Source organism: Asterias rubens, chromosome 6, assembly GCF_902459465.1.
Source record: "Asterias rubens chromosome 6, eAstRub1.3, whole genome shotgun sequence".
NCBI classification, from domain to species: domain Eukaryota; kingdom Metazoa; phylum Echinodermata; class Asteroidea; order Forcipulatida; family Asteriidae; genus Asterias; species Asterias rubens.
The window spans coordinates 11,950,031-12,094,209 of record NC_047067.1 but is presented as its reverse complement, the minus strand read 5'-3'; the positions used below and the strand labels follow the sequence as shown (position 1 = coordinate 12,094,209).

General features: G+C 38.6%; 8 protein-coding genes across 9 annotated transcripts; 6 read left to right on the top strand and 2 right to left on the bottom strand.

Annotated features, from left to right (window-relative positions):
- Window positions 1–2,726: 2,726 nt before the first annotated feature.
- LOC117291359 lies at window positions 2,727–13,892 on the top strand. The gene is made up of 12 exons (XM_033773007.1): window positions 2,727–2,745; window positions 4,199–4,429; window positions 4,994–5,115; window positions 7,037–7,206; window positions 8,228–8,412; window positions 9,165–9,266; window positions 10,117–10,203; window positions 10,338–10,535; window positions 10,814–10,921; window positions 11,952–12,044; window positions 12,731–12,943; window positions 13,761–13,892. The coding sequence occupies exons 1-12, from the start codon at window positions 2,727–2,729 to the stop codon at window positions 13,814–13,816; spliced, it is 1,584 nt and encodes a 527-aa protein (XP_033628898.1). The 3' UTR covers window positions 13,817–13,892.
- Window positions 13,893–17,507: 3,615 nt separating this feature from the next.
- Window positions 17,508–23,995, top strand: LOC117291753. The gene is made up of 3 exons (XM_033773649.1): window positions 17,508–18,044; window positions 22,802–23,090; window positions 23,626–23,995. The coding sequence occupies exons 1-3, from the start codon at window positions 17,802–17,804 to the stop codon at window positions 23,658–23,660; spliced, it is 567 nt and encodes a 188-aa protein (XP_033629540.1). The 5' UTR covers window positions 17,508–17,801; the 3' UTR covers window positions 23,661–23,995.
- Window positions 23,996–70,656: 46,661 nt separating this feature from the next.
- LOC117291357 (metabotropic glutamate receptor 8-like) lies at window positions 70,657–72,491 on the top strand. Its single transcript, XM_033773006.1, has 2 exons — window positions 70,657–72,202; window positions 72,478–72,491. The coding sequence occupies exons 1-2, from the start codon at window positions 70,657–70,659 to the stop codon at window positions 72,489–72,491; spliced, it is 1,560 nt and encodes a 519-aa protein (XP_033628897.1).
- Window positions 72,492–74,797: 2,306 nt separating this feature from the next.
- On the top strand, window positions 74,798–76,256 carry LOC117291098 (kappa-type opioid receptor-like). The gene has a single exon (XM_033772624.1). It carries the CDS (start codon window positions 74,983–74,985, stop codon window positions 76,144–76,146), a length of 1,164 nt encoding a protein of 387 aa, XP_033628515.1. The 5' UTR covers window positions 74,798–74,982; the 3' UTR covers window positions 76,147–76,256.
- A 6,415-nt stretch (window positions 76,257–82,671) lies between these two features.
- Window positions 82,672–96,659, top strand: LOC117291766 (dual specificity protein phosphatase 1-like). Of its 2 annotated transcripts, none has more exons than XM_033773667.1 (2): window positions 82,672–82,802; window positions 95,188–96,659. In XM_033773667.1, exon 2 carries the CDS (start codon window positions 95,189–95,191, stop codon window positions 96,263–96,265), a length of 1,077 nt encoding a protein of 358 aa, XP_033629558.1. In that variant the 5' UTR covers window positions 82,672–82,802; window position 95,188; the 3' UTR covers window positions 96,266–96,659. The 2 variants fall into 2 exon arrangements, with proteins under 2 accessions (XP_033629558.1, XP_033629559.1); XM_033773668.1 differs by lacking the exon at window positions 82,672–82,802 and adding an exon at window positions 93,738–93,798.
- Window positions 96,660–103,648: 6,989 nt separating this feature from the next.
- Window positions 103,649–106,406, bottom strand: LOC117291356 (40S ribosomal protein S26). The gene is made up of 4 exons (XM_033773005.1): window positions 106,392–106,406; window positions 105,628–105,805; window positions 105,261–105,394; window positions 103,649–103,893 (listed from the first exon to the last, which is right to left on the bottom strand). The coding sequence occupies exons 1-4, from the start codon at window positions 106,404–106,406 to the stop codon at window positions 103,849–103,851; spliced, it is 372 nt and encodes a 123-aa protein (XP_033628896.1). The 3' UTR covers window positions 103,649–103,848.
- Window positions 106,407–108,786: 2,380 nt separating this feature from the next.
- Window positions 108,787–112,034, bottom strand: LOC117291705. Its single transcript, XM_033773555.1, has 4 exons — window positions 111,205–112,034; window positions 110,490–110,668; window positions 109,733–109,814; window positions 108,787–109,144 (listed from the first exon to the last, which is right to left on the bottom strand). The coding sequence occupies exons 1-4, from the start codon at window positions 111,938–111,940 to the stop codon at window positions 108,957–108,959; spliced, it is 1,185 nt and encodes a 394-aa protein (XP_033629446.1). The 5' UTR covers window positions 111,941–112,034; the 3' UTR covers window positions 108,787–108,956.
- Window positions 112,035–112,087: 53 nt separating this feature from the next.
- LOC117291703 (DNA ligase 4-like) lies at window positions 112,088–139,313 on the top strand. Its single transcript, XM_033773554.1, has 27 exons — window positions 112,088–112,231; window positions 115,378–115,644; window positions 116,344–116,421; window positions 117,181–117,279; window positions 117,753–117,817; window positions 119,407–119,557; window positions 120,162–120,254; window positions 121,224–121,328; window positions 122,047–122,153; window positions 122,552–122,632; window positions 122,767–122,832; window positions 123,150–123,196; window positions 123,718–123,814; window positions 124,760–124,819; window positions 125,688–125,788; window positions 126,399–126,490; window positions 126,898–126,993; window positions 127,347–127,457; window positions 128,451–128,530; window positions 129,405–129,510; window positions 129,965–130,114; window positions 130,854–131,032; window positions 132,567–132,615; window positions 133,251–133,412; window positions 135,108–135,245; window positions 136,872–136,981; window positions 138,795–139,313. The coding sequence occupies exons 2-27, from the start codon at window positions 115,414–115,416 to the stop codon at window positions 138,949–138,951; spliced, it is 2,811 nt and encodes a 936-aa protein (XP_033629445.1). The 5' UTR covers window positions 112,088–112,231; window positions 115,378–115,413; the 3' UTR covers window positions 138,952–139,313.
- Window positions 139,314–144,179: the final 4,866 nt, after the last annotated feature.

The following is a 144,179-nucleotide window of genomic DNA, read 5'->3' as shown; positions in this document are numbered from 1 at the left end:
TATCTAAAATTGGTTGTCAACAACCCCGAGGTAACAATATTGGGCAAAATAATAAACACTGCATCCTTTTCTTGGGTTCTCAAATCAGTCTAAAATAGAATATTTAGAGAACCTACAAATAAAATTATTGAGCTCGACTCTCGCTCTGTTTCTCCTTTAGTGGGGTGCATACATAGGGTATGGGTGCCATGGTGCACACATAAGGACAGAGAGACCAGTCTATTTTCGATAAGCCAGTGCAATAGCAACAGAGGGCGGGCTTCGACTGCAGACTCCGAGACCTTTGAATGGTGAAAGAAGGTCGCAGAGAATTTGTTTCCTTTATCAAAAAGGACTCTGTAGACAATGTTGAGGTCATCAAATTAAGCTTTTGTCGATAATCATTCGGCGCCAATCAGAGCGCAAGGTTCCAACTGTTGACTGTATCATCACGGCTGGGTAGAGTTTTATGGCCTTGCTTACCGTAAGCAGAGAATCGGCGCTTATGGACGCAGGGAATTTTCGCGCTTATGTCAAGCGTATTGCATAGCGGGAATTATTTGCAATGTGTGCGTGCGTAATACACGTTACTAGGCATTCTTCTCAATTTCATAGAGCTGCTTATCACAAAAATTGCTTCAAGTCATTATACATCTTGAAATATTATTCCATGAAATGCTTTACTTTTTGAGAAAACAGTAAAACAATATCAATTCTCGATAGCGAGAATTACGGATTTATTTTAAACACATGTCATGACACGGCGAAACGCGCGGATACAAGGGTGGGTTTTCCCTTTATTTTCTCCCGACTCCGACGACCAATTGAGCCTAAATTTTCACAGGTTTGTTATTTTATATATAAGTTGTGATACACGAAGTGTGGGCCTTGGACAATACTGTTTACCGAAAGGGTCCAATGGCTTTAAGCTAAAGTAATCCTTGCTTAGCAAAATTACACAACCAGCCAATATTCCACTCAGTTGTTATGCTAAGTAAACAGCAGCTAAATACCAGTCTTAAGCAACTTGGCCAGTAACATGTGTACAATAAATAAGCAAGCTATTTTTTTTTCTTGAAGTAAATTGTGTGCTTCAGCAGCTCAATGATTGGCCCCAGCCATCGCAGAAATTCGGTGCTTTCACAGAGAGCGGAGAATGGTAATCGTAAGCCGATAGTTCGGCGGTAAGCAGAGCCATGAGACTGGGCCCTGGTAACTTTACCCAATTAACGCAAGTATTGATTTGTCCTTGCAAACGACTTCAAGTACCAACACGAATTTAAATTGACAAACCGTTTTCGGAAGGCCGAAACGCGATGTTTTTTTAATAAAGCGCCAGAGAATTTTTATTTCAGTTTACTTATTACCGTCAAGGCGTTTGCATGGGCGGGTTGTTGATCTGCATAGCGAGCAGATCGTCTTTGGGAAGAATTTGGGCTGAGTTTCAATTTGAACACATTATCGTGTCACCGTTTATAAGCTTTGTTCGTTCAGTGAGGGTAAGATTATCACACTTTTTGTTTTCTTCTAAATTAACTTTTCTCTGCCTGTATTAAGTAACGGTAGATTTGACATTCATGCAACTTTCTGGTTGCCAAAAAAACGGAAAGCCTATCACACATTTTGTGTGTGAATTTTGTCAAGTTGTACCTGTTTTGAAAAGAAAAATAGCATTGCAATGATGTTTTTCTTGGACATTATTGTTTTGCTACCTCGATGACCATTGAGTCAAAACTTCACAGATTTGTTATTTATTCACGCATAATATATGGTGGGATACACCTAGTGGGAAAACTGGTATTTGACAATTACCGATGGTACTGCCTTTATAGACACTAGACACTTATGGTAATTGTCAAAGATTAGCCTTCATAGTTGGTGTATCTCAACATATGCATAAAATAACAAACATGTGAAAAATTGAGCTCAATCGGTCATCAAAATTGTGAGATAATAATGAAAGAAGAATACATTCTTATCACACGAAGCTGTGTGCGTTTAGATGCTTGATTTCGAGACATCAAGTTCTAAATCTGAGGTCTCAAAATCAAATTCGTGGAAAATTACTTCTTTCTCGAAAACGATGGCACTTCAGAGGGAGCCGTTTCTCACAATGTTTTGTACCATCAACCTCTCCCCATTACTCGTTACCAAGTGAGGTTTTATGCTAATAATTATTTTGAGTAATTACCAATAGTGTCCACTGCCTTTAAATAAAAGTTCAACAAGCTTGTAAGATGCACTAAAGCAACCCCCACTGAAAATTGACCTATAGAATTCGGGTTCCAGTGAAACCTGATGCATCTACGGTAGTCAAAAACTTGTTTAAATATTGAATTTTTGCTCCGGGATTCTACGTCGGTTTGACCATTGTTGGTTCATTTCCACGCATATTTCGGGTCACCTTGACCCAGAAAGGCACCAGGCCCTCCTTGAGTTTTTATAGGCCGCGTTCGTTTAGCTTCCCTGGGTCGACCCCGGTCTGCCCCGGTAGGTTCGAACAGCTTTGACGCCATTCCAGGGGCTCACCCGGGTCGCGAATTTTTGTTTTCCCAAACGACATTGCAGTATTTGTTTCCCCTTTCCGTCAAAACTGGCTCTTTCCGTCAAAATTACGTCATAATGAAATTGGCAAACTTTTTTACCAAATCATTGCAATATCGTTTGGGAAAAAAATTAGCGCCCGGGTCAGCCCCTAGTGCTCCCGCTTGTGGAGTGGTTCACTTGGGGCTGGCTCGACGTGCAGCATGACGTCACTACGAGAGGGTGAGTGATCGTTCGTTTAGCCCTTGGGAAGCTAATCGAACGAACCCGAGTGTAAATGCACCAGCATCTTCGATTTTGGTCGATGGGTTCTCAAGGATTCCCCACTTTGTATGGTATCTTTAGGTTTATTACTCAACGCTCTGAAGATACTGTTTGGTTTATTCATAGATAGAGGAATCATGGCTGTTGTGATAATGAGCTTGCTGATAGTTGGTGAGTCTAATTTAAAATTTGAATATTCAGTGCCGGTGTGGCAGGATATCCCCGACCTCAATACGGCGAAATGTGTGTACAATCTTCTTCTGATAGCGCCCTCTATTGAATAATCCTCTTTCGGCCCGTGCTAATTTCCCATTTTGATTTGATTTGATTCAAAATGGTTTATTAAAAACAAAGACCATCGCAGCCAAGGGCTGAATTGCATTTAAATTAACAAGAGATCAAATAAACAATACAAGGAGTAAACAATACAAGAAAAACAATCAAAATGTAAAACACGAAGGTTTAGCCTATATATTAAATAAAACAAGATTCACAGATTTCCATGAGACACCGGTAGTGTGAAAAAAGACGTCTTTAGCAGGCATTATAAACTAGATACACAGATCCTTTGACGTTTGATTGGCGGAACGCGCATCACAGGTAATCTTAATTTTGTCATTTTGCCGCGACCCTCCAAAATTCAACATTTGAGTCCAACACTGATTGGACTATATTGGACACCTCGTAGCATCGTTGTCCAAAAAAATGTCCCCGCCCATTTGTCATACTTTATTTTGAAACTATGATGTGACGCTAACAGACTTCACTATTAGGAGTCCAACATTGATAACTATTGGACACTTCGCAGCATCGTTGTCAACAACAACTCTTTTCCCGCCTAAAAAACGTGTAACCATCCACGTTGTTTAGATGGTGTTTTTGAAACAAAAATCGGTGTAGGTTGGAAAAGTTTTCGTTTCTGTTTTTGCATTATTCAATGGACAGGAATAAATATGTGCGAGCTATAATTTATAAGACAATTATTGGATGCATTTCCTTCGTGTATTGTCGCAGAGTTTAAACATTTAGTGGCTTTAACCTCTCGTTCAGATTTTCACCTCGTTTATATATTTTGTGACAATGCACACAATCGATTGCTCAGATTTGTAATGTCCTTAATAGCAATTTCATAGGCCTACGTAATGATCAAAAGGTCAAAACATGAAAAAGTCGTATAAATTTGACCTCCCAAAAAAAACAACGAATATTTATGAAAATAATAATACTTCTGCCAATCAAGCACTTTGAAGACCATTCTTGATCAATAAACCTCATTACCAGAAGCTCCAAATTATGCAAAAGCAGTTACTATGCAAAATCCATAAAAATTGCAACATTGATCAATCTATTATAATTATACAAATCTATATTCTTATAAACATTTCCTTCAAAAATGTTAATTTATCAACAGCTCTCTGTCTGGTAACCATAAATGCTCATACCTGCTCAGTCGGCCATGAGCAAAGTCAAGACATGACGATGAAATGGGTCACAGTTTCTCCTGCTGAACCCTGCGACTGTTCCATGATTATGCTTGGAGGAGTTAACATTAAACCTGTACAGCATGTGTATCGGCATGTGCACTCTAAACAGCCGTTCTTTGACGCTGAACCTGATGTCATTAAACGCCACTTCAATTGCGGTAGGACGCGACGTTTTATTGTCAATTTCTGATCTCTTTTTGTTTGCGATTTCATAAAGTCTGCAAAATTATTAACTATAATTTCTTTAAAAGTATGACTAAAAATACCTTAAAATTGTATTGGTCAAACGACTAGTTCTGAAAGTAAGCCAGTTTAATTCAGTACACAATATGGAAAAATGTGACTCCGGATTCAAAGTGATTAGAAATACCTATGCATTTTGCGTCATAATTTATTATCATCAGCACACAGACAATTATGCTTCAAAAAATTAATTGTGGATGATATTCTATTCAATGTTGCTGTAAGATTGGAATGGACCTTTTAGGGAACTCGAACAAATAGCCCAACACCCTTATAGAACGACCCATCGTATATCGTAAGCCAAGAAACTGTATGCATACTGTCTATTTTTTATTAAGAATCACAAACTCTTCAGAGTGCCGTGTGAGAACACAACCATTTTGAACTTTTTCTTCGGACGTAATATAATAGCATAAAGGAAAATTAATATTATAAAACGTTGATTATGTTAATTTCATTCTGAGTGTCTAAATATGCAGACAAGATGAGTAAATCGACTGACACCAACTGGGTAGAAATACTCAGCTTCAATCAATCAGACCAGGAGATGTATTATAATCTTGACGTTCTTGAGGATTGGAACAATCTCGGTGTCCAGCAGGTAAACGGACAATGCTGAAAGGGTTTTGGTTATAACTTTTCTAGATCAAGTTTTTGGAAAGACACGAACCCCTAATCACTGTCCATGTAATGTAATATTCCTGCAAAAGTTTAAACCTGGAAATATAATTTTTTTTGGAGTATATGTTCCTGGACAATAAAATAAATGTTTGAGTGATTGTTTTTAACGATTTATATGTTTAAAAAAAAAATAAAGTTGTGTGGGGGTGACTTCGCCTACCCCTATTGTGACGTCAATCGAAGCAGACTTTGCCTCGGTCGAACATCAAACACACACGTAAGTGCAACTACATTCAAGTCCTAGTCGTGAGTTGTGCGTTTCGAAAAAGTTTTTTTTTCTTGCATTTTTCCGGCAATGTCGACCAGGTGTATTGCTGCTGCATGCAGCAATACAGACGGGGTCAGTTTGCAAGTCTTTTCCAGAGCTGTGCAGCAAACAAATCTGGAATACACTACACATTTTGACATGAAAAGAAAAGTTCTTTTCTAAAACATGACGCGATCCCAACAATTTTTCCAGCTAGTGGGAATGTCGAAGAAGGTACCTGAAAGACGTAACGAACCTAAAGGAACAGTTGCCTAACGTGAAAAAAATCAAGTATTGTTTCAACTTTGAGGGCATGTTTTTAATTTGCGCTGAAGCGTCACTATCTTGTGTTTGCACTGCATGCGATTCATCGCGCCTCGATTGACGTCACGAATAGCGCCCTCTCGGATCGGGCTTATTTGCAAATTTGTTAATAACATGGAAACTAATTTTTGTTAAACCTTAGTTAATTGTTTATTCATAGTCCACTCATCAAAACACATATTTTAATGACAGAAGCTTTATTTTGACAAAATACCACTTCTTTTTACGTAACCACATTTCTTCGAAGTGAATCATTTCTCAAAAATGCTTTATACAATCAAACGCTGCCACAGGCTTTCAACCAGTGAGTTTTTAATGCCATGAATCTTAAGAGTGATTACCAAACATATTATAACTTCCCTTGTAAGTGGATGGTCGTATTGACGAAAGTTCTAATAAATAAAGTGCCCAAACGCGCTTTATATCAATATTGACTTAGGAACTTGTGGACAAACAAGAAATGAAAGTGTGAAGTTTAGTTGTACAAACAAAGGAGATGCAACCCAAGTTCTTTGCAAGTGAGTACAAACAAAGAAAGGAACGAAACTAAAAGGAAAATCAACAAAGGTGTGGTTTGGTGTGACACCGAGAACAACTGGTTAATAAAACACACACATTTAAGCTGTAGTTGAATGTGCATGTAGGACCTGACAGCCGGTACTCGGACAGACAGCCCCACCTATAGACAGACGGAATGGTTTAAAATGAGAGGGGCAGAAGGGGAGGGTCGCGAGAGGGTATAGGGTGAAGGGTCAATTCTGCAAAACGATTACAATTTTTTAATGTTTTTTCTTCCGAGGTCTTAAACCGACTTGGCTATGTTAATTGAACTAAGGAGATTTTAAACCTTTTGTAGATAATTTGTTTGGCAATGGCATGAATCCCCACTCACTGTGAGTGAAGATACATGTATATCAATCACATGTAAAAAGTTTCAGCTTGATATAATCGTCAAGGTTTTGATAACAAAAAGTGAAAATCACAGAGCAATGTTTTCGGGTGAGTCACGTAAATCCACTTGATGTTAAAACAATTTTTAAGAAACTGTTTTCCTTTTTTTTTTTCAAGAACCACAGAATCTCAGCAGTTAATATTATAAAGAAAGAAAAAAGCTTTCTACCGTACATATCTTTAAACGGTGTATGAGTGTAAACGGTAAATCGCTGGACGTTTGTGTTTTGTGTCGTGCAAATAGTACTCAAACCCTTAAAATTATGTATTGCTTTTATTTCGTTCACTGATAATATTTCAACATTATGCAAACTCACAGGTCAACATTTCCGTTGGAAGCAAGCATTTGATTGATCCAGTTCTTGAACTGTCGTTTGACGGCAGAGGTTCCAGTAACACGTCATGGTTTGTCCACAATCGACTTCTAAACTCCCCGTGGACCGATCTAGACCCGAATGCTGAGTTCAAACTCAACTGGGAACGCCAGGGGTGAGTAAGACCACACAACAAAATAGTGTCCCGCCCCCACCCCCACCCCTTATTGTTAATCTTTAACAGTTTTAGGACACAATTAAAGCCATTGGACCCTTTCGGTACAGAACACAAAATAAACGTTCACAGATTTACAAATAATTTACAGGGTGTACAGAAGGTAATGGTGAAAGACTTCTCTTGAAATATTATTCCATGAAATGCTTTACTTTTTGAGAAAACATCAAAACAATATAAATTCTCGTTAGCGAGAATTACGGATTTATTATAAACATGGCACGGCGAAACGTGCGGAAACAAGGGTGGGTTTTCCCGTTATTTTCTCCCGACTCCGATGACCGACTGAGCCTAAATTTCCACAGGTTTGTTATTTTATATAGAAGTTGTGATACACGAAGTGCGGGCCTCGGACAATACTGTTTACCGAAATGATCCAATGGCTTTAATTACGTCATCTAAAACGATCTTAGAATATATTTTTTTTATTTATTTATTTTTTTTTTTTTTTTTAGACCCAACTGGTTCTCTTTAAAATATGTCCGCTTTCGTTGCAGTTTTTATACTTTTGATAGTCTTGACAGCCCCTTTTCCAACTAGTATTCAGTTTGTATTGTCTACAGATTTGAAGGCACTGGAAACTCTTGGTAACTTACTCAAAAACAAATATTAGCGTAAAAACTTACTTGGTAATGAACACTGGATGGCTGTTGATAAAACATTGTGAGAAACGGCTCCCTCTGAAGTGTATTTTTATTTTAAATACGTAATTTCTCAATCAAACATTAAAATACTTCAGGCCTTCGAAACCTTTTATTATCCATCTGAATGCACAAACATTTGTTCAAAGAGTGTGTTTTTCTTTCATTAATCTCTTGCAACTTTGCAAAATGTTCACGGATTTTTTTTATTTTACTGGTCTTTAAAAATTACCAAAGGTTTTGGCTTCAGTGCCTTTAAAATAAAGAGGAACAGTACAATACCATCATCAAATAACCCAGTCTCAACTGAATATTGACAGGCTAACTTTCCCATCAAGTGCCGAGTTGCTTGGAATACACTCGGTGGAGACGAGAAAAGAATTGCCCGTTTCTGGCTGGCTCGTCTTTGCGCAGCAAGATCTAGAAAGTATTCTCCAAGGAGTGAGGTTGAGCCAGCCCATCGTAGCCTTTGGGAAGGGAGGGCGCGTCGACTGGATCGACAGAGGTAAAGAACCATGCCACATGAGGCAATTTTCAGGCTAGGCAACCAGCCGTCGATTTCACAAAGATTTGGGACTCGTCTTATCTCGAGTAGGACGAGTAACTCGTCCTAACTTAGGATTACTCTTAAGACTTACATGCTACAGTGCAGGGTTGGGACTCGTCCTAAGTCATAAGATTAATCCTAAGTTAGGAAGAGTTTGTGAAATCGACGCAGTTCCAGATCCAGGCAATCTTCAAGAAGAAAAGACGCTCACATTTGAATGTTCACATATTTTTTTGTGGATTGTGAAACAATGTTAAAACAAATTCATGTTTTATTCTAAAGTTATAAACATTTTTTTTTGTCACAGCCAAAAGCGCCCAATCCGAAGGCAACGTTCCCCTTAATTGATAGCGACGAAACAAATGTACGTCGCAATGGCTTTGTATACTTTTACGTTACCGTCCATCAAACATGACGGTACGTAACGATGATTGTCACAGCGATACAAATCAAAATCACAGCGAAAATGATATCAGTGATCGAACATGTTAACAATCTAGCAAAGTATGATTTCTCTCAACATATTTGTTTGATGCAAACAATAGTTATGGCCTGACGTTTCGACCCTAGCAGAGTCTTTTTCGAACGCTATAATTGACAGTACAATGAACACGAACAGGTAATTTTAGTTGGGAAGCATTTTGCAACAGCTAACTGTATTTTCTCATACTCATTGATACGAACAATTTATACCCAATGTCCTGATACAGATGTTTTGTCACATGGAACGGAGGCGGTCCAAAGCTCAACCTCGTCCCCTGGATTCGGTCAGTTTGGGGTAGATCTTAAATCAAACACCAGAATGAGCACAGGTAACAACAACAACATACACATTCTTTATGTTGCATTTCTCCTAAAGACGAGCAGAGTATACTCCTTGAAACGTCGAGACCAAACCGGCTCTTTTCAGAGCAAACACTCCCTCAAAGGATATATTGTAACCTGCTGGCGATTTATAGTCACGTCACATTGTTTGTAGTCAACTATTATAACGGATCTGCTCATATGGAAGATGCACACTTAGAAATCGCTTATAATAATGATAGCATTTTTCGATTGTATAAAGCATGTTGAGAATCTTTCACTTCGTAGTGATGTTTTTTTATTGTTGTTTTAAAAACATTTTGATCACCCACAAATACTGAGAAACGTTTTTTGTCAGAAACGTTTTTCAGATTGTTTATTCCAATTACTGATTATTCTTCCTACCCCTGGCTTGTGACGTCACACGCTTAAAAAGCGCCCTCACTGGGGTCAAAAAGCGCCCTCACTGGGGTCAAAAAGCGCCCTCACTGGGGTCAAAAAGCACCCTCACATGGGTCAAAAGCGCACTCACTGGGGTCAAAAGCGCCCTCACTCGGTCAAAAAGCGCACTCACTGTGGTCAAAAAGCGCCCTCACTGGGGTCAAAAAGCACCCTCACTGAGGTCAAAGGAGGCAAATGAAAAACGTGAAAACGTGCGCGTCAGTGTAGCGTTTTGCGTTTTGCTCCGGATTTTCGGCGGTATCTGAAAGCGCTACCAGTGCACCTTTTGAAAAAAATGTGTACTTTATAGTTTTATTGTAGATATCAAACTAGGATTACATGAATAGAACGTTTCAAAAAACTGAAGGTATTATGTTCCTGTTAACATTGTATTTGTTTGATTTAAATTTAAACCAGACTTTGAGTATGAGCCATGGTGGACTGTTGACATGGGGAAGAGTTACCAAATCGAAAGACTGGCCATCTTACCCTGCGAAATGGCAAGTAAGAATTACAATTTTAATATTAATACGTATTTAGTTTGCGGTAACACTATGTGTATTTGCTTGCTATAGGTAGCCTATGTTATTTTGACAACTTAGTATCTGAGTACCGTGTAAATTTGTTATTTTTTCCAGAGACCAATGTCATCGGAGCTCAATTTCGCGTGAGCAGCAGCCTGGATAAAGGCTCTGGTGAACCGTGCGGTAGTCCGATCGTCGTGGTAGGCGTCGATGTTATATGCGAAGGTGAAGCTTACGGTCGGTATCTCAGCCTCGGCATTGAAGGAAAACAAGGCATCTTGGCATTCTGTGGGGTGTCTGCTTTCGTTAAAGGCAAGTCAGTAGGTTGACCTCATTTACGTACATGATAGTTTATAATGTACGTACAAGAATAAACTTAAAACGTATCGTGTACGTACATAATAATGATAACTTGTCGTGCACGTACATGATAACTTATCGTGTACGTACACGATAACTCGTCACGTACGTAAGTACATGATAACTTATCATGTACAAAGAGAGATTTGTTTTATTCATGTGGCATCCATAGTGTTTCCGTAAAATGTTTTGTATACTTCGAACACTGTTTCTGTGTTTTACTATTACAGGGCAGGATCCAATTCTTGCAGGACAACCGACCTGGCAGAGCAGCGTTCTTACCCATAACGCGTCAGCTTCAGTGGATGGTGTCCTGGACTTCACCTGTAGTCAGACTAGTACGTATGTTTTATACCTTCTGTGAAAATATAAAAAAGGTGTACAGCCTAAATAGATAGAACAAACATTGATGAATTGCACAAATCAAAACAATGCCATTCAGTACCTTGGCGACAATACTATTCTAGTCATTGTGAAACCATGCGGTTAGCTTGGGAGACTCTAAAAAACCCACAACCTTGTAATTGCAAGTCCGGCGACAATGGAGTTCCTTACTAAAAGGCTGCACAGGTTTGAAGGCACTGGACACTACTGGTAATTATTTAAACTAGAAACGGCTCCCTCTATAGTCTCGTAGTTTTTGAGAAAAAGGGGAATTGTTTACACTCAAATAATAAAACACTTTATACATTTTTAAGATTAAGCCTTTTAGTATGCATCTTAAAGCACACGAAGTAATGCAAAAAGGGTGTTTTTCTGTCATTGTTCTCTTGCAACTTCGATGACCGATTAAGCCAAAGTTTTCACACATTGTTTATTTAATGAATAATGTATAGGATACACCAAGTGAGAATTCTGGGCCCAATTGCATGAAGCCTGTAAGCACAAAAATTTGCTTAGCATGAAGATTCTGTGTTTTTAAAATGTAATGTTTTTTTTATATAAGTATCAAATTTAAATCTTTTAGTGCACACAGGGAATTTTTTTTTCTCCACTTTTTACTTGTAATCTGTGATGAAATAAATAAATTGAATTGAATTGAATTGAATTGAATTGAATTATATTCTTCGTTGATAAAAACAAAATCACCAACCAAGTTTTAATTTGTTGCAGATTGTTTGTTACTGGCATTCAGCTGTTGTTTGCTTGTAAAAATCCTGGATATCACGTAGAAATTTGGTTGGTGATCCTGTTTTTATTTTTTTTTAATCCTGAAGAAAATTCATGCTTAGCAAATTGTTGTGCTTACAGGCTTTATGAAATTAGGCCCTGGTCTTTGACCTAAGGTTCCCAGTGCCTTTCAGACAGTTATCCTGCTTGATGACAACATTATTTTGACAATTTTGCATTTCCATCATTTTGTCTTAGATGAGGAGATCAACCCTTGGTGGATGGTTGACCTTGGAGATAATCTCGTCGTTGTGAAGGTCGTCATCAGCCCCTATCCAGACTTAGTCGAATGTAGGTTTACAACCCCTGCATTAGCCGCCAGTTTTGATCATACGTGCACGCGTGAGAGGCTATATCATTGGTCTAGCCCCGGTGGCCTTACATACACGCTCGTACACTAAATGGCTATCATTGGCCGAGTGTCGTGCTGCACAGTGCGTAAACGTGTACCACTTTCCCATTGTTTTACATCAAAGATGGTGGTCAGTGACGTCATGTGCAATCCATGCATATTTTTGTCATATGCTGACAGATATTTAAGTGTTTTCTGATTCATTTAGATTCAACTTTTAACAAATTTCAGCATTCTGTTGAATTGGTGCACTCAAAACCTTCGGCTGCAGTTGATTGGTCCTACTCCGAAAAAAACACACGACATAAATTACTTGAGTGTTTTCTTGTGTGTGGGACAGGGTTTATTTTGGTCTTTTGAATAGTGTAAACTTGGTCCTGTGGCTGCAGTTTTATTGTTACAGTAGTTGACTATACAAAGGTGACACTGCCCAAATAACTATTACTATTCTGGAAATGTACAATGTCTACCGTTATCTGATTCAAGGCAGTCTGTAATGTACGGAGCTCCAGAGGTGCCATCCAACTTGTTAAAACCTGAGATAAATTGACATCTTAAACGTAAGATGACGTCATCCCTAGATAATTTACCTATAGGAACTAAAATTCTGCTTCATTCGATGCAGGGATCAAAATGAAGGGAGCACAGGTGTTTGTGAGCGCAGAGTCAACAAGATATTCAGGAGCAGCGTGTGGTAGCCCCCTCCGTCTTGAAGATGTAACCAGCCACGCCCCCTTTCTTATAGATTGCCAACGCGATATACTGGGTCGTTACGTCTTCATCGAAGGCACCACACGACTGAGTATGTGCGAAGTTGAGATCTTCGGAAAGATAAATGGTAGGACTAGTTTTGTCTAAGATACTTTACAAACTATAAGGTGTTTTTTTTTTTTTTTTTTGGGGGGGGGGGGGTTGTTTTTTGGGGGGCCATAAAACGAACACAAAACTGCAAACAAACCATAAATATTTGCTATAGAATGGCACCTTCGGGACCCGGTTCGAATCCCATAAAATGGAACCATATGCCTAGGGTTTTATAAAAAAAAATCTGGGGGTTTTCTTCCACCTTTAAAACCGGAGCTTAAAGGCACTGTACATGTTTTGTAATTGTCAAAGACCAGTGTTGTCACTTGGTGTATCCCATCCTAAGCATAAAATAAAAAGCCGGTGAAAAATTTGGCTCAATCGGTCATCGAAGTTGCGAGAAAATGATGAAAGAAAAACTCCCTTGTTGGACGAATTTGTGTGCTTTCAGATAGGAATAAAAGACTTCTAGCCAGAAGTCTTTTATTATTTTAGTGAAAAAATACCTCTTTCTCAAAAACTACGTTACTTCAGAAGGAGTAGTTTCCCACAATGTTTTATACTATCAACAGCTCTCCAATGCTCGTTACTAAGTTAATATTTGTTTTGAGTAATTACCAAACGTGTACCGTCCCTTTAATTCGTTGTCTTCTCTCACTTGGGTTTACGACTATAGTACAGTGATTTGGTTCGCTTTTCTGGGAGTCATTGGCTTCACAACTTATTGATCAATAAAATAAAATAAAATAATAACATAAGAAACTACTGGTTTTCTGATTTTCAACGTACTTAAAAACTATTTTTCCTCTCAAAACCTCCGTCTAAAAGTCGTTCTTCTTTTCCATTCGCAGGGAATGTCGAAGTAGCCGATACCATTCGCATGCAAGCACTGATTCGAAGTGAATGACGCCCTGTTTGAAATGATTTTCCCTTAAAGGAACACGTTGCCTTGGATCGGTCGAGTTGGTCTTTGAAAAGCGTTTGTAACCGTTTTTTATAAAATGCATATTGGTAGAAAGATGTTGTAAAAGTAGAATACAATGATCCACACAAACATGCCTCGAAATTGCACGGTTTTCCTTTTACCTCGTCGACTAACACGGACGGCCATTTATGGGAGTCAAATTTTTGACTCCCATAAATGGCCGACCGTGTTAGTTCGCACAGTAAAAGGAAAACCACGCAATTTCGAGGCAAAATTGTGTGGATCAATGTATTCTACTTTAAAAACATCTTTCCAACCATATGTATTTTATAAAAAAGGGTTACACACGCTTTTTATAGACCAACTCGTCCGATCCAAGGCAACGTGTTCCTTTAAAAAAACTACCGAAAGCAATAGTACAAGGTTTTTTTTAACGTAATAATAATTTTATGTAAAAGATAAACTTAATATCCTACCACAACTTGGCCACGGCGCCAATGTAAACATGACAATATTTTAATTATTAACGAAACAATGACGATTGATGAGTGAATCTGGTGAGTGAAATCAGATCCCTGAACACACAGTGAGAGTGATTGATTAGGAATTGCTACTTGCACCCGCATAGGAGATGATGTTTTATTAACACCATCAGTTGATGTAGGGCTCTTCAAATGTTATATATGACAAATTGAATCATCTAACAAATTGAATGGAACTTCCGGAGTTTTGCAGGAGAATATTTCCACAAAAAAGCACAGTTTCTATGACAATTTAGCTTGTTAACGACGAACTAAACAATAGGCTTAATTTTACAAAAATAACACAACTATTAGGATACCCAGGGTAAAACGGAAGGATTATTTTAATACTGTGGTATGTAAGATTGGTTTCTTTGGATTGTGCTTTGTGTTCCCAAGCAAATAGACGTGTATGTAAGTCCAAATAGTGAGTGAACATTATAATTCCTACACTTTGTGGTAAAAGCTTGAACTTGGCACGCACGTAATATACAAACAAAGTAATTTTAGATGTAGTATACCATCTGTGATTCTAACCACCAGTGACGTCAGGGGTGTCGTTTGCATTACATTTATGACACTCAGATAAGTAGTTTCTTACTATACACTCTCGGCTGAAAAAAACTGCGCGAAGAGGTGCATTTTTAGTATTCATTACGAGTACAATAATAACCGTTAATTTTACTGGATAATTAAATTATAAGGAGTGTCATAGAGTCCATCTTTAAAGACAATTATGTAAATCCTGGTTTATCACTCAAATAATAAACCACAAGACTGTGCAAGTTTTACATAATTTGGGGGTTGAACAAAAACAAATGACTAGAGCGGTATTTGAACCAACGATCTCCGGTTCGGGAGGCCTCCCTATCATGCAATTTGCTACTCAACATTTGTATGTCATCAACAATGTGCTTGAATCTTTACTTTCCAGGAAGTTGGTTGGTATAGTTTTTGTTTTTTAATATAATATTTCCTTGTTGGATCGTATGAATTGATATAAACATCCTGGTCGAGTTTGTCACCAAGACCAAATCGTTTAGAGACTAGGGCCACATTTCATCTAAGCATCTTTCCCTAAACAATTTCCTGCTAAACAGAAATGAGCAGGATACCAGTCACAAATTGTACTTTTTAGGCATGGTACTTTGGCTGGCAACCTTATTATGTGTGTGCTTTGCTACATTTTGTGCTTTAAGTAGCTCTATGAAATTTGGCTCATGCGTTGGGTCGAAGTAGACTTGAGTTTCAATAATATAGGAAGAACCTGAAATCCGACGAAGAAAGATATCTGGGATTTATTAAAGTCAATAATTGGTTGGCGAATAAATGTTCTCATTTTGTAGATAGTATGTTATATAGGATTTGACGATGACTAGAGCAAGCTAGTCGAAACGTTAAGACCAATTTCAGAACTGACTCCGCGGCAGTACAGTTAATTACGATCCTATAAGCTAAAGTAGTAGTCCAGTCTAATTTCTATACTATCCGCCCTGGTAATAGTTAAAAAGCAGGACAGTTCTTTTCAGAACTGAGAAGTCTCCCGAACCTCCGATTATCTACTCCACGGCAGTAGAATAAAGCAAGACAGTTCCCTAAGAACAACTCTACCTGGCAAGTAGATACACACATGGTGTTACCGCAAACCAAAAATACATTTGTATAATGTTAGCTGTTATCTAAAAAATAAAATAAAAACAGAACAACAACAACATTGAGATCATTTTGTAAAGGGGTGTCTTTGATCAAAAAAATATAGATTATGAATATAAAAAAAACTTCCTTTCAAAGAGGCTGATATAAAGGTTATACAATATCAACAGAGTTTTCTGCCAGTGGAATAACGATACTATAATGTAATACGGTCGATGCGTACAGCAGGTGAACAAATATTGATTGATTTGACATGACATAAATGTCATATACTTAACTAGTAACATTGTAACATACGTATTGCTATTAGTTTTGTTTTTCCCCTTACGCCGATTTGTGTTAGCACTGTATAATACCCAGTACTTTCACGAGTTCTTTAAAGGCAGTGGACACTATTTAGTAATTGTCAAAGACTAGCCTTCACGGTTGGTGTATCTCAACATATGCATAAAATAACAAACCTGTGAAAATTTGAGCTCAATCGGTCATCGAACTTGCGATATAATAATGAAAGAAAAAACACCCTTGTCACACGAAGTTGTGTGCGTTTAATAGATGGTTGATTTCGAGACCTCAAGTTCTTAACCTGAGGTCTCGAAATCAAATTCGTGGAAAATTATTTCTTTCTCGAAAACTATGGCATTTCAAAGGGAGCCGTTTCTCACAATGTTTTATACCATATCAACCTCTCCCCATTACTCGTCACCAAGAAAGGTTTTATGCTAATAAATATTTTGAGTAATTACATCTAGTGTCCACTGCCTTTAAAAACAATCACACGCATATATTGCTGTCTTTTAGCACAGACCTCGGGAAAGTACCGGGAAACACATCGGTGTTAAAGGGTAACCCCAAATAAATATTAAATTAAATTCTATTAAAATATGTATTGCTGTCAAAATTGTGCCTTAGCTTTGTTTGATCGTTGTAGTTTGCTTCAATACATTAGCCAGGTAGTTTAAAATAATTGCACGGCGGTGTTTGTCCAGTAAATACCTATCATTGAAGAGTTTTATTCCCCTTTCTTCATTGTCTTGAAACATTTCATTCCTTTCTCTATACTTCCTTTGACACCCCCCCCCCCCACCCCATCCCCAGCCCACAACCTCTATTGCCAAGGGCGGCACTTTGCAGGTTAAATTATTTCAAGACAGAATAATTGATCTTTCATTTAAAATATATGAAGTCTCGATTAAACAGTTTGATTGTAATTACTTATGTATGATTTGTGCTCGTAAGGGGTTGGATCGTTGAAACTCGTCAATTGAATTGAGACCCCCAAAAAAATAAAAGCACACACTTGTTCGTTTCTTATCTCGGTCCGTACGCACACAAGTGGTTAAGTAGCCAAAGATCAATCATATAACGATGACCCTGTTTGTTCCATTTGTTTGCTTTCGGTTGTTTCTTCCATTCATACAAGGCTTTAGACACCAACGCTGAATAGGAGTAGCGACCCCTGCGAGGATCGAGTATTGATCATTTTGTACACAACACTCTCGCATTGCATTGTGTCGTGGGGAAGCAGGGAGTTGTTCATAATCACGTACACACGAGATACGATGAGTGTATACACAGTCAATATTGTAAAACAAAAATAGCAACGGGCATGCATGCATATTCCACAACACTGCACACAATGTCCGGACTAAGGGGATTGATAGCAATAAAATGATCACGGTGAACAGCTAAGCGACACTTCTAGTAATCTTAATTAAAAAAAAAGAGAGAACAATTATGGGAGAATCATCAATAAGGAGCTGATGGAGGTTTAGTCTGGCACCAATGTTATCATGAACCACATCGAGAAGGAACAACACGGCTCGAGGATGGATGCCATACCACCCATCAGGTATTCCGCGACCTTGCCTCATCCACGTAAAGGGGTGTGGGGTGCTGCAACAAGTAGGATCAGCCCCAACCCATCGATCACCACTGGGGAGGACCTAAGACATGAGAGTGACACCTTGGCTGAGAGGTGCCAAAACTCAGAGGAGAGGGTGAACTGTCAACTGAGGATGCTAAGGAGGGAATTGGTAAATACACTTAATTTTTAATCTTCTTTGAAATTATCTTGTCTATTTTGAATTAAAGGCACTGAACACTTGGTATTTGCCAAAGACCAGTATTCTAACTTGGTGTATTTCATGCATAAAGAACAAACCTGTGAAAATTTGGACTTATTGGCCATTGCAGTTGCTAAGACAACAACGAAAGAAAAAACACACTTGCTGCACAAATGTTTGTGCTTTCATATGCCTAATAAAAGGTTTGTCCATATCTGAGAGGAGATTAACTCCGTCCCTAAAACGTTGTTACTTTAGATAGAGCATGGAGGTAGTAGAATGTAGTAGGAAGTAGAACAACTCTCCATTGCTCGTAAACATGTAAGTTTTTATGCTAACAATTATTTTTTAGTAATTACTAAATATGTGCCTTTAATCGTCATTAAGAATTCCTGCTTTATTTATGATATTTACAACCACTTTATGGCATGGTTATTTAGCATTACTCATTCCGCAACAATGCCTCTGCATATTTGCATTGTTTAATTAGCAAGATGAGAGACAATGACAATCTCCAAGGTTTTTCGGGGTCACCGTAGTACAACTCGTCTATAGTAAAGCAGATGCTCCATACATGCTGGTATAGTGTTAAAGGGAAGGTACACGTTTGGTAATTGTCAAAGACAAGTCTTCTCACTTGGTGTAAATCTTAACATATGCATAAAATAACGAACCTGTGAAAATTTGGGCTCAATTGGTCATCGAAGTTGCGAGATAATAATGAAAGAAAAAACACCCTTGTCACACGAAGTTGTGTGCTTTCAGATGCTTGATTTCGAGACCTCAAATTCGAGACCTCCCTCAAATTCTAAACTTGAGGTCTCGAAATCAAATTCGTGGAAAATTACTTCTTTCTCGAAAACTACGTCACTTCAGAGGGAACCGTTTCTCACAATGTTTTAAACCTCTCCCCATTACTCATTACTAAGTATGGTTTTATGCTAATAATTGTTTTGAGTAATTACCAATAGTGTCCACTGCCTTTAAAGGCACTGGACTATATTGGTAATTACTCAGAACAATAATTGTTTGCATAAAAACTCACTTGGTAACAAGCAATATAGAGCTGTTGATGGTGACATCGTAAGAAACGTAGTTTTTGAGAAAGAATGTATTTCTCACTAAAATATTTGAATTGAATTCGAGACCTCAGCCGAGGTCTCAAATTCAAGCATCTGAAAGCAATTCACAACTTGTGCGACAAAGGTGTTTTTTTTTTAAACTAATCTCTTGCAACTGGCACCGATTGAGTTAAAAAATTTACAGGTTTCGTTATGTACATGTACATGTTGAGATGCCCCAACTGAGAAGGTTGGTCTTTGGCAATTACCAAATGTGTCCAGTGCCTTTAAAATGCACCTACTGTAAATACTGCACATGTTGGATTATTTTATATACCCGTAACTTAAACCCGATAGTTTAGTCGGATAGTTAGACAATGAGTCATTCCAGCCTTGTAACTAAAAACGTCACAGTGATTTTGAGTTTGAACGTATTGCATCCGCATGCTTTGGACATTGGACACTATTGGTAATCACTCAAAATAATTGTTAGCATAAAAAAATACTTGGTAACGAGCAGTGGAGAGGTGCTGATAGTACAACACATTGCGAGAAACCGCTCCCTCTGAAGTAACGTAGTTTTTGAGAAAGAAGTTTTTTCTCTTTCGATTTTTAGGATTCTGAAAGCACACTCGAATAATTATGTGCAATAACGGTGTTTTTCCTTTCATTTATTCTTTGGCAACTTCGAAGAGAAATGAGGCGAAAGTTTCGCAGATTTGTTATTTTACGCATATGTTGAGATACACCAAGTGAGAATACTGATCTTTGACAATTACCAAAGGTATCCAGTGCCTTTAATCTTGTACTGTCCTTGTTGTTGGTTGTACCATTCCAAGCGAAATCAGCTGTTGCCGTTATTTTTTATTAAAGGCAGTGGACACTATTGGTAATTACTCAAAATAATTATTAGCATAAAACCTTACTTGGTGACGAGTAATGGGGAGAGGTTGATATGATATAAAACATTGTGAGAAACGGCTCCCTTTGAAATGCCATAGTTTTCGAGAAAGAAGTAATTTTCCACGAATTTGATTTCGAGACCTCAGTTTTAGAACTTGAGGTCTCGAAATCAACCGTCTAAACGCACACACCTTCGTGTGACAAGGGTGTTTTTTCTTTCATTCATATCTCGCAAGTTCGATGACCGATTGAGCTAAAATTTTCACAAGTTTGTTATTTTATGTATATGTTGAGATACACCAACTATGAAGGCTAGTCTTTGACAGTTACAAATAGTGTCCACTGCCTTTAAGGATCTCAGCTGCAGATTTCTTAATTACTTCGTTTCAAAAGGAACTTGTTTTCACAAGAAAATTTGTACTGGTGTGAACTGTATAATTAGTTAGCTTTCATCCTAAAAACCTAATGATGATGTTTTTCATCATTTAGCAATCTTGTGCAATACATTTGAATGTTACTTAATGGTTTCCTGGTTTGCCCGATCCAGTTTTGAGCGTGAGAACAGATACTTACTCAAGAACATCCACTCTCATTTATGTAAACAGTTTTGCTTTCATAATATGTAATCACTTTTTGTTTTATGAATAATTTAAATGGATATATGTCTGTATGTGTTAGCGAGCAAAGGAAATGCGTACAGGAAGTCCATTGTAATTATACATGAATGGTGCTGTATTTACAAGGCCGTAAGGAATGCGTTGTGAACGTACTCCCGATTGACGTATTGAGATACATTATACACTTATCAATTAAAGTAATGGTCACCCGTTTGTTTAATGAGTAAAAGTAAATGACGGAAATACACGTGATGAGAGAGGGGTAGGTTTAGATTAAAAGAGCAAATCATTGTTGTGCTGGTTTTCAAAGAGATCACCTGTTCACATCATAATGAAACAAAATAATATCAAAATACTATTAATAAACGTATCATTTGTATTGCTTGTGTAGTTAGGAATGCTTATTTTTGTTTATTCTACTGTTTTATGTATTATTTATTTGTATTCAATATCGTCTACTAAGTTCTCAATGTATTTCTTTACAGTGTGTGTACATACATCCTTGTTTTAGAATCCCTTTTAAAGGTTTACGACATACAGCTAGTACATGTCAAAAGATAAAGAGTTGTTAAATGTTCGCAATTGACCCTTAACCCTTCTTCTTGCTGTGTGTTTGTTTTGGACTTGAAGATAATAAACTTGAAGTGTTTATTTGCCCATTAGTCAGTCAAACAGGAATTTGAACATAAATATAATAACATAAAATCCCCACAAACTCCCAAGAAATAAATTAAAATTACGAAAGTATACATAGCGGCTATAATAAATGTGATTGTCGGTGGGGTAGCGTGTGTTCAGATTAAACGCATGTGAGACTACTCCTGATGGGATATGAACCCACGACCTCATTAAATCTTGAACAGTGTGCTCGATCTTGGGTGCGTGTTTAAAGGCAGTGGACACTATTGGTAATTGTCAAAGACTAGCCTTTACAGTTTGTGTATCTCAACATATGCATAAAATAACAAACCTGTGAAAATTTGAGCTCAATCGGTCATCGAACTTGCGAGATAATAATGAAAGAAAAAACACCCTTGTCACACGAAGTTGTGTGCGTTTAGATGGTTGATTTCGAGACCTCAAGTTCTAAATTTGAGGTCTCGAAATCAAATTCGTGGAAATTACTTCTTTCTAGAAAACTATGGCACTTCAGAGGGAGCCGTTTCTCACAATGTTTTATACCATCAACCTCCACCCATTACTCGTCACCAAGTAAGGTTTTATGCCAATAATTATTTTGAGTAATTACCAATAGTGTCCACTGCCTTTAAACAATAAATGCGGAGCCCCCCCCCCCCATAAGACAAAAAACATCAGATAAACATGCTCTGATGTGTAATATTATTTTATTTATTAACTTGTATTTAAATATTAGTTGAAGTAATTAACAACAACAATTGTTTGTATTGTTTAAAATAAAAAATGCTTTATAACCGTGGTCCTAAGTGAATAGAATGAGCGGTTGTGCATCGATCACAGTTTGCAATCACTGATCCACTGTGGATTCATAACAACACAAGTTTGTGGGTCAATAACTAGACTGTAGTCGCCATGTGAGAATTTCCCTTCCCTCTTGACGGTGGCGACTAAACTACTGAGGTAATATAACACTCATCATAAAACCAAGATGTAGACCTAAAGCTCAGTTGCACTCCGGGCTGCGACGTGGAGCACCGTCAAGAGGTTTCCTAACATCCAACCCTCGCCAGCTCCTCGTAGAACCGTGATTCTCACATGGCTTTAAAGGCACTGAGGACGTTTTGTAATTGTCAATCTCATAAACAAGTTGCATAATATTGAAAGGAAAAGCAACCTAATTTGTGTGCTTTCAGACGCCGAATGGAAGGCTTAAGGGCTGATTTATTTAAATATTTGAGTGGGAAATTACATCTTTTGAAAAAAAAAACTGAATTACTTCAGAGTGAGCCGTTTCTCACAGTGTTTTATACTCTCAACAGCTCTCCATTGCTCATTACCAAGTAAGTTTGTATGCTAACAATATTTTTGAGTAGTTACAGATAGTGTACATGCCTTTAAACATCAGAGGACTCGCTGATGATTATTCACTTTATCATCCACAAACGGGAACAAGATCGTGACAATTGTGATAATTTTGTGAATATTTTTTCTTCCTCTCCATATTCAGAAAGCGATGCGGATGCAGGACCAGTCTTTGCTACGGCAGCTTCTACGCATCTACGGCATGATCAGCGATCTCTACGGCAACGCTCAGGACCGGTCGCCTAGCAACCAACACAAGGCATCCATAATGCCGGACGAGGTTCCCGACCTCCTAGTTCAATCCGGGCACTTGGACATCCGGGACGTTGTCAGTCGGTTGTCGCCGATAAGGCGACGTAGGGGCAGTGACCCGGAGGCTCTATTCGGTGACGTCAGCCTCGGCAGCCTCGATTTTGATGAAACTGAGGTGGAAGGTGAGTAGCGCCCTCTACTGATTCATCTATGTTTGTTAATAACACGGTCAAGAGATGGGGGACTTGTAAATGCATGCGTGTTTGCGCCCCCCCCCCCCCCCCAAAGTCCATTTAGCATCTGACTTAATTAAAATGACGCTAAAGGGCCCTAATTTAAAATTATTGGACAATTCAAAAACGACGGTACCACTTGGTTATTTTCCCTCTTTCAGATCTGTGTGGGGGGGGACTAACTTTTCCAAATGTAACAATTGTTATTTTAATGGCCGATGTGGCCGGAGAATCTGCCCCCCTGCCCCCCCCCCCCCCCCCCCACGTATGATGAACTGCGTGCACATTTCTTCTGATAGCGCCCTCTTTTGAGTCAAGATTTTTAGTCATGTTTTAGGGTGATTTTATGGTTTCAAATATGATACAGAACAGAACGCCCCTAACAACGTTATGTATGGGCCAAAGTGAGTTCCGGCAAATATATTTGTTTTCTCTTAACTTAAAGTCGCAGCATTGTGATAAAACGATCTTGTTTTCTCAACAGATGTGTTCAGCATGTCATGTCCAGTGTTCATCTAGGCCCAGCCCGGATTCGGTCTCACCTCAAAGAGACGCATCATGTGCTTTAAAAGAACGCGACGCAGCTGGGATCACCACGAGTCAAAACTATGGTGGTTCAAACGCGCATGTAACAGCAGACCATGTGGAATGACGCCACTGTGTGCTAGAGAGTTACTCAGATAGACAAGTCCCCTGTCATTATCCACAAGGATAAGGACAGGTATTGGATCAGGAATCTCATGGAGGCCTTGTGAAATGATACACGGTCAACTGTAATTGCGTTCGATTAGCTTCCTTGTCGACCTCGGGGTGCTCACTTGGGTGAGCCCCTGGGCCCAATTTCATAGAGCTGCTTAAGCAACAAAATCCTTCCTTTGTAAAATCAGATTACCGGCCAAGGCTCAACTCAATTGTTATGCTAAGTAAACAACAGCTAAATACCAATCACATGCAATGTATATGGCATGACATTTTGGCCAGTAACATGTGTAAAACAAGCGAGCTATTTTCGTGGTTAAGCAATTTTTTTGCTTAAAAGCAGCTCTATGAAATTGGCCCCTGATCTGACAAGAGCTCATCGAACGATCACACTCGCCCTCTCGTGGTAACGTCATGCACCTTGGGTCACCCCGAGTGACCCACTCCGCAAGCAGGGCACTGATGTGAGCTGGCCCGGGTGAGCCCCAGGAATGACGTCAAAGCTATTTGAACGCACCGGGGGCAGACCGGGTCGACCCAGGGAAGCTAAACGAACGCACCAAATGTACGTGGGCTCAACTGCGGCAGAACCTCTGACGTAATTCACGAGCCTCGAAGTGTGACGTTAGATGTTTATTTAGGCTATAAATATTCAGAATGATCATGCCGTGAAACTTTCTTGCAGAGTCTTATACTTTTGCCGTACACTCTAAACATGATGGGGTCCTTATCCATTTATGCGTCCGTGTTCTACCCGGAATATGAGTCAAAAAGACTCAGGAATGTATCAAACTGACGCAAAATCCGTCAAAGTCCAAGTTATGACCAGTTTTCGGGTCAGCCTGGCCTAGAGATGGGCCAGGTCCCCCCTCGGACCCGTAATCCGGTTATCTCTGACCGAGAGTTTTTTAGAAGAGTATAGCCCTTTTCACACTACAAGTATTTCCCGGGAAATTCCCGGGAAATGTTAGTCGATCTGTTCACACTACAAAACATTTCCTGGGAAATAACATTTTCCCGGGAAATAATTTACCCAGTTAAGGGGTAGGGTTAAAGGAGTTAACCTTGGGGAAAAAACGTTTTTCCCGGGAAAAGCAGCTAGTGAGAACGGAAGCGGGTTTAACTTACCCCACCTTTTGCTTCTACTGTGTTGAGACGTCATTAATCTCGAAAGGTCACAGACGTCAAAATAGCGCGCCAAATAATTCGCGTGGTAACAATAGCCCTTTTTTGTTTTCTCCTTCTGAAAGTGTTTACGTTTAGGTACGAAAATAAAAGTGAATTACATCTGTAATTTACAAATAAATTATATGAATTTTAAAAAAAGACCCCGTGAATGGAATAGGAATAGAATAAATAGTTGGCGTGAACAAGCTTCCTTCTCGTCCACACGCGCCATGTGTGTATGGTATTTCTTAATGCATGTATACTTGGCCGTTGATGGACTTTTGTTGTCCAGAGTCAGATTTGAGTTCTTCGATCGACATTGCTGTCTACCACCTGACAGTAAATATTTTAGTTCAATCTGTTGCTCAATTTCTTACGATGGGTAGAAGTGACCGATGGAGTGATGATGAAATTTTGAAACTAGTTGCATTTTTGGCCGACGATGCAGTCCAAAAACAGCTAGATGAAAACTTTCCCGTTTCTTGTAGGCCTTAAAAGGCCTACAAGAAACGGGAAAGTTTTCTGCCTGCGTGAAGCTGGATATGAACGGACCCCTGCCCATTGCAGACAAAAACTGAAAACCTTGGGAAAAAAAGACTATAGGTAGGTAGTATAATAGTTTTGTTTTTCAAGCCCTAAATATTTTCTATTGCATAAGTGTTCTCCTGCAATTTTTTTTTTAAAGAAACATACATTTAAAAGTCTTTATGAAGCCATGAAAAAATGCTAGCCAATATAGGGCTAAAGCCTATTCAGTGAAACGACCCGTGCATATTCCTGGGAAATAGTACTCCCGGGAGTTACTAAATTGGGATAGTGAGAACGGTTGCTGGGGTGGCGGTGGGGTTAAAAACTCCCGGGATTTTCCCGGAAGTTTATTTCCCGGGAAATGGCTCTGTAGTGTGAAAAGGGCTTATGTGTGGGGTCAGACGCTACCGTCGTCCCAGTGCAATCGGAGCCGTTGAAATCTGCGTTTCACAGACACTTGCAAGACAATCAAGACAAAGAGTATACCATGGCCGATATGGTGGCAGAGTGTGTGGTGTCAGTAATAATGAACTTTGATATACACCGGGTAAACCATTATGAGGAAGTACTACAAATGAGCCCCGACGGCACAACGACGGGAATGTTGAGATGAAGAAAGGATAATAACATTACACTATTGCAGTTTACCATTCCGTTGCAACGCTTACAAGTGGACTGGTTGGTCAGTAGGGGTCAAGTCTTAATGTATGGGAAGTTTCAATCCTAAGGAATACAAATCTGCTCATGCTTAACAATGACGATTGAGATGTTTAAGCAAAGTATTACGTGGATCACTGTGTGGAATAAAATACATTGGAATTGAAATTTAACCTTGTTCTAGTTGGTCTTTATTTGCGAACCTGTGTTTTTATTATATGTCACTGGTAGAGGGCGCTACATTGACTTTTTTGGAGGCCGACTCGAAAGCACTGGGCAAGTCCACAAATCTGGATCGAAACCATAGAAATAAAATTCTATGGTCGAAACAAACCGATGTCTGTGTGATTCAGATTTTTCCTATCAAGTAATTCGAGTTGACATATAGGCAACAAAATTAATGAACGTCGCCAATCAAAACAATGCTAGTTTGACCAACCGAAGCAACGTTAGTTGAGATAAACTCATAGAGCTATATAAACTATATGTCCACAAAAAGGGCACTAGAACATTATAACGTAGCCGTTAAAGGGACACGTTGCCTTTAATCAGTCGAGTTGGTCAATGAAAAGCGTACTTTTTTTCATAAGGGAAACTGACTGGGTAAACTTTTAAATGATTTTTGGGGTTGAACAAAGAATGGACTAGAGTGGAATTCGAACCAACGACCTTTTTGTGAATTCGATATTTTTAGAAAGATGTTTTAAAAGTAGAATATAATAATCCGAACAAACATGCCTCGAAATTGCGTGTTTCCCCTTTTAATTTGCGGACTAAACACGGTCGGCCATTTTATGGAGTCAAAAACTTGACTCCACAAAATGTCCGACTGCGTTTAGTACAAGACGTATAATGAAAACCATGCAATGCCCCTTATTTTTGACCGCGCGAGGGCGCTATAAATAGTATTTTGATCACTTCCGGGGGTACACGCGATTCGCCCTGCACAAATTAATAGGCGTTTAGTCACTTTTGTTGCGCCGTAGTTTCAATTTGCTTTAGAGGTGGATTATAACGGCTCCTTTAAAAGTCTTATTGTCTGTGATGGATTAGATGTCTGTGGTTATAATGTGTTCCAATCTTTAAAAATTGTTTTGGGTATGAATGAATATACCCCCGGAAGTGATTGAGAGCGCCCTCACGCGGTCAAAAATATGGCCCATTTAGAGTCATATTAATTGTGTGGATCGTTATATTCTACTTTTAAACGTCTTTCTAACCGTGTGCATTTTACAACAAACGGTTTGAAACGCTTTTCATAGACCAACTCGCCTGATTCAAGGCAATGTGTCACTTTAAACTGCCAACCAATCTTTTAATAATAAAGGGAAAATAGGTACGGTTCAAAAACTGTTATGAAATTGAGGCCCAAAACTATACCCCCCCCCCCTCTCCACACTTTGTCAAGTTTGGGCAAAAGTGAAAAATAAATTCCGTCCTGCATTTTTATCAAATTTGGGTCAAAAACATCATACGGATTCACGCAGGTTTTCTAAGAATTAGTCTTCGACTACCTCAATGTAATTTATGTTTCAAAGTAAAGTGAAAATACAGGAGCAGAATAAGAAAACAGACATTAAGAAGATTTATTATATTTCTTACGTACGTCTCAATATCTTGTCTCCAATAATGAAACCAAAAATCGAATAAATTGTATAATTATTACTACTTCTGAGCTAACAGCTATGGCGTAATTTTTGAAAAGTTAAAAATATTTCTAGCATTAAAAATTTTAAATCATGAAGTATGATAATTTTTACAAACTAACATCTATACTTGTTTTTTGTCCTTTTTTGTAAAGAACTCCGTCAGTACTTTCTCGAGTCCTGTTAACAAAATCATATTACTCGCTAGCAATGGGATTCGAAAGTCGTTGCAATACCCGCTGCTAAACATGGGTTCGAACTGCCACTATCTACCGGGCAATCTCGGTAGTCTAGTTGATGGGACATTTGCTCTAGATTGGCAAAGGTCGTGGGTTCGAGTCCCACCCGAGTAATATGCCGGTTATTTTGTCACAGAACTCGGGAAAGTACTTAGTGTTCAGTACTTGCACATATTTTCTTTTTTAGTCCAAAAAACTGCTTTCGAAACAGAATTTTAAAGCAAAAAAAAACGGTCTTTTACCATTTTATTCTCCAAGTTGTGGAAAAACATGCTCAAAATTTTACGAACATTTTTTTTTTCTTCTAAGCTTAAACATTTTGATTTTTAATTATTTTGAAGAAAATGTGTTATATCGTATTACCGAACTTGGTCAAAATGAACCTGTTCAATGTATGACATGGAGTTGAATGCTAGGCAACTATAACTGGCCCTAGTGCAATACAGTAGTAAACTGTGTTAACTATTCTTGTTCTATAGGCCCAGAATACAGGGAAAGATTCTTCTTCGATGGTGTAGACATACACAAATTAGAACATGCAGATGGTGATTTTGAACCGCAGACTTGTTTTTCCGTTAGAGCCACAAACCTGCACTATGAAAAAGTGCGATATATTACCCCCCCCCCAAAAAAAAAAAAAATAAAAATGATATGCTATATATGCTGATATGAATGATATGCTATATTTATGGAGCTGAATACTGAAAAAAAATACTGGCTCTTCAGCCACGGTACTGTATTAACTCGTATTGTTCTATAATGACTATAAACAGATAAAAGTTCTTCTTCAGACCCATGGTTGTAGACAGTGACTTAATACAATATTAATTAGCACGTGCAGATCGTGATTTTGAACCACAGACTTTTTGTTCTTCCTTTTATAGAGCCACAAAGACCATCATAATAATACTAATAAATAATAATAATAATAATAAAGCATCGATTCCCATCATCAAGACTCATCAAAATAACTTCAAATTTAAATTTAATCAGTGTACTAAATATAAAATGCCTTAAAACAGCAGCTATATGTAATTATTTAAAATTTGAGGTGTTTGATTTTTTATTGCAGATAATAATAATTCAGTAAAAAATTATTTTGAGAGATCAAAATCACAAAATAGAAAATATTGTGTTGTTTTTTTTTTCAAGGTAATTTTGCATGTCAATATTTACAATTGTTTTTGTTTGTTTTAAAAATTAATGTTACAGAAATGTTGGCAAACAATTTCAGAGTATTTTTAGAAGATTCTAAATCCCCAAATTGAAAAGATTTGATTTTCTTTTTTTTAATAAAGACTCAATGTCATTTAAACGAGTGGTACAATGAATGGTACACTAAACCGTTAAAGCCATTGGACACTTTCAGAACAGAAAAACAAAACAAATTCACAGATTTACAGAAGGTAATGGTGAAAGAATTCTCTTGAAATATTATCCCATGAAATGCTTTACTTTTTGAGAAAAAATTTTTAAAAAATTATCAATTCTAGATATCGAGAATTACGGATTTATTTTAAACACATGTCATGACACGGCGAAACGTGCGGAAACAAGGGTGGGTTTTCCCGTTATTTTCTCCCGACTCCGATGACCGATTTTATATGTATAAGTTGTGATACACGAAGTGTGGGCTTTTGGACAATACTGTTCACCGAAAGTGTCCAATGGCTTTAAAGTTAAATTTTAAAAAGATTTAAAAAATCCACAAGAAACGGCAGCGCCTCATCCGTGTTCTGCAGTTGCTTTAAAAAAAATCGTTTTAAAAAATGTGGTTAATGATATTGATCTCGGGCAAGTAGTTTTACAATTTTTTGTTTCTAAATGTTCTATGTCCCTACGAGAGATCAACCGCTAATCTGAACTGCTTTCTTGATTTAATGTGAACACATTATTGTTACTTCATGTCTGTTATTCTCGGGGTTCATTATATGCGTTTCAATGTGTCTGACAACACTAGTTTTTTGTTGCTGGTATTCATATACTCCGATCAGCTAATCATTACTCACTCGTATTCATAGTAGACGCAGTTCTCCTTCAAGTACTTGTCAGCATCAACCTGGGAGATGGTGACATTGTTGAGTTGGCACATCTTCCCAGACAGGTTGAAGGAGTGGCAGTTGGGATCCTTGGAGCAGGCCAGGCAGCACTGTATGGGGTTTTGGATCTCGGTTTCCTTGAAGGTGTGGTCGCGCAGACAGTAGGGTGTGGCTTCTTGATGATCTGGTGAGTTCTTCATGTTGACTGAGAAGCAGCGAAGACGACACGGCATGTTTTTTATCTCACACAGGAAACGCTTTCCCTCATTACAGTTTGCGTTCCCCCAATATCCACTGGACTTCTTGATGGATATGCATGTGCCGTTCTGGGGTTCTTCGTTCGTTTCCCAGTTCTGGTACCCGTCCCGACCATCGCTGTAGCATTTCAACTGTCCGGGGACCTCTTTGCCATAAGTGCAGCCCAACCAAAGGGAGGTCGCCCCTTTATTCTTATATAAGGTCTTCAGAATGTGTTTCTGTAAGTTCCAAATTAAATCGTTGTTGGTTTTTGAATGTGGTACTGCCAGGTCACTTCCAGCATCAAGGCATGCCTGATGGGCTTCATGCCAGTTGAGTGGTTCGGCAGAAACCATCTTGTAGCACGACTGACCAAGCTGGTTCCAACCATAGGGACAGCCAAGGGCGCGAATCGCTCTGACCACCGCTTGGCCAAACATCCCAGACAGACACCCAGCCACCAAAAGACGTACGAAGTTCATGGCTGGTTCTATTTGTTTGAAACAAGAAAATGTTCGTTTTGACTTTTATAATTGAGGACTAATATTCAGTCTCAGCAATGTATACAGTAGGCCTATATGTGCATGTATACTACCTAAGAATGCAGCGCAAGAAGACTTTCCAAAAGTTCACATGTCTGTGTCAGCACTCTCAACAGAATATAACTATCTATATGATCCAGTGTTACGAGCCTTATATACTAGCATTGCTGAAGGCAGTCGCAGTTCTAACGAAGTACTAACTAGCACTGTCCACACTGCGCACGGGTCATCCGCACTCGTGCTGTCCGCATACAGAGAGTGCAGTGTTAAATCTCTTACCACGCACGCACTGGGTAAACAGACACTTGTGCACGCATACAAAGACTGCACGAAAGTCGGGCAACCAAACGTGTGGTTAGCGCAAAACGGAAAAAAACTTAACACTTAACAAAAAAAATTAATTAATGAAAAACAAAAATCCATTGCCTTGGTCAAGGTCAAAGCATTACTGGTCTATTGACGTGAGTTTTAAAGACAATTGACACTATTGGTAATTGTCAAAGACCAGTGTTCTCACTTGGGGTATCTCAACATATGCACACAAAAAACCTGTGAAATTTTGAGCTCAATTGGTCGTCGAAGTTGCGAGATAACAATGCAAGAAAAAAAACCTTGTCACACTCGAAGTTGTGTGCGTTTAAATGGTTGATTTCGATACCTCAAATTCTTAATCTGAGGTCTCGAAATCATATTCGTGGAGAATTACTTCTTTGCTTTCTCGAAAACTATGTCACTTCAGAGGGAGCCGTTTCTCACAATGTTTTATACTTTCAACCTCTCCCCATTACTCGTTACCAAGTAAGGTTTTATGCTAATAATTATTTTGAGTAATTACCAACAGTGTCCACTGCCTTTAAAGGGATAACACAGGCTTTTAGTTGATTGCTGAAATTCATATAGTTTTAATATGATGTGATGTTTACCATAAATATTTTACTGCGAACCCACCATAAGCGAGGAACCCACATGACAAGTCAAACATATTTAAAAAAAAAAAAAAAAACTCAGAAATAAACGATTATTGCAGAAATGCAGCCTCTGAAATAACCCAACCAACAACACACTATTGTTCTGAAAGTGCATCAAGTGCTCACACTGATTAATTGCTAATTAGTCTGTTACATTATCATGACAATGAAACAATAATTTCAATCAAGCTGATTAATTTCTTTGCTATTAACAAATATACAAGTCTACTGTGAATAGGGAAAAATAATTAGCCTAATGATCTTTCAAAAGCCTTTACAAATATTTTGTTTGTCCTATAAAAAAAATTACCATCAATTTACCGATAGTCGTTAACGAGAGGCGTTCATTGCTCCCTATGGACTTATCACGCCTGAACCTGGAATAATCTGTTATTCAATGACAACATTAACGAAAAGGACTTTTTGTATAACGTACAAATATAACAAACTATGGATATATTTTGCATCATGAACCAAGATTCCTATAAACTACTGCATGAGTCTTGAAAAACTCAACATCATTTCAGTTAACTCGAGCGAGAGGGATGGGGGAAAAAAATCATGACCACGCACGTATTCGGACCATGACCCAATTTCATACAGTCTGTAAGCACACAAAAAAAGTTTGCTAAGCGTAGAAAAGTAACTGCTTAAAAAACGGGTCACCAGCCAAAGTTATATTAAGTGTATTTAGTTTTGTCTGTTTGGCGCGCCATAGGCCTTCTCTCTAATTTGCATTTTATGCTTTCCTTGCGTTAGAGATGAACCCATACCATTGTGTTTGATAGTCTAACTCATTCAAGCGTACCCCTATATAAATGAAGCGCTTTCTCAGCTTCCCCATTCAGGTGATTTCACAAACACACCGAGTATCATCTATCTTTGCCAATAATACTTTAAACCTGACATGTCTACTTCAAGCGACCACGTACAAACCGCCGAAATTTTTGACAAGTTTAAAGACTTTCGACGCTAAGTTTAGCGCTATCAACAAAACACCTAATGACTCTACGGCGCTGAAAGAACTCAAACTCAAACTTGAAGCCAAAGATCTGTCAAGACCAGGCAATATCGCCCAGTACGAATTCTGCGGACAACTCGAGATTGTGCTTTGCAAAATCCAATCTGCCTTGACCGTCGATATCAACATCGAAGCAGCCCTACAAGCCGTACAAGAAGGGACGACCCTGATTGCCGAAAGAAAGCAGAAAGTTCGAATAGCCGATTCCAGCAAGGCCGGCTGGGGTACCGTGTCACATCTAGACAAAACCAACGTCGACAAATTGACTGCTGAACAGCAGAACAGGTTCTCGTCGCAGAGGAAGCTGCTTTGAAAGATATAGAGTCGCGCAAGCGGCGACGGAATGAGGCTCCGCAACACCAGCAGAGTGGTTCCAGGCCCACATTTGGTCATCCTGATCGCCATCTTTTTCGAGGTATTGTAAAGCGATTTGTTAAACCCCTACCTATTATACTTTGTCAATTTTCAAAAGCCGTTTGTGATCCCACCATTATCCCATGCTGTAAATAAATAATTTGAATCAAATCCTATTGCCTCCATTTCTTTTATTATGGCGTGTCCATTAACACTGAACTGTTTTTCATGCGTATGAGCGTAGCGAAGTAGCATGAAAATTTAGTTTTGTCTGTTTGGCGCGCCATAGGCCTTCTCTCTAATTTGCATTTTATGCTTTCCTTGCGTTAGAGATGCACCCATACCATTGTGTTTGATAGTCTAACTCATTCAAGCGTACCCCTATATAAATGAAGCGCTTTCTCAGCTTCCCCATTCAGGTGATTTCACAAACACACCGAGTATCATCTATCTTTGCCAATAATACTTTAAACCTGACTTAGTGCCCTCCCACCCTCCCGGGCAAAGGGTTTAATTTGATAAAATATTTTATTTTGTATTTCCAGTCGCCGTTTTTCTTTCTCTCTTTTTTCAAAATTGTGTTTTTTCAGGCATGCCGTCTTTTGAGTCGTGCTTCTCCTGTGGAATGTCTGGCCATTGGTCCAGAAATTGCCCCTACTCCTTTGGTTCCAACACCTACTCACGTTACCGAAATCAGGCAAGACCCACACCAGCCGTCCCTTTCACCGGGCAGAGACCTCCATTCCCATCATGGCACGCCCCATCCTACCAGTTCCAGAGAGCATTGTCCCAAGCAGGCAACCAGCGATATGCCCCGACAGGGTCTTTTGATACCGCCAGTACCAGCACCGCCTCAACATTGCCAAAGGCACAGTAAAGACAATATTCGCAATAAGTTCGATGACGTTCTGAAGGTACATTGTTTTCCTGAAAAGGCATCCTTACAGTCTGATAATTTACCAGTTAAAGGGAGACTAAAACAACATGTTCAATTCTGGCGTGATATAGGTTCCCCTGACATGATTTTATCAATAATCGAGCAAGGTTATGTAATCCCTTTTGAAGAGGAACCCCCTCCTATGTTTTTCAGGAATAATAAGTCGGCCTTACGCGAGGCCAAATTTGTAACAGATTCCATTTTAGATTTACTGGCTTCTTCCCGTATTTCAGAAAAATCTCATCCTTATCGTGAACAGTCCTTTATCTGTGTAGTGTTTTTAATTTAGTCCGAAGACAAATAAATCAGGCTTGACACCTTGTTTGGGTTGCGAAGGCTCAACTCACACCCTCCTCAGCATATCATGATATATTTACATCTCCATTCAATTCCAAAGAAAAACCAACCGATCTGTCTTCTATAGAACAATTATTTGGTCATCTGGTCATCTTATTTCTCTGTTAAAAACAACTTTTAAGAGCTTCTCTCCGACCACACTCCTGGCAACTTGGCGACCAAAACAGAAAAGGGACCAAAAGTAAACCCTGTTCCTTAACCCGGCTAATGTTCATACGCCCCAGCCTAATTAAGTTACTCAACTTACTCATAAAGACCTGGAAGTTGGTTATCACATTCTAAATATTTAGATAATTATTTGCAAATAATTTACATACTACCGGTATCGATGAGAATGAGACTAAATTCCTCTGACAATAAAATAATCCCCAAAGTCTGGCCTTTTCACAACCTTACAACATGTATCCTCACGCTCACCGTTAAAGTGAAAGAGCGCCCTCAGTTGGTTACATCATTCAACAAAAGTGTGATGTATACCAAAATTCGTTTCACCACATCTGTCTCATGCTCAGCTTCCAAGAAAAATAGACTTATTCTTGATCTCAGCGTTCTCAACAAATTCATACCAAAAACGCGCTTTAACTTGGACGACTGGAAATCGGGTATTCAATTTCTGTCACAAAATGCTCTCACGGTTACATTCGATTTAAAATCGGGCTACCATCATTTTGACATTGCCCCTGCCTCCCAATGTTATCTGGGATTTTCTTGGTCTATTAACGGGGTAGTCAGACATTTCGAATTTACAGTTTTGCCTTTCAGGCTCAAATCCGCTCCTTACATATTTACCAAAGCTCTGAAACCTTTGGTCACCCACTGGAGGTCATGTGGAGTTTTAATAGCTCTCTACTTGGATGATGGTTTCATTGTCATCCCTAGACCAAAGGAATCTTCAAAACACAACCAGATTGCCTTAAACATCTCTAACCACATTCGTTCTGATCTTTTAGAAGCAGGTTTTGTATACAATATTTCTAAGAGTATTTGGAGCCCTGTAAATACTATCGATTGGTTAGGTATGAGATGGGACACTGCACAGGGCACACTTAAGATTCTTGATCGTAGGATTGTTAAGATTAATAAATCCATGCCCCCATTGATTTTCTTCTACAGCAACATACATCTCTCACAATAAGAGATTTGCATTCATTCGTAGGCCAAATTATTTCGTTGTCCCCCGTTGGTGGTAGTATTTCTAGATTAATGACTCGTCACTGTCAAATGACAATCGCAGCCGCCTTTGATGAAAACGTTCCAGTCGTTCTTACAGATTTCTGTCTTTCTGTCCATTCACAATTGACTGCTTTGCTACTTTTTACAATGCTAAACTGCCCCGATTTTATTCTCGTTTTTGGAACCCAGGTTCTTCGGGTGTAGACGCCTTTGCCCAGAACTGGCACGGTGAAAATGCATTGTTGGTTCCCCCTGTAGCCTTAGTGGCATCCACCCTTAAACACATGCATCTTTGCAAATGTAAAGGCGTAATAATTTTCCCCTGGTGGCCTTCGCAACCCTTCTGGCCCTTACTATGGTCCCAATACCATATACCTGGGTCAAGGACCTCATTACTGAAGGTGGTTATCTCGCACTTAAACATGGCAGAAATCACAACTCCCTATAGGCTGCGTTGCAGCCGCATATCTAGACTTTGTTCCAGTTTAATCCCTTCTCACTCTTGTACAGTGTGAGTATCACATATTTTCATTCTTAATTCTTCCTCTCTCTTTTTTTTTTTGTGCATACAGATAGTCCGAAACCACCCATTTTGGCTCGATTTCCCCCTCAATTTCCAAGCCCAGAAAGAAATAATGCTGCTAGATGTAATCTTTGCTAAATCCGAGGGTACGGTTATGGCTTATTTCTATAAATGTCGTAAATTTTTGTCCTTGTTAGAATTGCAAGGTATTCCTCTGGTGCTCCCCTTTTCTGAACAAGTGTTAGCAATTTACCTGTCACATATAAAATCACATTCAAACTCTGATAGTGCTTTGATTTCTACTGCTGCTTCATTGAGATGGTTACATTCATTGGTTAATGTCAAAAGTAACCCGCTTGATGCACCCATCATTCAACATGTGATAGTCAGCGGTAGGCGGGAACTATACATCATCCGCCCGCACAAAAACAGCCAATTTCCCTTAGCCAGGTCAAAGCCATTGTCGACCTTTTCGCGGGTCCTGATGCCTCGCTTTTAGATCTTAGATCTGCCTGCTATGTCTCCCTCAAATATGCTCTCCTTTTTCCTCACAATGAGATGGCAGGTATGAAGGCTACCCACTTATCTGAATTGCCAAACAATAAGGGTATTTCAATCTTTATCCCAAAATCAAAAACCGACATTTTCAGGGATGGTAGTACTGCTTTTCTTTGCGACACACTGGACACCTACTCACCAGTTGCGATTTTACGCCGGTTTTTAGAGGCTGCCGGGATCAATCTGGGTCAAGACAAATATCTGTTCACCCCTGTTATATTTTTGTCCAGTACAAAAACGTACAAAATTGGCGCTGATAGACCCTTAAGTTACACTAGGTGCAGAGAGTTGTTTTTTGAGGCCCTTAGGCGCATAGGCGTAACCGATCCAAAGGTATACGGCCTTCATAGCCTAAGATCCCCCGCCTGCAGGCGGGGCTTCCCACCTAGCCAACCAACATGTTCCTGAAGCTTTGATAATGCAACAAGGTCGCTGGAAGACCACTGAGGCTAAAAACAGATACGTCAAATGGGATATCAAACAAAGACTAGACATGTCAGGGAAACTCTTCAAAGAGTAGGCTTACTGTATAACGGTCGGGTGATCCGTCCAGTATAATAAGAGAGTTTTTCTATTATAAGAGAGTTGATACGTTTTAAGGAGCAGACGAGTTTTTTCTATTATAAGAGAGTTGAAACGTGTACTTATTATTTGAATTTATTGGAATTCTGCATTAATAATTTAAGGAGCAGACGATCCGAAACGACTAAGTGGCTTGTAGATTTGAGTTTTAAATATTGTTATGTTAAGAAAATTGTCTGACTCGTTGAAATTGTGCATATACGTAATTTGGCTGTGTATAATGATTTGCATCAGAATTTTCCTATTACTATATTTAACATTACGAAACAGCCAGGTGGCTCGTCCAGAGATTTGAGATATGAGAATTTTGTTCTTAAGGAGAGTTTGACATGTACTTAATTTGAATCTATACGAAATTTTTGTTCTAATTATAAGAGAGTTGATGTACTTAATTCGAATTTATTGAGATTCTGCATCTGCAAGGAATGATTCTGCAAGGAATGATCAGAAACGACTAAGTTGAATAAGATTAATTGAAATTGTGCACGAACGAGCTAGATGATCAAATGATCCGACATGGTCAGATGACCAGTTAAATGTGTTAAAAAAAAAAAAAAAAAAAAAAAAAAAAAAAAAAAATGTTGGTCAGATGACCAGAAGTGATACACGAGGATCAGATGATCCAGTGCTGTATTTCTTAAATTTGGAAGTTCAAAAAGGGAATTTAAGACTCGGTGTTTGTGATCCCACCATTATCCCATGCTGTAAATAAATAATTTGAATCAAATCCTATTGCCTCCATTTCTTTTATTATGGCGTGTCCATTAACACTGAACTGTTTTTCATGCGTATGAGCGTAGCGAAGTAGCATGAAAGCATATTTTATGACTGGTGTTCCACTCAATTTTTGCTTGACACAGAAATGTACAGCTTTATAAAATTGAGCCCATGGTGGAGTAAGCAATATAAGTAGGTACCCAGTGGTTGGAGTCAATAGACCTTTTCGTTGTTGAAAAACAAAGTGCGCCGGTTGGCATGGCCAAATTAAATTGTTTAATAGTATCGATAACAAAGAATAAAATGTCAAATAATTCAAGAATTCCTTGAAGAAAGAGGAGTGCATGTATGTCGGGCTTTTGTTCTTGTCTTTCGTGTTAATTTCTTTGTTTGAACCAATCTCAGTTTTATAAAAATGTTACGTAAATATGTTTTACCAATTAAGTTTTTTCTACTACGCCATTGAGACAAGCTAAAACCAAAAAAAGGCGGCACCCTGGACCCCGCTCCTCCCCTGAGACAAATTGACGCCTGTGATCATGATGATGACAATGACTTGCAGTTAATCAGCAATTTGATTCCCAAAACTATTCTGTTCATTCCTTCCAAAAACGAAATTCACCATAGATTAGCATTATTGTTCTCCCAAGAAGACTTAACACGAAAGATATTATGGTCTCGATTCCATTGGGACTAGTCGACTCAGCTTAAAGGGTCTATGTAACTTTTGTAGGATAAAAAACACAATGTCCACAGATGTACACTAAACTTACACAGTTTGAAGATAATGATAGTAGAAAGCTTCCCTGAAAATATTACGTGCTGAGGTGCTGTAGTTTTTGGGAAATGAGTAAAACAATGTCATGAAGATAATATTCGTCTCACGAGACGAAAATTATTTTAATCATTTACAAACTTTCATGACATTGTTTTACTCATTTCTCAAAAACTACAGCACCTCAGTAAGTATTATTTGAAGGGAAGCTTTCCACTATCATTATCTTCAAACACTGTAAGTTTAATGTAAATCTGTGGACATTTTGAAAAGGTATCCAAATCCTTTAAAGGAACTGGACATTTTCGGTACACAGTATTGTCCAAAGGCCCACACTTCGTGTATCACAACTTGGATATAAAACATAACAAACCTATGAAAATTTAGGCTCAATCGGTCATCGGAGTCGGGAGAAAATAACGGGAAAACCCACTCCTGTTTCCGCACGTTTCGCCGTGTCATTACATGTGTTTTAAATAAATCCGTAATTCTCGATAACGAGAATTGATAATTGTATTAATGTTTTTAAAAAGTAAAGCATTTCATGGAATAATATTTCAAGAGAAGTCTTTCACCATTACCTTCTTTTATTTAATGTTTCTGTTCCGAAAGTGTATAATGGCTTTAAAGGCACTGGGGTAGATTTCACAAAGAGTTAGGACTAGCCCTAACTTAGGACTAGTCCTAGGAGATATACAAATTGTATGGCTAGTCCTAAGTTAGGACGAGTAACTGGTCCTAACTTGAGATAAGACTAGTCCTAATGTGAAATCCAACCCAGGACACCTTTTGGTAAACATATCAAATACATTATAGGTATACCCTCACTTGGTGTATCCCAACATAATACACACAAGATGACAAATCTATGAGAATTTGGGCTCAATGGGTCATCGAGGTTGCAAGAGAATAATGAGAGATAAAAACACAATTGTTGCACAAAATGTTCGTGCTTTTAGCTAGCTCAAAAAGGCTTCAGACCTGACGTCTTTTAATAATTGAATGTGAAATTACTTCAGATGGAGCAATTTCTAACAATGTTTTATTTTATCAACAGCTCTCCGTTTCTCATTACCAAGTAAGTTTTGATGCTAACAATAGGTGTTATTATTTTGAGTAATATCCAAAAGTGTATAGTGCCTTTAACTAAGGCCCAAGCGCTGTGTGGTGGATCGGAACGAACCAGACCGCCAACCAACTATAGTATAGCTTATAATAGAAACCCATTTCGCTCCTAAAATTGTAAAGTCAAGACTTTCACAATTCCAAACAGTACAACCTGCCTAGAGTTCGAGAGTAAATTATCTATTCTAGACAAGTCTTACTAAAACAGTAGACGATGATCTACAGCGTTCGATCTGGGCTCAAATTCATAAAGCCTTCGAAGCACAAAAACTAGCTTAGCACAGAAAACGAAGCACAAAAACTAGGTTAGCACAGCAAACAACTTTTGCTCAGCAAAAATAGGTTCCCAGATTAACACTTCGACGAATACTAAGCTGCAACCGATACCCGAGCCATCTGCTGAGCCGAAGACATTTGCAAAAACGAAAATACTGCTTAGCTTTTTGAAATTTTGCCCTGATCCTTAGTGCAACTTCAGGTAAATTATACGATTCCTTACCGTCCCTTATTAAAGATAAGTAAATGTATTAAGCAAACTGTTCAACATCTCACTGAGGTAGTCTCTTTGTTATGAGCATCGTTGCATTTCAGGGAAAATTAAGGATCAAAACACATTCAAATAAATTTCAAAGTTACACCTCATTTGACTTCAAATCATTAGGTTATTATTTACGCATAAATATCACATAGGCCATAGTACATCAAAGGTGTAGGTATATATAAGTGTAATAGATGTTAAATTTGCATCGGGGATCAAGAATATTAATTTTTTTTTTTTTTTTTACCCATACACCGATGTGTGTTAGCACTGTATACTCAGTACTGTATACTCAGTACTTTCCCGAGTCCTTATATATAAGTGCAAACAAATATTCACACGTTTAATTTTCAGCGACTCAATGCTGACATTTTTAAACATTTGCTCGAAGCCATGAACCAGTCGATGAAGAAATCACGTTTTCATAAACAGCGCCCACTATCGTTTTGATGCACCCGCATAGTCAAGTAATAAAAGGAACACTGCCGTGCCTTCCACAAAGACTATTATACAAATATATAGCATTTTTCTACACCCACCCCCCCCCCCCCTCACTATAGGGCTCTATCCTTGTTTTCAATTGTTCTAATCCTATACAAATATGTTGTGTATACAACAAAATTAACATGTCACATATTCCCATGCGAATGGTGGTCGCGTTTTGTACCTATAGCCGAAAATCAGGAGTAAATAATACACGCAAGAAGATAATAGGAGTACACATTCTGAGAAACATGTTTCAAACATAGTGACAGAAATGCTTCAAATTTTATTCAAATTTTGGGGATAAACTTATATCTTTTTACTTAACCATATTTCTTCGAAGTGATGTTTCTCAAGATGTTTTAGACTATCGAAAACTGCTGCACTTCCAACAATTTATTTGCATTGCCATTAATTGCAAGAGTGAAACCAAACGAACACTGTTTTTTCCACTTTCAGCCAATGCAAGCGTGTATCATCCAAGATCTTTCTTCATACAAACATTTGTTTCCAAAGCATCTGTGAATGAATTTATGACAGGTACATGTTATATGAATTGCACAGATTGCATTAATTTAACAAATTCTTTGATTGCTATTGAACCAATAATCACAAAGTATTGTTCATGCAATTTTGCGCACAAAGTGATTACTGGCACTTATTCTTGATTGGACTCATTTAATAAAATAGCGCTGTCTGGTCCCAGCTTTATCTGAGCCTTGCGGAGTATCGGCTAGGAGGAAAAGTTTGCCTGAATTACTACAAACTACATTGAAACAACATAATCATGTAATATGAACGCATACACACATTAATGGTTTGGACATAGTTCCCTACATACTAGTACTAATATAATGATCAAAATAATGTCTAGTTCTCATTGCTTATGGAGGGACCAGACTAATTTCATCCAAGCCTCGGTTTGGCTAGTTATATGAGTTTATCAGGGGAACAACAAAATGGTTCTTACTTGATAAAGTCTATTCAACCATCTACATGGGCCCAATTTTATGGCCACCAGTTGCCACATTGAAAACTATATGTAAATTTGGCTGGTAACTTGTTTCTGTTACACGATATTGTTCTGTGTTAAGCAAGTTTTTTGTGCTTACAGGCTTTATGAAATTAGAATGGGCAATGGTGGGCTCATTTTCATAAAGCCTATAAGCACAACATAGTATAAGCAAAAAACCTAGTTTTTGCTGAGCAAGATATGTTACCAGCCAGAATACCCAGTTGCCATTTCTGTGACTGATACCTTGAACATTTCATGCTTAACCAAGAACTTTGCTTAGAGAAATATCTGCTGAAGAGCTTGATGAAATTGGGCCCAGGCCATGTCAGAATAAGTGGCTACAGCTCTGGCTAGATTTCTGCATCATGCGTTTAAGTACAGCACCTCCTTAGCAACACCTGCAACGAGTCATAACCGGGAGATGTAGCCACCAACTCGGAAACCTTACTAGGCCAATGGACCAATTTCATAGAGCTGCTTTAAGCAGACACTATTGCTTTACAACTTCCTGCTTACCAGAAACTAGCAGGATACCAGTTACAAATTGTACACATATTATGGTAGTTTGGTTGGTAACCTCACTCTGGTAAGCAACATTTTGTTGCGCTGAGCATTTTTTCTGCTTGAGCAGCTCTATGAAATTTTGCCCACGTTGTCACTGCAGGATTTATATAGATAGTGCGCCCTCATAGACCTTATCGGTATGGGCGCGTAGGCGTGGAATGCATTGCATGCTGGTCTAGCTAGCAATCAAGTTAATCGCTAGCTAGTCCTAACTTTGGACTTTAGGACCAGTACCAGGGTCAATTTCACAAAGATAGTCCTAACTTAGGACTTTACTACTAAAACCAGGGTTAATGTCACAAAGATAGTCCTATTTTAGGACTTTAGGACTAGTACTTTAGGACCAGTACCAGGGTCAATTTCACAAAGATAGTCCTAACTTAGGACTTTACTACTAAAACCAGGGTTAATGTCACAAAGATAGTCCTATTTTAGGACTTTAGGACTAGTACTTTAGGACTAGTACCAGGGTCAGTTTCACACCCATGACTCTGTAGGAATTAATAAAACTTAAGGCGGGTTCAAAGTTAGGACAAGTTACTTCAGATAAGACTAGTCCTCTTTGTGATATCCATCCAGGTAGAATTTATAGCCTTGCACTTACCTGTGCGACCTGGTGGAGGACTTGGGCACATCACAGTCGGGTTCACTTATGTACCATGTACCAGAATCCTACCGGGCTATATAAGACAAGAAAAAAATAGTTTGAAAACTTGGGGTAAGAGGAAGTTTGGAAAACTCTCTTTTGTTCATTCAATTACAGTTAAACCTTACATTAGAGTGATCACCACAATCCTTGCCATCTAGTCCGAGAGCCCAGCAGTGAAAAGGTTTCAAGTGTGGGATATGCAGCACCCCCACCCCCCTTCCCCGGGGAACCTTGAATTGTGAATTCTTTGGGACTATAAGCTAAAAGTACAAGACTGTATGAATGAGTTGTATTCAGTTATATCCCAAAAACTTTAGAAGAGAGATAGTTCATTGAATTATTTTAAAATGTAAGAAATTTGAATGCAAATATTTTACTAAAATGCTTGCATTCAAATTTCTTAAATTTAAAAAAATTCTACAAATATGACTCATAAAATTCAATTCCAAACTATTATAACAACAATCATCATTAAGAGGTGAAATCAGCTAGGCTGCTCCTTTAAATATTTTAAGTCCAATGCTGTGGTAGATTTAATAGACCGATCCATTAGGCTCCGCCCACGATGCACGTGACAGCAAGAACACGTGAGCCTCTCCAATGGACCCTTCCCATGAAATATGCTAATTACATTTACACATACGTACATACCCTATTGGTTGGCAAACACCATAGAGTTGTGCACTAAGCAGATGCGCAATCGCGTCTGCGTCACGCAGCCATTAGCCGTGTACAAAACAGCGCGATTTTCTCTCATTTTGCCAACCAAAATGTTAGTGCGCACGCGCTGTGTGCAATTTACATAATTCATGGGATTCCTTTTCGCACGCGCCAAGCATACGCCTACGCCAAGCATACACCAAGCATATGCCGAGTATACGCCAAGCATACGCGCACGCATGTCGGACCTTATTTGTAGGACCTTCGTTGTGTTTTGATTGGTCAATATGCAATGGGGCGGAGCTTAATGGATAGGTCTATGGTTTTAAGGATCTCTTCCATCTGTTTCTTCAAATGAGATATCCAAGAAGCTTGGTCTAATAGTCAAACTTTAACCTTGTAACTTAAAGATACACGTTACCTTGGATCAGATGAGTTGGTCTTTGAAAAGCGTTTGAAAACTGTTATGAAATGTAGATGGTATAAATTTATTTTAAAAGCAGATTATGATGCACACAAGTATCACTAAAAGTTGCACGGTTTACATTTTACATCGCGAACTAACCGGTTGGCGTGTCAAAATTTTGACTCCACAAAATGGCCGACCATGTTTCTTCGAGATGTAAAAGTAAAACCATCCAATTTCGAGTCGTGTTTGTGTGCATCAATTACATTCTACTTTTAAAATATCTATTTAATCATATGCATTTCATAACCAACGGTTGCAAACGCTTTCAACGACCAACTCCTCCGATCCAAGGTAATGCGTTCCTTTAAACTGATACATTACCCAATTCCTTGCCATACCTGAAGTGAAAACTGCCAGACTGCATCAGTAGTTCATCAACTCCGGTATCAGACCTAAGAGGGTTTAAAGAAAAGATGTACAACTATATAAGATTTTACATTCTACTTTTCCCCCCTTTTTATGTAGATATGGTATAATGTTTTTTATTTGTTGTCGGTTTGAGAAGTTTGAAAGCAGGCATTTTAGGACTGATCAACTTTAATCCAAATTGGTCTGTGACAACAAAACACCTCTTTAAGAGTTGAAATCAAGTAGGTTGCTCTTTTGAAGATGCAATATGTAGGAGAATTACTTTTGAATAATTGGTTGCTTTTATTTGTTTGTACTAAGCAGCTGGGGGTGCGAAACAGTTCCTAAAAGCTCTTGTTTGGTGAATCCCTTCCAATCCATATTATTAGTGTTGGTATTACTTTGACACCAGTGTGTGTTGAGGCCAGTATGCTTTTTTTTTTTTTTTTAAAGGGCAAGGGCACCAATGCATTTTCCTCTTGTTAAAGGGAACCCTATGAGGATTGTAAATTTCATCTTGAGCATTTCAAGGGCACAAAGGCAATGACCAGGGGGCATGGAGGCTTCTCCATGAAGTATAATGCCTGTGTGTTAGCACCACACACTAAATACTTCCCTGCGTTCTCACAAAATCACAGGCAAATTGCTTGGATGGGATTCGAACCCACGACCTTTGCGATTCTAGAGCAGTGTCTCACCGCACTAGACCACCAAGATTGCCTGGTAGCTAGAGACAATTCAAACCCGTTGCTATAGTTGGAACCACAATGATATGGATGCTAAATTGGTTTTACCCTTACACGATGTGTGTTATCACTGCATACATGTCGGTGCACCGGTACGTGAAAAATCAAAATTAATATTCTTTATCTCCTGATGCAAATTTAGCATCTGTTGAATTCTTTTCCAGAAGTCAAATTTTACCTTGCAACTGTCATTGGTACATTTCCAAATTCCTTGCCATGGCTGAAGTTCAAACTGCCAGAGACTCCATCCATGGAGAGTTCATCACTTCCAGTATCTCTCAGTATCTGTGCAAATGAAGAGGTAATGGAGATGTTAGGAGAAAATTTGGTATGTACAATAAATGCCTATCAACTACATTAAAGGCAGTGGACACTATTGGTAATTACTCAAAATAATTATTATCATAAAATCTTTCTTCAATACAAGTAATGGGGAGAGGTTGATAGTATAAAACATTGTGAGAAACAGCGCCCTCTGAAGTGACGTAGTTTTCGAGAAAGAAGTAATTTTCCACAATTTCGAGACCTCAAATTTTGAATTTGAGGTCTCGAAATCAATCGTCTGGTGTGACCATGATGCGACAAAGGGTGTTTTTTTCCTTTCTCTTTCATTAATATCTCGCAACTTTGACGACCGATTGAGCTCAAATTTTCACAGGTTTGTTATTTTATGCATGTTGAGATACACCAAGTGTGAAGACTAGTCTTTGACAATTACCAATTAGGTCCCGTGTCTTTAAATCCAAATAAGTTACTACTGTAAAGGTGTTCAGTGAGAGGAACAATTTTTGAAAATTATTGTTTCCAACTGCTGTACATCAATTTATATCTAAAGAAAGAGAGAAATGAGAGACTAGTGTACAGAATAATTTATAGATAATCCATTCCAAAGTCTTCTAACGACAAACAATTTTAAGAATTTACAGAAGTAAGGTTTCTTCTTTTAAGATGTCAAGCCCAGTGAGTGGGAGATTGGATGTATTGCATAATTTCTTCCAATTGAGGTCCCTCTACACCCTGCTAAATACATCCGAATGCAACACAATTGAATTGTGAACCATGCCAGTTACAACAAAATGCAACAAGGGACCTTTGAATTTATAACTGATATACATTACCAAAACACTTGCCATGCTTGAAGTGAAAACTGCCAGACTGCTTCCAGGAAGAGTATGCCTCATCAGATCTGGTATCTGAAAAGAAAAAGTTCTAAAGAAAAATTAGCATCACTACATCATGTTTAGCTGAGCTTACCAATAACTTACCAAACCTCAAGGGGCACGTTGTCTTGAATCAGGCGAGTTGGACTACAAAGATGTTTTACAAGTAAAATATAGTGTTCCAAACAGAATATGCCTCGAATTTGCATGTGTTTTTTTTCCTTTTACTCTGTGAACTAATACGGTCTGCCATTTAATTGGGGTGCCGTGCTAGTTCATGAGTGTAAGGAAAACCACGGAATTTCAAAGCATATTTACAAACAGTTTCAAATGCTTTGCATAGGCGAACTTGCCCAATCCAAGGCGCCATGTCCCTTTAAGAGATGCCTAGGATGAAGAGATGTGTCCTAGGATGAAAAGATGTCTGAACTGTGGGCCAAACAAAAAGTACAGAAGGGTTAGTTAGGTATCTTAATTTCATATAATCTTTTTTCTTACCTTGTACTTAAGCAGTCAGGATGGAAATTGCCAGGGACCAACTTCATAGAGTTGCTAAGCACACAAATTTGCTTAGCATGAAATTTCTTCCTCGTTAAAAACAGGATTACTAACCAAATTTCCATTTGTGGCATATTGCTTGTTACTTGTAATCAGCTGTTGTTTGCTTATCCTGAAAACTATGTGGAAATGTGGTTGGTAATCCAGTTTTTATCCAGGCAAAAATGTCATGCTTAGCAAATTTGTGTGCTTAGCAGCTCTGTCATATTGGGCCCTGCTTGATGGAAACAGGTTGTAATCTGTCAAAAAAAAAAAAAAGTGTTGGTTATGAATGGAGTATAAGTAGTTCATTGGTTGGAAGAAAACAAATATGGTTATTGGCTGTGAAAGGAAATTGTGATTATTTGCTGTCGAAAGAAAAAAATATGGTTATTCGCTGTGAAAGGAAACTGTGATTATTTTCTGTCAAAGGAAAAAAACATGGTTATTCGCTGTGAAAGAAAATTGTGATTATTTGCTGTCGAAAAAAAGAAAAAGATTATTGACTGTTAAAGTAAATTGTGATTAGTTGCTGTCAAAGAAAAATTTTAGGGTTAATAATGTACGAGAGAAATCTGTGGTTAACACTGACTTTACCATGATCTTACCCATGTCCAGCTGGTACTTAACCTATTGGCTATCTGTGTACTTCTGGTAGTTCCAAACTTGTCTGTCTGGTACCTCTTAAGCCTGGTTTATACTTCCTGCGAATGCGAATCAAATTTTGGAAGAGAATTTTGTGCGGAGAGAAATTCATTTCGCACGAAGCATTTGCAGGAAGTATGAACCGGGCTAAAGACCTGACATTACCAACCCAGGGAGCTGTCTTCATCTTTAGCACTCGATGACAGCAAGTAGCATCGCCATGGAGCTGTTGAAAGACAACACTTAAGTTCTAAGCCAAATCTATGCCCTGCTAACCAACTTACCATTATACATACCAATATCACCATTAACACCAAGATTTTCTTCTTGTGTCTTTTTCTTTGTTTCAGCTGTTTCTTGTTACACCTCTCTCTTTCTTGTTTCTTCTCCTGTGTTTTTTTTTTTTTTTTTTTTTTTGGCTCGCTTTGCAACACATTGCCTGCCTGCCTGCCTGCCGCGGAGCGCTCTAAGAAACTAAGTTTTGTGAATTGTCAGAAATACTAAACGATTAACTTAATCTCTAACTGAAAGAGGTCATCAACTTATCAGTGTAAAAACTGACTGCAAATGCTTTTTGTTGTGTTTACCTGATGTTAACCAAGTTCACATGGTTTAACACTATTGTTAAGGGTTGGGTCTTTATGCCAAGTTCATCTTAAACAAAAAAAAATGTGGTAAAATTATAATTTTAGTCAGTTTGTGCACAGGGCACACACTGATTTATCATTAATAAGTTGTTCTAGTGTTCATTGGGTAGGTTTTAATTACTTTCGTGAAGTAAGCAATTTTTTTTTAGGGATATCCTACAAAAATGATTTACTTCATTTAACAAAATCATTACAAAATGTTAATATAATACAACATTTTCTCTAAAAATGGTTTGATGATTTAAAAGGGGCAAACGTTTACTAGCTCTAGAGAAAGTGTTGTGGGATTCTTGACATGAAACAGGGATTTTATTTTAAGTTTTTATGTGGTATGTGTTGTATACTTTTGTAAGTCTATGTAAACTTTTACTTTGGGAAGCTATTTAAATAGCCACCCAAAAATTACAGTTTATATAGACTTACAAAATAATATTATTTAGCTAACTATTTAGAGAACAACAAACTGATTGCAAAGTGCATTACAGTCTCAAGTATTAGCGAATGAATACAGAGGTATAACTTTAAAATGACAACAAAATCAGCTTCTTTCATACACCTAGAAATGGTCGATGAGAAACTATTTTACTTAAGGCATCACTCTGGCCACGACCAAAATGCCCTCAAATCAAGAAAACCGGATCAGAAAAGAGTGGATGACATCACCAATGACAATATTAGTAGACAACATCAACAAGTGAGATGAACCTTTGGAAAGACAACACTTTAAGTTTTGAGCCGACTCTATGTCCCATTTCTGTAACCCATTATTATACTTACCACAACACACCATGTAGAGGGATGTCTTCTTATGTCTTTTTCTCTGCAGGTCTGTTTTCTGTCTGCCTCCTCCTCCTCCTCCTCCTCCTTTTTTTTTTTTTTTTTGCTGACTCCTCGATGCAGTGCATGTCGCGCAGCGCTGACAAAGCAATTATTGTTTTGGACAATTATTGTTTTTTGTAATTGTTTTAGGCACCTTAATCGCTTGCAGCAACCAAATGATGTAATTGATTACTCAGAAGTATTAAATGATTAATTTTAAATTAACCATTTTAATATTCCTAACTGAAATAAATCAACATCTAATAGGCCTAGGTAAACACTGAAAAATTTTTCACTTAAAATGTTTTACACTGTTCGGAATAAGCTTCATGAAGAAAATAGTTTTTCTATTTTGTTTTTTAGTAATTAAAATATAACCTAGGAAAAATGATTGCGCAGCGCCTTGAAACCTAAGTTTGAGAATTTTTAATTTTATTTTTTTTGAAGCGGGCCATAATGTCCATCCGCTAACAAACAATGGATCTTATTTATTCATCAGAAATATCAAAAGATTTATAAATTAACCATTAAATACCCCTTGATAAGAAAATCATCATCTATCAAGTATATATTGTACACAAATTGCCTTAACATTGATTTACACTATTTGGGAGCAGTTAAGAGGGGGATGGGGAATTTCATTTTTTTTTACAAGTTTATTCCTGAAGAAATAAAACACTTATTTCAATCAGATTATGTTTTATTTTGATGCACGCATTTTACATTTGCTAACAATCATTTTCATTGTATTTAATAATCTCCATTAATTTAATTAAGAGATTCACTAGTGTTGAATAAATGCTTAATCTCAAAGAGGTTTGATGCTTCTAGAAACGTCTGTGATTTTTACTAGTTCTCCTTAGTTTGAAAGAGGAAACCAAATGTCACCAAATTCAGTGCCCTAGTTGCTGGGTCATCTATAACTGAACAGTTGATACTAAAATATTAAAGAATTAATCATGCCAATGTCTAACAACAAAATGACAACAAGTCATCATGAGCTTCTTCCAAACCATAGGAAATGTTCCAAGAGAAACTTTTTAACTTCAATGCATCACTCTGGCCACGACCAAAATGCCCCGACACCAAGGAAATCCTCTCAGAAAAATTGTAGATGACTTCAACCATTGACAATAGTAGTAGACAACATCAACAAGTACCGAGATGAACAGATACCTGCCAGTTACTGGGAAGAAATGGGGTTAGATTTCCACTTAGCGTCATCTTAATGATCTTTGCTTACCACTTGGTCGACTGGAAGCCAAACGCATACCACACAATCCATAGATCTTCTTTCTTCACCCAGTGGGCATAAAAGTTTCAAAGTTCTGACAACAGTCAGCAAAAAGTGCTGAGCTTTGAAACTCAAAACTCAAAAGTCACTTTTAAAGTTCTTTTCTTACCACTTGGTCGACTTGAAGCCAAACCCATACCACACAATCCATAGATCTTCTGACTTCACCCAGTCACCAGTGGGCATGAAAGTTTCAAAGTTCTGACAACAGTCAGCAAAAAGTGATGAGCTCTGAAACTCAAAACTCAAATGTCACTTTTTTTTAAAGTTCTTGCCTTTTGTCACTTGGACGACTTGTAGCCAATTACCATACCACACAATCCATGGATCTTCTTTCTTCACCAATTACCATACCACACAATCCATATATCTTCTTTCTTCACCAAGTGGGCATTAAAGTTTCAAAGTTCTGACACCAGTCACTTAAATGTGTTAATATTTCAAATTCAAGTTCAATTATCCAGATAACTCAGTTCGGTCCATACATGGGGAAGAGCATCTAACTCGACGGAGCTCGCAAGCAAAAAGCGAAAGCTCAGCAGGAGAATGCGAGTCCATTCGAAAGGTGTTCATTTCCGACAGTTGTGAAGTGGTCGTCTCTTTGAAGAATGTACAAACTCCTGGAACTTTCCAGCTCTACTCGCAAGCTCAACATCAAAGTCAGTCCATGACACCGGTAGTTTGGTTGAGTACACCGGCGACAATGTTCTGTCAAACTTCGAGGAATTCTCAAACCCACGAAAACTCAAAAAAGAGTTCTCAAGCAGGTTGTAAACTCGACTACAAAATTAGACTTTTTGGAGAGAGGTGTGCTCTAGCTTTGGTGAAAATAATCCACCATAGCAAAAGTGCCCATGTTTGTCACTTTCGTCTGAAGTTTTAAGTACATTTTGCCTCCAGAATGTCATAGCTAATGTTCTCTATGTGACTAGTAACTACTCAAAGATAGAAATACAGTTTGAGTCACTTATATACAGTGAAACTCTGATCAAGTTCGTCCGATACGCGAGGTCCAAATCCACCACGACGAGTCGCCATGTTGTCCGTTCGCCGTCCCGTGTAAAACTATACAGCTTTGCTGTTCTTGCCTTTTTTCCTATCCAAAAGCACAGAGACGATAAATTTGCATAAGAATATGATTTGCATACACCGGAATTTACTTGGTAACAAGCTTGTCCAATAACAATGTAAGGAATTTCTTGAACGTGAAGAAGTCTCAACTCAATGTTATAATAGACCCACCTAGCCTGTGGGTCGGGCGGTTCCATCAGTCACTTGGGGAATATAAAATTATACCAGTGCAATTCACGATCAAGGATTAATAATTATATTTCTTTTAGAGTTTTTTTGCCTTGTATTTCTTTAAACTCGTGTAGTTTCAGAAAATACCGCTCTAAAATGCTAAAGCTTCGATTCTTATTCACAAGGAGTATGTTTTTCCCTCCTTTTGGTAGGGGCGAGACTGACTGAAGGAACAGTACAAAAACATTATTCTTTTGTGGAAGCCTAGACTGGTCCCCTGTCTTTAAACATGTGCTTGCTTTTTAGAACCAGCGATTCCATTGGGTACAATGATTTCATTGGATAAACGTGTAGTGACGTAAGCTTTCCGTAGCTGTGCTTTGATTGGTCGGAGGTGACCATTGGCGCAGCCGACACTCGCACCAATCAAAACACAGATATGGACGTGAGCTTTTAGTCGTCTGCATGTTGTGTCCACGTGTCGTTTATGTACATGTACATTGCATGTAATGTTAGTATGTAGGACTTTGACACAATTGCTTACAATGAGAGGGCGCTGTTACCAACAAATCGCTGCGAATCTCTCTCACGATATGAATCTCTGTTTGCAATGAACATATTTCTAAATCTAATAATCATTGGGATTTTGTCTTTCCATCTCAGGTTCTCTACAGTATGCCCCGGATGTTGTAAATAAACGCAATAAGGTCAAGCATTGAATAAGTTGAACAGGAATTTCTTCAGTTGTTGTTTGCGTTGATATGAAAATTTACTGTAAAGTTATTAAATAAAATGTATTGGTTGTCAACTTTACCATGAGTGCCATTGCGCAGTTTAAGGTGTAGATCCGATTTTTGATGATATATAAGCCCGCCTAAAACCAACCCTTACCCTAAAATCCTAACCCTTAAATCTAACCTATAACTCTAAAACCCAACCCTAAATGTAACCCTAACCCTAGTAACACCAACCCTAACCCTGAAATCGAACCCTAACCCTAAAAATCAAACCCTAACCTTAAAATCCAATCCTAATCCCAAAAACCAAACCCTAACCCTACAAACCTACCCCTAACCCTACAAACCCAACCCTAACCCTACAAACCAAACCCTATACCTTAAAACCCTACGAAAGGTCTATTACAGGAGGATGATTCACAGAGGGCGCTATCATACAACACCGTAAAATTTTCATTTTGGGCAGTCCAGTTGGAGCAGTGGTATAATTATTTCCTCGCCTCCCACCTCTAGGACTGCGTTTCGAATCCCAGTGGGGGCATTGTGTGAATTGGGTTTTGTCCCTTCCCTACCTGACTGCGTGGGTTTTCCATGGAATATTTCTCCATGGGTTTTTCTCCTGCATCTCGAACTGAAACTTAATTTCCTATCCCGGTCTTCTCTCCATTAGGTTATTGGCTCAGTAAAAATGTATAAGTCCGCTTTTCAGTGAGTCCTTTGGTTTACAACGAACACTAATAAATGACATAAATTGGATTGAAATTTTATGAAATTAAATTTTGGGGAACAAGAGGACGGAAAAGCAAAGGCTATTATGTAGTTTTTTTTCTGGGGAGGGCTAATAGAACACTTTTTAATATTTTATCTTAGCTTGGGAAGGGGAAATGGTTCATAGTGATTGGGGTCCTTGGGTTTAAACAGACAAAATTACTGAATAAAATGAAATGAAATGAAACTTTTGAAAAGGGACACGACAAGCGGAGGGAAAGACACATTTTTTTCTTCTTCATAAAGCAGGTTTTTTTTTGCAAGGGCTCTTAGTGTTCGGGGTTTAGCACCCTGTCGTGACCCCTTCCCTCATGTGGCCACGTCATCGATTGTAGGCAAACGGGACCACACTGTTCGCAGCAAACATAAGGATTTCGTGTTGAATTATTTTGATGAGAGTCAATGATCGCTTGAGAGAGAAAGAAAAATCATTCCTCAGCGTTTTTTTTTTTTTTTTTTTTACCAAGTCTTAGAGGGTCTCAATGGACACCTCTTGTTTGGAATTAATCCGTCGACCTTGGGCATCAAAAAGGAGAAATAAATAAAGAATTCTATTGAGAAAAATAAGTATAATCTGAAAATTATTCCCTGCTTTGCTTAATACAATATACGAATGACCTCGGCTTTAAAATGAATGAATAACATATTTTAAATAAAATTACGTATGCTTATAATAATGCACATAGAAAAAAAGATCTTTTTGTCAATTGTAAAAAAAAAAAATAAAAAAAAAACTTTATTCATTCCCGTCGTGAAGGACGTTAAGAATATTTAGTCAGTTTTTGTTTCGTCATCATCATCATCATCATCATCATAGCCGTCCTCCCGATGTAGATCCCGAAGATGGCTTCCCAACTAAGAGTCTCCATAGGTCTCTGTTCCTTGCTAGGTGTCCTGCTGCTGCCACAGATGGTATGTCAGCCTCTTCACAGAAGTGCTTGATGTCTTCCAGCCATCGTTTCCCTGGTCTTCCCCTGGGTCTGTTTCCTGCAATGTGGCTTTCTAGAAGTATTTTGGGGTATCGGCCATTGCCCATTCTGTTCACATGCCCAACATACTCGAGTTTAGTTTTCCTAATTGAAGTTGGAAGATCTTTATAGTAGTGAAGCAGTTCACGTACTCATGTGTTGCGAAGTCTGTCCCTTCTTGTGACCCCCAGTATTTTCCTCAAGCATGCCATCTCGAAAACCCTTAATCTCTGTTCATCTGTTTTTCTTTTGTGTCCATGTTTCGGAGCTGTAGGTGGCTATTGGTTGAACCAAGACTCTGTAAAGATTAAGCTTGGTTGAATTCTTGATGTCTTTGGATGTCCATAGAGTTCAGCTTTTGCATGGCTCCAACTCTACGCTTGATTTCATTTTCACTAACGGGGATTTCTGAAATCATACCCCCAAGTAGATGAAGTTTTTGACTTGGTCCAAGGATTTACCATCTATCTGGATGTTAAGCTGGATCTTAACTCTGTTGAGGACTTGGATGACAGTTTTGCTTTTGTTTATTGTCAGACCAATTTTCTTGCTGAAGGTATCAAACTCTGAAACTAGAAACTGGAGGTCTTCTTCGTTTTCTGCCAGATCGTATAGTTAATCAATTAATCTATTTATTTATTAATAAATATGTATTAATTGTTTTAAATGTTAGTTATGTTATTTATGTTTGGTTTGTTTCAGTTTATTAAATTTATTAGGTTACGTTCATTCAGTTTATTTTGATTCATCTTTTTAAATACGAAATCCACCGTAGAATTGGCTTCTTATTTGGTTGTGTGTCCTATAATACATGAAACCGCTTACTGTATGATCTTTCTGACATTTATATAAGTTAATTGCAACGCTTACAAAAGCCCGCTGCTGTAGACGCACACGTGCATTCAGTGCACACATTTGTCATGATTTGCACTGGTTGCCAACACAATACGAACAGATTTAAAAGGCACTGTACACTATTGGTCATTGCTCAAAATAATTGTTAGCATAAAAACTTAATTGTTAGCGATCAATGGAGAGATGTTCATAGTATTACACATTCGGAGAAACGGCTCCCTCTGAAGTAACGTCGTTTTCGAGAAAGAATTTATTTCTCACTACAATATTTGAGCTTGATTTCGAGACCTCAAGTTATGAATTTGAGGTCTCGAAATCAAGCATTTGAAAGCACACAACTTCGTGTGACAAGGTTGTTTTTTCTTCTTCCATTATTAATTTGCAATTTCAATGACCGATTGAGCTCAAATGTTCACAGGTTTGTTACTTTATGCATATATTGAAATACACCAAGTGAGAAGAGACTTTGACAATTACCAATAGTGTCCAGTGCCTTTAAGATTTTGACTCTCGCATGGTAAAGATTCCCTGCCCTTAAAAATTTAGCTCGGGAACAAAAAGAAAACTGCGCAATAAGTGTATTTGACTCCCCAACCCCCCCCCCCCCCCACCCCCTTTATCGAAACTCGGTTCTTATGATTTCCGCTCTTTCCCAAACTGCTGTTCAGTTTATGGATCAAATAACCGGATTCCAAACAGCACAACTCAAAACATCCAATTTGTATAATTGGTTACATTCGTGACAGCGCAAAGGGACCTCACGGTGAAATTCTCTATAGATACGAACATGGTTTTATAATTATTAAGATTTGTATTAGAAGTATTGTGATTCGGGTTTGTATGACGACCTCCCTTTTACGTCAAGGACGGCTTTGATAAGTCTGTAAATTGGGAACGGACGGGTTATGCAATATACTCTATTCTAAGACCGAATAAGAAGGACGTGTTAAAGGGAAGGTACAAGTTTGGTAATTACTCAAAACAAATATTAACTTATAAACTGACTAAGTAACGAGCATTGGAGAGCTGTTGATAGTATACAACATTGTGGGAAAAGATTCCCTCTGAAATAACGTAGTTTTTGAGAAAGAGGTAATTTCTCACTAAAATAATAAAAGACTTTTAGCTAGAAGTCTTTTATTCCTATCTGAAAGCACACAAATTCGCCCCACAAGGGTTTTTTTTTCTTTCATCTTATTCTCGCATTTTTGATGACCAATTGAGCCCAAATTTTCACCGGCTTGTTATTTTATGGTTATAATGGGATACACCAAGTAAGAACACTGGTCTTTGACAATTACCAAACGTGTAACCTTCCCTGTATACGTCCCGCCCTCTTCATTTTTAGAGTCTGCAGGCGTCTTTCTCATTTGCTTTTCGAAATAGGATACGAAATAACGAAAAAGGATACATACATAAATTTAGAGAGAAAAAAAAACAGCCGGTTGTCTTGAAAAGTGTGTCGGGCAGCCATTTTTATTAAAGTAAAAACAATAAATAAAATATTTCCTCATTCCTTTTTTTTCAAAAAGGCAGGACGCTAAACAGTTTTTTTTTTTTGCCTTAACAACTGCGCCCCAGAAAACAGTTTCGAATCAGTTTTATGTCACACATCCGAGAAGGACAAAAAACCTTTCAAATATTTTCTCATTAAGCACTTTTATGACAGAGCTAACACAAAAACACTCAATTGGACGAATCCTGTATAAAAAATCTTTCCTGTGAATGACTTGATTCACTGGTGGCCTTCTTTGTAAAAGTGCTTGATTGGGAAGGAATTTTGAAATCCTACAAATTTGAATTGAAGCTTTGCATGATGACCAAAGGGGGGAAGGGTTTATAGGTTTACGATAATACGTTCGGAGTTCCTTGTTTCCCCGAGGACACGCACAATTCTAAAAATCCGGAGATTCTTATTTGTCCGGACAAAATGAACAAACTTCAACAATGCCGTAATTGTGTTTCGAGCCTTTCCTCCATTCCACAAAAAAATGAGGCCTCACATCCAGTGAAAGATTGTGAGTTCTAAAGGCAGTGGAAACTATTGGTAATTACTCAAAATAGTCATTAGCGTAAAACCTTATTTGGTAACGAGTAAATGGGAGAGGTTGGTAGTATAAAACATTGTGAGAAACGGCTCCCTCTGAAGTGACGTAGTTTTCCAGAAAGAAGTAGTTTTCGCGAATTTGATTTCGAGACATCAGATTTAGAATTTTGAGGTCATGAAATCAAGCATCTGAAAGCACTCGTGTGACCAGGGTTTTTTCTTTTCTTCTTTCATTATTATCTCGAAACTTCGACGACCAATTGAGTTCAAATGTTCACAAATTTATCATTTGGTGCATATGTTGAGATACACCAAGTGAGAAGACTGGTCTGTGACATTTACAAATAGTGTTCACTGTGTTTAAAAAGGAGGTCTCAAAATCAATACAAATATTTTACTGAGAAATTACTTTTTCTCAAAAACCACGTTACTTCAGAAGGAGTTTTACTATCAACAGTTCACCATTGCTTGTTACCAAGTAGGTTTTATGCTAACAGTTATTGTAGGCAATTATCAATAGTGTCCAGTGCCCTTGAAGATTTAATTGCTCATAATTATGATCGGCTATAGTTAGTTCGGCTCGACGGTATAACAATCATTTTTGTCAAATAGCAATTTCTTGATACCTGGGCACAATTTTATAAAGCCTGTAAGCACAAAAAACTTGCTAAGCACAGAAAACCATTGCTTGAAAAAAAGTGTTACCAGCCTAAATACCATATATTTACCAATGCTATGACTGGTGTCCAGCTCATTTCTTGCTTAGCAAACAAATTTGCAAAGCAGATTTTCTGCTAAACGCTTTATGAAATTGAGCCCGCAGCACGTACTGCACAGAGTGGAAACGGCAACGTATACAAAAACAAAATTTATGGAAAATGTTCATTAATTTTTGTTTTTCATTTTAAGACATCATGACAACAATATATAAAGAACAGGGAGTGGATAGTTGAAAATGAGGGCATATACCAGAATAATTGGAAATTGTTGCATAGAGGATTGGAAATGGGGGCACGGCTATGGAAAGCCAAAGCTCTTTTACGCCCGGACAAACAATTACAAAATAATGGACTTGCGTTAGCAAGTACAGTGTGAAAGGTTCGAAAACAAATTTGAGAAAGACAAAAATCCCTGTGACCTAAGATGGCTACAAAGATATATTATAATTTATGACAGTTAAAATGCATAGGAAAACACGTAAGGGGTCTTTATATAAAAAAGGGACATATTTTTGTTCTTTTGTTTGTCAGTGAATCTGTTAACTGACATGATTACTGTTTTTACATTGGTTTGTACGTGTCTGGCACCCTTTAGCACTGGGACACTATTTCAAAAAAATATTTTAGAATAAAACTTACTTTGTAGAGAGCTAGTATGAAACATTGTGAGAAACAGCTCCCTCTGAAGTAACGTAGTATTTAAGAAAGAGGTAATTTCTCTCTCAAGTATTAAAGTACTTCAAGCCTAAAGCCCTTTTTAGGCATTTGAAAGCCAACAAACTTGTGCAACAAGGGTATTTATCTCACAATATTCTCTTGCAACTTCAAACATACATACATGGGCATTTGTATAGCGCCACTACGTCGAGAACGCAGCGCATTAGATAGGGTACAGAGAATGTTTGATACACTTCTTAAATGTTTGAAGAGAGTCAGATTTCATGATTGAGGTGGAGAGTGCATTCCAGATGTGTGGAGCAAATAGAGAGAATGTGCGTCTTGAAGCCGACTTAAAGAAGTTTGATTGAGTTAGGTTCCATGAGGCGAGAAGTGTCGGATGCTGAGCGTAGACTTGGGCGGCCAGGCCGATGGAGAGACAGGCAAGAGGGTCATTAGTCAGCTGCTGTGTTGTTGAGGCACATGTGTTGTCGATGACAACTTGTCTCCAAAAATTATGCATTTGTTTTGATAAGACAATAACTTTAACAGTGGCCTTACGCCTTGCGTCAGCTTGCGTCCCCAGTGGTTTTGTCTATACTTTCGACCGTTTGTTGGAGGTAAATCCACCCCCGCGTTTCAGCTCTTCTTCCCCTCGTCACGAGGACTGTTTTCGCCCTTCGCTCGAGTCATCATTCGTTGGAGCTTGATCAAAAATTCTGAGTCCCGTCAGATCTTCTTATATCAAGGGTCTATGATGTTATCTTAATGTCCACTTGAACCTAATCATTGCACGCTTGTTTAATCCTATTGACATTTGAAGTGGTAAGTATACCCTCTTCATCTGACACTGCTTCTTTGTTCTTTCTTTCATCAGTGTGGCCTTGTTGAGTTTTATTGTTGCTGCGGAGAATACTTCAGTCTTCTTTGAGTAATTGCATCCACGAATAATTTTGATATCTTAAATTTCTTTTTCAGATCGACAGTTATTGGAAAATGTACTGAGCTGTTTGCAGGATAATCGTTATGACAGTGAACAGTTTAACAGACCTTGAAAATAATATATATATATTTTTTTTATAAACATCACCTTATAGAAATCTTTTAGATTTGCGATTACATAATAACCCGTGAAATTCATTTGTATTGATATCCGTTGACTTGTTACTTACGCACGGGAAAGTTTGCATACACGATTCATTAAATTATTGCCCATGTCAAGTATTGAAAGTACGACTGCAAACTGTTCAGGTTGAGGCGAGTGTAGCGGCCCAAACATCGCAGGAAGAAGTTCTTCATCCCTTGTCACCGACCATCATTCATTTTCTCCAATCGGTGTGTCTCTCTCCCTCCCGAAGTCTGACGTGCCAATGCATGAAGTGCTTGTCTACAGCAGACCAATGGGAGTGTAATCGAGCGTATAATATATTTTTTATATAGAAATTATATCACTCTTATTCAGGCATTTTTCCTGATGATGTCGTCGGCCGTGGACGGAACTATCTGCTCCTACTAAAGTACTATTAAGGTACGTTCGCTAAATATTTCTGAAATATGATTTAATTTTTAATGTTTTATATTATAATAATTTTATTGGATAATTTGATATGTACAGTATGGCAACCGATAGGTTGAATTGCACTGGAACAATACATGTAATTTAATTAAAAGTAGCTTTATGTGTTTACACATAAGTAACTTGTTTGTGTTTGTGTTTAGGGTCGACAATAAAACAATGTTTACCTTTGTTGGTGAAGTAGGCTATAACACACACAAAGTAACGACTCTGAATGAGTGAAGTTCTGTATTTTAACCAGTCTTGCTAATAATCTATATTAATGTTCACCTTAAACATTTAATGAACAGTAATGTGGCAAACACCATTATTATGTTAGCAGCAATTATATCTTGCACAAGGTATGCCCATGTTTTGTTTTGTAACACTTTGTGATTATTTGTTTCGTATGGTGTGGTGCTCTATTTTAAGCCTTTTCGCGTTAACGAACCTCACGTTGAATTATAAATCTCGCGTTACGTTTTTCAATCTCGCGTTATAGGTTAAAATCTCGTGTTGGGTTTTTGGATCTCGCGTTAAGTGTTTTAAATATCGTGTTAGGTTTTTCAAGACTAACTTCTTTATAATTACTTCCGGGTCACGATTGGTTGGGTGTATATTTGCGCGTTACAAGTCCTTACTATTTTACCCGGACACGAGTCCAAATGAGCCTGGCACTTTAACCGTCAAAACAGATCTAGAATCGTGGTTAAGATATGGAACGTGTTTTCTAAGTAAAACTTTATATGAAACTAACCCAAAGATCTTTTGTCATCTTGACACATTGATATGAGCCCAATTTCGCTTCTTAAACGCATTGGACGTTTTTGGCAATTACTCAATATAATTGTTAGCATAACAACTTACTTGGTATTAATGAGCAATTGGAGAGCTGTTATTAGTATAACACATTGTGAGAAACGGATCCCTATTCAGACAGATGTAATTTTTTAACAAAAACACAATAAAAGACTTCATCAGGCATCTTTAAACACACAAATGTATGCAACGAAGGTGTTTTTCTGTCGTTATTTTCTTTCAACTTCGATAAAAAATTGAGTCCCAATTCGTACAGATTTGTTAATAATGTATGTACATGTTGGGGATACAACAAGTGAGCATACTGTTCTCTGGCATTAACCAAAGGTGCCCAGTGCCTTTAAGCATAAACAGTACCTAAGCGCGACAAAAATATTGCTTACTGGAAAAAAAGTTTTCCAACAAAAAACATCATGTCACGTACATAATCTATAACTGGTAGTCTGCTTACTTTAGCTCGACAGATAATCTTTAAGTGCCAGCCGTACGAACTGAGGAATATAGACTCAAGGCCATTATACACTTTCGGAACAGAAAAATTAAATAAAAGTTCATAGATTTACAAATAACTTACAGGGTTTACAGAAGGTAATGGTGAAAGACTTCTCTTGAAATATTATTCCATGAAATGCTCTACTTTTCGAGAAAACATTAAAACAATTATCAATTCTCGTCGTCCAGAATTACGGATTTATTTTAAACACGTGTCATGACACGGGCGAAACGTGCGGAAACAAGGGTGGGTTTTCCTGTTATTTTCTCCCGACTCCGATATTGAGCCTCAATTTTCACAGGTTTGTTATGTTTTATATCAGTTGTGATACACGAAGTGTTGGCTTTTGGACAATACTATTTACCGAAAGTGTCCAATGACTTTCAGATTGAATGGAGTATGATTGGCACCCGAACAAAGATATTAATAGTGGCTTCTTATATATAGCGCTCACATCCGCCGCTCAGTGACGATTAAGGCGATTCAACGCTCAGTATTTTCCTGCAAGGTATGATTAATTATGAAACCTGTTCCTTTAGAAACGTGTTATTGTTTACAAGGTACTGTGGCGCAATATGCAGCCAATCAAACCAGGGGTCGATTACACAAATCGTTAAAACTAGTCTTATCTCGAGTAAGGATGAGTTACTCATCCTAACTTAGGACTAGCTATACGTTTTTGATATCTCCTAGGACTAGACCTAAGTTAGGACTAGTCCTAACTCTATCGACCCCAGGAACACCGGGGCGAACCCCTTTTTCTTTTCGATACGTGCACTGGTTTCTTTTAATTGGGTAACACAACACACGGGACCACTTGCGTACCACAACACACGGGACCGACAGCTTTGCGTCCCACTCAAAGGAATAAGTGTCTTGCTTCAGGAAACATGTGTTTTCAACTGGGACCCGAACCCACTACACTCTGCTGATCAGAAACACCAGAGCTTGAGCCCGGTACTCTTTAACAAATTATTGGCCACAACACGCAACAATAACCCACATAATTATTATTGACAATGAAATATTGGCACTCGGAGCTTTTATAAAAGCAAGGATGTCCAACGGTCAAGAAGACTATTACCTCCCGGTTGGTTAAAGCAAATCACCGGGACCTTCCCGTCTCTCAAACCTCTCAAGGTAAGGTAATTTATAAAAAGAACCGAAGTAGAAATCTCAGGTGGTGACGAGATTTAATTTTAAGGGTAGAATTTAATCAACTGCCCGACCCCTTTTCTGGTGGACAATAGACTGATTTAAATTTTTTTATTTTTTTTGCATTTATTTATAGAGAAAGGAACAAGGTCTTTTCTCTAATGATGAAAAAAAAGGTTCCAAACCTTGACAGCAATATTTCCACCAAAACACCAAGTCGATAAATGTATAGGACTTAACGATTTATCGTTAACTGTCGTTGCTTCAAAACGAAAATACGTTGACGTCATGTGTGGTAGTTTGTTTGGTTATTTTTATTTTTATTTTATTTTATTTTTTAATTTTGTTTTATAATCCCAGGGATTCTCATTTATTTTCCACTGTCTCTTGTCTCAATATTCGTACAAACAGTTCTTACATGACAAATACAATATACAATACCATTAACAATAAAAGCAAGTTAACCTTGGCCTAAGATAAAAAATGAGTCCCATTTCTGATAAAACTTGAAGTTTACCCCATTAGTAAAAAACATAAATTTTTCCATTGAATAGTACTTTTTCACCTCTCGTTTTAAAACTAAAAGTGATGGGCGTTTCCCGATCATTTTCATTGTATACACATGAAATCTACATATCAACAGGATCAAGTTAACCACATTGCTATTATTGGTATTACCAAAAAGAAAGACTTCGTTATCCATTGCAAGGGAGAAATTAGTCTGTTCTTTTATCCATGAAAACACTGAGGACCAAAAAGAAATAGTATGGGTGCAGGAACAGAAAAGATGGAAAATGGTCTCTTCTTCTTTTTTGCAGAATGTACATAGATTAGTGTCAGTCTTATTGATTTTAAACAAAAATGAATTAGTGCCCAGGATCCGATGGATTAATCTAAATTGAAACCATCTTAGTTTAGTGTCCACAGTACATGAGTAGGGAATGTTAAAAATCAAAGACCACTTCGAAGAATCGAGGTTGGTATTAAGTTTGACGTTCCACTTGTCAATAAATTTCCTTTTGACCTGTTTAGATTGGACTAAAACATGATAGATTCTTTGTGACCCCTTTTTGTCCTTTAAAAGGACTTCAAGGTTGAAAGGTAAAAAAGGAAAATTAAGATGCGAGTGTTCTATCAAGATGTCCTAAAAGGACGACTTAATAGCTCTTAACACCCCACTATACTCCAGGAAGTTAGTGTGGACACTAAATGTGTTCTTGAAATCTTCAAGAGGGAGAAAATCCCCATTCTCGTCAATAAGATCACAAATAAACTTAACTCCTTTGCTTTCCCAATGTTTATAATTGTATCATTAACCAAAGCGTGCTCTTCAATACCTCGTGGACCCGAGTAAAATTAGACCACGATTTGAACACATCGAGCCAAAAATTATTATAAATTCTTTGCGTACCCACAAATTTTGCTGAGCCACCTTCCAATAATAACCAACGAGTAATGCCAAAAATATGATTACATAAAGTGGAACAGTCTGACGACTGGTTAGCCTTGTAAAGTCTACGTAACCAGGTGATTTTTAAAGCGTCTATATACGCACGGACATCAACCATGCATTTGGTTTCTAGCAACACGGTCGTGTCCTTTCCAAATGAAGTTAAAGAACATAGTGTTTAATTCTTTGATCATATTACAGGGTGGGTCGGGGGTGGTTAACACAAGGTAAGTAAGTTAAGACAAAAGTAAAGATTTGACAACGGCAATTCTCCCTAGAACGGTTAAGTGTCTCTTAGACCAGTTGAAGATTTGTCCACGAATGGAACAAATAACTCTATTGTAATTTAACAAAACCATGGAATTTAGGTCAGTAGAAAACTCAGTACCAAGAATTTTAAAAATGTGTTCATCCTCAACCCAGTTCACCTTAATCTCTTCACAAAGCTTTTCACCACAACCCTTCTTAGAACCAACCCAAATGGCGTTCGTTTTCTCAATGTTAACTTTCAATCCAGACATACTTGCAAATAGGTCAAGAATTTTAAACGCTGCTTGCAAAGACTTCTCGGTGCCATTCAAAAACAATACCGTATCATCCGCATACTGGGATATTCGAAATTCTGTACCCTCAACCTTAATACCTTCAAGAATTTTGTCATTGCATACCAACATGGATAAAACTTCTGCACACAAAAGGAACTAGTAAGGGCTTAATCCGTCTCCTTGCCTACAACCTCTCCCGATCTGGAATGATTCTGAAAGGAACCCATTAACTAAAACTGAAGACGAGGCTTGGTTGTAAAGTACCCGGATCCATTTTGTAACTGAGGGGCCGAAATTAAATTTATCGAGCACTTTAAAAATAAAATCGTGAGAAATGGAATCGAATGCTTTTTCAAAGTCAATAGAAAGAAGTAAACCCGGAATACTATTAGATTCAGTGAGGTTCAGTAAATCATACATCAACCTAAGATTTTCTCCAATAAAACGGTCTGCCATGAATCCTTTCTGACTTTCATGAATGATAAAGGCAAGACAGGATTTCACTCTCTCTGCAATACATACCGAGGCAATTTTGTAAGAAGTGTTCAGCAGCGAAATTTCGTTTGGTTATGCCTCGATGCTGCAACAAAGCAGCTACACACAACGGAGCTCCAATAAATGATGTGCTACGTGTTTTTTTCGCGAATATTTCTAGAAAGCCCCGGAAAAGGGTATTCAAAATGATTTTTTTTAGCAATTAAATCTGTTCAATCTCATGTATTCGCGGAGTGGATCGACTAAGCGGAAAGCGTTTAGGGCATACATTGAACAAATCACACGCTTGCGTTATTGCACCAAGGCTAAGCTTTTATTAGTTTCCCGTGCATTGACCACCTGGGGTACGAACTTTCACATTTGTATTGGAAAATAATTAAATACCAAAAATGTAGGTATTAAACCACAATGGAAACTGAGTGAAAAAAGTTTATAGAACATTTCTTTTAACAATAATTTTGCTGGATAAATCAGTTGGTATGCCTGGAGTTATCCTTTTAATTAAATAAAAAGAGATATACAAACAAATTAAAGAATAAAGCACTAGGGAAACTTATTGGGTAAATTTTCAAAATCAAGTAATTTCGAGCCAACCATAGGGGCTAGATAGCCCAGTTGCTATAGCGCCGGCACGTGAATCCGCGAGGTCGCAGGTTCAAGTCCCGCTGGTCAAGTTTGTCTTTGCTCACCACAAATTCAATTCAATGCAATTTATTTATTTCATCACAGATTACAAGACAACAATTGAAAACTGTTTTCCCTGTGTGCACTAAAAAGATTCAAAGTTGATACTTATAGAAAAACAAAAAACATTACATTTCAAAAACACAGAAATTAATTACACAAATTTAGTATAAGCAATAAATAGGCTAGTTCGAGTTTTACAAAGAGAGAAACGGTATCAAAATCTCACCATCACTGATTAAAATGGAAAAACAACAACTACTACTAAGTTACCTTATAAAAAGTGAGTTAGGGATGAACAGCACTGGGTAAAAAAGATAGTCTGAACCGGTTTGTGCGAGTAGAGAGAGAACGGTACCTTCCTGATGGGAGAATGTGAATGAATGAGTGAAGTGGGTGAGTTGGGTCCTGGATTATAACTTTCAGTTTATTTACATACTGTAGGCTAGGATTTCTTCAAATTGGAATGATGTTGTCTGTACAGTTATATTATACAACGGCCATGGAATGCTTGTGAATTCTAACGTGGGATTTGATAACGCGAGTACAATACGCAGGATGGCAATGGCATAGCAATAATATATGGAACACATTTCTATCAGGAATCGCATCTAATTAAAACCAAATCTAATAACCAATGGCCAACGTATACTGAACTTCACCTGCGATTGACAATATAATATCGATAAAGAATTGTAAAGGAAAGTGCTGCAGTATTATGACGTTTTCACGACGCCAAATCGAGCCACAAATATCTGTATGTGTGAATGGAATTAAAAACATCTGAGCAGGTATAATTTTTCAGTTGAATAGTCAAAGCATAATCAAACATCCGGATAAATTTGAGCATGACGCGCGCAGGATAACTATAAGTGAGAAGTTTTCTAAACTCATTCTCTTCAAACACGCGCTTAGTTTTTTGTATTGTTCCCTTTTACATGAGTGAGTGTAGATTCTAAATTAACTTAGCCTTCGTCAAAATTAAATGAGCATTAAATTTACAAGAAATTTATGTTTATATTACACAATGACAAAACTAGGCAAACCAGATAGTTCAAGCATGAATCATAGACCAACTGTTACAGATAAGTAAAGAAATGAGACAAGCATGCTGCTCAAAAATCGAAAGGATGGGCTAGTTTTTCTGATCAAATAGGGAAAATGACAAAATTGTAGGGCGGAAAAACTGCAATGTTTGACCAAAGAATAACTGAACATACATGAACCAGCTCGGGATCAAATTATAATTCTTATCAGAGTGATTTCATCCTATGTTGATCTTTAATTATTTAAAGCTTGTATAAATTACGTCGTTAAGTCAAACAACAGTCAAGAGTTACTCAATAGAAATCGTTTCTGGGGGGAAATGTCTTTGAATAAAAAACAAATGTCAAAATTATGTCATGACAAGCTACAGTTTTTTCTGTAAAATAGAATGGACAATATATTAGAGTTGGCTTTTGGTGACTCTCGTGGGTCAAACTTGACCCTAATTCCAGGTCAAAGGGTTTGACTCATTTCTGGGTCCGGCTGACCCGAAAAATGTCTCAAAGAAAAACATGATTTTACTTCGGATTCTGTGTCAGTTTAACCCAATGGTCAGGTAATTTTGTAGTCAACTTCCGGGTTATACTTGTGTGATAGGACTACAAAATAAAAAGACTATCACGGGATTGGGACTTGAATTAAGTCTAGGTCATACAGACCAACTAATAGATGGGTCAAGCGCCACGGGATCCGTAATCCCGTTCAACCCTGACCCAAGAATTCTTCGAGTGAACTTACAGACAGGTGGTCTAGTTGGTAAGACACTGCCTTACAGGGTCGTGGGTTCGAATCCCATCCGAGTAAAATGCCCGTGATTTTTATTAGCAGGACTCGAGTGAGTACTGAGTATACAGTGCTTATCGGTGTATATGGGTAAACCTAAATGAATTTTGTTTATCCCTCATGCAAATTTAATTCTATTCTAAGTCTCGAACTTGCTTCGTCCCCCACATGACCCCAATTTCTGAGAAGTCGTCACCTTGTTTGTAATTTGGCTGCAATTAACTCAGCCTCTGGCTGCGATGATCTCTGTTTTGAGCATACCATTTCAAATCAAATCAAATAACTTGATGATCCTTTTGTTTGATTAATTGAAACGACACGTCAATCATATCATTTCTCTGTTTCTTCTTGTAATAAGTAATATAGCTGCTAATTGTTCGTTAATTGTCTGAGGTATGTGGTAATTTCTGTACAAATTGGTTTTTGAATAGAAAATGATTGCCTCTTTGTGTTGGTGGTGTTCGGAGTTATGCCATGAGCTGCTCATCGTGGGTTCGTTTTTTCATATTTGTCCATGACCCGCCGGCAAAACGGAAGGGACATGTTTGCTTTGTCTTTCCCGTGACGCACGGTCCCTAGTAGGGAAGGGGTAGGCTGATCCCCTGACATGTATTGGCTTTACACAACCAGTGATTTCATTGGATAAACGTTCAGTGACGTAAGCTTCTCAATATTTGATTGGTCCGAGTTGATGTTTGGAAGCTGAACTTTCGGTCGTGAAAGCGAGCATTATTTTAGTTTTTTTCTTTCATTTGATTTGACAATATATCTCAAAGTGAAATGAAATGTAATTGTGCACGGGGATCAATAATCACGGGGAAAGCTTACGCCATTGAACGTTTATTCAATAAAATCACTGGTTCTGTAAAGCCAATACATGTCAGGGGATCAGTTGATTGGTTGTGCACGTGGATCAAAGGCAGGTGTAATTCACGAGCATCGGAGTGTGACGTCGGATGTTCAGGTTAGGGAAGGGGGCTGACTTAAAACCACGAGAGGACGGAAACACAAGAGACAAAATTGAATGTGGGAGGAAGGAGGAAGGTTATCAATAGATAGGGGATATCCGTGCTGCGGGAAGAGAAAACAAAGACAAACAATTGTGAGTCTTTTCCTTCTTGGATGTTAAGATCATGGGAATGAATGGTCTGAAGGGTCCTTATCCAGAGTGTCTCCTAAGTCGAGCAGTCTCTCAGTGGTTACCTATGCGCCTCAATGCCCTGTAAAATCGGGTCAAAATGGACACCACATTAGGTAACCGGACCTCTTCATTCATTATTGTCTTACAACTTCGATGATCAATTGAGCGAATAAGATTACCTTACTATTTTATTTTATTTTATGCATATATTGCGATAAACCAGAGTGTCTTTGGTAATTACCAAAGGTGTCCGCGCTTTTACAGAAGTCGCTGTGCGAACGATGAATAAAATGTGCTCGAGGCTTTCGAATAAAAGATCTGGAAAGAGTTACTCGATATTTATATGTCTTTGTAACAAAATATGTATCATTTGCCGTATGTAACTGTTTACTGTTTTTTTCGTGCAAGATAGCCTGCATACGGATATTTAATGTCCAATTCAAAGTTTTCACAGGTTTGTTATTTATGCAGATACACCAAGTGAAAATACTGGTTTTGACAATTACCAAATGTGTCCATGGCCTTTAAAAGGAGAAAAGCAACCAAGCAAATAATATTATATAAATACGGTTAGACAGGTTCACGAAACATTGCCCTATTCGGACACATTGTAATTATCGTCAGTCTGTTTGGAATGTACTCCAAACTGTCGCCCATAGTCGATGCCTCTTTGGTTACTCAATAACCGGTGTGGCGGTTTCAGTCTTCCGCCGTGTTCAGTTTTCCGGGTGACGTAGTCGGTCATATCAGCACGTTGTTCGAACGGTTTTAGCTTTCCGGCGTGTTCAGTTTTCCGGGTGACTTGTCAGACACCTCCGCGAGTACCCTGGCGAGTACTGTAGTTCTCTCAGCAATGACCCCACATTGTTTATATTACGATTCTTTTCTGTGTAGTCACATAATCTCTTGCCCCATCTTTACATGCATTCATGGGTACAACTTCAGGCAGGTCACACTCTGCTTGCATACAAAACAACTCATACGATCCACGCGTTTGCCGCTAGTTGTACTCGATTCGTGGACGCCGCCATTTGGCTGTGTTTCATAGAAATTCATTTATTAAGTTGAGTTTTGAACTGTTTACATTTTCAGCCCCTTAATTTAGCCCGGGATGTAAATGTGCCCTGAACACATATTCATAAATACCTCCGACAGTTTCGCTATTCCTATTGGTGGAGAGCACGTCACGTGGGTGTGTTTAAACCTTTGATAATGACCAGTGTTTATAACCGGTTGTGAGCGGATACTCCGTGCTAGTCTTGATGCAAGACGTTTCTTGTTACGGGCGATGTAGGCGCTGTCGGTGAGTTTGCCGCTTTGTGTGAAAGGAAAACCAGAACGTGTTGCACCAAGACTATACGCGCATGAGCACGAACGGAATCGGAACCTGTCGGAAATAGGCATAAAACACACGGACGTTGTACATGTACATGTAAAAGGTATTCGAGTACGAGTAACGACACATGTACTTGATACGACTCTTAAACTACAAAATTTTATATATTGGTTTCAATGGCAAACAAAATGCACTGTAACTTATAGTTGCCACACCTATCTCTCTAACCTCATTGATTTGTACTTTTCACTTTCTATGCGATCTTAAAGGGGCGAACAGCCATGTTTTATTGTTATATACATGTTTGTTCACATGTAGGATTGTCCCATGTGGTTTATCATCATGATTTTTTTTTAATTAATAGCAAATCGAACTGAAGCTAAATATAGATAAATCCAAGTTCGCATAACTGTACTATTTTGTGTTAAATTCTGCAGGAAAACAGACACTGGCGTCCATCGTTGGCACATTTTACTCAGAGACGTGACAACTTGTTGGACTCCCAGCAACCTCCTGGAGGTGCAACACACAGCTTCTGTTTGTGGAAAAACAAGTGCCGTTAATTCTCTATGTTTAGTGGTTAACCAGTAATATAACAAAAATGGCGAAGACAAACTATAGATGTTTGCTTGCGATGGTTCTCTTCTTCTTCTTCGCCGTATGCAGTGTCAGTAGCTCGTCGCTCGTCAACAAGTTTGCTGCACCGCGACAGTGTCATGTCTACAAGAAATCTGGACATCTTATCCTCGGCGGTATGTTTGCAATCACAGAGAATTATCCCTCGACGTGCAACTACAGTACAGATGAGATCCAGTTCACTATGCTACTCCCGGAGGCGATGGCATTTGCAATTTATGAGGTCAACAGGAGGAGCGACCTTCTCCCAAACATCACTCTTGGTTTCGAGATCTGGGATCACGGCGTCTCGGAAGACGCTGCTGTTGGCATCTCAATGTCCCTACTCCAGGAACCACCACGTGGTCCATCAAAGACATGTGATTTGCCAGAACGGAAGAAGCTGGTTGGGATCGTCGGCCCGGAGTCGAGCGCGATGAGTGTGTTTGTGAGTAAGATCGCCCAGACCTACCGGGTGCCTGTGGTATCCTACTGGGCAACCAGCAACGAGCTCTCAAACAAAGCACGATTCCCCTACTTCATGCGCAGCGTGCCTCCTGACCAGCTCCAGGCAGGAGCCATCGTGGAGCTGCTGTTGAACTTCGGCTGGGACTACATCGCTGTGATCTACACCGTCGACAGCTACGGTATTCATGGAGCACGTGAGGTAGTGTCTCAGGCTGAGAGGAAGAACATCTGCATAGCGATGTCAGCTCCTCTATCCGAGCTACACACTGAACGTGACATGCTTCAAATCGCTTTGAGGATAAAGAGGCTTGACTCTGTTCGGATTGTAGTTATGTTCTCATCTACTGGGCCGATAGCATATACCTTTCTCAGTCAGATCCTGAAGGTTGGATTACCGTACAAAATCACTTGGATCGGCAGTGACGGTTGGGGATACGAACTTCTCCAAAATGATCTCCTGAAGGAACTCGTTGAGGGCAGTATCTTCGTCCGGTTGAACAGCCCAAAGCAGCCAGAATTTGAGAGATATCTAAACACCATTGACCCGCGTACGGATGCTACCAGCGAGTGGTTCACTAACTACTGGAGAGAAAGACTAGCATATAATTGTTCGGACACTGATGCTTTGGCAAGTTGTGTTGTACCATTGCCAGATGGCTTCTCTACTGAGTACAACACAGCGGGCGCTATAGATGCCGTCAATGTGTTCGCCTATGCACTGCATTCCCTTTGGATGGAAACATGCCCCTCTGGCTCGGCTAATTGCACCCTAGAAGCGGCTCAAATTGACGGGGACAACTTCTTGAAGCACCTCCGTAATGTGACCTTCACGAGTTCCACTGGACCATTCACACTCAACGAGAACGGCGACACTGAAGGAATTTACCTGTTTGAGAATCTCCAATATGTGGAGGGACAGCATCGCTTTAGGGATGTTGGACAATGGAACTCTAGGATGGGAAACGGAGAAAGGCTTCAACTGTTTCAAGATGAACTACAGTGGTCCGGTCTAAGTTCAAGTCAGGGGGTGCCGAGGTCAACCTGCCGTAAAATATGCTCCGCGGGTCAGATCAGTGTCCCTTTAAAGGAAAAGTGTTGCTGGGGTTGTGAAAGCTGTGCGCCTAATGCTATCATAATTAATGGAACCGAATGCATGGAATGTGCGCGTACGTTCTGGCCAAACGCGGCCTTCGACAGGTGTGTGGCGATCGTACCTTACACAGTCTCACTCGGCGTGCCAATCGCGACCGGCATATTTGCCATGTTGTGCGTGGGGATATTAATGTCATGTCTCACAGCAGCTGGATTGGTATACTATCGACACAATCGACTCGTGAAGGCGTCCAGTCGTGAGCTTAGCGTCGTCAACCTACTGGGTCTGACTGCCACTTTCATCGCGGTGATCCCACTTCTGCAACCACCTTCGGATCTCACGTGCTCTATGTCGGAAGCTCTTATCTCTTTGTGTTTTACATTGACGTACGCTCCTACACTGTTCAAAGTGAATCGGATCTACAGGATCTTCCGTGCGGGGAAGCGGTCTGTCAGACGGCCGAGATTTGTTCAACCTCGACATCAGTTAGCTATGACCGGTACTCTCATCGTGATCCAGGTAGGCTACTAAGCAAAAAAAATGTGTTCAAATTACAAATATGTATTAAGTACTTATGATTGGCTGATGCTGCAAGAATAAGTTCAAAATGAGAAATAGAAGAAACTGGATTGACCAAAATGCCAAAAAATACACACTTGCATAACTTAATTTTTTTATGTTATAGTTCACATTTACAATTTGACTTCTACAGTCTTAACTTATTGCGATACCCTTTTCTCACGGATACTTTTGTGGTTATTGTAAAAGGAAAACTTTTTAGTTTATGGGATTTGAGGCATTGCCTGGTGAGATACTATGTTTGGTTTCCTGTAACACCATGTGTGTCGTCTACCTGCTAGGTAGATTGTTCTTTTGAGAACTTGTCTTCTTTTATATTATGCACTGTGGAGTAGACTTTCATTTTGTTAAGATTATTTTTATTTATGTTTTCTACTCTTTTATTCAAGCTCGTTGCTGTGGTCCTGGTGAGTCTTTCCCGTCCAGCTCGACCGTCATTCCTCTTCACCTCCCCACCGAGTGACCACGTCGAGCTCTACTGCGTCTTCAGCCCAGCCTTCCCAGGTCTCTGCGCCTACAATCTCCTCATCATTCTCCTCTGCTGCTACTTCGCCTTCCGAGCCCGTAAAGTCCCCGATAACTACAACGAGTCAAAGTTCATTGGTGTGAGCGTCTACTCCTCGCTGATGTTATGGCTCGCAGCCGTACCTGTCTACACAACGGCCGTGGAAGCCACCCAGAAAGTCGCCTTTTTGTCCCTAGCCATCGTGTCCAACTCATTCCTCACCCTTTTCTGTGTATATTTCCCAAAGTTATTCGCCATTCGGTTTCTTGGGAGTGCGAGGGTCAGTGATATGGATGATAGTACTAACGTGACGACCAAACAGACGATCAAGATACGGCCAGGGTTATCAACAGTTATCATATAGTTTGTAGGCATGGTTGTATAGTGCAACAATGAGTAACTAAAACACAAGCATCATCTGAACCTTAAGGTTCCTTTTCAGAAGTTTCAAACGTTTTCACTGGTGGGTCCTGTAGAAGGGAATTGGTTACTATAAGTAGTGGTTCAAATCACATGGGTGCTTGTTGTGTATGACAAAACACCGGGGTTAACTCTTCCACGGTAAAGTGTTCCGTGTTCTTTAATATGCACTCTAAATCTAGTACACGGGACCTGCGGCTAAATGTCCCATCCGAAGGACAAAGCAATTATGGTAGTCTTGCTCAAGGAAACACATATCAAGACTGTGACTCAAACCCTCACTCTGCTGATCAAAAACACTAGAGCCACGTCACACACAGCGGTCGAGATTTTTCAATGAAATATAAAAAATAAAAATAAAAACTCCTTTTAAATATCATTATGGATTACTTCAACACAGTAATAGTACATTTTAGCCAAGTCGTGTACTCCCTTTACGTGTTCAGTCCTCTCGAAGTTACCGTTTCAGACACACTTGACTTACTCTTAAAATCTAAATAGAAGTAACGTTTCCTAGATAAGGCAATCTATTTTATTAGAGAAAGTGCAGAAGTGTCAGCAAGCTTTGGTGACATGCAGGCCATCAAATAAATTAGAAGAGCCACTCCAAACGCAATGACACATTTGTTTGCACAAGATTGCCCTCAGTGTTCTGATACTTGACAATGCTTTCAGTTAGACACTCGGACAAACAACCTGTCAAAAATGTTATCACAAGTATTGGTGTGTTCTGTTCCCGCTCAAACTTCACTGACGCGGAGAGAACGTCAGTAAGGGTTGATTGCGTATTTTATCAGTCAAATATGTACTCATTGGCGAAACATCAGAGTAGACAGTGATGCAGATAAAATGACTGGCGATAAAGTAGAACAGGTCACTGGTTTGTGGATCCAGTCACCACAACATGATAACCTTTAGACATCTTCACAGTGGTGTTCAGTACGTGCAGGGCAGACCATGTCTTCCTCCATGGATGGATAGACTAGGCATATGCGTACTGCACTCACTGAATGTTTATTCTCCATGGATGGATAAACTAGGCATATGCGTACTGCACTCACTGAATGTTTATTGTCGTTCGTAACAGCTGGAGTATTTCTTAGATGTTCACACAGTGTAGACATTCACTGTAGAAACCTATGGGAATGTTCACTATCCAATATCTTAAAGGCAACATCGATATTTGCTGTAGAAACATAATTATGTGAATGTCCAATATCCAATATTAAAGTAACTTTACTGTCATCATGTTGGTTTCGTGTATTTTCACAGCCATTGACTCGGACTCAGAGTGCAGCTCCTTTCAAAACATATCAGAAGAGATGCTTCATCGGTGGATTTTCCGTCCAGAGGACCGTACCATCATAACCATCTTCATACCTATCATTTGGGGACTCGGTGTTATCATCAACTGCACGTTTCTATTTATGATTTACCGAATCCCTAAGCTGAGAACAGAAACGAACGTGTATTTGACGCACCTGGCTTTGGCTGATCTACTGTACTTGAATCTGTTCTCTGCCTATGATATATGGAGGTACGTAGCATCTCCAGTGGCTGATAATGTACCATTTACGACATCAACGGGGTGCTTGTGTTTCATCATAGCGATAAATATGGGATACTTTGCAGCAATGGCACTCGTTACCATGGTGTCGTTTGAGAGATACCTATCACTCTGTCATCCGATCAAACACCTTAAAATCAGAGGTAGGCGACGAACGAAGAGGATGGTGGCGTTCTGCTGGCTGGTCGGGTTTGTGTTCGCTGTGACGTCAGCCCCGGAGAGGGCGTGCTTGAACAAACTCTGCCTTCAGTGGCCCGAATCCGAGGACCACCAAGGGTATCCACACACGAGAGCAAGCTGCGATCCGGTTACTCCGTGGGTAGAATCAGTCACTCAGCCCTTACTGAATGTTCCATGGCTTATTGCAATGGTGGCCAATATCTTCATGTATGTCCGAATTGTGCAGATGCTGCATAGACGCAAAAGTTCCCACAACGGCAAGTTCGATCATCACCAGACAGCAATGAAGCTCCGTAACCAAGTCGCAAAGATGCTGATCGTTAATGGAGCCGTGTTTTTCGTCTGCCAAACTCCAAATACCCTATTAAGTCTCACAAGATGGACCTGCCTTATCGCCCAGATTCCTAATCCACTCGACGCTGCCCTAGGGAATACCAAACTATGGATTGCGTTAATCCCACAGCGGATTAATACAATTGTTAATCCGTTAATATACGGTGCAATTAACTCACAATATCAAACTGCTTTCAGACAAACGTTTATGCGGAAAGGAAAGTCCAAGAAACCAGATTCTGCAAACGCGATCAGCTCTCCAAAATACTGCAGTGCCACAAATAATATGATGGTGAATCAAAATTGCAATACGGACGATACAACACTGTGATAATCTGACGCCAATGATCGTAGACTTGATTCAATTCCCACTCTCGTGTGAGAGGTCCATAAGCATATCACGCCCATTTACTATGAAACAACCCGTAGCATAGAGAACAGTGCGCGCTCGCTGTCAAAATGTGGACCAGGTGTGGCGGTTTCAACTTTCCGCCGTGTTCAGTTTTCCGAATGACCAAATACGGTAACATTACGTCATGCGACGCATGCGCACAGCAAGCGAAAGTAGTCAATTGTTTAACAGTGCCGTACTGAGTCCCGGAAAACTGGACACGGCGGAAGACTGAAACCGCAACACCGGGAACAGGTTTGGGAATGCAGAGCATCATAAAACAGGAATTTTCTGGGGATGCACGGGATTGAGACTTGAGTCAAGTCTAACGCTCATGTGGCGAAGTTTGAAACCGTATCCGAAGTGGCAGGCTGCAGCTATAGGGCTACAGCTATAATGTCCACGTCGTTATGGGTAGTTATACTTATTCAAACCGGGAACCTATAACGAAAGAAGGCAAACGCGTCCACGGTTCGGTAGAGGTCCACAGTTGGAAAACGTGTACAAAACCGAAGGGAGCTGTTGTTATAAACAAAAGAGGGACAACGTTGATAATGTAAGACCGTGTTTTGTTTTTACGTGTAATAAACACCAAGTTGCACATTAAACTGTAAATAAATGTTTTATGAGTGTGGAATTGTGTAGACCTGTTTATTATTTAGTGAAGTTTCCAGAAGCTTAGCCACGTTTTGGGAAATTACCTACAAATCCGTCTGATTAGTTAGATATAAGGGCAATGTAGACCTCTGGTTTATGGAACCAGTCCATTGGTTTTTTTTTTAAGTGGTTCAATAAATATACTATGTGAACAATTTCATTTCGAAAGATGGTCGCGTTTCTGAAATATTGACAAAACTCCGGAGCGAATATGTTAAGATAGGAAGAGAAATCCCTATAGGGATACACAACATGAGAAGCATTACCGCGGTAACGCTTTCTAAGTTCAAACTTTGGGGGACAAAAAGGTTATATATTTATTACGAAACCACAGCACTTCGAAGTGAAGTGTTTCTCAAAGCTGCTGTAGGCCTACTTCATGCCACGTAAGTTTTCGATTGCAAATAATTTTGGGAGTCATTACCAAACGTATGCAGACCCTTTAAAGGCACTGGACACGTTTGGTAATTGCTAAAGACCAGTATTCTCACTTGGTGTATCCCTACATGCATAAAATAACAAATAAGACAATTTTGACTTATTGTCCATCGAAGTTGCAAGAGAATAATAAAAGAAAAACACCCTTGTTGCACAATTAATTTGAGTGCTTTCAGAACTGCATAAAGAGGCGTCTGGTCTGAATTCTTTATAATCTTTGGGTGAGAAATTACCTCCTTTTCAAAACTACGTTACGTCAGAGGGAGCCGTTTCTCGCAATGTTGTATACTACCAACAGCTCTCCGTTGCTCGTTACAAAATCAGTTTTTATAATTAATTGTTTATAACAAGTAACAGTTGTTACATTTTTTCTTTTTTTGAAATTATCTAAATGACAACATCCTATTTACTCCCTTTACTTTTTAAAACTGACAATACTCAAAAGAGATTTCACATGGTGTTACCGCACTCCAATGACGAGTCCATTATCAAGACATTAGCCCGCAGCCAAGATACCCAATGTGGACATTAATTATCTTTCGGAAACGTTCAGGAAGTTCTCCGGAATCATAACATGATGATTGTAATTCTGATTGGTTTTCTTTCTATATCAATACCTTGAGTTTCGCAAGGTCTCATCGAGATTGCAATACAACTATAAGACAGGTCAACAACCCTAAAAAAGACATGTCACTGGCTAGGCAACAAGTTCCAGGCAATCACCAAGAAGAAAGGACAGTGACATTTCAATCTTCACCTACTTGTATAGTGGATCGTAAGACAATGTTCGAAGATTGACTCATGTGCTACCTAAGTGGTCATGCAGCACGCACTGCAGTTGGTTACCTTTAAAAACTTACTCGTGTGACAAGGCCCTAAGATTCTTTCCAAATTATTCACTGTCTTATTTAGATAAGTATTATGTTACCCGCTCTTAAAAGCCTTTCCGACCTCATCGACTGAAGTGCTTGGATTGGCGCCAAATTGTAAATAATCACGTTGCTGTGTGTGTAGACTTGTTGCCAGTTCTAACTTGAGCTGTAGTCTCTTGGCAGCATTTCGTGGCAATACACTAAAACAAACATTGACCGAGTAAGGGGTTAAAATGAGGTCTGCCGCCCTCTATCGCCGCAATGATGCAGATGGATGGATGAACACAACACTTCAAACAAACGTAGGCCGTGTCCGAAACGGCGACTTCGTCTACAGCTACGGCTAGATCGCGCGCGTCTGCCTATTCTTCAACATTGGTAGACGCGCTGATCTAGTCGTAGCTGTAGCCGAAGTCGTCGTTTCGGACACGGCCTAAGCTATCAACATAGTGTGCGTTCGTTTAGCATCCCTGGGTCGACCCCGGTATTCCCCCTGTGCGTTCGAATAGCTTTAACGCCATTCCAGGGGCTCACCCGTGTCAGTCCCCATTGCCCTGCGTGTGGAGTGGGTCACTTGGGGCTGGCCCCAGGTCCAAGACGTCACTACGAGAGCGGTGAGTGATCGTTCGTTTAGCTCTAGTCAGGGGCTCACCCGAGTGAGCACCGCGGGGTAGACCCAGGGAAGCTAAATGAACACACCCATAGAGACAGGCATGATAGGGGGCGCTATTAATGTAGACCGGCGTCTTCGTAGTTATTGCAAATGTGAGATGGTAAAAGTCTTACGTACTTATCAGCCAATCATGTTGCTTTATAGATTTCCCGTTCAAGCTCGATATAAACAAATTATTAAATTGAATTCGCAAATTATTTAGTGGAGAATTCTCTTTGTCCACTAACTTTTTTGTATTAACATTTTTTGTTATTAACGTCTCCACATTAAAAAAAAATACGCGAAAGTGGAGCGAGGACGTCCCCGAAAATGTAATCCTCCGAATAAAAAAGACTCGCTCACATGAACGAAGTTCGTCTTTAAAAAAAAAAATATTGACTGCTTCGGGTGCTATGGTAAAAATGACGACTCCCTCATCCTTGGAGCGGTCTAGTTCTCCTCGGTTTCGCTCTCAGGAAAATGAGACAAGGTCAGAGATCACCTCCTCGGGAGTCATACTTAGTTTTAACCAAAGCACTCGAAGCGGTCAATATTTGTATAATATAGCCCATCAGTGGAGGTTTTACAAGATACACACTTCTTTGCAAATTGTGTTAAGGTATTGTGTTTAGTTTCGCAGCAGGTAAACGATCATTGTTTAGGCATGTGAGGCAAACGAAGAAAGAGGTGTTACTCAGTTTTATCGTTTAATTACAAGCAATAACTTTATTGGCTATTTGTGTGACAATCTTGCGTTGCATATCACACCTTGTGCACGAAGAATTTTACCTCGACTCGAGTACACCAAAGCGATTACCATCAACATTGCACAATCATAGACCCTCAGATCTTGATGATAATAGTGGGTTCTTGTGGTGCTCATCCGCCACCCAAGTGACGCCCAAGGTGCAATTTAAAGCATTCAGTATTTTGCTGCAAGGTATAGTGGAGTTACGTGTATGAGAAATAGGTAATAACGTTTCCAAGGTGCTGTGTCGCAATTAAACCAGAAACACCGGGGTGAGCCCATTCTGTTTTTGATAAAAGTGCACGCGTTTTACTTGCATCCACAACACACGGAACCAACAGCTTTACGTCCCATCTCGAACCCACACTCCGGTGAAAAGAACAGTCCACGACAAGCCAGGTTCTCGTTATGGAGTTTGCAGATCATTATGGAGTGATTATGATAGCACGGAAGTGAAAGCAAGGAAGACAAGAAATATTAAACCACAAGGAGGTCCTTGAAAAACACTTCAGCTTCAAACTAATATGTTTTTTCCTACAAGAAAACCAACGCTAAGAAACGAGATGGGTATGAAGTGTTTGGGTCTAGAAAAATCTGGGGCGCTCATCAAGAAAAAAAAATTCATTGACTATTGTGTCTGAGCTTTGTGTGGGGTATTTAGAATTTTAGGTCTCGAAATCAAGCATCTGAAAGCATCCAACTTCGTGTACAAGGGTGTATTTTATTGCATTATTATCTCGCAACGTCGATGACCGATTGAGCTAAAATTTTCACAGGTTTGTTATTTTATGCATATGTTGAGATACAGCAAGTGATAAGACTGTTCGTTGACAATTACCAATAGTGTCCAGTGTCTTTAAAGCTTTTCCTAAAACTAACATGAATCTAAAACAAATAATAATAAAAAAAGCATTAAAAAAAAACTCCCCTAGCCAAACAAGCAGGAGGGCTGTTTAACAGATTATTTCCTTTACTGTAGAATATGAAGGAAATGTTAAGTAGGGGCCCGTCTCACGATTGTGTTCAAGTCTCATGGCGCACGGGGCAAGGTCTATTCCTATCACCAGTTTTATTATAGACACTGATTAACAATGTGGAGATTGACTCGAGTTGTTGAGAGCTAACTCATTTATTAAGCCGTTAAGAATATCCATTAATGATAATGGTGAAAAGTGATTTAAAATACACTCGAGGGAGAAATGAATAATGAATACACTATATAGAAACCCTGGGGTACGTCATTACTTTATGTGTAAATATTGGAGGAGGCTTCAATTAAAGGGACTTTAAAAGCATTGGGGTTACAATAGTACGTATCGTAGCCTGTTTATCGTGCCTTTTCCCGTGAGGGGTGAAATAAAAAACACAACAGCAGCAGCAGCAGGAACAACAACAACAACAACAACAACAACAACAACAACAACAACAACAACAACAACAACAACAACAACAACAACAACAAAAACAACAACAACAACAACAACAACAACTACAAACACAAACAAATACAACAACAAACTCACAAACACACCCAACAAAACTGTTAATTTTACACTATTTTAGTCTGGCGTATGTTTAAGTCATTGATGTAAATTAGTTCATGGACAGGTGGTCTTGTTCGATGGGAACTGAATGCACCCCCTCTCCATGCCCATATCCAGATCTCTCAATGATGAGCACGACATGAGAAATTGTACTACTCTTCAAAAAGAAGATACTACATTGCTCGCACACGTTTAAAAGCACCATCAGTATGCACACAAGGACTTAAGAATAACATCCATTCACAGACAGTCTGGCTACGTGCAACAATACAACAACATTATGATAATTATAGTTATCATGCTTTGTGCTTCATACGTAGTATGCTTTGTGCCTGGTCAAAGAACAATTCGAAATAGTTGAATGTCCTATCTTTTCGCTTCGTACGTCTATAAATAAATACGTCTATAAATAAATAAGTCGGCTACAGGGTAAATGACAATAATTGCCCGGTGGATTTCACAAAGGCAGTCCTAACTTAGGACTAGTCCTATAGGCAATGCTAAGAGATAGAGCTAGTCCTAAGTTAGGACCAGTAACTCATCCTAACTTAGGACCAGTCCTATGTCTTAGCATTGCCTAGGACTAGTCCTAAGTTAGGACTACCTTTGTGAAATCCACCCCAGGAGTCCATGACAATAATTCAGCAGACAACAACAAAATAGAAATTGTGTACTATAACCCCCTGAAAAATCTTGAGTTTACCTGGTAAGTTTCTATTGTCCCGGTACAATTACTCTTGAGAGACTTCGTAATCAACCATCTAAAATGCTGCCCATGGTTATTTTAGATCAACTTGGTGTCAGTTCCTACTGTTCGGATCATTGCTGCGTGGGCGAAAATTGTCCCTCACCCTCCACAAGCCAGAGCTAGCCAAACGCCAGTGGGCGTCTAAAACGTACCTAGATTTCAACCGAATTGTGGAAAGATAAACATGTTTCTCAAATGTATGTTATAATGTGCTTTTACTGAACTCTAGAGTGGGATGTACTCTTCTGAAAGCAAAATGTTATGCATTTGATGGTACTTTCCAAATAAGAAGACATTATTTGAACTAAGCATCGATATTGTGTATGTATTTCCCTCCCAACGACCAAGCCTAAAACAAAGAAAGCAAATAAGGGACTTGGTGCCCTCGATATGCGCGAGGTGTATCCCCCCCCCCCCCATCCCAAGTTGCGTCTTAATTTTTTGTTTATAATCTCGAGAATTCTTTGAGGGAGTTTAGGGGTATACTTCTGTGTACACGAGGACAATATAATAGTGTGTTCATGGAAAATACATGCGTCATATGGTGAAAATCTTCCTTTAAATGAGATAAACTCATTCGAAAGCATTTCATTTATTGATGAAAGTCGTGTCAACAATTATTTCATGTCAAGGAAAACTATCTGGGACGACAACAAACGTCTAATAACCCAATTAGTTTAGTGGTACAAAAAAGGCGCGGTCGTAATTCAGTCGCAACTGCGAACAGCCGTCTGGTTTTCTTGAGTGATGCCTTCATCCTCAGTTGCTTCGTGCGCAATTGATTAGCTAGGCGTGCTGCATCTTTTTCTCTCTCAAAGTGATCTCTTATGGTTAAGCGGTGGGTATTGCTCATTCAATACATTGGGAAACAACAGCAGTAGCTTCACGTAGGGCCAGGTTTACCTGGGTAGCAGCCAAACAAACCCGTCGTCATCAGGTGAGATAACAATTTTCGTGTACACCCTTTGTATTGAATTAACGGAGATGGATAAGGAAATCTGGAATGTGTTCAGTGATATTTGGTATGGGATGTTTTGCTGTTGGTGCTGCTTAAAGCGTGTGGTTGACTATGTTTGTTGGTGCGAGAGTGGTGGTTGCATTGTTCAATGTGGGACTGTTTGACAGTGCGTCATTGATGGAACTGCTCGAGCATTGATGTTGACATGTTTCGTATCTGATCTACAGAATCAGGATGTCAAGGTTTCAAAACTGAACTCAGTATCAAGAACCTCAAGTGTCAGGAGCCCCTTCGGGTAAACAAAAATGCTATTATTTGTTTACCTCGAAATGATGTGTTGCTATCACAAAATAACTTGTATTTCGGTCGCACGGAATGCCATTCATTTCGAGGGTACGAAAGGGAACGATATGATAATTCGATGAAATATTATTTCGAGTTGACGAAACAATGTTGACGTTTTCGTTTACCTTTTCAATATTTCTGTTACCTGTCCCTTTCGGGGTTCCGTACATTTGGACAAAATTCTCCACAATATTTTTAAGTGAACAGGGAAAAACAAAATTAACTTAGTATCATGTTGATTGTCGGATAGCGTTTCTTTATAAGATTCGGGTTTTTTTAATTTATTATTTGTGCATTGTTATGAAAGGCAACTAATTGGAATACGATAGCAAAACCCAGTCCTGCCTCATGGGAATCATTAATTGTTGTCGTCAGTAGGCACCCATTGTGTATCATGGCCATAATGCAATTATGACATACCCCGTTGTACGCGGTTTTCTTTACGGGGAGAAAATTATAATGTAGTCAAAGCGCTCTAACGTTGGCCGTCGTTTGGCTTAATGGTTCGGCGTGATTTACTTGTTTCTTGGAATATTAAGGGTCAAGTTTGGAGCGTCAAGCAGTTAAACTGTTATTCGTACCGGCACCGTGTTGTTTTATCACACTATTAAGTTATTATTTTCTGAGGTGAAACGTGAACTTCAAGTCGTTTTTTATTGATTTTTTTTCTTCTGAAGATCCCCGGTAAAGATTATTTTATGAATATAATGCTTTATCTTTAAAGGCATTGGACACTATTGGTAAATGCTCAAAACAATTATTAGCATAAAACCTTAATTGGTAACGAGTAATGGGGAGAGGTTGATAGTATACAACAGTGTGAGAAACGGCTCCATCTGAAGTGATGTAGTTTTCGAGAGAGAAGTTATTTTCCACGAGCTTGATTTCGAGACCTCAGATTTAGAATTTGAGGTCTCGAAATCAAGCATCTGAAAGCACACAACTGGGATGTTTTTTTTTCTTTCATAGTTATCTCAAAACTTCGACGACCAATTGAGCTCAAATGTTCACAGGTTTGTTATGTAATGCATATGTTTAGATACACCAAGTGAGAAGACTGGTCTTTCACAATCACCAAACGTGTCCAGTGTCTTTAATACATCGAATTTGCATCGAGGATACAAAATATTAGTTTCGGTTTATTTTTAGACATATCAAAGGCGAACTAGTGTTTATGGGTATAACCATATAACGTATCTGTTATTTTATTTACCCTTATGATTTCAGTAACGCCACTTGTGTAAACTTTTATTGCAAAACATTTAATTTGCATAAATATTCACTTGAACTCGTCGGTGAGGTCTATTTTAGAGAAGTGATTCTGTTTTTCAAATCCGCAAATGCCCGATTCATTTTATTTAAATCATGACGTCATCGAAACGATAAAGACAACTGGGTCTGTTTAATTCCGAAGAGGGTCAAGTTTAATTCTGTTTTGTGATTGATTACTATGTCAAACTTTAATGAACCAAGAAATCGCTACACAAATACAGACAATCTTGAAATGTGACGTCATCGAATGTTTTTTATGTTAATCACAAATGCACCTGAAGGATATCAAACATATCGACATTTTAAACAACTTTAAAACATGTGGTTAGACTTAATAGTTTCCCCGTTGTCAAAAGAACTCTTTTTTATTGGAAATTGGGTGCATCACAAAACTAAAATTGAACCTTAAACCCCGTTTTATAGGTACAACAGCCGATTTCACGAGACGCTAGGATTAATCCTAGCGTCTAAGGGTACGGAATTTAACTCTTTTCAAATCTTAAGTTTGATCCTAAGTTAGCGAAGAGTTTGGTGAAATCGACAGCTGGAGTTCTTTGGTAATTGTCGCAGACCAGCATTCTCACTTGGTGTATTCCATCAAAAGCATGAATACAGAAATCTGTGGAAATTTTGTTCAATAATTCGTCATCGAAGTCGCAAGAAAGTAATGATTGAAATGAAAAAAAAAACCTTGTTGCAAAAAAGTAATGTATAGACTTAAAGGCAGTGGACACTATTGGTAATTACTCAAAATAATTATTAGCATAAAACCTTTCTTGGTGACGAGTAATGGGGCGAGGTTGATGATATAAAACATTGTGAGAAACGGCTCCCTCTGAAGTGCCATAGTTTTCGAGAAAGAAGTAATTTTCCACGAATTTGATTTCGAGACCTCAGATTTAGAACTTGAGGTCTCGAAATCAACCATCTAAACGCACACAACTTATTGTGAAAAGGGTGTTTTTTCTTTCATTATTATCTCGCCCTCTTTCTCAAAAACTACTTCAGAGGGAGCCGTTTCTTACAATGGTATCTATTAACCATCTCTACATTGCTCGTTAAAGTTGTTATGCTATACCAACTATTTTGAGTAGCTACTAATTAGTGTCTTTAAAAATCCAATCACACATCATTAAAATTCACAGTAGTTTTTCTCAGAAATCCCCAGTTTGTCCCTACTCCGCTACTCCTGGAAAAGGGAGCAACGTAAGTGAGTTATAATGTTGCATAAATCCACACTGCTCAAGGTGAAATTGGGTGAGGATTTCAACTGAATAGACAAAATCAGCTGGATACGTCTTCGTGAATAAAATTTCGCAAGGAATGTATCACTTGTACACACAAATGCTGTCGTTCACAGGAAGCTTGTTTTGCAATATTTCACAAACATTGAGAACATTTCACCAGGAATGTTGGATTTGTTCAATTCATGTAAAAATAGCTTTATGTTGCTTTTATGCCGAAAAGGAACGAGGGGGAACCTAGACCGGCAAAAGAGAACATTTGATAAAACAAACATAAAAATAAGCCCGGTCAATAATCCTTCGACATTTTACTTTTAATTTGACGAATTGTGACGTCACACCCCTGTTTTCGCTGCGAAGCGAATATTTCGCAAGAGTGGCCAAACAGTTCAAATGTTGCGAATAATATTTGCGAACTTGTGACGTCACAATTCGAAATTCAAAGTATAAACTTGGCGTCAGTTACTCAAGCATTGCCGATTTCAAATGTAACATTGTGTCAAATGTCACCATTGTGCGTAAGCAATCGGCTGTACCGATCCCGATACTGATGCAAATCCAATTAAATCACAAACGAAGAACCAAAATAGGAAAGAACTAGCAGAAGAACAGATCAAATAATATTCCCTCCGAACAAAAATTATAATATTTACGTTTGTCAGTCGAGTGTTAACTAAGGACAAACAATTTCCTGGGTGTTTCATAGTTGCCATGGAAACTTCGGAAAGCGTTATTTTAGTTTGAGATGTATTTTTATAAGTAAGGTGGTCTTATGTGACACGGTGAAGATTGTGTGACACGGAATAGCTAATAAAAAATCTGAATCTTTTACAATGAGTTAATGTTTTTGAAGGGCTTGATACGTACCTTTTGTAGGTCAAATTGTTTGCAATGACATGAATCCCCAATCACTGTGAAATTAATGTAATGTAAATTACCTTTAGAAGTTTCAGCTTCAGTAGTCGTCAAGATTTTGAGAAATTAATGTGAAAGCACAGGGCAATGTTTTCAGGAGAGTCGCGTACGCGTAAATCCGTTGCAGGCCTCGTTCTAAAATAATTTACGTCTCGCTGAGTCGGTGATTATTTTCATGAGAGTGTTTCATTCATTTTTCACCTCAGCAGGTAAGACTTTAGGGAAAGCCTTCTACCAACATTGTGTTAATCTGTAAGCGTTCGCGTTTTGTATCGTGTAAAAAGTTCCTTAACCCTTTAAAGGAACACGTTGCCTTGGATCGGACGAGTTGGTCTATAAAAAGCGTTTGTAAGTCGTTTGTTATAAAATGCATATGGTTGGAAAGATGTTTTAAAAGTAGAATACAATGATCCACACATATGTGCCTTGTAATTGCGTGTTTTTTCTTTCACTTTGCGAACTAACACGGTCGGCCATTTATGGGAGTCAAAAATTTGACTCCCATAAATGGCCGACGGTGTTTGTCGACGAGGTAAGAGGAAAACCACGCAATTTCGAGTGATACTTGTATGGATTGTTATATTCTACTTTAAAATATCTCTCTAATCATATGCATTTTATAACAAACGGTTACAAACGCTTTTCAAAGACCAACTCGACCGATCCAAGGCAACGTGTTCCTTTAAAGGATCGGCTTCAACATCATTGTGGAGTCATTATAATATAATCCGTTTTTTATTGTCCTTTCTTCGTTATTTTTTTCGCACTCTCTCTTTCTTAACTTTCTTAAGGAGGTGGGTGGACTGACAGAGGAAAACAATATGATACACGCTCTCTTTTTTCAAAACAACTTATTATGTTGTACTTATTTATAATCACAGCTTGTGCCTTTTGGCTGTTTTTGCGAAAAGACCTTGTATCTGCGCCACATGAGTATTATTCGTGACTAACATGGCGCACTTGAAATTGTCCACTATACATATTTTCTTTTTTAAATACACATGTATGATAAACAATAACCCGGTTGTTATTAGCATACGATGTATTGCGCCAGTATGTACACACACGGAACTGTGTTATGCACCATATCGAGTAGACAACAATAGATTATGAAGGCCTTTTACACGGTGAAATGTCAAAACTAATGAACTGCAATTCCGTTGCCATGGTTAGATTTGAGGGACTTCAGATCTTAATTGATCAAAATTGTATTTACAATGTTAAGCATAAACGTTAAGTAAGACGGGTCTGTTTGAAGATAGTTGCACTTTTAATATTATTTGAAATTAATTTACGCATCAAAGCAATGCGCATTGTTATTACTATATTTGTAAGTTTTATGAACTTAATATATTTTACATTTAAATTGTCTGCCTTTTGTTTGTTGTTGAGCTTTTTATAATACTCTTTTTTCGCATTGTCGACAAAACAGTGATGTCCCCATAGTCAGACAATATAAGTGTGGGGTAAGAGTTAAATCAAAATTATTATAACCCAGCAGCCATCGGTAGTACCTTTTAGTGGTCCAAGTGCGACCCAACAATATTACAGAAATCAAGAGTATAAAAATGGCACATACTTAAAGACTGTCCATTTGAAGAAAAGAAATGTCTTCAATTAAATGCAGTTAGGTGAAATTGTCTGAATTGCTTGTGACTAAAACTCTTTGTGTCTTATTTCAAGATAAGAAGGGAAGGGTATAATAGGCCTACGTTTGGTATTTCAAGGTAAGAAGGGAAGGGTATAATAGGCCTACGTTTGGTAAACACTATTTTGAAGGAAGTGGACATTGTTGGTAATTACTCAAAATAATTATTAGCATGAAACCTTTCATGGTGACGAGTAATGGGGAGAGGTTGATGGTATAAAACATTGTGAGAACGGCTTTAAGTCTCTTTGAGTGAGAAATTACTTCTTTCTCAAAAACAAAGTTACTTCAGTAGGAGCCGTTTCTCATAATGTGTCATCAACAGCTCCCCATTGCTCCAAGTAAGTTCGTATCCTGACAATAAATTTTGAGTAATTACCAATAGTGTCCAGTGCCTTTTATGTACCACGCTCCCATCTAATCAATCATCTGTCGAAACGTGACATCACACAGACATTGTTTGTCACGAGGGCTCTTCAAAATTTTAATTAGGCGATGCTATACGTCAGCTTATCAACGGAGATGGGGCGATATAATTGGAAAGACCATAGAGCCCTTCACACACAATGCGACCTTCCTTGAGACGCCCCTTAAGGGTGACGCAGTACGCACAAGCTCAAATCTAAGGTATCCCACAGAGGCTGTTAATGTTTTTGGTCAAATTTTTGTCATCATAAACTGTCATCATCGATGTTACCTCTATAACTCTGTGACATAACAATATACTTGTCGTCTTCACTGCCGCAGAGTGAATTCTAAATGTGTCTCCAGTGGACTTTTCGACTAGCTTGCTCTATAGTCATCGTCAGGATGACTCTTAGCATTTTTTCATTGTTTTCCCCGTCAGGTAATTTTGTTATAAATGTAAATTTTCACTAATTAATGTTTGATGTATATAAATATTTGTAAATGTGTGCATCTCTCTTTTAAATGATTTAAAAACTATTTTTTCACATTTTATTTATTGAACAATTTTTTAAATAATTGTTTGGTTTCAAATGTTTTACATTGTACGTGGAATGTGCGGTATCAGTCAATTCAGCCTCTGGTTGCAGTGTTATTTTTAATAAACCTTTAATTAATGACGTAAGACATTGGACACTATTGGTAATTTTCAAAGACCAGTCTTCTTACATCGTGTATCTCAACATATGCACAAAATAACAAACCTGTGAAATTTTGAGCTCGATTGGTCGTCGAAGTTGTGAGATAATAAAGAAAGAAGAAAAAAACACCCTTGTCAAATGAAGTTGTGTGATGTGATTTCAGATCCTCAAGTTCTAAATCTGAGGTCTCAAAATCATATTCACGTAAAATTACATCTTTCTCGAAAACTACGTCACTTCAGAGGGAGCCGTTTCTCACAATGTTTTATACTATCAACCTCTCCCCATTATATAATCGTTACCAAGTGATGTTTTATGCTAATAATTATTTTGAGTAGTTACCCATAGCGTCCACTGCCTTTAAATATGAGTGAACAGACTAAAAACAAGAAATGGATGATGATTGAATACACGTTGAGAGACTGCAAAACATTGGATCGGGGATAAAACCGATGCATTAGTTGTAGCAAAATAATGCATTAGTAACAGCTTTAAAATGGTCTAAAAAGGAGATGTAGTCAGCTTACTTGGGTGAGATCAACAGCTTAAAGGCATATACACAGAACAAAGTTAGGCAGAGTTTGTCAGATGCTTTCAACAAGCAGTAGGCATTTAGATAAACCCAAAGCCAAATCCGCAGTGCAGTTTGATTGACTATCCAAACTTAGGAATGAACTCGGACATCTCTGCACAAAAGTACACATTCATAGGATGACATGGGCACAAATGCATTAAGCTCTTTAGCAGAAAAATTAAATTGGGCCAGGGAGTGAGGGGACTTTGCGTAATTGATGCAAATTTCGAATGTGTTCTTCTAAGACAAACCGGGCCAATTTGATGCAAGCATGCTGCTATGTAAGATTGCGCGACACAAAGAACGGGTCGGTTCGTTTGAATGTTTTCCTCATTAAGGGCATGGCTTGACATTTTTGGTTATTGTCAAAGACCATTGTTCCAACCTGGTGTATCCCGACATATGCATAAAAACAAATACATGTGTGAATATTTCGACTCAATTGGTCATCAAAAATGGAACAGAATAATGAAGGAAAAAACATCCTTGTTGCATTACTCTATGTGCTTTCAGATGTCTAAAAAGGGCTTTAGGTCTGAAGTATTTCAATATTTGAGTATTAAATAATCTTTCTCAAAACTCATGAGTAGTTTCTCACAATGTTTAAACAGCTCTCCATTGCTCGTTTTACCGAGTAAGTTTGAATGCTAACAATTACTTCTAGTAATTAGTATCACGTGCTTTTAATGGTATCACACACGAAAGGGGGGGTTGCTTTCCTGAAACTAAAACTGCATAGTCATCACTAGACATCATTATCTCCAGGATTGAATCGCCTCAACGAAAACAAGTCATCTTCGTGCAGTAATTAAGACTCCCTTTGATCAAACTGAGTCCTTCTGTTATTTTTTGATTATTTTGACTAATTACGAACAATGACCAGTGCCTTTACATCGAAAAAAATGAGAGAATAAAAACAGTCATAAACAGGCGCGGATCCAGGGGGCGTGGGGCGCACGCCCCCCCCCCCTTTTTTGTCGGCCCCCCCCCCCCAAAAAAAAAGGAGAAAAAAGAAAAAGAAAAAGAAAAAAAAGTGGGGGGACGACACAAAATAAACTACATACCTGGGTATTTTTTTTATCAAAACAGGCTATTATATATATTAATAGCCCGTCGTAGGCCTACCTTGTATACTGTTTCATTGTGGGCCACTATTATTTCACTCACAGACATGGTCTGATGGAGGAATTAAACGTGAATCTGGGTGTGGAAAGCGAGTTTCCCAAAATCAACATCAGCGCGAAATACCTCTGCCAATTTCAGCCAGTGTTTACCGCCGTGAATTCGTCGCTTGCGATGACCATTCCACTTCCATCTACCAGTCCTGATATCGAGGAGGATCCCCTGCATGCGAATAAAATACACGCCTGATCCCTCTTGAAAATGCACGCCCTTGCATACATGTCCGGTGTAACATTGTAAAACAAATTAACGCCTCAAAAACTGTTTTTTTTTTCTTCTTCGTAATTCATATTAATGACCCTGTTAGGTCTGAAAATGCAAGTCGTTTGGTACCGCAATTATAATGTGCTAAACAATGATCGCCACCGACCTACGTACAGAGTCAGCAGATTGGGGGAAAACTAGCCCCCATAAATGCTTCTAAAGTTGTAGATAACCCTACGCCTAGATTTGTTAACTTTCTCAAAGATCTTGAGAACTTGCTCGTTTTCGGCGGAGCGTGCATACGGACGTTCTTATATAGTTAAGTTAGTCGGGTTCCTTCAATTGTATCAATTGATTGTACCATATTGATAAGTGGTTATGGCTACCCGACCAAAAAAATCCGAAAGAATTTTTTTATAAAAATAATGTGCTGGGGCCAAGGATACGGAGTGGATTTATGGGGCTAAGGAAAGACATGACATTCACGGTACATTCTTACAGGTTTACTCCCCACTAAATTTGTATTTTCACTCCTTTCTCAGCATTCATCCATAGTCAAGACAGCTTAACTCTGCTTTTTATTCAAAAACAAACAGGCTTACTCGACTGTAAACTAACTTCTTCCTTTTTTCCACCAAAGCGAAATCCAAATGGCCATGGCCGTCTGTTATTTCTTAATTAAGGAGAAGTACACCATTACGTTGGTTGGATAGATCAGTGCACTAAAAATGATGTAGGCTTGTTACAAAATAATTGTCAACTAAAAAAAAAGAAGATCGGCCGTTGATGGGAACGCTGATTTTTTTGTTCATGTGATTTTCTCCCTGTTGGTTTTTTCCCCAAAAGTTTCCTATGGGTAAACCTGATTTTAAATTAATATTTGAAGTCAGTAGTGCATCTCCATATAAAAATTATGCTCTATTCTCTCTCTGCATCTGTTTACAATACTTTATTACTATTTTGTTTTTAAATCATGGCTAAGAGTTTTTATTGGGTCTCAGTCCCCTGCAGCCTGGCCGTAATGTGGAGTATACCCACACGCGCATAAAGCCCCCAAAAATCCCTGCTTATCCGAGTAATACGCTTGAATTCACTGCTTCCGTACAAAGCGCCAAGTTATTTGCATACGGTGCAGTGCCATGAAATTTTGCCCTGCACATGCATAGCAGCAATTTGTTTCCTATTTTTTTTTTTTTTGAAAGGATTCCTCTGTTTAAAAAAACCAAAACGATTTAGAAGAAACAACTTTCCCATTGAAAGCACTAATGACAGTGGCAATTTTGTAAATACAGAGAAAAAGATGCTGCCTGGGGAAGGCGCGGTCTTTCACTTTGAAAAAAAAAAAATCGATGACCATTATTGAGTCGAAATGTCCACAGGTTTTTTTTATGCATATGTTGGGATACACCAAGTACGAATATTGTGGCCAACTGTATAGAGCTGCTTAAGCACAAAATTTGCTTTAGCATAAAAATAGCTTGCTTATTTTACACATATTACTGGCCAAAAATGTTATGCATATCCTGTTGTTTACTTAGCATAACAATTGGATTGAGTTTTTGGCCATTAATCTATTTTTACTCAGCCATGATTTCTTTTGCATAAAATGAAATCGGGCCCTGGTCTTTAGTTTTAGTTTAGTTTAACCTTTACACAAGCATCAAAATATGCAAATCGATACATTATAATATACAAAGAAGAAGGACAAAATACCAAGCCAGTGAATGGCAAGGAGAAACAGAAGACGAGCACACAAAGCCGTCCTGCCACAAAGAACATATCCACCCCACAGTTAAAAACCAACCAACGCTACGGAATTTTCTGTTGACAATAATTATTTAACACCAAACGTGTCCAGTGCTTTTAAGGGAAATTCTATTAACGTTGTATAATAACCAAATAGGTCCCTCCGATTGACATTTTGTATATAGGCATATATCCGCCGTCTCGAATCAAGGCACGTCCATTAACTTTATTATAAACTCTCTTTTATTCAAACGTGACATGAGTTCAGCGCATGCGCATGGTAAGACTGAGGATGTCTATTGCCATGGTAACCGTTGCCTGTGCACCGTTGCTCCCGATAGCTTATGGCTACATGATGACCTTACGACGGTGTAAGAAAAGCTGTGGCCCATGTATATCATGAATCCATGATTGTGCAGTCCTCAAGCACAGAAATCTGTGTATCGAGCGAGGAGGTGTGCAATAAGACTTTACGTGTAAATGATTAACGAAGGTGGGTGATTTGGCTATATTTGGAGGAGAGGTTTACATCCTGTACGTTTTGGATGATGGTTTGTTGGTTGATTTAGAGTTACTTATTGATGGGAAGATTAGATGTCAAGAAATCAAAATACATATTTGGTGGACGCTCTCCGGGGTGAAGGCGAACGGATAGAATCAGTAATGGCGGGCAATGACGAATAATGCAAAGTTATAAATCTGTGCACCTTTGATCACTTTTTGGTGAGGCGTTTCCACGGTAATACTGGTTTCCCGCTTTTTTTGTTGGGGGGGTGGAGTTTCAGCAATGTGCATTGTTTGTTATACATGTTTTTTATCTCTATTTGAAGTTCGTCTGTAATACTTTTGTATGGAAAGTGCCTGGGTGCATAAATGTATGCTACTTTTTAGTATTAATTTTATCGGTACTAATATTGTTGTATTGTGTTGTTTACTTGTTGTTATGTATAATCGCATGTTGAAGCACGTGTCGAGCAGGCAACCACCTGTCACGTGTACCGCAAAGCATGTGTTCCTTTGCTCCATGCATTTGTATGATTTCCCTAGTGCCTTGTTCATATATGTTACAACAACACTAATTAGTCGTAAAAAGATGAGACATGATTTTGACTAACTTACATCAAAATCATGATGACTAAATAGTGTTATTTAGACTAATATATTTTTAGAGTACTGTTATTAGGCATTCAATGTATGATTATATCACATGGGTTTTGTATTGGGCAATCACATGGCCAACGGCCCCTCCACATGTTATGCAGTTGTCAGAAAATCATGTGTTAAATAAGTTTTTTTGTTCGGGCAATGGAAATAACATCAATTCAAAAGTAGTATACCGAAAATTGGTGTCCGAAGGAGGTAACATGTACTGCTATCGAATCATCACTAAAAACAATTAACATATTTTAAACAGCAATTTGTAAATTGTACAGTAAAGTGAACACGTTTTGCTAATCTCCTTTTTCGCCGAACGGTGTTTGTCATTAGCCAACATATAAACATTACTTGCAGTGACTAAATTTATGGCCTCATTCAGATATTCAAAAATTACATCCCTTTGGTATTCAAGTATTTTATCCTTGTGCACAATGTGTGACAGCTTCACTGTGAAACAAAATATTAATCGGCATTTAAAAGGTACCTTTATTTCCGTAAATTACTATAAATAATTTCACTTTGGGTGGAACTGCTCCCATTCACAGCATTTTATTAATAAGGCAGAGGGCGCATTTCCTGGATATCCTTGTGGGGTACCCGCAAACAACACACCCTTTGAAATAATTAAACCAGAGACCCCTCCCATTAAATATGTATATTCACACATGCGTACATACCATTATTGGTTGGCAAACGCCATAGACAATGGCGTCTGCGTCACGCAGCCATTAGCCGCATACAAAACAAGGCGATGTGTGCCCCCCCCCCAACACCCCTTTGCCAATGTGCGCAAACGCTATGTGCACTTTACATGTTTAATGGAATTATCTATTATCTAGAAGGGATGTTCTTATCAAAATGTTCTCTCTCCCCTGAGTGCCCTCTCAATTATGTATGACAAGAAGTGACAAGCAGTGCCTTATTAAATAAATTACCTTTATAACAATATTACTGTTGCTTTTTATTTCAGAATGATGACAACGTTGCACAACGATCGCTCCTCGATAAGCGTACCTGATCGCACGCGTTCCCACAGCAGCACAACTGTAACCTACAGGAGGAGCACCTCGTCCTCTATGTCCCCACAGACCTCCTTTACAACGGTCAAGACAGCTGTTATCGACGAAGCAACCTCTACTAAGACGCCAAGCGGCTACGCCTCCTCCTGCCCCGACCTCCTCTTCGTAAAGACAGAATCCAACAGCTCCGAAACCCACAGAAAACTCCACCTGACAATGTCTCTGAGCGACGGGCGAAGAAGCCCCCGCACAGACGGGTTTTCCCGGCATCAGATGGCCACGAGCACGAAGACCTCCCCGTGCCAAGGAAGGACGGAACTCTCCCGCAAGACATCTTCTGTGTCGTCTTGCCGCTCCTCCTCCGAGATGGATAACTTATCCTGCGATGAGGAACTAGATATCTGTAAGGTCATCCCGGAGATAAAGATCGATGAGCTCCTCCAGACCTCCACACCTTACAGAGATAAGAACATCTCTGAGATACTCAGCTTCTTATTTGTAGGAGACGCTGAAGCCGCCTTCAGGGAGCCTCTACTCTGCCGACTCAGCATCGAGTGTGTTGTTGACCTAAGCAACTTGTCTCCAGATCAAATCTCCAAGTCTATCCGTCTTAAAGATTGTCCCTGCGTCTGCCCATCTCAGATGAAACACACTCGCATCCGACTTAATCTCCTCGTCGACGAAACCATCAACGAGGAGATCATCCACTACTTCGATGAGATCAACGCGTTCATAGAGGGCGCTCGCAAGATGGACAGAAAGTGTCTTGTGTATTGTTTCAAGGGACGTTCCCTCTCGCCAACCATCGTCACTCAGTATCTAATGCAGTACAACAACATGACATTGAAACAGGCGTATAGTCTCGTGAAGAAGAGGCGTCCGGAAGTTACCATATCGGCGGGTTTCCGAAGCGCTCTCGTGCGGCTCGAAAGACAACTACACCCGAGCACGAACCCGGCGATTATGTTCGAGAGTGAATTCCAGAAAGAGACAACGGGACATTCTCACACCCAGCAGGCATGGACCTAAGGTTGATAAGCACATGGTCTTCATTTGAGGCGTTAATTGTTTTTAACGTAAATATCGCAACACGATCACTGTCCACACCACGATTTACTGGAGAATAGATCTGGACCAATGTGTAGACTTACCCCAGTCCTTCCGAGTCAGGCTTAAAAGCACATTGCCTGACAAAAAAAAAGAATACGTAACAGAGTTCGACTGACGAAGGTTCACGATTGCTTCTCCATAACAGAAGTCTTCGAAAAATGTGTTCAAACAGTTTGACAAAAACTGTCAGCGGTGACAAAGATCATCGTAGCTGCTATTGTAATCTTATCCATGTATATTGACGCTAACTTTAAGGCACTGGACACCTTTGGTAATTGTCCAAGACCAGTATTCTCACTTGGTGCATCCAAACATATGCATGAAAATCTGTGAAAATTGGTCATCCGTTTGCAAAGAAAAAACACCCTTGTTGCACAATCTGTGTGCTTTCAGATGCCAAAAAAAGGCTTCAGGCCTGCAGTATTTTAATATTTAAGTGAAGATTTACCTCTTTCACATAACATTCGTTACCGCAGAAGAAAGAATGTCTCACAATGGTTTATACCATCAACAGCTCTCCATTGCTCGTTACTGAGTTAGTTGTTATGCTTACAATTATTTTGATTGACCACCAATAGTGTCCTGTGCCTTTAAAGGCAGGGTACACTTTTGGCAAACCCTGTGAAAATTTTGGCTCATTTGGTTATAGAAAATGCAAGAAAATAATGAGAATTTCTCAATAATGCCAAAGCCTTTCTCATATTATGGAGGTGAAAACGACCTCGTTCTCTTTACCTCAAAAGGGAGTCGTTTCTCACAATGTTTTAGTTGGTAATTACCAAAGGTATACTTTGCCTGCTGCCTTTAGTTGTTTTAATTATGTGAATACAAAATAAATATGTATATAAAATTATCAGAACGGCCTGCATATATATAAATTGGTTGTTTTTTATATAATACGGTGAGCATTTGCGTTAAAGCGAACCCAGTTGCTGTCTAACGTGCAAACAAAACAAGGATTTTGTGTGACTTGTATTTCGACAAAGGATTTTGACTTGATTTTTGAAGTCAATCTCGAAATGGATTTGTACATAATGCCTCTTTGAATGCATCTCCTGTTACTGTCAAACAAAGAATTATGTCCGAAGATTTAAAATAAATAAATAAATAAAATTTTACAAATTGAACGTAGGATTATTCAATCAACATGATTCTTTAATTAATGTTTCTATCACATTGATATCGCCAATTATGGAATATGATCAAATATATTTTGTAAATAATGATGGCAATTTGTATATAATTGTGCGTTGTCACATATTAATCACGAGGTAAAAAAACACCTCACATGTTAATCATTGGCATTTTGATTGGTGGAGCATGCGTTAAGTGTAATGTTTTCAATCGCGACGCGGTGACGCTCCAAAATTTAATATATGAGTCCAATATTTATAAATAATTATAGGACGCTTGCCAGACACTACGCAGCGAGGATTCACAACGTCGTCTCCAAGATTATCGTTCCCGCCCGTTTTTTATCAACGAAAACAAGTCGTATCACGGTGGGAAAGGGTACACAGTCGTCCACTTTGCTTAGAATGTTTTTGAAAAGAATTTTCAGAGCGTGGGTGGCGGGTCTTTGTTTTGTTTATTGTAAATTTAAAAAAAAGTTTGGTAAGACACTGTTCTAGAATTGCAAAGGTCGCGAGATCTCTGAACAGTGCCTATAATCGGTGTATATGGGTAAAAAAAAAAGTATTTTTTATCTATTTAAAGTTCCATCTAAAAAAAGAAGATCCCACTTCGCGAAATGGGAAGTCAAGACTTCATCTCGTGATTATATTATTATGCGAGAACGCAATACATCCATTATTTGTGTAGTATAAACCATGGGAGCTTCATAACGACCAGAACAATCATCCATGAAAGCAGTATGTGCTTCGATTTGGAGAGTAAATAGGGCCTATATACATAATATATGGCACTGTAAAAACTGTGTTCAGAGTTTAAACACATTATGTTGTACCTATACTTGCCCAACATGATAAACGTGCTTATCATTTTGACACCTGCACAAATGTTTTGTAGTATTCAAACACACAGAGGAATCTAAACATGATTTAGGTTTTAAGGTGAAAAAATGGTGAACAACTTATAATATGCTCAGAAATGTGTCGACAACGATCTATAAATACTGTTTTAAGAGTGAAGATTTCACTGACTTTTCGGTTTCACTTGTCGATGACATTCCCATGATATCATGTCTGTTAACAAATACTTCAATAAGTTTCTTTAAAATGTTTGTGTACTTTCTGGGGTGTTACCAGAAAAGCAATGCCATTTGAAGGGCTCCACCCACATACATGTAATTGTTAGTTATTTAATTTTACTGATACAATATCTTACCTAAAAAAAGTGATTGAATGTTTGCTCATTCTTGTTGTATAATTTGCGTAGTAGGTGGACAAATATTAAGGAACTGAAATTAAATGAACTGGTTTCAGAAAGACCGTCAAAGAAAAACATTTATATTAATTTCCCCTTCTTTCTGTTTTAACTAGCTCAAGATAATTATGTCTATGTGATGATTATGCAGTTCAGTTTCAGCAAAGCAAGTCTTTATGTGATACACTTACAGGCACATGACACTATTGGCAATTTCTCAAAATAATTGTTAGCATAAAACTTACTTGGGACCCATCATGAAGTGAGAATACTGGACTTTAACAGTAACCAGGTTTCCGTGCCTTTAAAGGCAAAGTTTGAATTTGGTTTTTGAAATCATTCGATTGTTTAAATCCGTTAAAACCTTTTGATAACGTTTTAATAAAACTAACCTGTGGGCATTATATTTCACCTGGAAACGTTTTTGAGATCTTTATAATCCTTGCCTTAAATCACTTACTTAAGAAGGGAATCTTTTCTCAAAATAGCATATGATCAACAGCCGAAGTGCGTCTTATCTTAAAGCCATTATACACTTTCGGAACAGAACAAAAACAAAAGTTCACAGATTTACAAATAACTTACAGGGTTTACAGAAGGTAAAGGTGAAAGACTTCTCTTGAAATATTATTCCATGAAATGCTTTCCTTTTTGAGAAAACATTAAAACAATATCAATTCTCGATCGAGAATTACGGATTTATTTTAAACGCATGTCATGACACGGCGAAACGTGCGGAAAGAAGGGTGGGTTTTCCCGTTATTTTCTCCCGACTCCGATGACCGATTGAGCCTAAATTTTCACAGGTTTGTTATTTTATATTTAAGTTGTGATACACGAAGTGTGTTACTTGGACAATACTGTTTACCGAAAGTGTATAATGGCTTTAAAGGTACAATTTTAAGCCCTAACAGAGACAGGTTGAAAAAGGTAAACAAAAATAAACAATTTCGTCCATGGATATAATTATTTAAGGGTGTAGTCTTCGAGAAAGACTGCTAGGGTCGAACGTCAGGCCATTTTGGCATTTATACCATTATGTCATTTTGGTTGGTAAGCAGTTTGCAACAGGTGACTCTATATTTTCTCAGAAACTGTATAACTCATTAAATTCATGGGCAACTCATCTCTCTATAGATTCATCAACACGAAGCTGTATTTTCGACCAGTTCCATTTTTAGTACTTCTTGTGAACACTATCCAATTGTCAGAATTACAAGCTTCATGTTGTTGTTGATGTTTAAGTCGTTTCTTTTTCCTGGTCATTTTTTTTTATAACCCTTATATTTATTGAGGTATTTATTTGAACAATAATGTTTGTTCATAATATTTCATCCCTATTTATGTAACATCGACTTTTCATCATACTAAAAAAGAAAACCGGTGTGTGTCTGTTTCCGAACAAATCAATAATATTACATTATTTTTAATAATGTAGCTGATAAATAACGGGAGTTTTTATTAATATTTGTTTGATTTCATATATGTCACTTCAAATAAATAATACACTCAGCGTTATACTTGTATGGCATTGAATTACTCGTTCATGTGAAGTCACAGTGTCAGTGATGTAATAAACAGTTTTGTTCACGAAGGAATTGTCGTGTGGTGAATGTCTACGGTTTTTATATAGGTTGATCTGATTCAGAAAGAAAACTAGACATAGACTTTTTGTTAATTACAAAAACACGGTGTTCGGTTGGACGTTACGTGATGACGTAGTTCAAAAACATTGAACCATAAAGATGACTTTTTCAACAACGTGTCGTTAATTTTTATAGTTAAACTTGTATCACAGCTTTTAACAACTCCTTTTTTCTTCACAAATGCAGATTGGCTTTAGGTTTTAATTTGCAATCTATGGAAACCCTTTAAAAATGCATGTGTTGTCCTAAAAACACTAAGGTTCAACTATCTGTTGAGTTTCAAGGTTCAAATCGATCTCAATCTTGAGTTATGCCGTAGATAAGCTCAAAAGTTGTTTTTTTGATGAAAAAAAACACGAAGGCGAACTTTGACCCAGGGTAACGACCCGGAAGTTAAGGTCGTACGATTTTAGTGTTAACTTTCTAAATGTTTCCCAAGTCTTTATCTATCCGATGCCCAAGTATGAACATCATAGCTTTTATATTCGTTGATATACAGCAACAAGCAAATGGTCATTTTTAAACATTAAAATCCTTGTCATGACGTCATCAATGACGTCATCAATCCCAAAAAAGTGGCAGTTTTATCTACGCACTAGTGCCTATGTACAAAATAAGTTTAAAGTTTGTACAAGCTTTACTTTTGCTTTAAAGCTCAAAAGTTGTTTTTTGATGAAAAAATGCGAAGGCGAACTTTGACCCGGGGTAACGACCGGAAGTTAAGGTCATACGATTTTGTCCAAGTCTTTATCTATGTGATGCCCAAGTATGAACATCATAGCATTCATATTCGTTGAGATACAGCGAAAAGCAAATGTCGTTTTTCAACTTTAAAAACCTTGCCATGACGTCATCAATGACGTCATCATTCCCAAAAAGTGGCAGTTTCATCTACTCACTATTGCCTATGTACATAGTAAGTTTTAAGTTTGTACAAGCTTTACTTTTGTTTGAGAAGGTTTGCAGGGAAAGAAGAACACGAGGGGGAAAAAAAACGGGAAAAAAACATAACAATAACAATAGCTGTTCGGCTGTTGGCCGAACACCTAAATATTGAAAGCAGAAAGATGTTTGTCACACTTCTTCTTTCTTCTTCTTCCTATAAAGTGCTGCTTCAAACATTTGAAGATTACCGCACTGCGATTGTATAATTAAAAACACTGGACACCTTTGGTAATTGTCACCAATCTTCTCACTTCATTATGCACAAAATAACAAACCTGTGAATATTTAAACTCAATTTGTCGTCCAAGTTGCGAGAAAATAATGAAAGAAAAAACACCCTTGTCGCACAAGTTGTGTGTTTTCAGTCTCAGATAGTTGATTTCGGGGCCTCATTATCTAATTCTGAGGCCTCGAAATCGAATTCAAATATTTTAATGGACAATTATACTTCTTTCTCGAAAACCACGTTACTTCAGAGGGAGCCGTTTCTTACAAGGTTTTATACTATCAACAGTTCTCCATTGCTCGTTACCAAGTAAGTTGTTATGCTAACAATTATTTTGAGGAATTACCAATAGTGTCCAGTGCCTTTAAAGCTAATAATCCCTCGCAGTTGTGCACCAACCAGGGGTGGATTTCACAAACGTAGTCCTAACTTAGGACTAGTCCTAGGCAATGCTAAGAGATAGGACTGGTCCTAAGTTAGGACCAGTAACTCATCCTAACTTAGGACTGGTCCTATCTCTTAGCATTGCCTAGGACTAGTCGTCCTAAGTTAGGACTACCTTTGTGAAATCCACCCCTGGAGTTTAAAGGCAGTGGACACTATTGATAATTACTCAAAATAATTATTAGCACAAAACCTTCCTTGGTAACGAGTACTGTGTAATGGGGAGAGGTTGATGGTATAAAACATTGTGAGAAACGGCTCTCTCTGAAGTGCCATAGTTTTTGAGAAAGAAGTAATTTTCCACGAATTTGATTTCAAGACCTCAAGTTTAGAACTTGAGGTCTCGAAATCAACCATCTTAACGCACACAACTTCGTGTGACGGGTGTTTTTCTTTCATTATTATCTCGCAAGTTCGATGACCAATTGAGCTCAAATTTTCACAGGTTTGTTATTTTATGCATATGTTTTATGCATATGTTGACAATTACCAATAGTGTCCACTGCCTTTAACATAAGCCTGACGACGGGTGGGAGGGGGGGGACGACGACTTTATGCAAACTTGAAAACTTGCTTGCGGGCCTGACTTTCGGTTGCCACGACAACTGAATGACGCATGCATGTACAGTGTATAGGTCTACTAATATTAATTACCACGCTTCGTGTTTGGCAAGGTTAATGGCTTGCTTCAGAGTGGGGGGGGGGGGTGGCAAGATTTGGGAGAAAAAAGGAATACATACGTCTGTGTACTTATCAAAGCACGCCAGATAAGTATACTTTTAGCAAACCCAGTGGCATTTACAGTTTTCAATGATAAAGAATTCAAACCATTACATTTTTAACAAATCTTCTGGGGAAAATTATGGTTCAATGATCAAAATCACCACAGTGCAGTTGTAAAACTGCAGGACTTGCAATTAAAAGTCTTTGGCTCGGACCCCCCCCCCCCCCCCCCTCTTAGCTGGCCGCTGATTTCAAAGTGAACCAAATTTTGAACCTTTTAAGTATGCACCAGCAAACAGACCATCACACCATAAATGACCACTGGGGGTGCTTTAGTGTATCAGATTAGAGAATAATAATAGCTACCAGTTAGTTCTCATATAGCACATTTTACAATAACCCCATCAATGCGCTTTACATTAGTGCCCTGGTCATTGGGCCAACAACACTCCAGTAATTTTTTTCAGCTCCGTGGTGAGTATACAACCAAAGGGGAGTATAGGCTCCAAAGGCTTTTTCAATATCAACACCTGTACCATACCAGGTTCCCATTAATACACCTGGGTGAAGAGAAGCAATTCATGGTAAAGAATCTTGCTCAAGAACACAAGTGACACAAGTGTCATAAAAACAAGTAGGACTGTACAGTTTTTTTCCCCGTCACTCTCCGAGCGCTTTGTTACCTTAGGAAAAGGCGCTATATAAATGGTACTTATTATTATTTATTACAGACATGTGTCTTTTGGGTACACGGTAACCAATTTGACTCGGGTTTAAGATACCGACCCATTACAACATGTCTGTTGTAGGGTTTGGAGAGAGTTTTAAAGACATTTACTCCTAATTGTTAACATCAGCAAATACCTTGATTTCAAGTTAACCAAAACGTTTGGTGAGTCATGAGACATTAATTCAAACAGCTCGGACATCATGTTCTGTTATCATTTTGCCATTGATGGTGTTTATTTTATTCAAACGGTTAATTTTTCCAGATGTGTATTTCTATATTTGTGATGACTGCGAAGCTAGACTGTTTAAGGACGATCCAATGAAGATTGCACAGCCATTTTCTTGGTGCAACTGCTTCAATGTTTTACGACCATTGTGAAGAGTGATAGGTTTTCATGACATTTTTAACGTCCTGCGGTGCCACCTGGTCTTGGCTGCTGTCCAGAAGCCTAAAGATAAGCAGACAGGGGGAAAAATTAAATTAAACACCACAAGGCAAACTGTGAAAATGTATAACAAATATTTTACGTGGAACAAAGATAAAACTAAAGCCAGGTTCATACTTCCTGCAAATGTGAGCAAATTTTGATGTTACATGGCCATTTTCGCAGTGAATGTTTCGCAGGGGCTGAACACAGCTCAAATGTTGTGAATTATTTGTTGCAAATTTGCGAGGTCAAAATTTGTATCACATTCGCATTCGAAGTAAGTAAGAACCAGGCTTAACTGGACTTGAATTTTGGGGACTCCGGATCACATTGTCGAAGCCCTACCCCAACAGTTACTGAGCTATATGTTGGTGGTCTCCCTATTTTGTCTTCATTCGGGGATGCCAGTCCACCACCGGTCAACCTGTGTTAATGCAGTGTAGCCAGGGATAACACCCAAATTAACAACACAATCTTGCAAGTGGCAGCAGAGGGGCACCTCAGGAGATGCACCTTTTCTATCAATTACCAAGTAATACATTTTGGGTCGAGTATTTAAGTTGTTGATTTTTGAAGGTTCCACTCCAAATTATTTTATAAAAGAATTCTACCGAAGTAGTCACATGAGAATCAACCACTCCTGGGCCCAATATCATAGAGCTGCTAAGCACAAAAATTTGCTTTGCCTTGATAAAAACAGGATTACCAGCCAAATTTCCACTTGATTTTCAGGATAAGCAAACATCATCTGAATACCAGTACCAAACAATATGCAACAAATGGAAATTTGGTTGGTAATCCTGTTTTTATCAAAGAAGAAATTTCATGCTAAGCAAATTTTCGTGCTTAGCAGCTCTATGAAAATAGGCCGTGAATGGCTTTTATGCAGACAATTATTTTTACAAGCCTCTTTTATTACATCTTTTAAGATGAATAATTTAACTCTAGAATGGACTTTGAATTTGTTTTCAACTTTTCTGCACAGGACCTTTCATTGAAGATATTTTTAATAATTTGTTTTTAATGATATTTTGTCCAACTCATAAACCCGAACAGACACTTCAATGTGAGGGGTTCTCTGAACTGATTTTAGCTATCCACCCAAATCAATTGTCACACGTTGTCACCTACTCCACAGGCTTAAACAGGGTTACACCCCCTTCAAGACACTGGTATCATCCACTTTAGGAGCCTTGTTGGTACAGCAGAACTCCCTTTCCAACATTTTACCAAGTTTTGGCTAAATGCCTTGCTCAAGGACACAAGTGTCATGACTGGGATAATAAGAGATAGATTGTACATTGAGTCATCAATCGCCCCAAATTGGATGATAAACAATGGAAAAGTGCACGTCCTGTGCAATCACTTTTATGAACATCAATGCTTACCATTCCTGGGCGGAAGCGTGGTGGGGGTGTACGGTCCTTACGTGCCTCCTTGGATCTATTACGTACTACCTTGGAGTGAATGGCACAGCTCACACAGTAGTGAAGTTTTGCATACAGCTTGGGCAGAGCGTACACTGTATACACAATTAAGTAAATAACAAATAAAGGTTTTGACAGAAGTGGAAATATATCAAGGAGTAGTTTATTCAAGCATTTTAAAAACAAGAAGAGTAATCTCTGGATCTGGATTTATTATACTCCGATAAAAACGGATATCCGCATCGCATCAAAAAGAATTCGTTTACGATTCGAATGAAGTTCCCTAAGTGATGGATAGATAGATAATAAGTTCGTCCCGTTGCATTACCGTCATAAACACTAGCATCCTGGATATCTCTGACTGCAGCAGCCTCGACGATGTTTCTGATGACAAACTTCTTGATGGCCTTGTCCTTGGGCACACAACGGGCACAGTTTGTGCAGCGCACAGGCCGGACGTGGCCACGTCCTTTCTTGTTGCGTCCGTTGTTCCTTCGCTTTGTAGTCTATTAATACAAAATGTTCAAATATAAGTGCACTCAAAAGTAAGTTGGGTGTAGCTCTTGTTCAACATTGTCATTATTAATTACATGTTTAATAATTGTTGTAGCTTATTTTGAGTTTTCTGTATTCTCATCGACTTAGTGCTGGAAAAAAAACTTCAAATATTAGAAGAAAAAGCAGACAGAAAGATTAAAATTTACACTGATAAAGTTCAAGGCCACAAGGCACAACTTTTTCCTAAAATCCGACTTTCAACCGAGGTTTTTCAAAAATATGGATACCAAGGTAATAATTTAATAATAAATATAAATATAAACTTAAATTAAAAAACAACTAAGTTAGGCCCAACCATAGAGTAAGGGCCCAACTAAGTACCTCTCAAAGGACTCAACTCAACGGGTAACTTTCCATATGGCGCCACCACTTTTTCACACATTTTTACAAAAAGGGATATCTCATTGAGGTTAATGAGATACTATTTTATTTCATTTCGAATGAAAAAGTGGTGGCGCCATGCGGAAACTTTTCCAACTCAACTATTGAATAATAATATATAATCAGCCATCGAACCACCATGTACAAAATTACCTTAACATTTAGCATCATAATTAAACAAAAAATAACAATAATTTTTAAACCAAAAAAAGGGGAGGTGTCACTGTCAAGAAGAAAAACTTTTCTTCAAATCAATCCTTTTATGCCGCCACTTTTTCACTCATTTTTACAACAACAAAATACAATTTTTGAGTTAATTAATTGGATACTATTTATTTCATATAGAATGAAAAAGTGGTGGCAGGATACGGAAACTTGGTAATTTTTCCTGTGTCGTAAACTGTTAAAAATACGCAATATAAAATGTGGCTGTAGCGCCCTCAAATTTGGTGTCGGAAAAACGCGTAGTATCCATTCGTCGTGCGCTGTAAACGTCCCCACGTGAAATGCGAGGCAAACCCATCGATATTCTCATTGCTTATTTTGAGCAGTAAAAAGTGGAGTATTACAAACTTAAAACAAAATGAGTACCAAACCGAATGCAATTGAAAACATCAAACAATTATATACTGTCTTATTTGAATCATTTCTGTCCAGTAAGACTGAGAAAGGCGGACTTTACATCGCACTTAAAATTAGAGCTCCTACCATTTTGACCGTGTGAAAGAAAGAGAAAGAATATCACCGCTGGTCCCTATCAATGAAAACAACGCAATACTTGTGCTGACAAGGTACCAGCTAAAGCTGCTCGTGTCTAGAATGGTAGCCCTCTTTATTTCTCCTAATCTCAGTGTTTAAAGAAACAGGCACCAGACTATATAAATTTCCGCGCTTTGGGGGCGGGGAGATTGCTATCGGGGGGGGGGGGGGCAGAATCCTACACTTTGTGCATTGAACGATTTTCTAAGATTTTCAGAGCAAACTTTTGACATTCGCATATGCCGTTAAATACTACTCACCAAATGATTATGTGTTTCCACCGGCCCTCCCCCACATGCCGCCCTTGTTGGGATCCTGCCACTTTATATTTTTCTAATTGTTTTAACTGCCAATACTGTAATTGGTGCATTTTCCATGTGCAATACATTATGTGAAAGCTTGTAGCTTTCTTGTATCTCATTTTTTTTAAATAGCCAGGGGAGGGTCACTAAGTTGGCAAAAAAATGGTCAACAGAAATAAAACCACACACTTTTGCAAGATGTAAAATACTTATTCATTTTATTACAAACATCCTGATTTGTGCCATGTGCCCTTCAGAGCATGTAGTGCCACCTCAAACTTTCTAAAGAGAAAACTGTTTTCCTTTGTTGTTATCTTATTTATTGTCTCATTAGATTACTCACAGTGAGGGAAAAAAAATTCAACAAAGCAAAGATAAAACAAACAATCAAACCCAAAAACATGAAACAATTGCTTTAAAATTCCAACCTTGGGTCAAATAATTTGGATGCCAATTGCTTTTCCTAGTCGAGTTAATTGATGGAACTGGAACATAATTTTGTACAAATAAGGGCAACAATTATTATCAGCATGCAAATTGCACACTGCGAGGGCTTTTCAACTTATTAGACATTACTTACAAAAGTTAATTCTTTCTGGTAATGGAACCAAGAATGCCTCTATAGTGAACTTAAAGGCAGTGGACACTATTGGTAATTACTCAAAGCTCATAAAACCTTAATTGGAAATGAGTGATGGGGAGCTGTTGATAAAACACTGTGAGAAATGGCTCCCTCTGATGAAGTAACATAGTTTTCGAGAAAAAAAGAAAATTTCCACAAATTTGACCTTAAGACCTCAGATTTAGAATTTGAAGTCACAAAATCAAGCATCGGAAAGCACACATGTACATCTTCGTGTGACAAGGGTGTTTTTTTCTTTCATTATTATCTTGCAACTTCGATGACCAATTGAGCTCAAATTTTCACAGGTTTGTTATATTCAATTGTGCATATGTTGAGATACACCAAGAGAGAAGACTGGTCTTTGAAAAATACCAATGGTGTCCACTGCCTTTAACTTGTACTGCTACCAACCCTAGCGCATGGGACCTACAGCTTAAGCGTCATGACTGGGACTCAAACCCACACTCAGTTGATCAGTAGGACAGAAAAGTTCAAATGCATGTATAAATCTAATAGGTGTTAAACTTGCATTGGGGATACAAAGATTCGAACTGCCTCTTGCTACCAGGCAATCTCGGTGGCCTAGTTGGTAGACACTGCTCTAGAATTGTAGAGGGTTCGAATCCCACCCACGTAATATGCCTGTAATTGTTTTCACAGAACTTGGGGAATTAAAGGGTAGACAGTGCTGACACACATCAATGTAAGGGTAAAACCCCCAAAAAAGTACAGACAATGTGACCTGTGTGTTTACATTCAAACCGCCCCCTGTTGACAACAATGTATACTTCATGTTTCGCCGGGCAAAAATACGCATAGTCATGGTAAGATTGCAAACACTTTCTTGCTGGCTGCCAAAACACAAAGGTTTTGCCCGGCGGTATGCGTGCGAATTGTGTTATGGTTTTCGAGTGACGTCAGAGGTCACATCGTCTATTGTATATCCATAAATGTTTTGGGTTCATTATTAATTTTAGGTTCATTTGGTTGTTTTTATGTCGGAGGGCCTTGTTTAAAAAAGCATGTTCAAGCTCATGCTTGGGTCGATCCCCCATCATCTGGTTCCTGCATCTGAAGATCGGTTTGAGGGTTGAACATCAGCATCTCATGTTGCTCCCACTGCTGCATATGGTCGTCAAACTCACTCCCAAGGGTCCACAGCTGCTCTAGGTCATAGGTCAATCTTGTTTCTTCCATCATGAAGTGGACCACAATGTTGCCTGAAAGTAAAACATAACAAAATTGGCAAACACAAATTGATTACCAGCAAAAAGTTTACACTGTCCAAAAAATCTACACATGTATTATTTGTTAGTGTTGTGTTGTCTGGTGCCCCACCCATATTTTGCTTAGCATAGATCTTTTCTAAGCAGGATTTTCTACTTAACAGCTTTATGAAGTTAGCCCCATCCCAGCTCTTAGCAATTTTAATCATTTAGTGGTGTTGCTACCAAATCATACGGTATCCTGCTTGATGACCAAAAACTACCCTCATCGGGAGAAAATTGTTCCAATTAGGGTTCAGGTTTTTCCAAACCAGGGATTGCAATCTTTAGTATGGTCATGACTGTTGTTTTTAGTACTACCCCATCCATTTCTTGCTTAGCATAAATTTGCTAAGCAGTATTTTCTGATTGACAGCTATATGTTCAATTTAGTAGTCTAAACAGCACTTGAGTGAGTTGAAAACTCTGGAGATCTCTGTGTAGAGTAAAATACACAAACAAAAATTCTTTTTTGCGAAATGAAAAAATGCTTTGACAAAGACTGAAGAAATGTATAAAGAAATAAAGCATCCCTCTCCTTACCAAAGTCAAGACACATCCAATCATCACTTAGCTTTCCCTCTGTGATAAGAAATGGATCACTGCTCTGCTTCCGCCGTTTGTACTGTGACAAGAAAAGACAAGAATACAGAAATTAAGATCAACATTTATTTTAAAGTTTCTTAAAAGTCCATTTTATTTTTTAAGTGATTCAGCAGGAGGTTCCTTTTTTGCAGTCAGTCATTTCGGGGTTCGACTTTTACACAGTGGACCACCAGCCCAAGACCAGTGATTTCCGTGTCCGACCAGTAAACTCAAGACAAGACTTGTCTGGTAGTCTTGGGTTTTTTCAATTCAAAATCTTTTCTCTCTAAAAATGGTGTTCAAATAATAAAAAAATCTTGTACCAGTTCAGTATCCGAGATACTGCGGTCTTGTGAACTTTCACACAAAGATAAAGCCCAGGCCTGTACGGCTTCATTTTTGAAAGGGCAAGGGCACCAAGGCATTTTCTCCTTGCTAGGGCACCCTATGGCTATGAGGAAATTGTAAATTGCTACTGGAGCATTTCAAGGGCACGAAGGCATTGACCAGGGGGCATAGAGGCAATCACCTTTGTTGCCTCTGTGGAGTAGTACGCCTGACAGCCCTAGGGTTTTGTGTGTCCATCCTATATGACTTAGAGAGATACAAAGTGCCGCAGATTTTAAAACCATAGGCCTACACGTAAGCTTGAGGACAATTTGTTTCACAGATCTTTTGTGGTAGATAAAAATGGATGAGGCAAAACTTGCCGTACCAGTTTATTGATGAACTGGGTCATAGCCATGAGGTGTCTGGAAGATCTACCCGTCACCACAACAAAATAATCAACGTAGTTTTTCTCTGGAGGCACTTTGATGACGCATATGTCCTGTGCATTCTCTTCTCGAAGTATTTGCACAAGTTCATCAATGTCGAAGACGAACACAGATTCCTCTGGAAAAAAAAAGTAAGGAAAAAAATCAGTTGATCAAAAAGTCTTCACAATTTTTATTTATTTGGTTGATGCTCTCTATGTATACCAGTTTCCTTTACAAACAGAGAGGTTCTGGAAGAAATTATTAATTAAGGTCAGAAAATATTAAATCATTGAAGTTTGAACTTTGTTTGATTGATATTCAGCCCTCAAATTAGGGTTCAAATTTTACACTGGACCGCAGACGTGAGGCCAGTGATTTTACTGTAGCCTTTGGCCAGTACTCCTAATTGTTTTTTTCAATTGATAATACATTTATGAGATTATTCTTCTCTTTGGTGCAGTGCTTACTACAAATTAAAAAGGTTTGATTGTTAATTATTAATTAAAGTTATTAATTAAAGAATCCTTTAGATTCTGGTCTCAAGTTGAAATATTGTTTCTGGTCTGAAAAACAAATTGAGCTACCGAGTCCTTTGTATGTGTGGTCTAAGTCTTGTTTATCCCAAAGTTGAACGGTTTAAAAAAATAAAAAAACATAAGATATGACAAGTACCAGCAGCTATATTTGTGACGTTCAAAACTCCCGCCTCCTTCTGTAGTCCATCCTCTTCCACTGGCACCATGGCACCAGAGCCTTCTCTCTCACTTTCCTCTTGTGCGCAGATGTCATTCTTCAAGACAGAGCTAGACGAACCAAATGATGATTCAGAATCTGTGATGACCACCCCTTCTGAAGCCCCTTCTCCATGATCAGACTTTCCAAAGTCAGCTGCCATCTCACAGAGAAGTGAGTGTAACTCTGGGTCTTGGCTGACAACACTTTCAGTTCGAGTTGTTGGGTGTGTCCAGTCACTTTCCTCAATATTTTCTACACCATCAAAACTTGTTGCATCTGATGAAAATTCTCGCCACTTTTTTTGAACAACTTTTTCACATGATGAGAAAGTAAAGTTTCTTTGGGATAAACCTGTTTCAACCTCGTGTACAAATGTGGCATAATTAGGCCTACTGCCAGTGACACTACTTGTGATGTAATTAGTCCTCCAAGTTGTTCTTGTTGATGAAGAGCAAGATGTTGTGCAAAGGGTTTTTGAGGAGTGTGATGTCCATGCACTAGCGCTATGGTGGCGAGTACACTGCGAACAGTGTGAAGTTGATGCTTTTTTGGTAGGCCAAAATTCCCTACGTTGTTCAACAGCTGGACGATTGATGATGATGCTACAAAGGGTCACTGGTTTCGTGTGAAGTCCTAAAGTCTTCGAGCAGTTGATCAACTGGAGAAAATTCATTTTAAATTTATGAATAACAACTAACTTTAAGCATTATCGTCAATCGAGAGTTCCTCACGTGTGTGTGTAGTTTACTGTACGGAAACCCACTGTAGTGTACGACGAGTAGAGCCAATAATGTGTATAGACTGGTCCCTGTTTCCTGTTTTGCAAGCTCCGCCGATTTTCAAGTGGTGTGATTCATGTGGATACCAGGTTTCAGACCTACAGCAGGACGTGTTTATTTTTGTCCATTTTCGTCTGCTCTTCAGTCTCATTATTTCCTTCCAGTTTCAGCTCAGCCTCCGTGTGGTATGTTTTTTTACTGTTATTTTACTGTTCTTTTGTAGCTATTTCTATGGAATGATTTGGAAGTATATTCAGTTTAATATTTAATAACCAGATGATGTCGTAATGTTGTAGGTTTATATTTGTTATTTGTCGGCGTCATCCAGATTCCATCCAGTCCCTTTTTTGTGCATGGGATGTTTGATTGATGGGGCCATGGATTGGATTCGATGGCATGAGGCCGGTACGAATTCAATACACGCGTGGGGTGTTAACTGGCCACTTCCTGACATTGGCACCCAAACTCGGCACCTTCCAAACTCGGTACCCACGTTGATTCGGCACCACCATGAAAACTCGACACACTGTACCCACAAACTCGCTCGGCAACTTACAAAGTCACAAACTCGGAACCCACGAACTCGGCACATTGGAAACTTGGCACCCACGAACTCGCTTGGCACCTCAAAACCTCAGAACCTTGAAAACTCAGCACCTTGCAATCTCGCAAACTCGGCACTTTGCAAACTAGCTTAGCAAACGCGGCACTTGCAAACTTGCAAAAAACAAACTCAACACCTTGCAGTCTCGCAAACTTGGCATTATGCAAACTTGCAAACTCGTCACCTCGCAAACAATCACCTTGCAGCACCTTGCAAACTCAGCACCTTGCAATCTCGCAAACTCAACCCCTTTAAACTAGCAAACTCTGCACTAATTGAAAACTTGCATAATTCAACACCTTGCAATTTCGCAAACTCGGCACCTTGCAAACTCGCAAATTTGGCACGTGCAAACTTTCGGGACTCATCACCTTGCAAACTCACTAACTTGGCACCTTGTAAACTCATAAAATCAGCACCTTGCAAACTCGGCACCTCACAAACTCGGCACCTTGCAATTGTGTAAACTCGACACCTTGCAATCGTGTAAACTCGACACCATGCAAATTCGGCACCTTGCAAACTCGGCACCTTGCAAACTTGGCACCTTGCAAACTCAGCACCTTGCAAACTCAGCATCTTGCATTCTCTCAAACTCAGCACCTTGCAATCTCGCAAACTGGACACCAACGAATTCGCTCAGCATCTTGCAAACTCAGCATCTTGCATACTCAGCACGTACAACCTCGCAAACTCAGCACCTTGCAATCTCGCAAACTCGGCACTTTGCAAACTAGCTTAGCAAACTCGGCACTTGCAAACTTGCAAAAAACAAACTCAACACCTTGCAGTCACGCAAGTTTGGCATTATGCAAACTTGCAAACTCGTCACCTCGCAAACAATCACCTTGCAGCACCTTGCAAACTCAGCACCTTGCAATCTCACAAACTCAACCCCTTTAAACTAGCAAACTCTGCACTAATTGAAAACTTGCATAATCAACACCTTGCAATTTCGCAAACTCGGCACCTTGCAGTCACGCAAGTTTGGCATTATGCAAACTTGCAAACTCGTCACCTCGCTCAGCCCCTTTAACCCTTTGAACGCTATCGGCGACCACAGTCGCCGAGCGTTTTTATTCCCTGCGCGCTGTCGGCGACTCCAGTCGCCCAGCAGTACTGCAAGTAAATAGATGAGGATTTCTGGGAAACTATTGACCCCTGACCCTCATCCAGCTGCATGTATCTAGCTGTACATGTACATGTATGCAACGATATTTCATCTGAAAAAAACGATCTTTTGTCCCAAATTTTCTCACAATTTCCGATCAAAAAGCTGTACGCTAAGACAAAATGGGGACACAATGGACGTCCATGCAGCATTTCTGGAAAATTTTCAGGACTCAGACTTCGGAGAATCAGACTTTGAAGAGCTTTTTTCGAGAGATTCTGATGTGTTGAGAATGCTGTACGTGTACTGTGTACGTGTACTGTGTATGTGTCAACGATAACGATGTACATGAACACGACAATGAGTCGGAAGGCAGCAGCGATGGGTCTGGATCGGACGATGGCCCCAATAAAAATCGACAGCAACTAGGCTTGGCGGCCAGTGATAGAATAGTGTTAATGAAACAAGCGTATCTCGGTTATTCTTTATCAAAAAAACATAATGTTTACTGCATTAGATGGGAAATAAAATACTGAGTATAAAACTTATTTTGCAATTTAGCCCAAAACACTTTCTTCACAGTAAAGGTCTTGAGGAAAAATGTATGTGCATTTTAGTAGCGCCACACAGGAAATTCAGCACCAGGGGAATACTGTGTGTACAGCCTCGTAGTGTGCTAAGGGTTAAACTAGCAAATTCTGCACTAATTGCAAACTTGCATAATCAACACCTTGCAATTTCGCAAACTCGCAAATTTGGCACCGTGCAAACTTTCAAACTCATCACCTTGCAAACTCACTAACTTGGCACCTTGTAAACTCATAAAATCAGCACCTTGCAAACTCAGCACCTTGCAATCTCGCAAGCTCTCTGCTCCTTGCAAACTCACAAACTCGGCACCTTGCAATTGTGTAAACTCGACACCTTGCAATCGTGTTAACTCGACACCTTGCAAACTCGGCACCTTGCAAACTCGGAAACTCGGAACCTTGCAAACTCGGCACCTTGCAATGCAAACTCAGCATCTTGCATTTGCTCAAACTCAGCACCTTGCAATCTCGCAAACTGGACACCAACGAATTCGCTCAGCATCTTGCAAACTCAGCATCTTGCATACTCAGCACGTACAACCTCGCCAACTCAGCACCTTGCAAACTTACAAACTCGCCACCTCACAAACTTACAAACTCTGCACTTTGCAAACTCGTAAACTCAACATCCACAAACTCAGCACAGCACCTTGCAAACTCGGCACTTTGCAAACATGCCACATTCCAAATTCGGCACATTGGAAACTGAGCACCTCGCAAACTTGGCACCTTGTGATCTCTCAAACTCAGCAACCACGAACTCAGCACCTTGTAAATTTGACACCCACAAGATTGACACCGCGAAACTCAGCACCTTGGCACAAGGGAACTTTGTTGTTTAAATCCAAAAAATCAATGTAACAGAAAACCAAAATCTGTTTTTTATCAAATATAAAATGGTTTATTATGTAATGATTTGTAAACATTTAAACCCGGTGCTGTAAAAAAACAAAAAACATTGGTACACAAACAGACTTAAAATGAAAATGAGTTCTTTTTTATCATTATCCTTGCTCAAATCATCAGTTCCTTAAAGTGTTACTAGAAGCAGGAGGTTCCACTATGTCTGATGGAAGAGAGAATCCATCAACGTCAACTCCAGCAGCAGCAACTGCAGGAGCTAGTGAGGATGCACCGACAGTCGCCAGCCACATTCCTTTTGCTGAACTTGCTGGATTCTTGGAGAAGGTACAGAAGAAGCACGGCGGCGAGGCCAAGAAACAGATGTTCCGAGAGTTCCTTAACAAGTGGAGAGAGTTTCACAAACATCTTCATGAGGATGATCCAACGACGGTAATGATGAACTGTGTTCAACTTATTTGCATCACGTTGGTGTATTATGAAGAGAAAAAAAAGTTCTGTATTACTAAAAAATACCTATATAATAAAAAGAGCACCTCACACATTCGTCCCGAAGCACTTAACAAAAGAAGCTAGTTATAAGTTAACTGAAGAGGTTTGTTTTTAGCGTACACTGGAAAATGTTTTCATGTGGGGCAGTTTTGATGAAGTTTGTCAAATTAATAATGCAACCCAGCAGCCGGTTTTTATGAAACATTACGCAACTAGTATTAGTCCACTTACGCAACGTTTATTGTGTATTTGCGCCAAAAACATTGCACAAGTGGACTTACGCATTTACTTCAAAAAGTTTGCTGCTAATGTATTTTGTGCTATGCGGACTATGTTTCTTGTTTTGATGTTTTCTGTTTTCTTGATTGTTTGTCTTTGTGTGTTTGTGTTAGTATCATTGAGGTTTAATGAATAATAATGATATTGATTACATTAAAGATTAATATTGATTATCTTGGCCTTCTGACCTTTTTGAAAAGAATCATTTTTTGAACTTGCTAACTTGCTAAATTTCAGATCAAAACAGGGTGAAGTGTACACATGTTTGCAAAACAGGGTGAAGCAGGGCTGTATGCTTCGTTTTTGAAAGGGCTAACTTTAATGGCTAACTTTATTTGTTTGCCTTTTATTTTCCCACAGAAAGACAATTTCTATCCTGTGATGAGACTGTTACTGCCGCAACTGGAAAGGGAAAGAATCGCATACGGTATCAAGGAGGTATGAAATTTCATCTTTAAAAGGGCAAGGCCATTTTTATTTTGTAAGAGGCACATCCACCATCGGAAAATCTTAAAAACTATTGGAAAGGGGGCACCAAGGCGAAATCTCATCTTTGAGAGGACAAGGCCATTTTTATTTTGTAAGAGGCACTTCCACCATCGGAAAATCTTAAAAACTATGGGAAAGGGGGCACCAAGGCGTAAAGGCCATGGGAGGTATGGAATCTCATCTTTGAGAGGGCAATGCCATTTTTATTTTGTAAACGGTACTTCCACCATCGGAACATCTTAAAGACTATGGGAAAAGGGGCACCAAGGCCAAGACCAGAGCCCATGGCCTCTGGGCCTCCTTGTAGTTACAGACTTTATATGGATTCCTGAACATGATGGTTGTGAGAATGGGCAATGGCCGGCTATTTTAGAGTTAGGCTAATAAGTTAAGTGGGCACAACTCAAGGTGGTAGCTTAGCACCTATGTGCTTACCAGGCCAAAATCCAAATCACTGTTGTAGGGTTGCTTGTTAATCTACAAGTCCATTACTTGTGCTTCTAATTTTTGTTCCTTTTATTTATGCATACAGAGAACTACACTTATAATAATTATGATTTATCTGAGGTTAGAGAGCCTAATTCATTCTTCAAAAAGATCACCAAAGTAAAACAAAAATATTTTTCTCAATTTCAAATGTTCTTATTTTAATTAAGTCCCCTCTGATTTTGGATTTATCTCTTGTTTTCTTTCTCTCTTTTTATACAGCATACCCTAGCCAAGTTGTACATTGAAATTCTTGGCTTGGGTAAAGAAAGCCAAGATGCTAAGAAGTTAATCAATTACAGAGCACCAACTGCCAAACAGGTGAGGGTATTTCCTAATGGAGATAATGTTTCTGTCTCAGTAATGAGTCGTTCAAAGGTAATTTCTGTTGAGACACCCTGCATGAACATTTTAAGAAATTGTTGTGATTTTTCGCACAATTGATTGGTTAAGTTCGAATTTAAATTATGCAAGTTCCCAAACTAGAGTGGTGTAGTACAAACAAAAAAAGTTGTTATCAATATATCCCAAATGAGTAAGAATTTACCCGGTCCATTTACATGTTATTGTCATCAGTAGACCCTACTTCATGTACATCATCTTAAACCATAAACTTGCATACACATTGCATCCAACCTTATTAAGTTTTGCTCAAGGACAAGTGTCAAAACCTGAAACCAAATCAACACTCTGAAAATATCAGGACTTCAGTACGGTGTGGCACACCACTCAGCTATAATATCCCAGTATAAAATGTTCTCATTTTTTTCTTTCTTTTTTTTATGTTGAATCAGGAAGCTGGAGACTTTGCCAGTGTTGCATATTTTGTGCTCAGAAACAGATGCCCAGAAAAGGGGAGGTTAGTTTACAACTTAACATTACTTCATACTTCACAAAAGATTTTGAAAAAAATAGGGAGACCCACTAACTTTTTACCCGGTCATTTTTACTTATGGTTTATTACTTGACAATTAAATAGGTTGTGTGTTTGGTTAAGGTTGTCTGCCTCCCTCTAGCAGTTCTGGTTTTTGAATTGCCTCTGCTCTACCAGGCAATCTTGGTGGTCTAGTTGGTGTTACAACTATGCTAAAATCTCTCCAGTGGGACACCCTGGAAAGCAGACGGAAAGTGGCACGAATTTCAATGCTCCACAAAATCCACCATGGTCAGGCTGCCGTCCCGGCAGGAAAGTTCTTACAGCCGGTCACACGCCAATCCAGACACAATCACAACAAGGCCTACCAACTGTTCTCCGCAAACAAAGACTGTTTCAAATATTCATACTTCCCCCAAACAGTAAAAGACTGGAACACATTACCACCAGACATCATAGCCATCACGGACAATAAGATCTTTAAAGGAGCCGTCATATCTCACCTAAGAAGTAACTAAAAACTGCACCGCGCACACTCACTCTTCTCGTTTTGCTCTTGTAAGAGCGTTGAGAATATTGATCCAGATCCAGATCCAGTAAGACACTGCTCTAGAATTGCATAGGTCATGGGTTCAAACCCACCCGAGTAATATGTCAGTGATTTTTTTATACAAAACTCAGAGAGTAGTGAGTATAGAGTGCTTACACACATCAGTGCAAGGATAAATCCAAAATATATATTAATTATCCAGATGCAAATTTAACATCTTTTAATTCGTTGCAGTACCCGTTGCTAAAGAATATTTCAAACTGCCTCTAGCTACCGGGCAATCTCGGTGGTCTAGTAGATATTGCAAAGGTCCTGGTTTTGAATCCCACCCGAGAATTATGCCTGTGATTTGTTTTTAAAGAAATCGGGTAAGCACTGAGTATCAGTGCTAACATATATTAGTCAAGGTTAAAACCAAAATAAATATTCTTGATGCAAATTTTGAGTGGTTGAGGTTGGTTGAGGTAGATGTATATACATTTTGTTCACATGGTGTACAGTGCTTTACCACTAGTCGGTATCGTGCAAAACCTTGAATGCAGTGGACACTATTGGTAATGACTCAAAACAATTACTAGCTTCAAACCTTACTTGGTAACAAGTAATGGAGAGCTGTTGTTGATAGTATAAAACATTGTGAGAAAGGGCTCCCTCTGAAGTGACATAGTTTTCGAGAAAGAAGTAAGTTTCCACGAATTTGATTTCGAGACCTCAGATTTAGAATTTGAGGTCTCAAAATCAAGCATCTGAATGCACACAACTTCGTGTGACAAGGGTGTTTTTTCTTTCATTATTATCTCGTAACTTCGACAACCGTTTGAGCTCAAATTTTCACAGGTTTGTTATTTTATGCATATGTTGAGATACACCAAGTGAGTAGACTGGCCTTTGACAATTACCAAAGGTGTCCAGTGTCTTTAAGTCAAAATTGCGATTGTTGTGACGAGTTTAACTTCATTATTCACTTATAAACTAGACCTATACTTCACCTATCATTCGCCCATGGATGTATTTTATTTTGTAGTTTGACCATTCAGGATGTCAATACGTGCCTTGATGCCATAGCTGGAAGCAACGCTGCAAAGAAGAAGGATGTAGTTAAGAAGAACTTCATGCACCTGTTAAGGAATACCAGCGCACTGGAACAGAAGTGGCTGGTCAGAATGATCATGAAGGTAAAACAATAACAACTAGACAACATTTTATCTTAGAACTACTTCGTCTGTTTTCTTTTGTTTTGTTTTTGGTTTTTACTGCCATGATTTCATTCATTCATTCAGTCGATGCGGAGCATGGATGATGGCCCTCCAAACACGTTGGTCCTCCATTGCTGTACGCAGCTCTTCACGACGCAGTCCAGAGTCCCGGCACAAGGTGTCCACATAGATGGTTTGCGGTCTACCTCGGGAACAGTGACCTTGAGTAGGGGCCCAAAGCACAAGCTTGCTCGCTGCCAGCTCAGCATGTCTGAGACAGTGACCTGCTAGTCTCAGCCTTCTTGCCCTAATCTTGGTGCTTACTCTCGGAAGCCCACCGTAGAGCTCCAGGTTTGTGACATGCCTCTCCCAATGAATCTGTTTAACACAGCGAGGCATTCTCGTATAGCAGCCGTCCAGTCTCTTCTCTAGATGACAGGCTAGTGTCCAGGACTCACATCCATAAAGCAGTACTGATTCCACAGTGGCAGTAAAGAACTTCACCTTCATGATTTAACAGATGGAAATTAAATTATTTATTTCCTTACGATTCACTATGTATTTTTTGACCCACTTATTTTAGGATATGAAGTCTGGCCTGAGTCAAGTTGCAATCTTCCATATCTTCCATCCAGATGCAGAAGACTTCTTCAATGTCACAAACAACGTATCTAAGGTAATGAACAAAATTCTCAAACAAGCAAATCTATTATTGTTTTATCTCAATTTTGTCTCCTTAACTTAGTTTGAATCAAACAAATGAATCAACGATATGGATTTTTGTGCCAGCATTTGTTGGTAGTTGCTAATAAATTAATCAAATTTTAAATAATAATGAAGACCAGAGTTTTTTCAAGGCAGTGGACACTATTGGTATTTACTCAAAATAATTACTAGCATAAAACCTTACTTGGTAACTAGTAATGGGGAGCTGTTGGTTTAAAACACTGTGAGAAATGGCTCCCTATGAAGTAACATAGTTTTTGAGACAAGGTTGTTTATTCTGTCATTATTATCTCGCAACTTTGCCACCAATTGAGCTCAAATTTTCACCGGTTTGTTATTTTATGCATATGTTGAGCTACACCAAGTGAGAAGACTGGTCTTTGACAATTGCCAATAGTGTCCAGTGTCTTTAATACCAGTGCTCGCGTAATATAAGTTACTATTTTATTTCCTATTTGGTGTTTTTCAGTACATCCCTACTAGGGGTAAGACATCATGTTGTTTTAAGGCCAATGTCCAGTCAGTTCTGGGTCGGGCGATGAGAGGTATCATCGAGACGGGGCACTGCCCATGGTAGCGAGGCTGAGTCATTACCTAAGCTGCAGGGATGAGACTGTTCAGACTTTTGGCTGAATTCATACTTTTTATGTCGGCCTGGTGAAGAAAATCAGACAATATTTTTTTCCACAAATAAAGAAATCCTGCTAATTGGTCTACTTCTCTAGTGCTTTGGATACTGTTTTCAAAAGCTCCTTGGAATCAATCATTTTGGGTTACCAAAAGGTAGAAGTGGCCTCATTTCAACATACCTTTGACCTTGGTTTCCAAGTTTCAGACTTTTTCGTTAGTAATGACTCTCACCCCTGAAGCTGTGACTATCTTTAATTTGATAGTCAGTGTTGTTTTTTTTTCGCTGCAGTTGTGTGCTGACTTAAATGATCCTCGGGTCAGAATGAATGAGGTTGGGATTAGCGTATTTTCAGCCTTCAGCCCAATGCTTGGAATGAGAGCCAACACAAACCAGGTAAACAATCGAGCCCTTGCATTGGCCATCAAACCCGATGAAGAGCTATCATTGGCCGAGAGTCGTGTGCAGCGCGTACGCGCATGCACGATTCACTTTTGTTTGGCATCATAAATAGCGGCCAACACAGGGGGTCTATACATGGCCTGACATCACTAAACATAGACCTTTTCGCAAATACTGGGGTGCGCGCGTAAAGCTTGGAATTAGGTGCATCGTGGTCTAGCTGGTGATAAAATTTGATCCGTATATATCTATCCCACAATGCACCTCATTCAACAGTCTGCGCTTGCGCAATGGTATTTGCGAAAGGTCTATGGACAAACCATTATAGTTTTCGATTGACTACCATTGACTATGGAAACTGTCAAGCAATGTGACAAACAGTTGGGGTCAACGACCATGACTCTTACAATTATCGTGAACTTCAAGTTTGTTCATTAATCCACAAAAAATATCGTAGTAAACACAAAATTATTTTTAACATTTGGGGCTTCACTTACTTTGATAGATGTCAGTTTTTTGTTATAAAGAATATAATTATGTTTTACCCACAATCGATGTGTGTTAAGCACTGAATACTCAGTACTATCCAGAGTTCTGTGAAAAAAAATCCAAAGGCAATACACTCGGGTGGGATTTAGTTGTGGGTTCAAATCCCACCCGGGTGATTTTTCGTCGGATTTTTTGTTTCTATTGTCATATTTTATCTTGTTAGGTTGAGAAGTTAATGGAGCACAAACCATTCTTCATCGAGACCAAACTTGATGGAGAGAGGATGCAGCTTCACAAGGAAGGAAACTCTTACAAGTACTTCTCAAGAAGGTAGGTCAGCATGCAGTCTGTCTTTTCCAAACCTATTCTGGTGATGGCGTAGTGGTTTCTTTTAAGCCTGGGCGACTAGTGCGACTAGTTTGTAGTCGCGACTATTGATTGCTTAGTCTGGTCGCAATTACAGTTTTTCAAAAACTCAGTTAATCGTGCTGCCACAACTACTACAAAAATAGTCGCGGCTACCTGTTTGGTAAACCAATTGTGCTGCTCATGACTTTTCACGACATCATGACTTACTTACGAAACTGCATCAAACTTTTTTATGCTGGAATGCATCTTGGAAATTAAAAATTAGTCACAACTAGTGCTGAGTTGCATCTAATTAAGGCGCACTGATAATATTGCAGTACTTTTGAAATTAATCTAAATATAATTTTGCTTTTCTTTAGGTCCCACGACTATTCCCGTTCCTTTGGCGAGACTCCAGATGATGGCAGTCTGACACCATACATTGCAAACTGCTTCAAAAGGTAGATTGAAAATGGCTGCTTAATTAGTGCACCCCAAAATATCTTATATGGGACAAACAAGAGTTGTTTTTGGTGTTTTGTTTTGGTGGTTTTTTTAACCCGCAAGATAAAGTTGAATTTCTTCTCTTTGTCAGGGATGTTCGTAACTGCATACTGGATGGAGAGATGATGGCCTACAATCCAGAAACAAAAACCTTCATGTAAGTTGACAATCGGGGCCCATACAGTAGTGTTGCTTAATGGCAAATCTTTTGCTCACTATGCGATTTCCGTTTCATAGCGCTTCTAACAGTAAGCACGCGAAAAAGCGTGCTAACCTTCTTTTACATAACGACATTATACTTTGAAGTGCTCATAATATACTAACTTAAGCTACTGTAGGCTTCTAACGAGAAGTTTTTATTGACATTAATTTTAAAAGTAATTGCAAACGTAATAAATAACCTTCCCTTTATAGGATTCTTATTGTAATAAGTGATACTTATTAATTATGGTAGGTTTTTATTTGATTTTTCAGGACCAAGGGAGAGAATTTTGATATTAAGACGATGAGGGATGACCAAGGTAAGTTTAGGCTTGACTTTTCCTGACTGTCATTGATTTAGCTTTAAACTGTTCTAGAGATACAATGTATCTGGGTTCAAGTTCTGATTGTGGGTTCAAACATCGTTCCTGGCACTTGTGTTCTTGAGGAAGATGCTTAACTATAATTGCTTCTCTCCACCCAGGGGTCTAAATGGGTACTTGCGATGGTAGAGGTTGATAATGTGTTTTATAATGTGTTTGAAAAAACCTCTGGAGCTACACGGCAGCTCAGAGCTGTATACTCTCCAGGGATCTGAGAAAGATAATAGGATCTGTTTATGACCAGATTTCCAGACGACCAGGGCACTAATGTAACACAGTTGAGACTTTATTGTGAAATGCTCTATATAAGTACTAGTCATTATTATTATCATTATTATAATTCAAGCCCTGCTTACAGTGGAGTACATCATACTCACAAACCGGATGATTCACTCCTTTCATTTTAGTCAATATGATGAAATGCATTACTTTTTTTGTGTTTGATTTCCACTCATCAGATCTTCAGGTATGTTACTGTGTCTTTGACATTCTTCTCTTCAATGATAAGAAACTTGCCAACCTTCCGCTCCATGAGAGGGTACAGTACATTAGCAAGTAAGAAGAACTAACTCGTATTTTAAACAACAATGTAGCTCAATGCCAGTTCCTTCCCTTTTTTCTATCATTGAGTCCCTGGTTTTTAAAATATGTATTGCTTTGTTTCAACCATAATCAATATGTGGTGAAGAGGTTTTCAACTAATGGTTTAAACCCAACGGGGCCTTGTTCTCGATAATTTTACCAAGACGAAGTCGAGGTAAATTATCAAGAACCAGGCCTCGGCGGGTTTAAACCGCTAGTTGAAAACCGATTCAACACACTTCCATTCCCATTCATAAATACCTTTTTCGGTCAAAAAACATCAACACTTTTGGTAAAAAGTAAAATAAATGCAAAAATTGTAATTGTTCAAAGATTTCTTTCATTGTTTAAGTTCCCCTTTCTCAGACTATTTTGTTTTTTAATTTGGTTTCTTTTTTATTGCCGTCTCTTTGTTTTAATTTTGATTTGCTTATGACCTCTTTGCTTTCACTGTTAATTCTAAACTTAAGATTGTATTTAAAGTTTTTAAATTTGTTCATGTACAAATGTTTAAATAGACCGATCCAGTAAGCTCCACCCCATTGTGTATTGACCAATCACAACACAACGAAGGTCCGACAAATAAGGTCCGACATGTGTGCGCGTATTTAGGCGCGCGCGGCAGAGTTGTGCAGAAAGGCATTGGAGAGCCCCACTTGTTCTTGCTCACATGTTCTTGCTCGTGTGCGGAGCCTACTTGATCGGTCTATACGGCCTCTGGCTGCAAAATAAACCATTTCAAATCAAATCAAATCAAATCAAAATGTTAAGACCAGGGCACTATTATTGTTGTTTTTATTATTATTTTGACATATTACTTGTGCAGCAAAAGTAAAGCAATGCTCTAAAGCAATTGTGTCGTGCAAAGGATTCTTTAACTGACCTTTGGGGTTTTCTTACTTTTTTTTTGTGATGCAGGGTTTTCAATCCAGTGGATGGGAGACTTCACATTGTAGAGAGAAGGGAAGCAAATTCAAAGTAAGAGATTAAATAAGTGTGCAATAATTTTCATCATTTAGTTAAGAATTTTAACTTTTAAGCAGGCTTGGTATTCTTCTTACTTCCTAGTCTGATTTTCTTTTTTTCCCATAAAAAAAATAATAAATTGTGATTGAATAGCCTGCAAGTCTTTTAAAGAAAGATGTTGCCTTGGATCGGACGAGTTGGTCTAAAATAGGTGTTTGTAACCATTTAAAAAAAAATGCATATGGTTGGAAAGGTGTTTTAAAAGTAGAATATAATGATCCACACAAGTTTGCCTCAAAATTGCATGTGTGAACTAACACGGTCGGCCATTTATTTGACTCCCATAAATGACCGACCGTGTTAGTCGACGAGGTAAAAGGAAAACCGTGCAATTTCGAGGCATTTTTGTGTGGACCATTGTATTCTACTTTACAACATCTTTCTACCCATATGTACATGTATTTTATAAAAAATTGTTACAAATGCGTTTCAAAGACCAACTCGACCGATCCAATGCAACGTGTTCCTTTTAACCCTACACCTTGTAACCATGTATGTCAGTCCTTACATGCCATAAAACACTGCACTTTTTTTCCAAGGACCAAATATCATGCTTGCTTTTAAATGAAATTACTGATTTTGGTTAGCACAAGAGCAAATTGTTCATTATCGTTTTAGGACATTGCAATCGCTAGCTATCCCTCCGGATGTCCTCGGAGGTCTTGTTTGATATTACATTTTTAATTAAAAATATGTAAAAATGTGTTATGAGAGTTATATTTTTTTTTTTTTTGTCTTTTGAGGGGGAATGAGGGTAATACTAAATTTAATACTAAAACCATGGATTTCTTAAAGCTGTTTTTTTTTCCTGATCTGATAGACTAGACGTTGTGACAGCCTTGAATGATGCCATTGATAGTAGAGAGGAGGGAATCATGATCAAGAATCCCAACACAGCATACCGGCCAGACAGGCGAAAAGGTAACGTGCAAAATCACATTAAAGGGTTGCTGCAGTGTTTTTTTTTATTCATTTAAACGATTAAACATGACTAAATAAATGCGCAAGTATTTTAAAAATGGTTTTCAAGAGATCAGGGGAAGCCTTCATTTGCATAAATGTGACGTCATGTCGGTAACCCGAGCTGTCGTGCCCCCTGGCTGTGTGCATATAGAGACGTGTACACTGTGTGGCCTGGTACCTAGGCGCGTGTAGTTAGGGACCAGTCTCTTTTTGCCGACGGTAATGTTTGAATTCCCGACGTGACGTCAATGGTAGGGGGGGGCGGTAACAATCCACAAAAGGGGGGCATGACTTATACGTTAATTACGCAAGTCAGATATGTCGGGAATAAACAAAACACATTTTATTGATGTTCAATACATATATCAGAAATAAATGACAGCAAAAGTAACTGTTTTATTTGTATTCACTGCAGCATCCCTTTAAAGGCGTAGGACACTTTTGGTAATTGTCAAAGACCAGTATTTTCACCCAACCTGTGTATAAAATCTGTGAAAAATCTGTGAAAATGTTGACTCGATTGGTCATCGAAGTTGCAGAATGACGTGTGAAATGTTTTCATTTGCAGGCAGTGGATGGTTGAAAATCAAACCAGAATACGTGGACAATTTGATGGATGAACTGGACTTGTTAATAGTTGGAGGCTACTTTGGTAAAGGGGTAAGTTGTAAATAAAAAGAAAAATCAAATTTCTGAGTTTTAGCTTTTATTTTAGAGATCTGCTGGGCCATTGCAATTAGTGATTATCCACCCTAGCAGAAATAGATAGAATGGCCAATCACCCTATGATTTTGTAGTACTTGTCATGATTGTTTCCTGTTTTGTGATGAAAAATGTTGTAAAGTAGTTTGATCTTTATTTTATACATGGTTACCTTTCAAAGGTTTTCTCAGAAAACTTGAACACAAAAACTGTTCTCATGATTCTTGCATGATACATTTTTCAGAATATTTGGGCACATGTTACCATCCATTCATCAGCCGCTCACTCCAAGTTAATGTCACTTTCATCTCATCCAATCAAATGAGCCGTTACAAATTTCCTCTTAACTTTAAAACACTGTTTAGATCCGCTCGCAGATGGTATCTCATTTTCTATTGGCTGTTGCCGAACCATCCAAAGTACCCGGTGAACATCCAACCAACTTTATAGCCTTCACAAAGGTATGTACACGGATGTGATTCCTCTGTTTTTATTTGCCGGAAAACTGTTGTTTACACAATTTATAGACAATGTGACCTATGTTTACATTCACAAACCGCCCTCTGTTGACAAAACACTGTTCACGTCATGTTTCGCTGGGCAAAAAGTTGTGTAGTCATAGTAAGATTGCGTGTACTTTCTAGCTGGCTACCAAAACACAAAGGTTTTGCCTGGCGGTATGCGTTCGAATCATGTTATTTCGAGTGATGTCAAAGGTCACATCGTCTTTAAGGAAACTTGTTTATCGTATAAAAAAAATTAAAATCGTAAACAAGCATTTGTCTAACTGAGCTGTTTTTCCTTCTTGATTAAGGTTGGCTCAGGGTACTCGTTGAAAGAGTTGTACGATTTCAATCAACGGCTTCTTCCTCATCTGAAAGTCTTCAAGAAAGAGCGCCCTCCATCATTCTTACAATTTACAAAGGTGATTTTCTATCTTCATGAACCCCCCCCCCCTTTCCCAAACCCAGTTAGAAGGGTTTGGGTACTTTTTGTAGGACAAAAAACACAATGTCTAAGACGGTTTGAAGATAATGATGGTAGAAAGCTTCCCTTAAAATACTACTTGCTGGGGTGTTGGGTTTTTTGTGGGAAATTAGTAAAACAATTTCACAAAAATAATGTTCATCTCAGGAGATGAACATTATTTTAGCATGTTTATAGTATTTACTTGACTCTTCTGAAGACAGTGCTTCGTGATTTTCACTGTCTTCTAAAAAACTTGATTACTTATGAAGCTGAAACTTCAACAGGTAAATTATATTACACCATCTTCATTCACAGTGAGTAGGGAGTCATGTCATGGCCAAAATACTTGATCTACGAAAGGTACCAAAACCATTTAAAGACAGTGGACACTATTGGTAATTGTCAAGACCAGTCTTCTCACTTGGTGTATCATAAAACAAAACAAAACTGTGAAAAACTGGTCGTCGAAACACCCTGGTCACACGAAAGTTGTGTGCTTTCAGATGCTTGATTTCGAGACCTCAAATTCTAAATGTGAGGTCCTGAAATCAAATTCCTGGAAATAACTTCTTTCTCGAAAACTACATTACTTCACTCGTTACAAGTGAGGTTTTATGCTAATATAATTACCAATAGTGTCCAGTGCCTTTAAGGTCAACAATCTAAAGATCTCTAACCCTCGCCTCCTGTAACAGTATTTTTGGTGTTTGAAGTTGCGAGATAATAATGAAAGCAAAAAAAACTCTTGTCACACAAAGCTGTGTGCTTTCAGATGCTTGATTTCGAGACCTCAAATTCTAAATGTGAGGTCCTGAAATCCTGTAACAGTATTTTTTGTGTTTTTTTATAATTTTGCCTATAAATCAGAATTACATTGACCAAAACCATTCTTTGAACTACCGCTTTATTTGAGAATGAAAATTGAACAAGTTGCTGTGGTTTCTCGTAGGAAAAACCTGAAATGTACGTGAAGCCAGAAAACTCTTTTATCCTTCAAGTGAAAGCCACAGAAATTAGCTCATCGTCCAGGTAACCATTTTGTCTCCATTTATTTATTTTGTTTTATTTTACTTTTTTTGAATTTTTTAAATGCAGTTGTATGACTTTCAAAAAAACATAATACAAGGTTTTTTGTAATAGGAGACTTTTTGACAGTCCCTTTCAGAGTTTTCAGCAGTAGTGCAGTAGTGCAGTAGTGCATGCTCAGACCTACACGCGCAAATTCTGAGCATTTGAGCGCACACGCTTAGAGCCTATGCAAAGAAGAATAGTTATGTCTGCTGCCGCCAGCGTCTCAAAAGTCTCCCGCTGATTTGTAATGGTTGGGTCAATATTTTACTGTCCATAACACTAAGCATTTGAGAAAGAAACTGCTGATTTCATACATATGCTAAAAACGAATAACTTACATATTCGTTTTTCATACAATTGTATTATTTGTTAAAGGAACGTTACAGAATTGGTTTTTGCTAACAAAACAGTTGCTGGCAGTGTAGGCACTTTATGTAATCCACCATATACATAAACTGACAAACCTGTAGAAGTTTGAGATTGATCAGCCATCTGGGTCACGAGAGAATAGTGAAAAGCCGATTTAAATTTTGCATTGCATCGATGCCAAAATAAAAATGAATAAAACGCTCACTATGAGCGATAAACTCCAAACGCGAAGTTAGATTATTTATTTCTCATCAAATATGACATTTCAGACAGAAATATTTCAAGGGATGCTTTCAAACATAATCATCATGAGACCGTGTAAGTTTCATGTTAATCTGTGATCCTCACGATTTTTGTTTTGTTACCAATTCTGTACTGTTCCTTTAACCATTACCGGTCACTAACTGTATTTGTGCATTTACTTTACTTGATGACAAATGATGGGATTCATTCCTTACCTTAGTTATCCAACGGGCTGCACGCTTCGTTTCCCGCGGGTTGAGAAGGTCCGAGAGGATAAAGAATGGCATCAGTGCATGACAAAAGAGGAACTGGACAACCTCAGACAGGTCAGTAACTGGAACCATATGGAACCAATGACTAGTAAGAACAAAAGAGTAGGCAGCATGGTCTTAAACGGTTGGTTAAAACTGACAGGATCGTGCGATAATTGGCCGAGCCAAAGGAGAGGTCCTTTATCACATGGCCAGGACCCTGCAAGGTTTTAATCGGCCATTTGTTAAGAAGTTCATTCTTGAACTTTTTTTTTTTTTTTTTTTTTCCCCTGGTAAATGAAATTGCATTTGAAAACTGTGTCTTGAAAAGCTTAACACTGAGCTGATTTCAGTTGTTACAGCCAAAATTTAGAAAATTGTGGTAACATGTTTTTTTTTAAGAAGAGCAGCACACTGTTCGAAACGTTGAGATCAAATCGGCTTTTTTTCAGAGCCACCACTCCCTCAAAAGAGATTTATGACATGGTTTTACCCGCATGTTGACTACTGTTTATTCTCATTTCTGAAGTCTTCGGAGGGGAAGTTAGCAACAAGGCATGCTGGGATGGGCGGTGAAGATGAAGTCCCAAGTAAGAAGAAGAAGGCGTCGTCTAGGATCGCCAAGCCAGTGGGAGTGGCTGCTCGCTTCATGGCAGCTGATGTGTCAGAGGTCACAAAGGTAGATGCTTTTTCCTTTCATTCTCTCTTCAATGGTGAACTTTCTAATATGTTTAGTAGAAGGACACTTAGGCTGTGTCCGAAATGGCAACTTCTGCTACAGCTACAGCTACACAGATCAGTGCATCTACCAGTGTTTATAAATAGGCAAATCTAGCCGTAACTGTAACCGGAGTCACCTTTCCAGACATGGCCTTACTGAGTAATTTCATCAGGGCCCAGTTTCATAAAGCTGTTTGTAGGGCAGAAAATTCTGCTTAGCAAATTTCTTGGCTGAGCAAGAAATGACTTGGGTACCAGTCTCAGCAATAGTAACTGTATGGTATTCTTGCTGGTAACCTTCTTTTGCTAAGCAAAAGTTTTTTGTGCTTACAGGCTTTGTGAAATTGCACCCTGGTTAGCCTAGTGGTTTTCCTTGAGCCTGGCTACGTCCAGTAGCCTTAGATCTCAAAGCGCCGCCTTCTGTAACAGATCTAACTTCACATTTGTCGCTATATCATCTAGATAATTCCCCAGTGCTTATATGGTTCCAAGCTCTCCAACCACCATGGGTACTACTTTTGCTGTCACCTGCCAAATCTTGCCAAAGTTCCCTAGCCAGATCTGGGTACTTTGGATCTTTTCCAACACCTTCTTAGCTACCATTGTCATCACTATTATTACTTGTAATACTATCCTCCACAAAACAACATCAGCATGCATAGCTGAGCTCGTCTGTCTTAATCCCCCCCCCCTCCTAGGTATCTGAGATGTTTGCAGATCGTGAGTTCTGCATCGTCAACAATCCCACCAGCCATTCTAAGGCCGAGTTGGAGAAGAAGATTGTTGAGTATGGAGGACAGGTGGCTCAGAACCCTGGCGGTGAAACATTCTGTGTCTTGGCCAACAAGATCAATCTTAAAGTCAGAAACATTATCAGGTAAAGCATCTTGTTCTCTCTATGTGTCACAAGTTCACTGGTCTGGGTGGCGTAGTGGTGTCTTGCCTCGCCTTCCACCTCTGGGACCCGATTCGAATCCCACCTGGGACACTAGGTGGATTGGATTTTCACTTCCTGCTCTACTGTGTGGGTTTTCCCTGGAAATATTTCTCTGGGGTTTTCCCCTCCCACACCTTAAACTGAAATTTCTTCATTGTCTTCTCTTCTCGTTTGGCTCTAATTTTGTTGTGCATTGCTTGTATATTACTGTGTTATTCAATTATCATTTTAAGTTTTATGTATTTTATTTAATATTGTTTGGACTATAAATATTCAATTGAAATGTCAAAAGTCTAGATCCAGATGCAGGTTTGCTGTAGGGCTTGCCTTTTGAGAATTCTACAATGATCTCCACCCTCCTGCTAGACAAGGGTTTGGTGACCAAGTAATATGCGCCATTTTCTCCCACTCAGACTACTGGTTTTCACACATGCACTTTTCCCCCACTTTTTGATCAAGTAATATTTTGCTTGCTGTCTTTAAAAGTTTCTTAGGTTATTGACTTTTTTTACAGATTTGAGGCAGACAAATCTACATGTATTTGCAAAAATAATTTCTTTTTTCATGTTCTTTTCATTTGTCCTGATTGTTTTCTAATTTATAATTATTGTTGTTTGATTGTTGTCTACTTAGGTTTTGATGTGTTTGTCTAGAAAAGTGTCATGCGATTTGACCTTTTGGTGTCACATTGTGATAATGTTAGTTATATCATTACACAGTTTGTTCCTGGTGGTGCAACAATATTTCTTTCATCATTTGCATGACAGTTACAGGGATTGCCCTTTATTTTGTCAGTAGACTTGACTCGAGTCCCAATATACTGTATTGTGATGCTCTGCATTCCAAAACCTGTTATGTTAGGGACCTCTCACACGAAAATGGGACTTGAATCAAGTCTACTTTGTCAGTGACTAGCCAGCAGTACTAACTGGTAAGCTTGTCATTTTGCTAGAGCCAGCTTTTTCACTTGTCCTTATTTCATATTGAACAGGGACGCTTTTTAATATTGAACAAGCCAGCCGGACCACTGGAGATCATTTTGATTGGACCTCTGGTGCTGTAACCAGCAATGTAACAGAGAACGCTGTGTATCCATTTGTGATTCTTTATTTGTGTATAAAATATGAAATTGTACATTTATTTGTCTAATTTTTACACTGTCAGCATTTGGTATATGTAATTATGAAATTATTTGTTATTTTTTTATACAGTCTTATTATTTATTTTACATATACATGTAGATGATGTATGTTTCAATTTGTGTGCCTTAATTGGGGGGTTAATTAATTTTAAGACAACTTGTAGTTATTAATTTTCTTTTCCGTCTCACTTTCTTAGGCTTAATTTCATGAAACTCCTTTATGTCCCTTTATAGGACACATCTTATTGTGACTGATGTCCATCGTTAAAAGTTATCTTTAATTGTTTCTTTTAATTCTTTTTATTAACAACAAGTTTGTATACCTTTTTGTAGCTCTGACATCTATGATGTTGTCAGTACGGACTGGCTGTTAAAGTGTTTGGTGAGTTTTCTTGATACAGAGTGCGTCTTCTTAAAAAAAGAAAAGGGGGGGGCAACCACAACTTAAAGACACTGGACACTATTGGTAATTGTCAAAGACCAGTCTTCTCACTTGGTGTATCTCAACATATGCATAAAATTACAAACCTGTGAAAATTTGAGCTCAATTGGTCGCCGAAGTTGCGAGATAACAATGAAATTAAAAAACACCCTTGTCACACGAAGATGTGTGCTTTCAGATGCTTGATTTCGGGACCTCAAAATCTAATTCTGAGGTCTCGAAATGAAATTTGTTGAAAATTACTTCTTTCTCCATAATTACGCCACTTCAGAGGGAGCCATTTCTCACAATATTTTATACTATCAACCTCTCCTCATTACTCATTACCTAGTGAGTTTTTGTGCTAATAATTATTTTGAGTAATTACCAATAGTGTCCACTTCCTTTAGAAGAAGAAGAAAAGAAAAAAGAGCAATTATAATTTACACCACAATATAGTTCCTTACAAAATTTGAAAGTTTTAGTGTCATTTTTCAGACATACATTACATTGTCAATTGGCCCAAATTTATCATGTTGGTGAAATTCAAAGATTTCCAATTGAAACATTTTGTTTGTTTCTGACTTTTCTCACAGGATGCACAGAAGTGCCTTCCATGGTTACCAAGTCACATGATCCACGTCTCCCCGGAGACCAAAGTCCAGTTCTCTTTGCTGTATGATCGTCATGGTGATAGCTACACTGAGGATGTAGACACTGACAAGCTTAAGGAAATATTTGAGAAAGTTGGAAAGGAGGTAAGAAGACATGTTTTGCTCTTGACAAAATTTGGACTTAAACGGTTTTGCGGCTGCTAAGAAATGTGTGAAATTGTCATACTTACTGAAGTTTGTTCCTGCAAGAAGCTGTTTGAACTAAGCTTGGGCGATATCACGATATTATCGAATATCGCGATTACTAATTTGGAAACGATTTGGTTTTAATCGAAATATCGCGATATCTCGAGATATATCGCGATATCGATTAAGTATCGCAATATCGCGATGTATTTCCTAGCTGAGACATCTTGCACCCCATAGGTTTGGAGTAAAACCAGAAGAATAGGTCATTAGAACACCTCTCTTATGCTATGACTGTCTCTTCTACACTTTTCACTGGGAGTTTGAAGACGGATGATGTCAAATTTACTTAATCGCGATTATATCGAATATCGCGATATATTGTCGGCGGTATATCGTGAATAAAATAAATCGATATCGCCCAAGCTTAGTTTGAACCAGGGAAAGGTTTTATGACCTCAACGATTTTGTGGCTGCTAAAAAAAAATGTGTGAGCTTGTCATCAGACCCACTTGAGTTTCGTCCTGCAAGTAGCTACCTGGACCATAGAAAGTTTTGTTTGATGGATACTGCCCAGATCCAATAGATGTTAACGTTCCCTTCCCCAGATGCTTTTTTTTTAACCTCTCCTGCCCCCTCTTACAAAAATAAAACTTAATCATTTAGGTCTATTGACCTCAAAGATTTTGTGGCTGCTGAAAAGATGTTTTGAACTTGTCATCAGACTCACTGATGTTTGCTCTTCCAAATAGCTGTCTGAACCAGGGAAAGGTTTGATAAAAAAAGTGATACTTTCCAGATCCAATAGATGTGTGGGAACGTTACTCTCCCCTGATGCTTTTCCCAGACCTCTTCCTGCCCCCACGCTAAAATTAAACTTATTCATAATCACATTAAAGGATAACCCTTGTGGAGAACATCCCACAAACCACAATCTTCTTGACGTATGTGTGAACTTGTCAGACTTACTGAGATTTTGGTCCTGCTAGTAGCTGTCTGAACCAGGGAAACTTTTTTTTTTTTTTTTTTTTTTTTTTATTATACTGTCCAGACCCAAAAGATTAAAACTTTACCTTTCGCAGAAGCTTTGTCCAAACCTTTTCCTGTAAATAAAACTTATTTAGAGTCACGTCAAAGGATGACTCAACATGTGGAGACCGTCCCACAAACCACCGAATTCTTGACATATTATAATAATAATAATAAGACAGCATTTGTATGACGCACTTTCTCTGTTCTGGCGTATGTGTATATGTGTTTTGTGATGATTCTTTCAATACATGGGAACTTTACCTTTCCTAGAAGCTTTTTTTTGTTGTTGAGCCTTAGCTAAAATAAAAACTTAACAGTCCTGCTGGAGGATGATCCTAGTGGAGAGCATTCCACAAACGACAGTCTTCTTTACGTATGTGTGGACTTGTCAGACTTACTGAAGTTTGGAGCTGTCTAAACCAGAGAAAGGTTTTAATTAAAAAAATGATATTTTCCAGATTCAATAAATGTGACCTTTACCATCCAATCCCCGGGAGACTTTTCCAAGCCTCTCCGTAAAACTTGTTCAAAATCAGTTAAAGGATGACCCCTTGTGGAGAACGTCCTACAAACCGCAGGTTTTCTTCTTTTACCTACGTGTGTTATATCACCTTGACACAGGGCATGTACCCCTCGTTAGGAAATGAATCTATAGCCGAGCTAGAGCAGCAGTATTTCCCAGGGGAATCCCCTCTAGGACTCTTCAGGCTGTGCAAGGTCTACATGGATTCGTGTCTGGTCATTGGTGATGAGTCAACTGTAAGTACGCAAGTAACAGTAAGGGCCAAATTTCATAAAGCTCTTTAGCAAAAAATACTGCTTAAAGGCAGTGGACAATATTGGTAATTACTCAAAATAGTTATTAGCATAAAACCTTACTTGGATGCAAGTAATGGAAAGAGGTTGATAGTATAATACATTGTGAGAAACGGCTCCCTCTAAAGTGACATAGTTTTCGAGAAAGAAGTAATTTTCCACGAATTTGATTTCAAGACCTCAGATTTAGAATTTGAGGTCTCAAAATCAACCATCTAAAAGCACACAACTTCGTGTGACAAGGGTGTTTTTTCTTTCATTATTATCTCGCAACTTCAACGACCGATTGAGCTCAATTTTTCCCAAGTTTGTTGATTTATGCATATGTTGAGATACACCAAGTGAGAAGACTGGTCTTTGACAATTACCAATAGTGTCAAGTGTCTTTAAAGGATTCAGGTATTTTTTCAAAATGTCCACAGATGTACATTAAACTTACACAGTTTGAAGATAATGATAGTAGAAAGCTTCCCTTCAAATATCACTTACCGGGGTGCTGTAGTTTTTGAGAAATGAGTAAAACACAAGTCACAAAATAATTTTTGTTTAATGTAAATCTGTGGACATTGTGTTTTGTGTTAGAAAAAAGTATATGGACCCTTCAATGAGTTTCTTTGCTAAGTAAAACACTTCACGGAGTTCAAGTTGCAAGAATGTGAACTTGATGGATTATTTGCTGGTTACCTGTTGATATTAAGCAATACTTTCCTGTGCTTAGCAATTTTTTGTGCTTATTGGCTTTTTGAATAAATCCGTAATTCTCGTTAACGAGAATTTATATTGTTTTGCTGTTTTCTCAAAAAGTAAAGCATTTCATGGAATAATATTTCAAGAGAAGTCTTTTACCATTGCCTTCTGTAAACCCTGTAAGTTATTTGTAAATCTGTGATTTTTTTTTTTTTTTTCTGAACCGAAAGGGTCCAATGGCTTTAAAGCCATTATACACTTTCGGTAAAACAAAAAAAAAAAAAGGTTCACAGATTTACAAATAATTTATGGTGAAAGACTTCTCTAGAAATATTGTTCCATGAAACGCTTTAATGAAAACATTAAAACAATATAAATTCTCGTTAGCGAGAATTACAGATTTATTTTAAACACATGTCATGACACGGCGAAACGTGTGGGAACAAGAATGGGTTGTCCCTTTATTTTCTCCCGACTCCGATGACCGATTGAACCTAAATTTTCACAGGTTTGTTATTTTATATATAAGGTGTGATACACGAAGTGTGGGACTTGGACAATACTGTTTACCAAAAGTGTATAATGGCTTTAAAAGTTGCCCATAGACTTTCCAATAAGGTTTATCGCGAATAGCAAAATATCAAGAGAGGGCGCTGTTGAACCCTTTAGGTGTTGCGTGCGCGAGTCGTAGAAACTGCATAGAACCGCCCCATATTCCTTCCCACAATGCATTGCGTTTATGAATTGCGATAAACCTTATGGAAGTGCCCTTTTCAAAATGAAAATGGCCTTGCCCTCTCAAAGATGAAATTCCAGACCTGTATCAATGATTAATGATCCTCTGCTAATGCTTAAGTGTTATCATCATTTCTCTCTTTGTAGCATATCAAAGACTGCAGTCTGGACTTGGTCACCTTGGAGCTACGCTTCTACGGTGCAACCATCTCACCTGAGATGGACGAAGATGTCACACACGTAGTGTTGGATAGAATGTAAGATTTCACAATTCATTTACAAAAATAATTTATGTAAAATGCATTCCAGAGACTTCACTAATAGGAGGTCTTAAACGGCCGTTTCAAAGCGGCAGGGTTGGACCGTGTGAACAAGGACCAAGCCGAAGGCGAGGTCCTTTTTCGCACGACAAGGTTTAAATCAGCTGTTTAGGAGCAAGTCGCTACTCTTTTATTCCCATTAATGAATGCAATTTTTTTTTAAAGCGTAACCAAGTTGGAAAATTGGACAATAATTCTGAAAATTTTATTTCTGTCTTGTTATCGGGTCTCATTTTAAAAGCGTTCAAAATTGCATTGATGCTGCACGGTTGTGTACTAAAGTGTTCTAATAGGAGACTTTTGGGACGCTTGGTGGCAGCAGACTTACCAGGTAATATCCATTGTTCTTGGTAATGTGCGCATGCTCAGTGAAACAATGGAAATTTACCTGGTAAGTCTGCTGCCACCTATCGTTCCAAAGTCTTCCATTTTTCGTAACATGAGTCTCACAACAAGAGGAACTACTGCTCTATGTCCAGTCTGAAAGGATAGAGCAGTTATGGTTGAAGTGTCTAAGCTTACACTACAGACCTACAATTACAGTTAACATGAAGGAAACAAAAAGTGTAAAAGGAGCAGTATGAAACAGAATATTACATGAACCACTAAGTAAACTCTTGAAAAGGTTAAGTGTTCTAGAACTCTGGACATTTGATTCCAAAGATCTTTTTCAAAGTAACTTTTTCTTGGTGTACTGGATCGAGGCTTTGTTATGCTGTAATCTTGACAGCAAACATTACTTGAATAACCACATGCATGCTCAGAATAACTTGTGAAAAAAAAAAAGTGTGAAAGATCACATGAAACGTGGTGTATGAACCACGAAAGTAAACTCTAGAAAAGATCAAGTGACCTTGAATTCTGAACATTATTACAAAGATTTGTTTCAACTTCTTTTTTTAAAGTTATATTTTAATCTTGTGACAAATTATGCATGCTCTGGGTATTATATGTAGAAAGTTTGCATCCAGAAAAAAAGTTTGGGGTTGAAAAAAAGAAAGATTTACTAGTGCAAGACTTGAATCAACGGCCTCCGGATTAATGTGCCTGGGCTTTACCAACCATGGTGGCATGGTTGGTGTGTGCGTATCGCCTCTCACCAAGGTGACCCGGGTTCGATTCCCGGTTGGGGCTCATATGTGAGTTGAGTTGTGCGTTGGTTCTCTGCTGTGCCATGAGGGTTTTCCAGAACATCCGGTTTTCCTCCCTCGGGAAAAATCAATCACTTTTGATCTTGGCTGTGCTCCGTGGTCATAAAGGGTTGATGTGGCTGCCAGCCAAAGGCGCCCTTGCATGCCTGCTTCTCGAACACGTTGTAGCCGCATCCTTCGCAATTCAGCTCTTAGCTGCGAGTAAGGATGATTAGCCCCCCCCAAATTATTATAAGCTATCTAGCCCTATGATGGCAGTTTCCCTATTGGATCAAGATCTTTGTTCAGCGGTGCCTGTCAGAAGCCAACAATTATTTTGCAGGAATCTCTTACTCTTTATTTATTTGCCAAAAACCATGTTATATTAACCCAATTAATAGGCCTACACCAATAGAAAGACCGTCTTTTTGCACTTATTTCTAAACATTATACAGATTTCACAATATTACAAATAATAATCATAAAAATAACTAGTTCTTATAAAGCGCATTTCACAATACCGTCTCAATGTGCTTGAATAAACCTTAACATTAAGTTGTTAAAGTATTTTCCTTAAGCAATTAATACCACTGAAATGATGTCTACTTCTCGTTTTACAGAGACAAAACCCGTCTTCCTTCCTACAAGATGCTGATGAGAGAAAGGCAGCGCAAGTTCCACCTGGTATCGCCGGAATGGGTGTATGCTTGTATCGACTCCGGCAAAATACTATCAGAAAGACGTTTTGAGTTGGGACTACCAGCAGCAGTCGTCTAGACAGTGTTTTGATCATGGTAGGGAGACGTTTTGTTGTCCATGTCAGTTTTTGTACAAAAAGTGTTTCCATGTGGATAGGAAGTAGTTTACATGAAATCAAAACAAACAGTGGTTCACTCACGAGGGATGTTTTTGATGTGTGAGGTCTTTTCACTGGAGTGGAGGGATGGCAGGGTGTCATGGTCCAGGGGTTTATAGCATCAAATTCAAGTTATGGTGGTAAAGTCATCGTAGTGTGGGTTCGAATCCCGGTGGTGACGCGTGTGTACTCGAGCAAGATGCTTTTACTACAGTGGCTTCTCTTTACTTAGAGGTATAAACGGGTACCTGCTTGACCGCCTGCGAGGGTTAAGGTTGACATTGTGTTTGAGAAAAACGTCTGAGCGCTCTGGTGGTAACCCAGGTTGCATACTCCCGAGGGAGCTGAGAAAGAATAAAAGAAACGTTGATAGCCCAGTGAACACTAATGTAAAGCGCATTGTTACGGTTATAGACCTTAAATGCATTGACATCATCCAGCCGCCATCTTAGAGGAAAAACGGTGACGAAACAATTGAGGCGCACAGATTTGTACGCGCGGCGCATAGTATTGGTCAAGGAACAACCTCCTTTTGACCTCTAGGTGAGGGTGCCCTACTGAAATGACGTCATGTGCATAAGGTCTATTGTGGTTTTCCCTCCTGTGCGCGTTGAGCACCTCATTGTGGTGGATTTTGGCGCCGTATAAATATTCTTTATTAATATTATATAAGAACCAATAATATTATTATGGTACTTCTTGCAGAAGAATTACCGAAGGGTAATAATTTCATCCCTCTCATTTGAATCCTAGGTTGTTTTAAAACCCCATGAAATAGGGGCTCAAGGTCAAACTGAGTTTTGTAATGCACACATTTTCCAATAGATGAAAGGGGGAAAGTCTCTTACCTCGCAATAAAATGGTGTAAAATATCATTGCTCTTGGAAGTAAACTGTGCCCTTAAACTTTTTTGAGAAAAATAGCAGAACAATTTGAAGTAATACATATTTCAGTGTGAAGGAAATTCTGCTTAGCAAATTTCTTGGCTGCGCAGAAAATTACCATGGTACCAGTCGCAGCAACAGTTACTGTATGGTGTTTTGGCTGGTAATCTATTTATGCTAAGCAAATGTTATTTGTGCTAAGCAAGTTTTTATGCTTGTACAGGCTTTCTGAAATTGGGCCCTGATAGTTTGTTAATTGAAAGTACAGCTAGTCAAGAACCAACACTACACGGTCACTGACCTGGATGTATCAGGGAAATTGGAAATGAAGGAATAAGTGGCTGTTAGAGTTCAATCTTTCCAATCAAACATGTTGAAGAGTTGTTAAGAGAGGAATCCTGCCTGTCCCCTGGAGCAGAATGACCTTTTATTCATCTGTGGAAAAGGAAGAGGATTTGATGACCCAGGAACTTGGAGGTTTTTCTTTTTTAGGTTTTTTTTTTTTTTTTTACGTGATTTTTTTTTCTTTCTTTTTTCCCTTGGACAATCTGGACTTTGTCATTTCTGTTCTGCAAATTAACTGTGTGTCACTGGACTGTTTCGCAGGAAGTCGCTTCTTGTAAGACAGAAAGCTCCATCTGGGGCTGCCGGAAGTCGCTTCTTGTAAGACAGAAAGCTCCATCTGGGGCTGCCCTTTCAGACGAATTCAAAGCTCCACTCTTGGGACGATTCATATTGCTTCGGGTGTCAAAAGTATTGCAACTGAAATGGGTGAGCGACCAGAATGCAATGCACCTTATCTCAGTTTTCATTTTTTCCTCCCCCAGAAACATATCATTAAAGTACAGATAAATACATCTTATTAGTGAACATTAAACCAGTACATCCCAATTGATTCTGACCAATGGCATTTGTGTTTTACTAGAGTTTTTAAAAATGGCAATTAATGTGCCATATTTAGTCATTGTGGTGCTTAAAGATGGAGTGTGAGCGGCACTTGTAACCAACCTTACAACAAGTAAAGATTTAAAATGTCATGGCTATTTGAAACTTGTTTACCACAATCCATTTTCGTTGGTGAGCACTTAGGCCTATATCTTATCTTATTCCCTTTAGTTGTTTTCATTTGCAACTTTGCAACAACCGAGTTTTCAAATAATGTATTGCAAATTGTAAGTAGTATATACATTGTCATTACAAATATCTACAATTTCTATTGTAGACTGGTCTTGGTCGAGACTTTTCGTGGTCTGTCTCGAGCATGCAATGGTCTCAGACTGCCTGGTCTTGACTATACAACACTGCTTACATATTAATGCAAAATACACTTCCCCTCTGCAACAGCAATTTAGTTATGATTTGTATTTAAACCTTGAAAACATTTGCATTTTTGTTTGTGCAAGATGTTATCTCATCGTCTGACACAAAACAAAGTCTGGTTGTGATTGTTGTATGTGACTAATCTCTGTCTCGGGATAATAGATCCCTTGCATGACGTCGAAGTTTTGGCTGGGTGGGGTCGAAGGACTGTCTATCAACTCAATTCAATTTAACTTATATTTATAATTCCGTACAATAAGAAAAGACAAAATCATATGGACATAAATTAAAGTAGTGTACAAGCAAAGAGTAAACATGACCAATGATAATTATACTGAACAAAAACGTAATAATATAAGTTGTGAGTTTAGAATGCTGTTCAGTGTGACCTTGTACATTCTTTCAGTATTCTGGCAGGCAAGATACTACAGTGGTCCTATGGGAAAGTTGACATTTTGTGTCATAATTTCCACATACAACCAAGAGTTATGAAAGTAAAAGCTGGACAAGTTTTGAGATGTGCCCCAGGTCATCATATCAAAAGTTGATAAGAATTGGACAGTGCAATCTCCATAAAATATTAGGTTTTATGTTTTCTTCCATGAGCTGTGTACAAATCGTGCCTGCAGAAAGTCCAGGCTATGTGACTCTTTTGTAAACATGTCACAGGTCACATCAACTATATGACGATGCTTGTGGAGAACAGCCATAGACAAAAACAAAACAATAAGCAAAGACAACATAACCAAACCCAAAATGGATGGGAGAGAATGCAAAAAGCACAAGTAATGAGTTAAATCCAAAGATTGTATAGCATTGCAGGCCTCTGTAAGCTTAGTTTTTGAAAGGGCAAGGGCACCGAGGCATTTTCGCCTTGGTAAAGGGCACCCTATGAGGAATTTTTTTATTTCTACTGGAGCATTTCAAGGGCACCAAGGGCAATGACCAGCCGTCGATTTCACAAAACTCTTTCCTAACTTAAGACTAATGTTAGGACGAGTCCCAACCCTGCACTGTAGCATGCAGACCTTAAGATTAATCCCAAGTTAGGACGAGTTAAGTTAGGACGAGTTACTCGTCCTAACTTGAGATAAGACGAGTCCTAATTCTTTGTGAAATCGAGGGCAGGGGGCATGGAGGCAATTGCCTTTGTTGCCTCTGTGAAGTATCAGGCCTGCATTGTTTGGGAGTTGTGGGTGGCGCATGCACGTTTCCCAGAGCTACAAACTGATTCTGCAGAAAGTTCCCTGAAAATAAAGTCTACAGTTCCATTTTCTAATGAACATAATTTGAAAATCTCCATGATCATGGAAACTTTTAAATATCTCCCTGAGTTCAAGATGCAAATGTTGGCAGCTCATCAGGGGTCGATTTTACAAAGGACTTAGGATAGGAGAACCTTTTGGCTGGCCTTAAATCTCTGTAATGAGACTAGTCTTAACTCTCTGTGAAATCCGCCCCTGGTTTCTTTTCAGCGGTGGGGTCTATGTCCCATTGTTCAATACATGGCCTAGACTTGATGACAAGTCGTTAGGCCCTGCCCATTTGTCTGCCGTTCATACAACAGTCACAGTGCGATTATGCACATGCAACGGTCGTAGGTAGCACGTGGCAGCTCTACACCGCGCTTAAACTATACATGGCCCAATTTCATTGAGCTGCTTTAAGCTCAAATAGTAGCTTAGCACAACCAAAATATGCTTACTAGAATAAGGATGCCATACACTGCTGTTTCCAGTGAACAGTGAATTTACTCTCCTGAAAACAGTGATGTACTTGTAACTCCTTTTAATAAAAACTTGTGTTGTAACATACTGTAAAAAGTAAATAGGATTTATAGTTTTATAGGACCACAAGATTTGACAAATTAAACTGTGTGTTCGAATTTTACGCTTTTGTATATTTTGATATTTGTATTTCATAGAAACAGAAAAAGAAACATCTATAAAAACTAATTAATAATGAAATGTTTATGATTATTTCTCATGAGAGCAAAAGCAATAGACCCTTGTCATGAAGTATGTAAATGTCTCGTCACAATGATAAGCTGGTTAACATTTAAGCATGTTTAAACAGTTGGTACAACATTTGTGTTTAAACTCTTAACGGAGTTTTTACAGTGAAGTATCTGTACGCATGCGTGATTGTTTTAAAGGCAGTGGACACTATTGGTAATTACCCAAAATAATTATTAGCATAAAACCTTTCTTGGTGACGAGTAATGGGGAGAGGTTGATGGTATAACACACTGTGAGAAACGGCTCCCTCTGAAGTGCCACAGTTTTCGAGAAAAAAGTAATTTTCCACGAATTTGATTTCGAGACCTCAGATTTAGAACTTGAAGCCTCGAAATCAACCATCTAAACGCACACAACTACGTGTGACAAGGGTTTTTTTTTCTTTCATTATTATCTCGCAAGTTCGATGACCGATTGAGCTCAAATTTTCACAGGTTTGTTATTTTATGCATATGTTGAGATACACCAACTGTGAAGGCTATTCTTTGACAATTACCAATAGTGTCCACTGCCTTTAACATGTTTTTGAGACGGGCTAATTTAATCATGGAGGTAGAACTACCTCCATGATTTAATTTAGAAGTCAACGATTGCAAGATAGTCTGAAATAAAAACAACTCCTTGTATAAGATTCTTTTTTGCGTGTCTCCTATTTATATACCATGTAATGACTTTCACGCTGTTAAAGGTATTTCCTTGGTTTTTTTTTTTAGAGTCGTTGAAGGTAATGGTTTGCTGACGGGTAACGGGCCGACCAAATTACCTCGTTGTAACCGTATTCTCGCTTCTACCTAGTATAGACTTGACTCAAGTCACAATCCTTTAAAAATCCTTTTATTTTCAGTCACATCGCCAAACATTAGAAAACCTTTGTCGCGCGCCGAATCTCGGGACCACGAGAGCTTCATGTGACGACGGATGTGCTTA

Excerpts from the sequence above, each read along its gene's own strand:
- LOC117291359 (XM_033773007.1), top strand. Across the intron at positions 5,116-7,036 it reads ACAATCTCGGTGTCCAGCAG|GTCAACATTTCCGTTGGAAG; the intron begins GTAAACGGACAA and ends GCAAACTCACAG. Across the intron at positions 7,207-8,227 it reads CTCAACTGGGAACGCCAGGG|GCTAACTTTCCCATCAAGTG; the intron begins GTGAGTAAGACC and ends GAATATTGACAG.
- LOC117291753 (XM_033773649.1), top strand. The coding sequence starts at position 17,802 with ATGAACCACATCGAGAAGGAACAACACGGCTCGAGGATGGATGCCATA. Across the intron at positions 18,045-22,801 it reads GGATGCTAAGGAGGGAATTG|AAAGCGATGCGGATGCAGGA; the intron begins GTAAATACACTT and ends CTCCATATTCAG. Across the intron at positions 23,091-23,625 it reads TGATGAAACTGAGGTGGAAG|ATGTGTTCAGCATGTCATGT; the intron begins GTGAGTAGCGCC and ends TTTTCTCAACAG.
- LOC117291357 (XM_033773006.1), top strand. The coding sequence starts at position 70,657 with ATGGCGAAGACAAACTATAGATGTTTGCTTGCGATGGTTCTCTTCTTC.
- LOC117291098 (XM_033772624.1), top strand. The coding sequence starts at position 74,983 with ATGTTGGTTTCGTGTATTTTCACAGCCATTGACTCGGACTCAGAGTGC.
- LOC117291766 (XM_033773667.1), top strand. The coding sequence starts at position 95,189 with ATGATGACAACGTTGCACAACGATCGCTCCTCGATAAGCGTACCTGAT.
- LOC117291356 (XM_033773005.1), bottom strand. Across the intron at positions 105,395-105,627 it reads GGATGCTAGTGTTTATGACG|TGTACGCTCTGCCCAAGCTG; the intron begins GTAATGCAACGG and ends TTGTGTATACAG. Across the intron at positions 103,894-105,260 it reads CACGCTTCCGCCCAGGAATG|GCTTCTGGACAGCAGCCAAG; the intron begins GTAAGCATTGAT and ends GCTTATCTTTAG.
- LOC117291705 (XM_033773555.1), bottom strand. The coding sequence starts at position 111,940 with ATGAATTTTCTCCAGTTGATCAACTGCTCGAAGACTTTAGGACTTCAC. Across the intron at positions 110,669-111,204 it reads CGTCACAAATATAGCTGCTG|AGGAATCTGTGTTCGTCTTC; the intron begins GTACTTGTCATA and ends TTTTTTTTCCAG. Across the intron at positions 109,815-110,489 it reads CCCAGTTCATCAATAAACTG|TACAAACGGCGGAAGCAGAG; the intron begins GTACGGCAAGTT and ends TTCTTGTCACAG.
- LOC117291703 (XM_033773554.1), top strand. The coding sequence starts at position 115,414 with ATGTCTGATGGAAGAGAGAATCCATCAACGTCAACTCCAGCAGCAGCA. Across the intron at positions 123,197-123,717 it reads GACGATGAGGGATGACCAAG|ATCTTCAGGTATGTTACTGT; the intron begins GTAAGTTTAGGC and ends TCCACTCATCAG. Across the intron at positions 130,115-130,853 it reads ATGTGTCAGAGGTCACAAAG|GTATCTGAGATGTTTGCAGA; the intron begins GTAGATGCTTTT and ends CCCCCCTCCTAG.